Raw genomic sequence first — 144,179 nt, 5'->3', positions numbered from 1 at the left:
CGTATCTACTGAGGACTGGAAGATAAAGGTGAGTCTTAATAATTCCCACCTTCTTCACTCTCCGACAGATGTGGACATGTGCCACCTTGACTAGGTGTCTTTCTACTCTTCCAATGAGGAGACTGAGGTGTACAAGGCTCCCCAGTCCATTCTAGCAACTTTCTACAGGAGCACCATCGAGAGTATCCTGTCCAGCTGCATCATTGTGTGGTACGGAAGCCGCAAGGCGTCAGACCGCGAGACCCTACAGGGGACAGTAAAAACCGCCAGAAGGATCACCGGGGTCTCCCTCTCCCCATTTGCGACCCTTGCCAGGAGCGTTGCAGACGAACGGCCCAAAGCATTGTTGAGGATCCCCACCACCCATCCCACAATCTCTTTGATCCACTGCCATGAGGAAGGAGGTACAGGGGCTTCAGGACTAGCACTGCCAGACTGGGCAACGGGGTGGACGACTGCATTGGCGCTGCTTCCTGCACGCATGCAGAACTCGTTGACTTTATTAACTTTGCCTCCAACTTTCACCCTGCCCTCAAGTTTACCTGGTCCATTTCCGACACCTCCCTCCCCTTTCTAGATCTTTCTGTCTCTGTCTCTGGAGACAGCTTATCCACTGATGTCTACTATAAGCCTACTGACTCTCACAGCTATCTGGACTATTCCTCTTCTCACCCTGTCTCTTGCAAAAACGCCATCCCCTTCTCGCAATTCCTCCGTCTCCGCTGCATCTGCTCTCAGGATGAGGCTTTTCATTCTGGGACGAGGAAGATGTCTTCCTTTTTTAAAGAAAGGGGCTTCCCTTCCTCCACTATCAACTCTGCTCTTAAACGCATCTCCCCCGTTTCACGTACATCTATTCTCACTCCATCCTCCCGCCACCCCACTAGGAATAGGGTTCCCCTGGTCCTCACCTACCACCCCACCAGCCTCCGGGTCCAACATATTATTCTCCGTAACTTCCGCCACCTCCAACGGGATCCCACCACTAAGCACATCTTTCCCTCCCCCCACCTCTGCATTCCGCAGGGATCGCTCCCTACACAACTCCCTTGTCCATTCGTCCCCCCCATCCCTCCCCACTGATCTCCCTCCTGGCACTTATCCGTGTAAGCGGAACAAGTGCTACACATGCCCTTACACTTCCTCCCTTACCACCATTCAGGGCCCCAAACAGTCCTTCCAGGTGAGGCAACACTTCACCTGTGAGTCGACTGGGGTGATATACTGCGTCCGGTGCTCCCGATGTGGCCTTTTATATATTGGCGAGACCCGACGCAGACTGGGAGACTGCTTTGCTGAACACCTACGCTATGCCCGCCAGAGAAAGCAGGATCTCCCAGTGGCCACACATTTTAATTCCACATCCCATTCCCATTCTGACATGTCTATCCACGGCCTCCTCTACTGTAAAGATGAAGCCACACTCAGGTTGGAGGAACAACACCTTATATTCCGTCTGGGTAGCCTCCAACCTGATGGCATGAACATCGACTTCTCTAACTTCCGCTAGGCCCCACCTCCCCCTCGTACCCCATCTGTTACTTATTTTTATGCACACATTCTTTCTCTCACTCTCCTTTTTCTCCCTCTGTCCCTCTGTCCCTCTGATGTCCCTCTTGCCCATCCTCTGGGTTCCCCCCCCCACCCCCCCTGTCTTTCTTCCCGGACCTCCTGTCCCATGATCCTCTCGTATCCCCTTTTGCCAATCACCTGTCCAGCTCTTGGCTCCATCCCTCCCCCTCCTGTCTTCTCCAATCATTTTGGATCTCCCCCTCCCCCTCCAACTTTCAAATCCCTTACTCACTCTTCCTTCAGTTAGTCCTGACGAAGGGTCTCGGCCTGAAACGTCGACTGCACCTCTGCCTACAGATGCTGCCTGGCCTGCTGCGTTCACCAGCAACTTTGATGTATGTTGCGCTGTTGACTGTTTGCTGTTTACTCGTACTGCAAACTTACATGCATTTTGACTTATATCTTATTAACTTATTTATGATAATATTTTATTTTACGTGCTGTGTTTGATATATATTTTGTGGGTGCAGTCACTGTGGTCTACAGGAATATTGTTTCATTTGATTGTATAGATGTACAGTCAGACGACAATAAACTTCAACTTGGATACTTTTCAACTAGCCTATCCGGTATTTTCATTGCCTCCTCCTTCACTGGTATTGGCAAGAATGGACCAAAGTACTCAGTTCCTCAGTCTTGTTATTTTTCTTTATGAGAAGGTTCTGTTTCTAGATCACAATCAAACTTTATCTCCCCTTTACATTTATTTACTATTTATACTTTTAAGTTCCCTTTTATGTTGAGCAGTGTTCTATTTTCTTACGTTCTCTTTACTCCTCTTGTTTCCTTTTTCATAATACATTAGAGAACTAAGCCATTAAAACAACCAAGTTGTATGCGGCTTGGTTCTCCATTGGGTAATGAACCTTATATTTGTCGTATGCCTCCTCTTTTCAGAATTTTGGGACTGGTATTTGAAGGGCCGTGTCACTAAGAGAGGAAATGGTTAACTCTGTTACGATGAGTGCTATTCTTTTTTTATTTCCTTTCTAATGTCCAGAAAGGTAGGGTGAAGGAACCATGGGTGACAAGTGAGGTGGATAATCTAGTCAGGTGGAAGAAGGCAGCATACATGAGGTTTAGGAAGCGAGGATCAGATGGGTCTATTGAGGAATATAGGGAAGCAAGAAAGGAGCTTAAGAAGGGGCTGAGGAGAGCAAGAAGGGGGCATGAGAAGGCCTTGGCGAGTAGGGTAAAGGAAAACCCCAAGGCATTCTTCAATTATGTGAAGAGAAAAAGGATGACAGGAGTGAAGGTAGGACCGATTAGAGATAAAGGTGGGAAGATGTGCCTGGAGGCTGTGGAAATTAGCGAGGTCCTCAATGAACACGTCTCTTCGGTATTCACCAATGAGAGGGAACTTGATGATGGTGAAGGACAATATAAGTGAGGTTGATGTTCTGGAGCATGTTGATATTAAGGGAGAGCAGGTGTTGGAGTTGTTAAAATACATTAGGACGGATAAGTCCCCGGGGCCTGACGGAATGTTCCTCAGGCTGCTTCATGAGGTGAGGGAAGAGATTGATGAGCTTCTGGCTCGGATCTTTATGTCCTCATTGTCCACGGGAATGGTACTGGAGGATTGGAGTGAGGCGAATGTTGCCCCCTTGTTCAAAAAAGGTAGTAAGGATGGTCCGAGTAATTATAGACCAGTGAGCCTTACGTCTGTGGTGGGAAAGCTGTTGGAAAAGATTCTTAGAGATAGGATCTATGGGCATTTAGAGAATCATGGTCTGATCAAGGACAGTCAGCATGGCTTTGTGAAGGGCAGATCGTGTCTATCAAGCCTGATAGAGTTCTTTCAGGAGATGATCAGGCATATAGATGAGGGTAGTGCAGTGGATGTGATCTACATGGATTTTAGTAAGGCATTTGACAAGGTTCCACACGGTAGGCTTATTCAGAAAGTCAGAAGGCATGGAATCCAAGGAGGTTTGGCCAGGAGGATTCAGAATTGGCTTGCCAGCAGAAGGCAGAGGGTCATGGTGGAGGGATTACATTCAGATTAGAGGATTGTGATTAGTGGTGTCCCACAAAGATCGGTTCTGGGACCTCTACTTTTCGTGATTTTTATTAACAATCTGGATATGGGGGTAGAAGGGTGGGTTGGCAAGTTTGCAGATGACACAAAGGTTGGTAGTGTTGTGGATAGTGTAGAGGATTGTCGAAGATTGCAGAGAGACATTGATAGGATGCAGAAGTGGGCTGAGAAGTGGCAGGTGGAGTTCAACCCGGACAAGTGTGAGGTGGTACACTTTGGAAGGACAAACTCCAAGGCAGAGTACAAAGTAAATGGTAGGATACTTGGTAGTGTGGAGGAGCAGAGGGATCTGGGGGTACATGTCCACAGATCCCTGAAAGTTGCCTCACAGGTAGATTGGGTAGTTAAGAAAGCTTATGGAGTGTTAGCTTTCATAAGTCAAGGGATAGAGTTTAAGAGTTGCAGGGTAATGATACAGCTCTATAAAACTCTGGTTAGGCCACTCTTGGAGTACTGTGTCCAGTTCTGGTCGCCTCACTATAGGAAGGATGTAGAAGCATTGGAAAGGGTACAGAGGAGATTTACCAGGATGCTGCCTGGTTTAGAGAGTATGCATTATGATCAGAGATTAAGGGAGCTAGGGCTTTATTCTCTGGAGAGAAGGAGGATGAGAGGAGACATGATAGAGGTATATAAGATATTAAGAGGAATAGATAGAGTGGACAGCCAGTGCCTCTTCCCCAGGGCACCACTGCTCAATACAAGAGGACATGGCTTTAAGGTGAGGGGTGGGAAGTTCAAGGGGGATATTAGAGGAAAGTTTTTTACTTAGAGAGTGCTCGGTGCGTGGAAAGCACTGCCTGAGTCAGTGGTGGAGGCAGATACACTAGTGAAATTTAAGAGACTACTAGACAGGTATATGGAGGAATTTAAGGTGGGGGGTTATATGGGAGGCAGGGTTTGAGGGTCAGCACAACATTTTGGGCCGAAGGGCCTGTACTGTGCTGTACTATTCTATGTTCTATGTTCTAAATAGGAGGGGAAGGAGAAGATGGCGGTGTGACTCAGCGCGCGCGGCCGTTCTGAATGATATCGATATGTGTTAACTAGGGGGCCGTGCAAAATCCTGATTTGATGGAGACAGACGTGAAGAAGCACGGAGGAACACCTGGAGAAACTTCTGAAATGCCTGCTTCGCTGCTGCTGCTACTGTGCGATCGAGAATCTCTGGAGGGGAAGGCCCCAAATCCTCGGCTTTGCGTATCGCCTGTTGCTGGGGCCAGGGTCGAAGTGCTCGGCAGAGTTAGTGCTCGGTGCTCAGTGTCGGAGGGCTGGTCGGAGGCTCGAAGTTTTTGGACGGACTCAAGAGTCGGCTGTGGTCGGGTGCTTCCAGGATGCTGCATTGGCAAGTTTGCAGCGCTGGAGGTTCATGGCAGGGAGAGTTTTTCTTCCTTCTACCGTCTGCGTGAGATGATGGGACTTTCGAGAGACTTTGGGACTTTTTTTTACCGTGCCCATGGTCTGTTCTTCATCAAATTACGGTATTGCTTTGCACTGTTGTAACTATATGTTATAATTATGTGGTTTTAGTCAGTTTTTCAGTCAGTTTGTTTTGTGTTTCTGTGGTATCATTCTGGAGGAACATTGTATCATTTCTTAATGCAAGCATTACTAAATGACAATAAAGGAGGACTGAGTGTCCTCATAATCTAATCTAAACTAATCTAATCTAAAAGCTCCGCCATTGTTCTGTTCCTGTATTGTGACAAAGATGACGCAAACTCTTCGATATACCAAACACTTAAACACTTCCTGATTTTCTGTGACTGTATAATGACTTCACTTTCACTTCTCTAGAGCTCTCCTTTGCTACTGAAGTACTTCTTCTGATCTACTAATTGACTCAATTGTATAAACTCAAGAAAGACTGCAGATGCTGGAAATCCAAAGCAACGCAAGATCAGCAAGAACAAGTGTTACGTACCCCACAACTGGGTTGCCAAACCAGCAGAAATGGAACGCTCGTTGGAGTCTGTGATTACTAGGAACTAATAAAGTTTTATTAAAGAAATAAGTAATACAGTACACTAATCGCAAGGATATAAATGTAACAGGTTAGCAATGATAATACACACATATACACAGAAATAGGGTAATAGGAATCAACCAAGCTCTATCACAGTCTAGGGGTAAAATGATCAGTCTTAAGTGAAGCAGAGTTCAGTTCAGTTTAGTGCAATTCGAAGTAATCGCTGTTGTACCGTTGGAGAGAGAGAGAGAGAGAGATTGAGAGATGCAGTTAGTTTCGGGCAGACGTTTTGATGTCTTCTGATCCCACTGTGGTCACCAACTGTGACCCCTCCGTTCCGGATACGATCGTTCTTCCGTGGTGAACCCGGCACCCAGGCAAGGGCGGACACACACCCCAGGTTCCCACCGATCGTATCTTTACACCCTGTGAGCCTCTGACCGATTGCCGCGAACCGGTCCTCCAAACTCCCACCAACTTGTGGGGGCAGACTGCTCTTTCCAGGGTCTTGTGGCGTGTCATGCCTTAGCAACCCTGCTCTTTTTATCCCCCTGCTGGGGTATAACCTGTCCATCAAACTTCAAACAGTTCAGGTTCAAAGGAAACGGTCTGTCAATATCTGAATTTTGTTTCTTTCTCATTAATTTCTCTCTTCTCTCTTATTAGCATTTTGAATGTTTCTCCATTGTCTTCCGTTATCTCTCTCATTAGCATCATCCGTCCGGTAGCTCTCCTTGGCGTCACACATGACACAAGGAAATGATTACAGATTTCAGGAGAGGGGAACCAGAGGTCCCTGAGCCGGTCCTCATTGGAGAATCAGAGGGGAGAGGGTTAGCAACTTTGAATTCCCAGGTGTTTCTGTTTCAGAGGACGTGTCCTGGACCCAGCACATAACAGCAATTACAAAAAAAACATGGCAGTGCCTCCACTTCCTTAGGAGTTTGCAGAGATCCAGCATGACGTCTAAAACTCTGACAAACTTCTATCGAAGTGCAGTAACTGGCTGCAGTATGGAAACACCAATTTGAAGGGAAAATTCTACAAAAGGTAGTGGATTCGGCGCAGTACGTCACGGGTAAAGCCCTCCCAGCCATTGAGCACATCTACATGAAATGCTGTCTAAGGAAAGCGGCATCCATCATCAGAGATCCCCACCGCCACGGCCATGGTCTTTTCGCTCTGTTGCCATCAGGTAAAGGGTACAAGAGCCTCAGGACTCGCACCACCAGGTTGAAGAACTGTTACTGACCCTCAACCATCAGGCTCTTGAACAGAAGGGGACAACTACACCCACTTGCCCCATCATTGAAATGTTCCTACAACCAATGATCTCACCTTAAGGACTCTTTATCTCATGTTCTCATTGTTTATTGCTGTTAATTTATATTTCATTTGCACAGTTTGTTGTCTTCTGCAGTCTGGTTGATCTTTCATTGATCCTGTTACAACTCCTATTGTATAGATTTGCCGTAAATACTGAGAGCAGCTGAGTAAATGGGAAACAAAATTAACTTCAGCCATTAGAATACATACCAGGAGAAATCAGAAACACCACAAACAGATGGATTGGTACCGATGGTGAGGTTACTGAGTCACAATCAGTGAATCATCAGATCACAAGGTCAGAAACAGATGCTGAAGGAGTCTCGTTGGCTCCCCATGCCTTGTCTAGCTCCACTGTTCAAATGGATCATGGCTGTTCTCTTATCTCAATTCCATTTTCCTTCACTAACCCCTATATAAGACCATAAGACAAAGGAACAGAAGTCGGCCATTCGGCCCATCCAGTCTGCTCCGCCATTTTATCAAGAGCTGATCCATTCTCCCATTTAGTCCCACTCCAATTCCCACAAGGGAATATCCACCCAATTCCCTTAATAAAAATCAATCCGCAATAAAGTGAATTTCAGGTTTTATATGGTGACATGTATGTACTTTGGTAATAAACTTAATTTGAACTTTGAACACACACAAAGTCCTGGAGGCAGCATCTACGCAAATGAACAAACAGTCGATGTTTCAGGCCAAGACCCTTCTTCAAGACTCATTTGTATGTTTCGATGTACACCTAACAAACAAGCTTGAATCTTGAATCTTGTTGATCTATGCTCAGATCTCTAATCTCTAATGCATGTCAGATCTGTCTGATCTACAAAAGCGGTTGGAGATACTGTATCAGAATCAGGTTTAATATCACCGGCATGTCGTGACAGTTGTTGTCTTTGTGGCAGCAGTACAATGCAATACATAAGAATAGAAAAAACTGTGAATTACAGTAAGTATATATATAATTGTAAAATTAAATTAGTGTAAAAACGGAAATAAAAGAAGAACTGAGGTAGTATTGATGGACTCAATGTCCATTCAGAAATATACAAACCCTATGACAATGTTGTGGTCATCTTGAAAGATGTATTCTAATAGTTCAAGTTAATTTTGCTTCCTGTTTTCTCAGCCTGTCTCAGTATTTTATACACTTCCTTTCTTCCTGAGCCTATGTAATGTCCCTTCTGATTTTCCTATAATACTGCTATCCATTTATAATTTGTTCTAGCGTTGACAAAGTGCCCTCATCTGAAACATCACCCCTCATAAATGCTGCCTAAACTGAAGATTTTTGACATCTCCTGTTTTCGATTCAATAGTTTTTATGTATATATATATAGTCTTCTGTCCCTCAATTAATATTGTGGAAACTTTCAGTCAGCAATGGACTATTTTGCTAATTCTTCACAAATTGAACCACCAGTGAACAATGTCTCTGACTGTAAATGTTAGGGTAAACATGCATTAACATCATGATACAACTGAATATTGTGTGCATTTTTAATGGTTTACTTCTTAAATTCCACATGTTGATCGAAGGCAAAAGTAACGATCAGTTTGAGTTCTTACATGTCTTTTTGCTGTTACCTGTGATGCATATCCAGGTGAGATAGGGACATGTCTGTCCCAGCATGTGAAATCATCTCTGTCAGACTGGGCGAATGAGATCTTCAGTGAGATACAATGGCCAGGAAGGTGGTTCTGCAACAGTCCGCTGAGATCCAAGGGCATGACGAGGCACAGAAGACATCATGGTCATTCACTGCAAACAAGGAAGACCCCAGTTTGTGATGCTTGTTCAAACCACTGGATCCGGACTTCTGAGGTTGTGAGAGTGAAACTGCCCAGTGCAACGCTTTTCCACTTTAAAAACTCTCCCGCGCAGGTTTCACTGTCATCATCGGACAGGATGGACAACCACCACCACGTTTGAAGGAGCAAGGATTTCATTAGTAATCTCTTAGGGATCTGGAAAGGGTTATTCTTATGTTTCTTTTCATCAATTAAAGTAAAATAATTCTAGTCTGCGTCTCTCTCTGTAGTAAGGAAATATGGGATAAATTAGTAGGTTAATACAAAACCTGAACGTTTGCCACTGCTTGTACAGGACAAATGCGGTGTTCACTCACTGTGGTCAGTTAACTGTCTCTGTTTTAAAGATTCCCGAGCACACTGTTATTTGCTGAAGAATGACCCCAGTTTGTGTTGCTTCTTTGTATCACTGGACCTGGGCTTCTGAGGTCCAGAGAGTGGATAGGCCCCACAGCAATGGCTTTTCTGCTTTTAAAACCCTCCTGCACAGTTTTCCTGCTCAGCATCAGATATGGCAGGCAACCACAATACCATTACAGTAGAATTACTCCACAAAAACACAGTTTACTGTTACTCATCCAGGCAGATTGTTGTAGAAGGCAGCACACTGCCTCACAAGTTCCAGGACGCTGGGTTTTGTTCTGACCTCTGGTGCTGCGTACGTGAAGAATTGGGGGTGGAGGTGGTGTTGGTAGACACGTGAGAGAATAGTTTACAAATAAAATAACAGGACTAATGGGATTGCTCTGAGTGCTTTTATAGGTCTTGTTCCATATCATTATGAGATATGATGTCGTTCCTCCAAAGTCAACGTCTGTTTTAACAACTGGTGTGGCATGGAAAGTATTGCAGTCTGATCTAAATTCTGCTTGAATAAAGGATTCCATATCTGGCCATATGCAATGACAAATTCTCAATAGGCACAATTCTTCTGCCATTCATGTGTGTGTATGTCGCATCCAGAATTTTCTGCTAGAGGGCGATTTCCTTCCACGCCGCTCTGACGTATTGGGAATTCATGTACGAGGCAAGTTACAGCAGTGTTTTGCCATTGCCTTCTGCCAGGTGAGTTTTTTTTTAAGGGATCATCAGCTCTTAACCCAGCATGGATGGAGAGCGTGCAAGGATGTCGGCTGGAATCGAACTTGGGACCTCATGCCCCGAAGTCCAGCACTGATGCCAGTACGCCACCAGTCAGCTTCATTCATGTACACCAGGGGGAATTTTCAGTGGCCAATTAGCGTAACTCCAGGCATATGTTTGGCTCGAATATTTTCAGGATACTCTGCTGTACCTCCATCACTGAAAGTGGGACAGCGCAAAATCCATTATCTCACCTCTCCCAGCCTTGAGAGTAAAGGTAAAGAAAGGTTACGGGGTGTAAAGTGGGTGCCGGGGTGGAGATATGTCTCTACCAAAGGAGGAGTGCGGTGCTCCTTCCATCCGCTTGCCTGCAGGTCACCAGGTCACCCTTGTGCAAGGCGTAGTACCTGTTTAGCCTCCCCCCCTCCCCCAATGCCAATCAGGGGTCATAAGAGCAAGTGGTGGATGGTCGTATGAGCAGCTGGTGCAGATCACAACTCCTGGTTCTGTGACCACTGACACCAGGCAGACAATCTCTGAAGGGTATTGATAACAGCTGGGGTCACCCGTCTTGTAAAGACACTGCCCAGAAGAAGGCAATGGCCAATCACTTCTGTAGAAAAGTTTGCCAAGAACAATCAAACAATCTCAGTCATGGAAAGGCCATGATCATCCACGTTCTACGACACGGTACACAATAAACAATCCTTCCTTTACACCTTCATATGCTGCACGCGATGTCAACTTTCAGGCCTTTCCTTGGTGAGCGCGATCTTGGCGTGTTACAGCAAGCTGGATAGCTTTACTCTGGAAATACTGATGTGTTGTGACCAGTACAGCAAAGACGTTGTTTGATGATGGGAACAGAGGATAGTTGGCAACCACTCGATAACTGTGACCCGGCTCTCAGAACAAAATAAGCCCATCTTCAGCCAAAGTTCAGAGGGCAGCCATTAACAGCAAATTGCGCAATACCAGAAGCAAAGTTGCACACAGTCTTCAAGTCTGCTCGGTTGTCTTTGCTAATCAAGTTTTGAATCTACGCCAATCTCGAAGACAGAATCAATGCCAAAACAAGATCAGAGCCCATATTCTGACCTGCCAATCTTGCTGTCTCAGCATTGCTTTTTGTTTAATTTTTATGCTGTATATATTATTATATTTGGCATATGAATAGGCTTTCCTGGAAATCCAGCATTTATTGCTTAATCTTAATTATTTCTATTTCAGCATTTTTGCTACAGTGACTCTAACAGCACTTTCATCATTTATATGTCTTTCTAGAAGCATAAAGCATTGACCTTAGAACATTAGAGTGCAATACGGGCCATTTGATGTTGTATCAATCTCACCCTTTCCTGCTACATCATTCTCCAGAATCAGGTTAAATATCATCGGCACACGTCGTGAAGTTTTGTTAACTTTGCGGCGGCGGTACAAGGCAATACATGATAAATACAGAAAAAAACTGAATTACATTAAGTTTATATGTGTATACTAAATAGCTAAATTAAAATAAGCAGTGCAAAAACAGAAATAAATTAAAGTAGTGAGGTTGTGTTCACGGGTTCAATGTCCATTTAGGAATCAGGTGGCAGAGGGGAAGAAACTGTTCCTGAATCACTGAGTGTGTGCCTTCAGAATTCTGTACCTCCCTTCTAATGGTAGCAATGAGAAGAGGGCATGTCCTGCATGGCAGGAGTCCTTAATGATGGATGCCACACCTTGAAAATGTCTTGGATACTATGGAGGCTAGTATCCATGATGGAGCTGACTAATTTTACCACATTCTGCAGTTTACTTCAATCCTGTGCAGTAGACCCCCTCCATTTTTCTATTATCCATGTACCGATCTGAAAAGTTTCTTAAATGCCCCTAATTTATCTGTCTCTACCACCACACTTGGCAGGGCATTTCACGCACGCACCACTCTCAGTGTAAAAGATTTATCTCTGACATGGCCCTATTCCCCTATACTTTCCTCCTGTCACCTTAAAATTATACTCCTTAATATCAGCCACTTCTGCTGTGGAGAAAAGCTCTTGCTATCAACTCAATCTTTGCCTCTTATCATATTGTACACCTCCATCAAGTCACCTGTCATCCTCCTCCTCTCCAAAGAGAAAAGCCCTAGTTCACTCAACCTATCTTCGTAAGACAGGCAGCACCCTGGTAAATCTCCTGTGCATCCTCTCTAATCCAGGAAGCACCCTGGTAATTCTCCTGTGCACTCCTTCTAACCCAGGCAGCACCCTGGTAAATCTCCTGTGCACCCTCTCTAATCCAGGCAGCACCCTGGTAAATCTCCTGTGCACCCTCTCTAATCCAGACAGCACCCTGGTAAATCTCCTGTGCACCCTCTTTAATCCAGGCAGCACCCTGGTAAATCTCTTGTGCACCCTCTCTAATCCAGGCAGCACCTTGGTAAATCTCTTGTGCATCCTCTTGAAAAAACAATGAAAACAAAATAGAGACATCCTCCAATGAAGTAATTTTCAGATTGAGCCACCAAAACTAAGTATAAATAAAGTATATGCAATGATATAGTCTCAAATTCATTTAAAAGTAAGAAAAGTAATCATTTATATTTCTATTTATTGAGCGTGGAATTGGCCCTTCCGGCCCTTCGAGCCACACGTCCCAGCAACCTCTGATTTAACCCTAGCCTAATGACAGGACAACTTACAATGACCTACTAGCTGATACGTCTTTGGACTCTGGGAGGAAACTGGAGCACCCGGAGGAAACCCACGTGATTGTGGGGAGAACGTACAAACTCCTTACAGAAAACAGTGGGAATTGAACCCGGGTCACTGGTACTGTAAAGCGTTGTGCTAACCACTACCTACTATTGTCTGCATGTTTTGCAAGCATAGGTGGTCAGACACTAGTAAAACATTCAGCAGGATATCCTTTATTGAAGACTGCAATCCCCCACTCAGTAGTAATGCCTATTTCAAAAAAGTCATGCAGCATCTCATATGTAGTTCTTGAAGATGTTCTTATACTTGCATCCACTACGGAAAGGAGACATTTCTTTCTTCAGCTGGTTGGGAATTCTCTAGCCTGAGGTCGATGATTTCAACTCATCATAAGACCAGTGGATTTTTGGCCACATAAGGGGAGTGACAATTTGCCAAGGGCCTGGATCATGTTCATGATCAACTATGGTTGTGTTGAATGACACAACAAGCTCAAGTTCCTTTTTGGTCTCTTCCCATTTCTTATCTTCAATTACTTAGCACTAAAGTGCAGTCTGGTACCCCTCCCTTAAGCAGCACAGCTGTAGGTTAAATGAGACAATGCAAGTAACTCCCAAGCATCCAGGAATCCATTTCTGGGTTTAGTTTTGAAGTAAATTTATTATCAAAGTGCATAAATGTCACCCTGAGATTCATTTTCTTCGGGGCATACTCAGTAAACCCAACAACCATAATAGAATCAATGAAAGACCACACCAACAGGGTGGACAGATGACAACAAACACTGCAAATACAAAAAAAAGGAAATAATAATAATAATAAATAACTAGTAAGTATTGAGAATATGAGATGAAGAGTCCTTGAAAGTGAGTCCATAGGTTATTGTGGAAACTGTTCAGTGATGGGGCAAGTGAAGTTATTCACTCTGGTTCAAGAGCCTGATGGTTGCGGGGTAATAACTGTTCCTGAACCTTTTTAGATTATGAAGACACACAGTCCTCTTTTATTGTCATTTAGTAATGCATGCATTAAGAAATGATACAATATTTCCTCCGGTGTGATATCACAAAACACAGGACAGACCAAGACTGAAAAAACTGACAAAACCACGTAATTATAATATATAGTTACAACAGTGCAACAATACCATAATTTGATGAAGAAGTCCATGAGCACAGTAAAAGTTCAAAGTCTCTCAAAAGTCCCACATCTCACGCAGATGGGAGAAGGAAGAAAAACTCTCCCTACCATGCCCGACCACAATCCGTCTCTGAGTGATCCGAAAACTTCGAGCCTCTGAGCCACCAGTAACCCGGTGGTGAGAGTCCTGAGGCTCCTGTGCCTTCTTCCTGATGGCAACAGTGAGAAGAGAGCAAGTCTTGGGTGGTGGGCATCCTTGACAATGGAGTTCCCTCTTTCCCTCACATCACTCCATGCTGATGTGATCACATCCACGTGGAGGTCTTTACCTGTGGTGGACCGGGCTGTATCCACTGCTTTTTGTAGGATTTTCTGCTCAACGGCATTGGTGTTTCCACATCAGGCTGTGATGCAGACAGTCAATATATTCTTCACAACACATCTATAGAAGTTTGTCAAAGTTTTAGATGTCACAATGAACCTTTGCAAACTCCTAAGGAAGTCGAGACTCTGCCATGATTTCTTCATAGTTGCACTTACGTGCTGGACCCAGGTCAGGTCCTCTGAGATAGTAACAACCAGGGATTTGAATTTGCTGACCCTCCCCACCTTGGATCCCCCATTGAGGACTGGCTCATGGGCCTCTGGTTTCCTCTTCCTGAAGTCAACAATCAGCTCCTTGATCTTGCTGACACTGTGTGACACGTTCATTTTGTGACACCACTCAGCCAGATTTTCAATCTCCCTCCTATGTGCTGATTCATCACCACCTTAGACTCGGCCATCGACAGTGGTGTCACCAGCAAACTTAAATCTGGCACTGGGGCTGTATTTAGCCTCACGGTCACAAGTGTAAAGCGAGTAGAGCAGGGGCTAAGCACACAGCCTTGAGGTGCACCGGTGCCGATGGAGATTGTGGAGAAGATGAAAAAGGAATTCAAAAATGAACTTTCAACTCTTTTTGTAGCGAAGTGACTGAATTAGTAGTGCTGACTGGTGTCTGTTGCTATGTCAAGTGTAACTAATATGTTAATGTGCCAGTTTTTGCTGAACTTTGGGTCAGCCTCAGAAGCTGATAAACTCTGCCGAATACACTAGCTGGACGTAGCCGGCTGAGCAAATACCTAGGGATCAGGAACAGCCGCCACAAGCAAGGGTTTCACATCTTGCAACTGCGAACAACAGCAGCATTGTTCGCTCCAGGCTGCTTTTCTGGAAGAATGCAGCCTTCCAATCTGTAGCATCTGCTAACAGTTTGAGCTGGCCTTGGGGGCCAGAGTCAGTGGTACGAAGAGCAAGTCTATGCTCTTTGCCAACTAGTCTGACTAATCTTCCACTCCCGTCACTATGAAGTCTGGCTGGGGATCAAGTTCTCAGGAGCCAGTGCATAAGGAAAATTCGGCTGAAATGGATAATAGGAAACTGGGAACATGCAAGTGGCACTCACCCCCTCCCCCAATGGTGGACAAAATCTTGGTCTTCAGGAGCGAAATACACTCGTGGTTGCAATATATGGCACAGGTGTGGCCTGTAACCCAATCCTCACCCTAGCAGTCATCTGGTCTTAATCTCCTGATCTGTTTAAATCCTTCTGTAGCCTCTCTACTTCCTTAAAACTACTGCCCCTCCATCTATCTTCATATCATCTGCAAACTTTGCAACAAAGCCATCAGTTCCATCATCCAAATTACTGACATGTAATGTAAAAAGAACCGGTCCCAACTCGGACTCCCGTGGAAAACCACTATTCACCGGCAGCCAACCAGAAAAGGCTCCCTTTACTCCCACTCCTTGCCTCCTGTGAATCAGCTACTGCTTTATCTGTGCTAGATTCTTTCCTGTAATACCATGGGTTGTTACCTTGTTAAGCAGCCTCATGTGTGGCACCTTGTCAACAACCTTCTGAAAATCCAAGTACACAACATCGACTGATTCTCCTTTGTCTATCCTGCTTGTTATTTCTTCAAAGAATTCCAACAGATTTGTCAGGTGAGATTTTCCCTTGAGGAATCCATGACGACTATGGCCTATTTTATCATGTGCCTCCATGTACCCTGAGACCTCATCCTTAATAATTGACTCCAACATCTTCCCAACCATTGAGGTCCTCTCTCATGCCTCTGTAATTCCCTTTGGGGGAACGTCGACTCAGACCATGAGAAGCCTGCGTCGGGCATTTTCATGCCTTACAAGGCGCAGATTGGAAGTCTGTGTGGGGCGCCACTCCTCGCACAGACACTAGAGCAATGTGCGGTTCAGTGCCTTGCTCAAGGACACAAACAAACTGCCACAGCTGAGGCTTGAACTAGCAACCTTGAGGTCACTAGATGAACACCTTAACCACTTGGCCACGTGCCCAACACGAATTCCCTTTACTGCACTGTAATACTGATACTGTATATCTGACTTTAGCTTCTCCTTCTCAAATTTCAGGGTGAGTTTGATCATACTGTGATCACTTTCCCCTCAGAGTACTTTTACCTTAAGCTCTCTAATCAATTCTGGTTCACCGCACTGCATCCAATCCAGAATAGCTGATCCCCTAGTGGACTCAACCATGAGCTCCTCTAAAAAGCCATCTTGTGGATACTCCAGAACTTCCCCTTTCTAGAATCCAGCACCAACTTGAAATTCCCAATCTACCTTTCCTGGAAGAGAGTTCAATGATCCAAAAATCTTATGCCCTCCCTCCTACACCAAATCCTTAGCCACGTATTAAACTGTATATTCTTCCTCATTCTGGCCTCAGTAGCACGTGGCACAAGTAGCAACCCTGAGATCACAACCCTGGAGGTCCTGCCCTTTAACTTAGCACCTAACTCCCTATGCAGAACCTCATCACTCATCCTACCCATGTCATTGGTACCTACATAGGCCACGACTTCTGGCTGTTCACCCTCCCACTAGGAATGCTGAATATATCCCAGACCCAGGCACCCGGGAGGCATCGTACCATCCGGGAATCTTGTTCTCGTCCACAGAACCGCCTGTCCATTCCCCTAACTAACAAATCCCCTATCACCACAGTGTGCCTCTTCTCCCCCCTGCCCTTCTGGGTCACAGTGGCAGACTCGGTGCCAGAGACCAGACCTTTGGGGCTTTCCTCTGTTGGGTCACCACCCCTCCCCCACGACAGTATCCAAAGTGATATACCTGCTGTTGAGGGGGATGGCCACAGGGGTACTCTGCACTGGCTCCTTCACCCCTTTCCCTTTCCTGACTGTCACCCGGTTTCCTGGATGTAACTAGCTCTCTATATGTTCTATCTATCTCCCCTTCAGCCTCCTGAACAATCCAGAGTTCATCCAGTTCCAGCTCCAACTCCAATTCCTTAACTCAGTTTAGTAGAAGCTGCAGCTGGATGCACTTCTCACAGCTGTAGTCGTCAGGGACACTGGGGCCTCCCTGCCTTCCCACGACCCGCAAGAGGAGCATTCCACTATCCTGCCTGGCACCTCTACCATCCCAGCTGAGCAGACATAAAGAAGGGAAGGAAGAAAACTTAACCTTGAACCTTTCTTTTTGTTCTCTGACTGAAGCCTGTCTTCGCGGAAGTCTCCAAGAGCTAAAGCCTCAAGATCACCACTCTCACTCTGTCCACTCAGATGATGGCTGCCGCACTTTCCCCCGCCGTCCTCTAATTTGCTCTCACTAATCAATTGCAAAAGCCAGTTGGCTGCTGGTCAAAACTCTTTTCCACTGCAGCGGCCACTGGTGCTGTCTTTCGTACTCGAGCAGACGTCCTGATTGAGGTCCCCTCCTCTCAAAATTTCTGATGTCCAGTGTCCAGATTGGCCGTCGGTCAAGGCTCTTTTTTTGACATGGACCCTCTATTGTGGACTGAGAGTGGGGACAAGGGCAGGGAGAGGAGAATCATGGTTGGGAAAAGGGGAAGGAAGAGGGGAAGGAGCGAGAAGCACCGGAGAGACATTTTGTAAAGATCAATAAACCAATTGTTTGGAATCAAATCACCTTGCCTGATGTCTCAGGGGCTGGGTGTGTCTGCACCTGCACTAACCCCAGCCCCTGACACACCTCCTCTACCAGCACCCCACTCTTGCCATTCATAACATTTTAAATATGGCAGATGCAGGAAATCTGATGCAAGGTCAGAAATGACTGGAAACGTGAAGCCGGTCAGGCAGCATCTGTAAAAAGAGAAAAAGTTGTAGCCGTATAAAAGTTAATTCACTTTTTCACTCTTGAGTGCAGTTCTACAGAATTTCTGACTTCATTTTGAGAATATTCAATGTGTTGTTGAAGATGTGATGCTTACTGACAGAACAGGGCGGCATATTGGCACCACGCTTTACGGTACCAGCGACCCGGGTTCAATTCCCGTCACTGCCTGAAAGGAATTTATGTGTTCTGTGACAGTGTGAGTTTCCTCCCACAGTCCAAAGACATATTGAACTTTAGAAAGCGTTTGACAATGACCTACTAGCCGATTCGTCTTTGGACTCCTGGAGGAAACAGGAGCACCTGGAGGAAACCCACATGGTCGTGGGGAGAACGTACAAACTCCTTACAGAAAACAGCAGGAATTGAACCCGGGTCACTGGTACTGTAAAGCGTTGTGCTAACCACTACCTACTATTGTCTGCATGTTTTGCAAGCATAGGTGGTCAGACACTAGTAAAACATTCAGCAGGATATCCTTTATTGAAGACTGTAATCCTCCACTCAGTAGTAATGCCTATTTCAATAAAGTTGAAGAGACCGATTAATGGTCCAATGGTCGAGAAGGCAGGCCAGCAGACGTTGTGGAGCGCTAAGAGCATGACAAGGCACAGATGTCCTGGTCATCCACTGCAAGAGGTGGTGATCTCTTTAAACTCACCTGGCAGTAGGCAAAGGCAAACCACTGCCGTAAATTGCCAAGTACATGATTTCCCAATATGTCAGAGCGGCGTGGAGGGAAATCATCTGCCAACTGGAAATTCCAGATGCAACCTAACGACGAATGACGGAGCTAGAAAAGGGCCAGTAACATCATGAAGGATCCCACCCATTGTCATTTATTGGTGGTAGGTGAATGGGTTATTGTAAATTGTCCCCTTATTTGGCTAGGATTAAATCAAGGGATTGCTGGGTAGCATGGCTCAAAGGGCTGGAAGGGTCTATTCCACGCTGTACCTCAATAAATAAATAAACCACTCTAGCTTCTGTCATGCACCAGGCCCAGACACGCCTAGGAGACAGGGACGCTTATGTCAGAACGCTGTTTCTGCTTGGCATTCAACACTATTGGCCCACAGCCCTTGGTGAATAATCTCTTACTCCTCGGTCTAAATATACCACTGTGTGTTGGACTTCCTAACCAACAGGATGCAAAACTGCCCCTCCCTCCCCATCAGCCCCGATGCAGTTGCAGTTCTGTGTGCAGAGCCCACTGCTGTACACCCCGCTTACACAGCCAAACACCCAAGCCGCGACGTTGTCAAGCTCACCGATTTCTCGACGGTGGTGGGGCTCATCACCAACAACGGTGAGACGGTCTACGGAGAGGAGGTGGAAGAGCTCACGGCCTGCTGCCCCGCAAATAATCTCTTCCTCAACGTCAACAAGACAAAGGAGATGGCGATCAACTTCAGGGGAACTCACACCACGCACACCCCTCTTTACATCGTTGGCATGGCAGTGGAAACTGAGAACAGTTTCAAATTCTGGGAGTGCACATCTTGCACAATCTCCCATGGTCCCAGAACACATCCTACACAATCAGCAAAAGCTCACCAATGCCTCTACTTTCTGTGGAGGCTGAGGAAAGCTGCATGAGGCACATTCATACTCTCATCATTCTACAGACAAAGAGTAGAGAGCATCCTAACAGCTTCATCATTCCTTGGTACGGAAACTGCACTGTGATGGACAGGACGGCTCTACAACAGGTCGTCAAAACTGCCCAGCCCATCACTGGCACCAGCCTACCCACCATAAAGGATATATATGCAGGATGGAACTAGAAAAAGGGGTGTATGGAGTGTCTATGGAGGGGTAGTACCTCTGGCGGGGGGGGGCCTGTTGTGCCCTTTTTCAGGGCAGCTCGTCCACCTTTGGTCCCCACCTGGCGCTCAGCTCTCACCTGTGGCTCCAAGTAGCTGTAACACGCGCAGCGGCCACACCCTGGTAAACTGTCTCGACAAGGTGGACCAAACCAGGTGAGGGTCGCCGACGGGTCTTCGACCCCTGGTGAGTTAGGGGATCTGTCTGTCCCAGCGTGTGAAGTCTGGCACTGGCAGATTGAGCGGAGGAGACCGACTGATGGTCCAACGGTCAAGAAGGCAGGCCCAGCAGACGTTGTGGAGCGCTAAGAGCACGACAAGGCACTTAGACATCCTGGTCATCCACCGCAAGAGGTGGTGATCTCTTTAAACTCACCCGGCAGTAGGCAAAGGCAAACCACTGCTGTAAATTGCCACGTACATGATTTCCCAATATGTCAGAGCGGCGTGGAGGGAAATGGTCCGCCAACTGGAAACTCCAGATGCAACCTAACGACAAACGACGGAGCTAGAAAAGGGCCAGTAACATCATGAAGGATCCCACCCACCCTGCTCAAGGACTATTTATCCCTCTTCCATAAGGGAGGAGACTCTATAGCATACATGCCAGGACCACCAGACTCACAAACAGTTACATTCCCCTAGCAATAAGGCTGATCGACACCTCCACCTACTGACCCACCCCTCCACACACCCCCAACCACCACTACTTTGTTACTTCCTGTCAGTCATCTTATGTACTTAGACACTCCTGTGCCTAACATCATATTATGGACATAGACAATAGACAATAGTGCAGGAGTAGGCCATTCAGCCCGTCGAGCCAGCACCACCATTCACTGTGATCATGGCTGATCATACAACCAATCTATGTTTATAAGCTATCTTATGTACTTATATTAATTGTGTGTTTTTTAAACTGTGATTATTATTGTGTTCTTTATTTTACTATATTTTTTCTGCTGTATGAGATCTGGGATAACAATGATTTTGTTCTCCTTTACACTTGTGTATTGGAAATAAATCTTGAATCTTGAGATTTTAATAAAGGGAAACAAATTTACACAAGATAAGACATTTTCTTTCAAGTTAAGTGAGGCATCATCTGACAAAGTGTATATTGCAGCTCAGAGATGGTCTGTGTTTGTTATGAATGTTCTGAGGTGGTTCCATTCGTAATGTTATCACAATATCAGAATCATGTTTGCCCTATCATTAGTCAAAGCTCATTAGATCATTGCCTCCATCACCAGTTATTTCCTTAATTTGTCCATGTTAACATCTTAATTGGAGCTTTAACCAACTTTAAGTGGAAAATATTATCTTTTATTTGAAACAGAACAGAATAAACCAGACTTCCAAAAAGCTCAGACAGATCTTAAAAAATATTCTGCTTTAGAACTGTGTTTGCAAAATGAAGATTTCATTACCATGAAAATAAAATTTATCTTAAAAAAGAACAATTGCAAAAGCCTTTTGATTTTTTTTTTCTGAATGTAACTGAAATGATAATAGCAGAGCTTTAAAAGAGACACTTGCAAAGTTATTTGCAAATGTTTATACTGGTGGCGCATGGCCAAGTGGTTAAGGCATTCATCTAGTGATTTGAAGGTCACTAGTTCGAGCCTTGGCTGAGGCAGCGTGTTGTGTCCTTGAGCAAGGCACTTAACCACACATTGCTCTGCGACGACACTGGTGCCAAGCTGTATGGGTCCTAATGCCCTTCCCTTGGACAACATCAGTGGTGTGGAGAGGGGAGACTTGCAGCATGGGCAACTGCTGGTCTTCCATACAACCTTGTCCAGGCCTGCGCCCTGGGAACCTTCCAAGGCGCAAATCCATGGTCTCATGAGACTAACGGATGCCTATATATATATATATACTGGTGGAACTCTATGTAACAATATAAATTATTTGTAATGTCTCTGCCTTCTTTAGATAGAAGATTTCGATGGTGGAAAACAGTGGGGGAAGAAGATAGCTCACACCAGCTAGGCATTGATGTCAATACAGTGCTACCATTGATATAGCAAAAAATAATCGGCATTCAAGAAAGGACTTCAGGAAGCTGAAAGCAAGAACAATTCAATAGCTAACTTTAATTATCCAGGACCAAGCACCTAACTTGCAAATCTTTACCCATATTACATCAGAATGGATTTCCATTGTAACCCATCTTCAGATTTACACATCAAGTGCCCCTTGTATCATAATGGATACTTTTATGAATGATCTGGACAAACTTTTCAGCCACTGTCAACGAACTTCAAGTTCAACTTAAAGTTTATTGTCATTCATACATGTAAACTGCCAAACAAAACAACATTCCTCCGGACCGAGGTTCACCACACTGTACATATAACTCATACGTGACCCATAAAGTAATATTACCACAAATAAATTAACACACAATAAAAAATACAGTGGGCTCTGATTAACTAGCAAACATCAGGACCAGTACATTTTGGCCCAATTAGGCAAATTTTCATGGAAATGGTTAAAAAGGCGTAAAAAGGACAAACTGCCAATTAACGAAGTAACAATTTGTGTATTTAAATGAAATACAGAACAAATTAGAACTCGACCAATACTACTACAGCACCATAAAACTGTGTATTAGTTCCTAATAGCTATCAACAGAATTCATCTACCGTATCCTTTTGATTTACTGGCACAAACACCTCGTGCAGATAATAGACTGCCTTCACAAAATTGCCTCCTCCAAGTTCATTGAAAATTAAAGATGCTTGTCAATATCTTCAAATTCTTCGTAGTGCCTAACTTGTTGAAGTGGTGAAATCGTTTCATTTTTCACTCCTGCCATCTCCAAGCCTGAATGCTTGAAACCACGGCCAGTAAAAGTGAATTGTTTTACTGCTTATCTCTAGCCAACTATCAGTGATAAAATCACTGCTTTTTGAACACAAACGCACACAACTGGTGCTAATTAAAAACTCTTCACTCTAAACTGGGTGAAATGTCTAAATAGCCATGCAAGTGCATATGTCTGATGTTAGTTAGAATCTGTTCAGCAACAGTCTCCTACCCCAATTAAGTGACACAGTGTCCCAAATAAATAAAGGGGATCCAGCTATCTTCTCCATTTAGTTTTTTCCCAAAGCGGCTATCCCGATTAACAGGACTTCACTGTATATTCCAGTTCATCTGGGAGATTTACCCCCACCCTTCCTTGCAAGCAAGGAGCCTGGGATCACAGATCCACAATTCCTTTAGAGTGACATCACAGCTTGATAAAATCATAAACGAGCTTTTGCATGTTGGCCTTCATAAATCAGGGCACTGAGTACAGGAGTTGGGATATTATGTTGAAGTTGTATAAGACTTTGGTGGGGTTGAATTTCAAGATTCAAGGTTATTTAATGCCATTTCCTGTACGCAGGTGCAAAGAAAATGAAATAATTGTTACCCTGGAACTGATGCAGCACAAAATAAAAACACAAAAGATGAAGAACACAACAATAGTCATTATAAACACAATAAACGTAAAGACATAAGATCACTAAAATACATAGATTGTTAACTGTCCACAAAGTGATGCTCAGCTGTACATAAGGTGACTGACAGGAAATCATACAGTCATGATGGAGTTTGATTAATGTTATTTCCTGTACACAAGTGTAAAGAGAATGAAATAATTGTTAACCCAGATATGATGCAGCAGAAAGAAAAAACCATAATAAGATAAAGAACACAATAATAACTTTAAGAACACAGTAAATATAAATACATAAGATTGGTTATATATATTGATTGATTGTCTGTAACACGATGCTAAGCACAGAAGTGTCTGCACGTAAGGTGACTGATTGGAAATGATAAAATAGTGGTGGGATGGGTTAGTGGGTGGAGGTGTTGATCAGCCTGAATACTTGGTGTTTGAGTCTGGCTGTCCTGGCCTGGGTGCTATGTAGTCTCCTCCCTTATGGGAGAGGGACAAACAGGCCTTGAGCAGCGTGGGTGGTATCACTCATGATGTTACTGGCCTTTTTCCACCTCCTTTCTGTGTGTACGTCCTTGATGGAGTATTGTATGGAGTTCTTGTCACCTACCTACTGGAAAGATTTTAATAACCTTGAAAGAATGCAGGGAAAATTTACAAGAATGTTGCCAGGACTTGAGGAGCACAGATATAGGGACTTTCTTTCCGGGAGTGCAGGTGAATGAGGGGAGAACTTATAGAAGTATACAAAATTATGAGGGGTATAAATAGGGGGAATGCATGCAGGCTTTTTCCACTGAGGTTGGGCAAGGCTAGAACTAGAGGTTGTGGGTTAAGGGTGAAAGGTGAAATATAATTAAGGGGAATCTGAGGGGGATCTTCTTCACTCAGGGAGCGGTACGAGTGTGAAATGAGATACCAGTGGAAGTGGCAGATATGACTTCAAATGTAACATTTAGGAGAAGCTTGGATAGGTACATGGGTTAGAAAGGAGGGCTAACGTTTGGGTGCGGGTAGGTGAGTCTAGGCAGAAAACCAGGATGGCATGGACTAGATGGGCCAAAGGGCCTGTTTCTGTTCTGTAGTGTTCTGTGACCCTGTACTAGGATCATTTACAATGCTTCATGCATCATTCCATTTTACATCAATGAGAAGTTTTTCTAAGAGTTCATCAATTTGAAATGTTAACACGAGGAATTCTGCAGATGCTGGAAATTCAAGCAACACACATCAAAGTTGCTGGTGAACGCAGCAGGCCAGGCAGCATCTCTAGGAAGAGGTACAGTCGACGTTTCAGACCTGATGAAGGGTCTCGGCCTGAAACGTCGACTGTACCTCTTCCTAGAGATGCTGCCTGGCCTGCTGCGTTCACCAGCAACTTTGATGTGTGTAATTTGAAATGTTAACCATTTTTAACCACAAATGCTGCCTAACCTGCTGAGTCTTTCCAGAACTTTTTGTTCTTATTTGAATGAGTTGAATGCGGATCAGTTAAATAGTTACAGCTTTTACCAATCTTGCAAAATCAAGGGAACTGCTTCTCAATTGTCTATGCACTTGTTACAATTATAATATCTGTATAATCAATTTCTAACTAATTTGGCACAGCAGTTAGTGTAGTGCCTTACAGTGCCAATGACCTGGGTCCAATTCCCACCACTGTCTGTAAGGAGATAGTACGTTCTCTATGTGACCGTGTGGGTTTCCTCCGGGTGCCGTGGTTTCCTCCCACATTCCAAAGACGTATGTTAGTAAATTAACTGGTCAGAAGGGTGTAATTGGGAGGTGAGGGCTTATGTGCCTGCAGTGCCTGTTACTGTGCTGTATCTCTGAATAAATTAATTAATTAATTGCTTCTGGTTGAGATGTGTTAAATAAACTACATCTGCCTCTCAGGTTTATTGGAAAAGATCCCAAGGAGCTACTTACCGACAGAAAAGTTGCCACTAGCACAGTTTGTTTTTATGCAAGGAGGTTGATGTTCTTGTTGCTGTTTGCATGGTTTGATTTTTTGCTTGTGGGGGGGGGGGTGATGTTTTTAATTCTTTGAACGGGTTCCACGGTTTTCTTTGTTTCCTGGCTAAATGTGGGGAAAATGAATCTCAGGGTGGTAAACTGCATATATACTTTGATAATAAACATAGTTTGAATCTCTGAACATAGAACACAGAATCATAGAAATCTACACCATATTACAGGCCCTTCGGACCAGAATATTGTGCCGGCCATGTAACCTACTCTAGAAACTGCCTAGAATTTCCCTACCGCATAGCCCTCCATTTTTCTAAGCTCCATGTGTTTATCTAAGAGTCTCTTAAAAGACCTCTGACTATCCACATGATCAATGCCTCTCATCATCTTATACACCTAAATTTATGGAAAACTTTGAAGTGTGTTGTGGCCTATACTCTGGCCAATAATTATCCCACAATCAGTCCCACTAAAATAGGCCATTGGATCATTACTATATTACCGATTGTGGGAGTTTGCTGTCCATAACTTGACTGCCACTCTTCAAACAATACAACAGCGTTTCTACTTTTAAAGAAGTTCCTCATTGGCTGTAATGAGCTACAGTGAGGGTGTGAAAAGGAAAAAGAGTGTGTATCTGTCAGTGGAGGTTTATTTACGATTGTTATCCTGCCTTGTAGTTTGTTCACATAACTCCCCCATCAACTTTATCAGAGTCGTACAGCACAGAAGGCCCTTCAGCCCATTGTGACCATGCCAAACTGAGCCTATCTTTAATAATCCCACCTACCTCCATTACCTCAGAACCCTCTATGCCTTGTTCAATTAAATATTTGTCTAAGCGACTCATAAATGTTATTACTGATCCTGTCTCCATCACCTGTCCTGCCATCTCATTTCAGATACGAACTACTCTTTCAGTAAAAACTTTACTCCTCCTCAGATTTCCTTTAAACCCACTGCCTCAAGCCTGAAAGCACACTTATCGATTCAGGAATAGTTCCTTCCCCTCTGCCATCAGGTTTCTGAATGGGCATTGAACCCATGAACACTACCTCACTAATTTGTTTTATTGCACTACTTACTTAATTTAACTTTTTAAATATATAGTACTATGCAAAAGTCTTAGACACACACTGTACATGCAGCTAGGATGCCTAAAACTTTTGCACGGTACTGTAGTAATTTTATGCATTGCACTGTACTGCTGCCACAAAAAAAAAACAAATTTCATGACATGTGTGAGTGATGATAAACCTGATTCTGATATGGGTCTCTACTGGGGACTGAGAGTGGGAAGGGGGCAGGGGCAGGGGAAGCATGGTTGGGAAAAGGGGAAGGGAGAGGGGAGGCACCAGAGAGACATTCTGTAATGATCAATAAACCAAGTGTTTTGGAATCAAATGACCTTGACTGGTCAGTCCTGGGTGAGTCTGCACCTGTACCACCCTCCCCCCTTGGTACTCCTTCTTTGCCAACTGTCCCACACCCTCTCCCACAGCTCTCCACCCTCACCATTCGCAACATCATTTGCTCCCACCAGATTTACAAACTCGCTCTCCGCTCCACGTTGACAAATAGAGTTCTGGGCAGAAGTCTTAGGCACACTAACTATATGCTGACTATGTGCCTAAGAGTTTTACACAGTACTGTATATATATATATATAAGTACAGACTGAAGCAAGACTTTCCAGGCGCAGATCCATGGTCTCGCAAGACTAATGGATGCCACCACTACACACACACACACACACACACACACACATTTCTTACTCTAATTGATATTTTTTATTATTACTTATTGTAGTGCACTGCTGCACAACAACAACAAACTTCACAACATGTCAGTGATATTAAACCTGATTGTGATTCTGATTCTCATCTTAAACCCATGTTCCCCAGTCCTAACCACTCTAACCCCCTTGGCACGACTTCAGGATTGAAGGACGTCCATTTAGAACAGAGATGCGGAGAAATTACTTTAGTCAGAGGCTGGTAAATCTGTGGAATTTGTTGCCACGAGCGGCTGTGGAGGCCAAGTCATTGGTTGTACTTAAGGCAGAGATAGATAGGTTCTTGATCAGCCAGGGCATCAAAGGGTATGGGGAGAAGGCAGGGGAGTGGGGATGACTGGAAGAATTCAGCCTGTGATTGAATGGTGGAGCAGACTTGATGGGCTGAATGGCCTATTTCTGCTCCTATATCTTATGGTCTTACCATGTGGAACAGACACTGGCTATCACCACTCAGTTCCCTTTGTTCCGGGGAAAACTGACCTTTTGTAACTCAAGCTCTCCAATCCAGGCAACATTATTGTGTGTCGTTTCTGCACCCTCTCTTTCCAAGGGTTGACCAGAACTGGAAGAATACTTCTCACAACGCTCTGAACACATCATCAGTGATGTAACCTGGGGTCATCGGGTGCTTTAGGTCTTTCAACATCAGACACTCTCACCAGGCGACCCAGCCAGGGTTGATCAAGCCATGTCTTGTCTTCAGGTAGCACGTGCTGTAGATCCCCATGGACTTGCTCACTTCGTCCAGGGCCATCTTGGGGCTTTCTCTGCTGCCTCGGTCATGTCGCCAATGGCTCTCAGCTTCCTTGTACCAGCGATGCCCAGTGCACTGAGGGCTCTGTGAGGAAACTGTCCGGTAAAGACCCAGCAGCCCATTTCAATGGGCATGCACTTGGCCATTCCAGCCTCCGATAACCGCTGACCAGTTCCTCGTACCTGGCAAGCTTCCTCTCATGGATCTCTTCCAGCTAATCCTGGCAGGTCACTGTCAGCTCCAGCGATGACTTGTTGTGCTGCCTCTGAGACCAGGAGCACGTCTGATCTCAGCCAAACATTTTGTCCCAACAGTGACATGAAGTCCCAGCACTTGTAGTCAGAGCCTTGGTCAATATAAGCAAGTATGGCATATCCCTCCTTCAGCACCTGTGTCGCCATTTTTAAGAAACTATTTATTGGTGCTCTGGGTTCTCTCTGTTCCAAACATACCCCAATACCCTTCCATTCTCGTGTTGGTCCACTCTGTTTGAACTTTCCAAAATGCGTCACCCTGCACTTGTCTGACTTGAATTCCACCTGTTTTTGCCTTGTCCACTTTTCCAGTTGGCCTACATCCTGCTGCAGCCTTAGACAACCATCTTCGCTCTCCGCCACATCTACAATCTGCAAATTTATATACCAAGCCACCGACCTTCTTGTCCAAATCGTTATCGGTTAGAGCAAGCGCTTTACAGCACCGGCGAAATCCGATTGAGATTCATTTCCCGCCGCTGTCTGGAAGGCATCCGCCCACCCCCCCTCCCGCGACCTCGTGGGTTGCCTCTGGTGTTGCGGTTTCCTCCCACACTCCAAAGACGTACAGTTAGTGTCATTGAGTTGTGGGCATGCTGGGAGTGTGGCGACAGTTGCGGGCTGCCCCCAGCACATCCTCAGACCGCCGACATCAATTGACGCTGTGTGTTTCGATGCGTCCGTGATAAATATAGGCAAGCTCTCTTTTTTAATATAGATTGCAGGCACAGAGGACCCTGCAGCACGCCACTGCCACAGGTCTCCGATCCAAAAAAAAATCGCCGCCGCCACCCTCTGCCTCCTATCACCAAGCCAATTTTGCATCCAATTGGCCATTTTATCCCACGTATTCTAACCTTATGGACCAGCCGACCAATGTCAAAAGCCTTCCGGACGTCCCAGGGGTTCTTTACCCGGGGTCCATGGACCCCTGGCTTAATGATATCGGTCCGTCTACCGCCCTGTCAACATCAATCCTCTTCGCGGAGAAAAAAAAAAGAAATCAAATTCAAGATTTGCCTAACATTGTGGAGTTTGGTTCCAACTGCCCCGATGTCCCTTCGTGGCCGAAATCACCGAGGATTCTCCGCAGCCCCTTTAGATGACACAGTGAGCTCTTCTATTGTTTTTTTGAATTTCCGCCCCATCAAAACAGATAAAGGAGTTTGGTAATCCACGGACGTAATGTCAGGGGCAGGCGGCGTCACGTACTTTACATAAATGTCACCTCCCCTGAACTCTGCAGAAGGTTGAGAAAGTTTACGCGAGGAGGGCAGAAAGAAGAGAAGGCGCGGTCGGAGCGCTCACAGCAAGTCTCCATTCGGGCTATTGTATTTTTTTTCCCTGTGTGCGTGGAGGTGATCAATAACATGGACGCTTTAAAGTCGGCAGGTCGAGCGATCATAAGGAGTCCCAGCATCGCGAAGCAAAGCTGGGGAAGCGGTAAACACAAAAGTACGTTTATTTACGATGCCGTGCTGGTGGGGTGGCGGGGCGTGTGCGTGTGTGAACAGCCGCCAGATTGCTCTGTGTTGCCGGGTTGCGGACCTGTTGCGTGAGATCTTTGTTGGAGAGGGCTGCTTGTTCCCTCCCTCCCCTGGCACTCAGCCGGGCCGCAGCTCGCCCGAACCTCCCTGTGGCACGGTGAAACTTTCTGGTAGTTCGGAGACCGGAACGCGAGTAGTGACTGAAAAGAGGCAAGAGAGCGGCTGGATGTGGAGACACCGACGCCAGTTTTTCTCCCGCGGTCACAGCTAACGTGTCAACGCGTGTAACAAACCAGGAAACTGTCAGTTCAGCTTTCTGCTACTTTCTCAGTTACAAGTGTTCTGCAGTCCTGTGGCTGTGAAGCCGATTCGCACTGTATGGTCATTTCATCCTGTTCATTTTCTCCTATAAATATATATATTTTAGATAAAGCAGTTCTTAAGGCGGCTCCCTGAGGCATCTAGACTCCTCCCCTCTTCGGGCTGGCTGACGTGCTCACCCCACCAGGCAGCACATGCAGCCGGCACGCACCCTGACTTTATCGCAGAACCGGAAAGAAATCTGAATTATGCCTTTGGCTTGCAACTGAGCGCCGACAAAACACCCCCCACCCTCCCCCAAACGCGCCAGCTATTTATTTCAATTTTATCACCCGCTCCCGCAACCTTGCAAAGTTGCTATCCACCGTTGATCCTGTAATGTGACGATGGCACAATTATCTGAAACGGCGTTGGTAACCAAGGGCTGGACCGCTGTGGTTTTACAGTATAATGCTATGTCACACATTGAAGTGTGGTCCGATCCTTTCAGGATTAGACCGCCTTTAGGATTATAGATAAACTGTCGCTGTTTAGCATATTGCATGTGGCCGTATACCATTGGTATATATTGTAGATGAAGTGCTTTAATTTGTTTTGCGTTATGTTGTCAGCGTTTGCCGCAGGTCTGGGAGAACCATTGGGCCCCCGTTTCCAGTGTGGTTTCCAGTGTGATTTCTGTGATTAAAACAGAAATTGAAAACTGCTATAATAAAAACAGGAAAAGCTACAGGACTTTTATTGTGGAAGGGTAAACTCATAAAATTTCCAGGGCTTGGGGAGATTGTTTATTAGTTACATCAGCATTTTATTTGTGGAAACGGAGTTTACCTCATTTCATTTTGAAGAAGTTCCAATGGGAGTAATCTGTACAGGAGTTCCCAACCGAGGGGTCCCTCCGTTAATGGTAGGGGTCCATGGCATAAAAAGGTTGGGAACCCCCTGCCGGAGAAGAAGGTAATTTTTGTATCAGTTAAATCTACTAAAACACTCTCCAGAAGAGCACCTGGTTGCTGACATAAAACTTAATTTGCCTGTGCAAATGGCAGAACTTGCTGTCAGTTTGGCAGAGTTATGATGGTAAGCATTTGAGATTATAACACTGTCAATTCAGGGCCAACATTTTTTTTCAAAAGTGATGGCCTGTCAGCAGTACTGCTCCAACTGATTAGTCAGATTGTCACAGCTGCTTATGGCACACTGTAAGCCGTAGAGCCATTCCTAAAATATCTAATGACGCTTACGGCTTCTGCTAATGAGATTTTTAAATGAAAATGAGAGTGGATCAGTGAACCTGCGGCTTTGGAGACCTGTTAAATGTGCTGTGTTTGGAAATGTTTTCGTCATCATTGGAGAATGGAAAAGGATAGTTTCCAGCTTGTTGTCTGAATGAATTCAATTACCATATTTGTTTTTACCCCAGGTATATTCTTGTTAGCATTTGTTACAAGAGAAAAAAAATGCGAGTAGCATTTGATACCTGAATCTTAAATATGAGACTTATTTTCTAAAACTTTATGTATGTTTAAAGAAAAAATGTCAAAGTTCAAAGTAAATTTATTATCAAAGTACATATATGTTACCATTTTCAGCCATGCAATAATAATAAATAAACAATAAATATTGAGAACATGAGATGAAGAGTCTTTGAAAGGGGTTACATAGGTTGTGAGAATAATTCAGTGTTGGGGTTGGTGAAGTTATCCCCTCTGGTTCAAGAGCCTGATGGTTGAGGGATAATAACTGTTCCGGCACCTGCTGGTGTGGGAGCCTGAGGCTCCTGTATCTCCTGATGGCAGCAGACAGAACAGAGCGTTACCTGGGTGGTGGTGAGGGGGGCGGGGCTCTCTGCTGATGGATGCTGCTTTCCTGTAGATGTGCTGAATGCTGCTCATTGTACTCAGTCATTTCCCTGTGATGGACTGGGTTGTATTCACTACTTTTTTGTAGGCTTTTCCATTCAAGGGTGTTGGTGTTTCCATACCAGGACTTGATGCAACCAGTCAAAATCCCCTTCATCGCACACCTATAGAGGCTTGTCAAAGTTTTAGTTGACACACTGAAACTTTGCAGACCTCTGAGAAAGTAGAGGCGCTGCCGTGCTTGCTATGTAATGGCACGTGTGTACTGGACACAGGGCAGGTCCTCTGAAATGATAACACTGAGGAATTTAAAGTTGCTGACCCTCCCATAATGTTTTGTGCCTTTAGGGCACCCTTATTGCATATAATCCCAATAAATATGCGTGGAATGTCCATTGTAAGTTCCTGCGGGTGGTGATTAATCTATTAGTAAAGTTCCTTCGCGTTGAGTGACAGAATTAAACTTGCTCAGTCCTTGTAAAGTACCAGCTATGAATGTCTAAACAAGCACCTCTCACAGTGTGCAGATTCTTGTCATTACTGCACTGAGTTATGTACTCAAGGCCTTGAGCAGGCATTGAAATCATACCTTACAATTTGAAAGGGCTCAGAATAGTTATATTGACTGTACTATGGTGCCAGTAGGCTTGAGAGTAATTTATTTAGAGGGAAAATGACTTGAGCCTGAAGAACCTTGGTCATGTTGCTCCCTTGTCCATTTGTCCCATGGCTCTAATCTCCCTCCAGGCACTTGTCCCTGCAAGTGGCCCAAGTCTATACACCTCCTCCCTCACCTCCATTCAGGGCCCCAAACAGTCCATCCAGGTGAGGCAACACCCCACCTGTGAACCTGCTGCGGTCGGCTGTTGTGTCCTGGGCTCCCAGTGCATTGGTGAGACCCGTCGTAAGTTGGGGGACTGCACCGTCGACCACCTCCACACCGTCCACCCCAAGCGGGATTTTCTGATGGCTGAACATTTTAATAATGATTCCCATTCCCATTCTCATTCTGACATGTCAATCCATGACTGCCAAGATGAGGCCATCCTCCAGGTGGAGGAGCAACAACTTATATTCTGCCACAGTACCCTCCAACCTGATGGTATGAATATCAATTTCCCCTTCTGGTGAACAAACTTACCCCCCTCCTTCCTGTATTTCCCTCCATCTGACCTTTCACCTCTTCTCACCTGCCTATTACTTCCCCCAGGGCCCCTCCTCCTTTCTGCCATTGTTCACTCTCCTCTCCAATCAGATCCTTTCTTCTCCAGCCCTCGACCTTTCCCACCCACCTGTCTTGTCCTATCAGCTTCAAGTCAGCCTCTTTCCCCTCCCCCTCCCTCAATCTTTTAATTCAGGCGCCTTCCCCCTTCCTTCTCAGTACTGAAGAAGGGTCTCGGCCTGAAACATGGACTGTTTATTCTTTTCCACCGATGCTGCCTGACCTGCTGAGGCAGCACTTTGTCTGTGTGTGTAACTTTGAGAAATCATAAACACAAGAAAGTCTGCAGATGCTGTAAATCTAAAGACACACACACACACACACACACACACACAATGCTGGAGGAACTCAGCAAGTCAGGCAGCATCTGCGGAAATGATTAAACTGTCAGAATTTTGGGCCCAGACCCTTCTTTTGGACTGGAAAGGGAAGGGGCAAGACACCAGAATAAAAAGGTGTGGAGGAGGGGAAGGAGGATGGCTAGAAAGTGATAGGTGAAGTGAAGTGGGTAGGAAAGGTAAAGGGCTGGAGAGGACTGAATCTGGTAGGAGAGGAGAGTGGACCATAGAGGAAAGAGAAGGAGGAGGGGACCCAGGGGGAGGTGATAGGCAGGTGAGAAGAGGTAAGAGCCCAGAGTGGGGAATAGAGGGAGAGGGAGGGAATTTTTTTTACCGGAAGGAGACATGGATATTCATGCCATCAGGTTGGAGGCTTGACTTTGAACTGACTTGGGTCCTTGGCTTCTAAGTAGAGCACAGACCATTGATGACCTTCCGTCTCCATCATCCTCTGAAGATGATGGTACGGTTGGAGTTTATCATCACTTCTGCAATCCATTGCATCCACTGTACTGGGGAATTGGCCTGTTCAGCCTCACCAGAGCCCAGCTGGCCGGCCTGGCCCAGTTTCCACTCGCACAGCGAGGACGTAGGGTTGGACTTCGAGAGGCTGGTTGACAGATACCCAGGAGGAATATATGTTGGAAGTCTAGGAATGAAGGTTCACAGTGTTTTCATTAAGCTAGTATCCTGCTTCAAAGCATGACATTTGATCAAAGTTCTGTTTAAACTTGTTCCATAAGTAACCTGTTAGGTAAAATACCAATATATATGTTTCCACTTGCTTCATGCCCAGTGTGACAGCTTCTTCTCTTCACCCATTCTTTCCTTGCACCAGAGTACACAGCCCTAAGCACTATCTCACTGTAGTAACATTATAACCACTTGGAACTAAAGTGTGCTTTGTTTTGTTCTAATTATATAATCTTATAAAAATTATAATCTTGTTTAATATGTTTCTCTTGTGGTAATAAACCTGACTTTGACTTTGATGACATGGGAATGCTACCAGTTTCTCCAGCAGAATCCCAGTTCACTTTTTGTTTAAGGTCATTGATAACTTGATTAAGACCAGACCAGAAATAATAAAATTTCTGCCATGTTCCTTTCTTTTCCCTGTCATATCTTATTTTACCCATTCTGAGGCCTCCGTTGGCTGGAGTCACCCATGGATGATGTGTTCTAGCTGTCTAGGTACACAAGGCCGGGGCAGTACGATATGGAGAGCAAGCTGTTGCCAATGTAGCAAGCTCCCCCTCTCCACAAAACTAATTAACCCAAAGGAACGGCAGAGACCGATAGTTTGGCACTAGCAGTGTCACAGGAATTGCCAGTCAGCATTGAGCTCAAAGTAAGACTCCCGCTCCGGATTTTTTCCACAGGATTTACTCCTGAAGCCTTCCCCATGCGTGGGTATAGCTGCAAGGCAGCAGAGGTTTGGGATCAGTTTTCCTTCTCCCAAAAGAGCTGCCAATCACAGCTGACGAGCCCCAACTGCCCGAAGTGACTGGTTCTAAGGTGCCAGGAACCTGTCTTTGCCCATTCTTCTGTCAGTAGAAAGGGTTCTTCCGGGCTTAGTAGCTAAGCCACACGTGAAGGCCAGGAGCTGGACTTGGTTGTCAGAGGCTACTTGAGGTGCACACCATTGGGAGCATTTAATAGGTAGTGGGAGTTTACCCTGATTACCACCCCTGGCTATAACAGCCTTAAGGAACATTTTCACCTATTATTGTGGATAAAAAAATCTATTCTAGCTTTTGGTTCCATGTGTACCAGGATTGGATCCTCACGTTGTCCTTCAACAAGCAGATTATTTCAGTCATGCTGAAAGATTTATCGGATCATGTGATCAGTGATTAGGTATTAAAAGCTTTTGTTCAGTAGTTTGAAACAATGCATTTGTTCTTATTTGGCAATTTTACTTTTAGATTTGAACTTTAGCTTCATGCAACTGGGGTTTCATTGTAAACTGCGTGGTCTTGTCTTGGAATTCTGGAGGAGGCTAATAGTACGTTATGTCACCCAGCTCCACATTAGCGCTTGATACCAATTATTGAAATGAATTAGTGCAAAACCTTTGGAAATCCCTTGACAAATTCCTTGCATGTTGTCATCCTTGAGATAGCATATTTTCAAATAATTCAAACAAATTTTATGCCATACAAGTCAGTAATAATAAATATGATTCTGGTTGTTCCAATAGACACACTGTATTTATGGATAATTATATAAATGTGGCTGACGCAATTGGCAACAGCATCATCATGACGTGCCATATCATATGATGTAGGCATTCATTGACTCATGACCATGATTGTTCTTGACAAATTTTTCTACAGAAATGGTTTGCCTTTGCCTTCTTCTGGGCAGTGTCTTTACAAGACAGATGACCCCAGCCATTATCAATACCCTTCAGAGATTGTCTGCCTGGCATCAGTGATTGCATAGCCAAGACTTGTGATGTGCACCAGCAGGTCACATGGCCATCCTCCACCTGCTCCCATGGGTTCAGGTGCTACACCTTGCCCAGGAGTGACCCACAGGCTAGCAGAGGGAAGGAGCACCTTACTTCTCCTTTGGTAGAGATGTATCTCCAGCCTGCCACCCAGTACAAGATGATAGCTCCATTCTTAAATGTGAGGGTGAAGAGTTGGAGGTTATGGTCCATACCAGTTCCAATGACATGGGTAGGAGGGGTGATGAGTTCAGGAAGTTAGATGCTAAATTGAAGTTCAGAACCTCCAGGGTTGTGATCTTAGGACTGCACCCCATGCCATGTGCTAGTGAGGCCAGAAGAAATAAGATCATATAGTTCAACACGTGGCTAAGGAGATGGTTCAGGAGGGAGAGCTTCAGATTTCTGGATCATTGGGCTCTCTGGGACTTGTACAGAAAGATTGGTTTGTACTGAAATGAATGGAGAACTGATATCCTAGTTGGGAAGGTTTGCTAATGCTGAACAGATACTGGAGTGGTTGTGAAGAAAAACGTTGTTAAGCCTATGTACAAAGTCAAGAATCAAAAGGTTGAGCATGGAGCGACTAATGTCCTGAGCTGCGTATATTTCAATGCAAAGTGTATTGTAGGAAAGGCGAATGAGTTTAGTGCATAAATCAGCATGAGGAATAATGACATTGTAGCTATTAGTGAGGCTGGGTTGTAGGAGGGGCAGGAGTGGCAGCTCATTGTTCTAGGATTCCATTGTTTTAGGCATAATAGAGCGAGAGGGATTAAAGAGGGAGTGGTGGCATTTCTAGTCAGGGAGGATGTCAGGACGAATTTGGAAAGCTCGTCTAGTGAGGTATTTTGAGTAGAATTGAGGAATAAGAAAGATCTAACCATGTTAATGGGATTATATTATAGACCACACAGTAGTCAGCAGGATTTAGAGAAGCAAATTTGTACATAGGTCGTAGAGTGACTTGATAGGTACATTGTAGACAAGAACCATGAGGTTGCAATCATTGATAATTTTAACTTTCCAAGTATTGACCGGGACTCCCATACTGTATAAGGGTTGGATGGGAAAGAGTTCGTCAAATGTATAAACTGTTCTTGGGCTTCCAGCTGGGGCACAGGTGTCGATTATAACTGACGTTTGGATGGCAAGAAGATGGCAGAGTTGGTCATAGAAACATTAGTTATAATTGATACCTGTACCTGGTTGGAAGCTGGAGAACAGTCTGTTCATCATATATGCCGGGAAGGCACTAGATCCTTTGTCAGATGTGTTCAGCAAAGTTTCCAAAGTCTTCCATAGAAGACCCAGCTACAGGGAGTGTGATAGTAGATCTCCTATTAGGGAATGAGATGGGGCAGGTGACAGAAGTGTGTGTGGGGGAACACGTTGCTTCTAGTGATTAATATGCCATTAGTTTCAAGCAATTATGGAAAAGGATAGGTCTGGTCCTCAGGTTGAGATTCTAAATTGGAGAAAGGCAGTTTTTTTGATGATGTCAGCAAGCATGGATTGGGACAGGTTGCTACTGCTACATCGACTCAGGCCTAGGGGGCCGGCGTCGGGCACGATGACGGACTCTCCACTTCTCCCTCTCCCTCATCAGTGTGTTCAGTTCATCTACATTAGCTGCGCCGCTCTCTTCTAGGAGCGCGTTGACCATAGTCTTGGGAGGGCGCCCAGGGTTCATCCTCCCATATGATGACTAGGCTGGCTGGCTGGCTCGGGCTGGCATAGACAGTGCCCGCTAGTTGCAGTCTTCCCGCCTCGATTTTAGTGGTGAGCATCGGTAGGTCATCATAGAGCTCGACGTCATAGGTTGCTATCTGGCAAAGATGTACAAGGTGAATGGGAGGCCTTCAAAAGTAAAATTTTGAGAGTGTAGAGTTTGTATGTTCTTGTCAGAATAAAAAAACAAGGATAACAGGTTTAAGGAACCTTGGCTTTCAAAAGATACTGAGTCCCTGGTTAAGTAAAAAGAAAGAAGTGCGTAACAAGTTTTAGGCAGGCAGGAACAAGTGAGGTACTTGAGGAATAGAAGAAGACACTTCAGAAGGTAATCGGGAGGGCTGAAATGAAGCATAAGGGAGGCTTCTGTGGCAGACAAGATGATGGAGCATTCTAAGGGCTTCTACAGATATGTTAAAAGAGCAAAAGGATAGCAAGGGAGAAAATTGATCTTCTGAATGATCAGAATGGTAATCTATGCGTGGAGTCAAAAGAGATGATGGAGATCTTCGATGGTTTTTTTGCATTTGTATTTACTCGGGAAATGGATACAGAGTCTATAGATATGAGGCAAAGCAGCAGCGAAGTTATGGACCCTACATTTAACAGAGGAGGAAGCGTTTGCTGACTTGAAGCAAATTAGGGTGGGTAAATCCCCAGGGTGTGGCAGGGTGTTCCCGTGGACCCTCTGGGAAGCAAGTTCAGAAACTGCAGAGGCCCTAACAAAGATACTTAAATCATCCTTAGCGACGGGTGCAGTACTGCAAGACTGCAGGATAGCTAAGGTTGTTCCGTTGTTTAAGAAAGGCTCTAAGAATAAGTCAGGAAATTATAGGCCACTGATCCTGGCATCAGCTGTGGGAAAGTTATTAGAAGGTATTCTAAGGGACTGGATATATGAGTATTTGGATAGACATGGACTGATTAGTGATAGTCAGCATGGCTTCATGCATGATAACTCATGCCTAACCAATCTTATAGAGATTTTGAGTAAGTTACTAGGAAAGTTGATGAAGACGAGGCAGTGGATATTGTCTACATGGAGCTTTAGCAATGCCTTTAACAGGGTCTCACATAGGATGTTGGTCAAGAAGGTTCATGTCTTGACATTCAAGATGAGGTAGTAAATTTGATTAGACACTGGCGTACAGGAGAGCCAGAGATTGGTAATAGATGGTTGCCTCTCTGATGGGGGGCCTGTGACTAGTGGTGAGCCTCAGGGATCGGTGCTGAGTCCTTTGTTCTTTGACATCTAAATCAATGATTTGGATGATAATGCGGTAAACTGGATAAGCAAATTTGCACAGGACCCTGGGATTCGGGGGGGGGGTGGGCCGTGTGGATGACTCTTAAAGCTTGTACTGGGATCTGGACCAGCTGCAAAGATGGTAGATGGAATTTAATTCAGACAGGTGAGAGGTGTTCCACCTTGGAAGGCTCAACCAGGGCAGGTCTTGCAGAGAGAATGGTAGGGCAGTGAGGAGAGTGATAGAACAAAGGGAACTGGGAATACAGATTCTTTATTCCATGAAAGTGGTGTCAAAGGTGGATAGGGTTGTAAAGAAAGCTTTTGGCACATTGGCCTTCACAAGTCAAGGTAGTGAGTACAGGAGATGGAATGTTATGTTGAAGTTGTATAAGACATTGGTGAGGCCTGATCTGGAGCATTGTATTCAGTTTTGGCCAACTACCTGGAGGGAAGATGTAAATGAGATCGAAAGAGTGCAGAAAAAAATTACAAGGATGTTGCTGGGACTTGAGGACCTGAAATATAGGGGAAAATTGAATAGATTAGGACATTATTTCCTAAAACGTAGAAGACTGAGAGGAGATTTCATAGAGGTATACAAAATTATGACGGGTATAGATTGGGTAAATGAAAGCAGGGCGAGACTACAACTAGAGGTCATGGGTTAAGGGAACATGAGATGAGGCTTCTTCACTCAGAAGGTGATGAGAGTGTGGAATGACTTTCCCGTGCAAGAGGTGGATGTGGGTTTGATTTCAACAATTGAGAGTAATTTGGATAGGTACGTGGATGGGAGGGGCATGGGGGGTTACAGTCCGGGTGCAAGTCTATGGAACTAGGCAGATTAATGGTTTAGCATGGACTAGGTGGGCCAAAGGTCCTTTTTCTGTGCTGTAACGTTCTATGACTCTGTGTTTATTCCTCTCCATAGATGCTGCTGGACCTGCTAAGTCCTTTAAGAATATTGTATTAGTTCTGCATGTTTGCGTGCTGATTGAGTCTGGTAAACCAGAACATGTTTTAATGTTGGGGATGTTGATTTGGATCCAAGTAGGATCCTATAAAAGTTGATGCAGTTCTGACCAGGACCAGGCCATCCTAACTGTGGTGTTCCTCATCGATTCGATACTGATTGCTGGGGCTCACCTCTCTTTGTTTTGTCCCTTTAATGGGCTTTTAGATGAATGGTTCGTTCTTCTGAAGTCTTACCAGTGCCTCAGGCAATTTCAAAATGCCAAGTTCAGTCCTGACTCTTTGGCATTAACTGTGGGGTCTGCACATTCTTTGCATTTCCTTCCCACATCTTGCCGCAAATAAATAGCCTGTAGTCTGTAGATGGGTTGTAGATTTCAGGGGGAGGTGGAGATTATGGGAATGTGGGGGAGAAAAAAATAGAACTAATGTAAATTGATGCTTTGTGATTGGCAGGGTCAAAGGGCTGTTTTCCATTCTGTATGACTCTGACTCTTGAATCTAGCTTTCACTTTGCACCTAATCAGATTTTCAGTATGTGACCAAAACATTCTCTGGATCTACTGGGGTCGCCTGTTGTTCTGGTGCTCCTGAAGTGACCTCCTCTACAGTGGTGAGGCCCTGTTGTGAATTGGGGGACTGCTTTATCGAGCACCTCCACGCCGTCCGCCACAAGCTGGACTTCCCGGTGGCCAAACATTTTAATTCCCATCCGCATTCCCGTTCCGACATGTCGGCCCATGGCTTCCTCTTTTGGCAAAATGAGGCCATTCTCCAGGTGGAGGAACAACACCTGTGTACCTGATGGTATGAATATCAATTTCTCCTTCTGGTGAACAAAATTCTCCCCCCCCCCCCATTTCCCACTCTGTCATTTCTTCTCCGCTGCCTATCACTTCCTTTGGGTCCCCTCCTCCCTCCCTTTCTCCTATTGTCCACCCTCCTCTCCAATCAGATTCTTTCCTCTCCTGCCCTTGACCTCTCCCTCCAGCTGGCTTGACCTATCACCTTCTAGCTTGACTTCTTCCCCTCCCCCCACCATTTAATTCAGGCATCTCTCCCTCTCCCTCTTAGTCCTGAAGAATGGCCTTGGCCCAAAACGTCGACTGTTTATTCTTTTCCGCAGATGCTGCCTGACCTGCAGAGTTCTTCCAGCGTTTTCTGTGTGACGCCTTGGATTTCCAGCAACTGCAGATTTTCTCATCTCCGTGATTCCCTGGGACCTGTTCGGGGTCACTTAATGTTTGTTTTCGAGCAACACACACACAAAGTGCTGAAGGAACTCAGCTGGTTAGGCAGCATCTATGGAGAGGAATAAACAGTCCATGTCTCAGGCAGAGATGTCAGAACACTAAACGTTGACTGTTTATTCGATGACCCCAATTTAGCCCTACCCTAATCGGGGGACAATTTACAATGACCAATTAACCTACCAGTATGTCATTGGATTGTGGGAGGAAACCAGAGCACCCAGAGGAAACCCACTGGCCACGGGGAGGACGTACAAACTCATTACAGGCAGCAGCGGTTTGTCCCACTGTGTCCGTGCTGGGCACCAGTAGATTTCAGAATAATCCCATTGTCCAGATTATGCTCTATGGGTTATGACTCAACACGCCTTCATCCAGAGAGTTTCTAAATATTGTGGTCAGTTCGACATCCACCAGCCATGAGTTTCAGGTCCCCTTGCTGATAATCAAAATGATGACTAGGTTTGATTTTCAGATTTTTTTTTAAAATTTAATTCCTCCACATTTGATTGTATGACCACAATTTTTGCATGTCTGTAAATAGAATTTTTCAGAGAAGCGCGTGCAAGGTGCTGGGACCCAGACCCTTCATCAGGATTTCCAGATCTGCAGAGACTTGCGTGTTTAGAATTTTTCGGTCTGATGTTGCCGTGAACATGGCGGACATACAACACGTTTGCCCAGAGTTGGCTCTGCTTTTGATTTACCTGGCAAACGTGATAGCAAAAATAGTGAACTTTATGGCCACACGGGAGCCATGCATCTGTTTTCTTCTGCATTGTATTCTGTGTTACATGTTTATCATGAGAGCCAGTCACGTGGGTGGTGGGGGTAGAAGAGTTTTAATGACATGTTCATGCTTTTTCAGGTCAGTCTGGTTAGTGTAGAACTAGGGAATATGTCCCGGTGATACCTTATTGACCATTTAATTCATTTAATCGTTTGTATTTAACTTCACTTAATTTTGTTAGCTTTAGTTTCATTTTTTTTATCGCTTTTGTTTTGCTATTTCCTTAATAAAGGGTCAAATACATTTCTTCAACTTTGAACATTATTATTATTGGATTCTATGGAAGATGCGTCAACTAGGATTAATGCCCACCCCCGTGCCTAGTTTCTTTGAGTAGGCGCTGCAGGCCAGTTGTAAGACTGAATGAGAGATGATGTAGTGCAATGTTAAAAATTCTGCAGTCTGAGCTAAACTTTCTGGTTTAGTTAAAGTACATAAATGTCACCATATACAACCTGAGATTTATTCCCCTGTGGACATACTCAGCAAATCCCTAGAATAGTAGCTACAACAGCATCAATGAAAGATCAACCAGAGTGCAGAAGACAACAAACAGTGTAAATGTAAATATAAATAAATAGCAATAAATACCAAGAATATGAGAATTTGAAAGGGTGCAGAGAAGGTTTATAAGGATGTTGCCGGGACTTGAGAAACTTGGTTACAGAAAAAGGTTGAATGGGTGAGGACTTTATCTCCTGGAGCGTAGAAGAATGAGGGGAGATTTGATAGAGGTATATAAAATTATGATGGGTATAGAACATAGGACATAGAATAGTACAGCACAGTACAGGCCCTTCGGCCCACAATGTTGTGCCGACCCTCAAACCCTGCCTCCCATATAAGCCCCCACCTTAGATTCCTCCATATACCTGTCTAGTAGTCTCTTAAACTTCACTAGTGTATCTGCCTCCACCACTGACTCAGGCAGTGCGTTCCACGCACAAACCACTCTCTGAGTAAAAAAACCTTCCTGTAATATCCCCCTTGAACTTCCCACCCCTTACCTTAAAGCCATGTCCTCTTGTATTGAGCAGTGGTGCCCTGGGGAAGAGGCGCTGGCTATCCACTCTATCTATTCCTCTTATTATCTTGTACAACTCTATCATGTCTCCTCTCATCCTCCTTCTCTCCAAAGAGTAAAGCCCTAGCTCCTAGAGTGAATGCAAGCAGGCTTTTTCCACTGAGGCAAGGGGAGAAAAAAACCAGAGGACATGGGTTAAGGGTGAGGGGGGGAAAAGTTTATAGGGAACATTAGGGGGGGCTTCTTCACACAGAGAGTGGTGGGAGTGTGGAATGAGCTGCCAGACGAGGTGTAAATGCGGGTTCTTTTTTAACATTTAAGAATAAATTGGACAGATACATGGATGGGAGGTGTATGGAGGGATATGGTCCGTGTGCAGGTCAGTGGGACTAGGCAGAAAATAGTTTGGCATAGCCAAAAAGGGCCAAAAGGCCTGTTTCCGTGTTGTAGTTTTTCTATAGTTTCCGTAACAAGATAAAGAGTCCTTAAAGTGAGATCACTGATTGTGGGAACATCTCAATGGATGGGCAAATGAGTGCAGTTATCCCCTTTTGTTCAAGAGCCTGATGGTTGAGGGGTAGTAACTGTTCTTTGACCTGGTGGTTTGAGTCCTGAGGCTCTTGTACCTTCAACATGATGGTAGCAGTGAAAAAAGAGCATGGCTTGGGTGGTGAGGATCTCTGGTGATGGATGCTGCTTTCCTACGACAGTGTTTCATGTAGATGTGCTCAGTGGTTGGGAGGGCTTTACCTGTGATGTACTGTGCCGAATCCACTATATTTTGTAGGATTTTCTGTTCAAAGGTATTGGTGTTTTCATACTAGGCCGTGATGCTGTCAGTTAATACACTCTCCACTACCCATCTATAGAAGTTTGTCAAAGTTTATGATGTCATGCTAAATCTCCACAGACTCCTAAGGAAGTAGAGGTGCTGCCGTGCGTTTTTTGAAATTGCTTTTACAGGCTGGGTCCAGGATAATCCCTCTGAAATTGCTGTAGCCCAGTGTCTACTTACTGGTGGCAAAGAAAACAAAGAGCCTTTTGGGTTTCTTTGTTTTGTACCTGCCTGCACGGAGTTGAATCTATAATGTGTGCATACTTTGATAATAAATATACTTCAGAATCGGAATCAGGTTTATTATCAGCGGCATGTGACATGAAATTTGTTAACTTAGCAGCAGCAGTTCAATGTAATACATTATCTAGCAGAGAGAGAGAAAAAAATAATAATAAATAAAATAAAATATAATAAATAAACAAGTAAATCAATTACATATATTGAATAGATTATTTTTTAAATGTGCAAAAACAGAAATACTCTGTATATAAAAGTGAGGTAGTGTCCAAAGCTTCAAAGTCTATTTAGGAATTGGTTGGCAGAGGGGAAGAAGCTGTTCCTGAATCGCTGAGTGTGTGCCTTCAGGCTTCTGTACCTCCTCCCTGATGGTAACAGTCAGAAAAGTGCTTGCTCTCGGTGCTGGAGGTCTTTAATAATAGACGCTGCCTTTCTGAGACACTGCTCCCTGAAGATATCCTGGGTACTTTGTAAGCCAGTACCCAAGATGGAGCTGACGAGATTTACAACCTTCTGCAGCTTCTTTCAGTCCTGTGCAGTAGCCCCTCCATACCTGACAGTGATGCAGCCTGTCAGAATGCTTTCCATGGTACAACTATAGAAGTTTTTGAGTGTATTTGTTGACATATCAAATCTCTTCAAACTCTTAATGAAGTATAGCCGCTGTCTTGTCTTCTTTATAACTACATTGATATGTTGGGATCAGGTTAGATCCTCAGAGATCTTGACACCCAGGAACTTGAAGCTGCTCACTCTCTCCACTTCTGATCCCTCTATGAGGATTGGTATGTGTTCCTTCATCTTACCCTTCCTGAAGTCCACAATCAGCTCTTTCGTCTTACTGACATTGAATGCCAGAACTTTAATCCAGACATTCCTGCTGCTAAGTTAGTGAGCAGTTAGCCTGGCGTTGGAATTTGCTCTTTGACCGTGGCTATGATATTTCTCAAGATAAACCACCATCAGTTTTTGTGCAGTAACTCCTTCTGTTCATGTCCCTGTGTGTGACAAATAATGATACAAGAGCAAAAAACGGCTGATACTAAATATCTGAAAATAAAAAAGCTGGGCATTCAGAAGTCTGGTACTATCAATGGAAAAGAGAGTCAATTATATCCAGACAAATGATATTCCTATAATACTCTCTAGGAAGGTAGTTATACCATGAGAACTATGTTCAGAATTGGTCCCAAGGGGTGCATATTGATTTTACTTTTAATGCAATTGAATACAAAAGGCAGCATCTGATGTTTAAAGTCTTCTGTGCATGGCATGGTCAGAATCTTGGTGTGTTCGAAAATCGTACATTTTTCACCCTTTAATTACATTGTGTCAGTGTTCTGACCGGACACTGGTGTAGCAATCGAAGTTCATCCTTTCGTAGTGCTCTGAGTGGAGGGTCTCTGTCAGACTAGCACCCTACTGCGAACTTATAAAGAAAAGTCAGGAACGTGTTTAAAAACAAGAAGTATCAGATGGCGCTTATCCAGTCTGTGTGCAGGGACTGTACCTGGATACCTGGTAATAGCAGAGCACGCCACCATCCTGACAGGGCTTAACAGATTCTGCAGAAACTCCAGAGCAACACACATGAGGAACTGATGAAGGTTCTCAGCCTGAAACGGGGGTTCTCAACCTTTATGCCATGGATGCCACCATATACCGAAGTGTCCGTGGACCCCAGGTTGGAAACACCTGGCTTAAAGCGTCGACTGATTATTCCTCTCCATAGATGCTGCTTGGCCTGCTGAGTTCCCCCAGCATTTTGTGTGTGCTGCCCTGAAATTACAGTGCTCTCCACAAGGAAGCAGGTCAGAAAAAGAAATAGCAGCTCCCTCCCTCCCCTATCCCCTCCAAAATTCACATGTCCAATTGCTTCCTGTGTCCTATCCCCCTCCACCACCCTGCTCACCACTTCCCCTTCTCTACCTTGGAGTCTAGCTACCCTCTCCTCCCTTCTCCATCCTCTTTCCCCCTTGACCCTCCCCATACTTCTTCCCCAAACTGATGTTCGCTTCCCGTATTCCCTGAGGACACCCCTTCCTGCCTTCCTGCTCTTCCTGTCGACCGGGGGGGGGGGGGGGGGGGGGAGGTGGAGAGGATGGTCACAATCGATCAGGGAAGCTTCCCCACCCCAACCTGCCTTAGCCAGGGTGACTCAGCTCGTTCAGCATTCACATTTCTTCTGTGCGGAGACGCCCCCAGCAGCCTTCAACCATCCGCCATTCCACCCCGTTACCATCGCTAAGCAGCTGCTCCGACCGTGGCTTTGTTCTGCCACAAAGAGGAAAAGAAGTTCCATCTGGGGATTAAGAAACAAAAAAATTCCAATAAAAATAGTAAACGTTAAAAAAAAAAGCAGGAGACAGCCTTTCGATCTCAGATTGAGATTCATTTATGGAAACATACAGGGAAAAATGGCTGGGTTGAGTTGTTCTCTGACCTTGGCAATTTACTTGGCAACGGTTCGCCACCACGCGAGGAAACATCATCAGCGCACTGTTGATTGTGGTGCGTCCCCTGAATGCTTGGCCCTTCTTTACTTTTCAATCAGCGTTTGGTCATCATTTCGGAAACTCGGTGTGGGGAGGAAATCTTGTTGCTGATCGGCTGTGCGGTGAACTCTGTGTGTGTCGTGGGCAGGAATTTCTCCTGCATCGGCTCCTAAACAGGACTAAGGTCTATGTGTTTGTTTGCAGAACTGCTCGCGGAAAACCACGCTTCTAGGAATTTCCAACATACGGTGAAAAGCGCCTTTTTACATTAGCGACCAACACAACCCAAGCAGGCAATGTCGTCAAACATTTCGGCTCCAAAGCAGCATGCCCAGAGTGTTCAGCAGAATAATAGAAGCAACAACAACAGAATAACAGGACAAAAAAGGAACAAAACAAACCCCTTCCCTCCCTCCAGTCCACCCACTCATACACACACAGAGTCTGACCACTGAATTAGACCAGGGGTTCTCATCCTGGGATCCACAGACCTTTTGCTTAATAGTATTGGTCCATGGTATAAAAAAATATTGGGAACCCCTCAATTAGACAGTGATGGATCTTCATGATCAGTGTCACGTTCTTGCTCTATTTCCATGTCCCTTAACTAGCATCCACAGTGACATCTCCTTCCTGGTCCCAGCACCTGCTTCCATTTCCCTTCCTTTCATTAGCCTCTATAAACCGTCCAGTTTTTATTTAATACCTCCCCGTGGCTTGCGGTGCGTCGGGTGGCAACCTTGCCATTCCTTTGGCATTTGTCCGTTTTTTATGGGGCCGAGTTGCTAGCTTGGCGCTCAACCCAGCATGAAGGGAAAGTGTGCAAGGAGCTGGTTGGGGTTTGAACTGGGACCACTGGCCTCGAGGTCGAGGTCTGCCTCCTCACCACCGGCCAGCTGTAAGTCTGACCAGAACATACTTGGTGACTGAGCCTCATCCTCTGAATGGTGGTACTCATTACATTTGTGACTCTTTGATAGGAAGCTGGCAGCGGCAGAGCAGATGTTCTGGCTCCTTGTTGTGACTCCCCCCACCGCACACGGAAGGGACAGGACACCCATCCTGCTGTTTGCTGACCCTGTGTTTTCTTCAGCAGGGCCACTGATTGAAACACATTGCAATAGTTAGAATTCCCAGGGAGAAACAGCTGTAATACATGACCTACGGTGACCCTGCTCTAAGAGACATGGTCAAACTCTGGTGAATCCTCTGCACCCACAGAGGATTCCACAGAGTGTGGGAAGTCCTGAGACTAACTTTTGCGTGTACTGTACTGCTTACGGGGCTGGAAATTTGTCTCTACCAAAGAAGGTGTAGGGCACTCCTTCCCTCTTGGGCAAGGTGTAGCCCCTGCTTAGCCCTCCAATCAGGGTCATGTGATGGTTGTATGAGCAGCCGGTGCACATCGCAAATCCTGGTTATGTGACCACTGCCACCAGGGTATAGATAATGGCTGACGTCACCTGTCTTGTAAAGCCACTGCCCTGAAGATGAAATGCAAACCACTTCTGTAGAAAAAATTGCAAGAACAATCATGGTCAAAAGGCCATGATCGCCCACGTCATAAGCCATGGCGTATGACGGACAAACGCTAAAAGGGGAGTCAATGGGCCACCAGCTAAACTGTTTTGTCAACATCCCAGGCAGGAACTGACACCTGAATTCCTTTTATTGTTTAAAAAAAAAAGAAATTGGAATAAAAATGGAGCATGGCATAAACAGGATGAGCGATGTTAATTGTTGGAAATGTTGGAAACAGAACCGCCTCAAATTTCATCTCAAAATGGATTCAGGAAGTGTTATCCAATACACTGCCTCCTTGTACAACCTGTCAAATACAGGTTACTGTGTGAATAGAGCTGCAGAATTAAAATCCCAAGCAATGCAGACAAAATGCTGGAGGAACTCAGCAGGTCAGGCAGCATCTATGTAGAGAAATGAGTAGGCAACGTATTCTGCCCTTACACAATCGTTTTCCCCATTTCTTAAGCTAGACAGATAGTTAACTCCAGTTCCAGTGTAGCTGTAGTTGAAGATGGTTTTATTATTCGCCAACCCATTACAGCACATAAGGAACCAGTGTAAAAAGTCAATACTTCTTGACATTCTAATGAAAGGCAGATTCAAACACTGATCAAAACTCCCTCAACTTCTAACAAGTTGCTTCTAATTGATTGAAGTATACTTGGCCACCTTGACGATGAAAGGTAATTGCCTAACAATATGATAATGAGCTGAGAACTTACTATTAGTGAGATGCAGTAATGCAGATGGCTACGTCCACACTAGACCGGATAAATCCTTAACCAAAGCCTTTTCTCTTCATTTTGACCCTCCGTCCACACTGAAATGGCGTTTTCCTCCCGTGAAAATAGAGCTTTTCTAAAATGCTGTCTTAAGTGTATAAATCTGAAAACGCCGGTTGGGTGTTGTAGTGTGTACGGGGTAACCGGAGCTTTTTAAAAACGCTGCCATGACGTGCTGGAACAGATGGTGCATGACTCCCAATGGAACTAGCACAATGCGGCCGCAGAAACAGAAATACTATACCATTTCCCCTTCACTTGTTTTTTGTAGATGTGTCCTGTGCATGCCCAGTAGGAGGAGATTCGCCCAAATACCCATTTTAATGTGGACGGAGGTACTTTCAAAAATGCCTGGTGTGGACGCCTGTCGTTTTTACGGGAAACCAACATTTTCAAAATTATCCGGTCTAGTGTGGACATAGCCTATGTTTTGGGCCAAGCGCTTCATCAGGACTCCCAACAACATTTCAGATGCATGAAAGATTCTCCCCATGCTGGAAATCAATTAATTACTTGATTGATTAATTTATTTATTGGTTGATTGATTGAGATACAGTGCCAAGCCACCCAGCAATTCCCCGATTTAATTTGAGCCAAATCACAGGACAGTTTACAGTGACCTGTTAACCCACCAACTGGTCTTTGGACTGTGGGAGGAAACCAGTGCACCCGGAGGAAACCCACGCGATCACGGGGAGAATGTACAAATTCCTTACAGGAGTTACCGTATGAGGAATACCTGGCAGCCCTTAGGCTGTATTCCCTGGAGTTCAGGAGAATGAGGGGGGATCTCATAGAAACATTCTGAATGTTAAAGGGCCTGAACAGATTAGATATGGCAAAGTTATTTCCCATGGTAGGGGAGCCTAGGACAAGAGGACACGACTTCAGGATTGAAGAACATCCATTTATAACTGAGGTGCGAAGAAATTACTTTAGTCAGAGGGTGGTAAATCTGTGGAGAATTTGTTGCCACGAGCGGCTGTGGAGGCCAAGTCATTGGGTGTATTTAAGGCAGAGATAGATAGGTTCTTGATTAGCCAGGGCATCAAAGGGTATGGGGTGAAGGCAGGGGAGTGGGGATGACTGGAAGAAATGGATCAGCCCATGATTGAATGGCCTACTTCTGGTCCTATATCTTATGGTCTTCTGGTCTTATGGAGTGGTGAGAATTGAACCTAGTTTGCCTGTGCTGTAAAGCATTGTGCTAACGGTCATGCTACGGTGCCACATAACGAAATCTTGGGCACGCAGGATGCTGGAGGAACCCAGCAGGTCAGGCAGTATCCATGGAGGGGAATAAACAGTTGACATGTTGTGCTGAGATCCTTCATCAGGACTGGGAAGTAAGGAGGCAGAAGTTGGAATAAGAAAGTGGAGGAGAGGGTAGGTAGTAGAAGCTGGCATGTGAAGGGGAAGTTAAGTGGGGATCATGGAAGGGGGAATGATGTGAGAAGCTGGGAGGTGATAGGTGAGACCAGGTGATGGGAGAGGTAAGTGGGGATGGGTGGAGATAATGGGGGATGATGGACATTTATTGCACACAAAGATCCACTAACTGGGCTCTGACATGAGGTAGAAAACAAACACATCCTTTCAGCCAGTGACACTTGATATTTTCAGCGTTGGCCCCAATCAGAAGGGCAGAGTGATTTGCCATGGCTCGGTTTTGTGCATAAGGTGTCTAGTTAGTAAGTCTTTGTAACACCATTTTTTTGAAAAAGCAGGCAGCCCACGTATTGTCTGGTATGGGGGTGGGGGGGGTGGCTTTTACACAAGATGGAAGGTAAGTTGCAGAGACTTGTAAAATTACTCAGCTCCATCATGGGTATTAGCCTCCGTAGTATCCAGGACACCTTCAAGGAGCGGGGCCTGGGGAAGGTGGCGTCCATGATTAAGGTCCCCCACCACCCAGGACATGCCCTCTTCTCGTTGTTACCATCAGGTAGGAGATACAGAAGCCTGAAGACACACGCTCAGCGATTCAGGAACAGTTTCTTCCCCTCCGCTGTCCAATTTCTAAATGGACATTGAACCCGTGAACACCACCTCACTAGTTTTTTTATTCATTTTTTTTGCGCTATTTAGTTTAATGTAACTATTTAACAGGTATATATATATATATATATAGTTTTTTTCTCCATTTATTTATCATGTACTTCACTGTACTTCTGCCATAAAGTTAACGTATTTCATGACATATGCTGGTGCTGTTAAATCTGATTCTGATTCCGATGTTACTGGTTTCAAGAAGTTCTTTCACTGATACTTGAAGTAGTGACAGATTTCTGCAATTTTGGCCCCTCTGTCCAATGCTCCCTTTTCCACCCAAGGCAGAGACAGAGCCAGGTTTCCCCCATGTGGTGTCTCTCTCCTGCGGCCTCTGACCCGCCACTCTTTGCGTGACCTCCTCCACAGCACTCGCTGATCATTTCCCAAACTGTCCGCATCACCTCTCAGCCCCAATTCTCTCTACAATCCCCTCCCCACCCTTTCATCCCCAAAGTAATTAAGGTGAGCGGCAACTGGTGTGACTCTGGTGCTTTGTGAAGTCGGTGTAACATTCTACCCTCAATGGCCATTTTATTAGGTACACCTGTTCACCTGCCTTGTTAATGCCATTATCTAGTTAGCCAGTCATGTGGCAGCAACTCAGTGCATAAAAGCATGCAGACAAAGTCAAGAGATTCAGTTGTTATTCAGACCAATCATCAGAATGGGGGAAGAAATGTGATCTCAGTAACTTCGACCATGGAATGATTGTTGGTGCCAGATGGGGTGGTTTGAGGATCTCAGAGACTGCTGATCTCCTGGGATTTTCATGCACAACAGTCTCTAGCGTTTACAGAGAAATAAAAAAGAACATCCAGCGAGTGGCAGGTGCGTGGATGAAAATGCCTTCCTAATGAGAGAGGTCAGAGGAAGATTGCCAGAATGGTTCAAGGTGAGAGGAGGGCAGTGGTAACAGTAGTGTGCAGACGAGCATCTTGAAGTGTTAAGGGCTACAGTGGCAGAAGACCACATACATAGACTCAGTGGCCACTTTATTAGATACAGGAGGTACGTAATAAAGTGCAAGTGAGTGTATATTTGTCCTGCACTTGTCATATTGGGTCACGTGAGTGGATTCATTTACCATCCCATCCAAATGAAACCGACAGAAGTTCGACTGTATGACCTGGTGCTGTGGGATCTTGACTGACTAGTGTTCCGTAGACTGCAGTAAGGATCCTGGTACTTACTGTAGCTGCATCAAGCTGTCCAGAGCAACAATATGTACTGTAATCCTGTCCTCCCATCATCTGCCTTCGGAAGGCTTCTGTCATTACCTCCAATTCAAACTCTGATTTATTGTCATGGGTAAGCACATCGGTGCACAGGTTCAGTGGAAAACTTCCTTGCAGCAGCAAAAAAGGCACATAACACAGAAGACAGAACATAATTAGAAGTTAAGTCCATTTTAGTGCAAAGCCATCAAAGTGGTAATAGTGTTGGTAAAGTTAGCGATCGTGGCTTTCTTGGTTGGTTCAGGAATCAAATGTCTGACGGGAAATAGCTGTTCCTGAACATGGTGTTGCGCAAGTCGGGCTTCTGATCTTTCTGCCCAACGGTAGCTGCAAAAAGATGGCATGGCACAGATGGAGGGGGGTACTTGATAATAGGTGTTGCTATCTTGAGGCAGTTTCATCTGTAGACACTGCCGATGGTTGGAAGAGATGTGCCTATGACGTATGGGCCAGAGTCCACTACTTCGCAGCTTCTTTTGGTCCAGGGAATAGTTTGGAGTTACATGAATATATCAGATATTAATTCAAACAAGAACCAGAATTCAATTCTTAACGTAAATTGTAAGTAGAAACTGGTTTGAGGTTAACAGGACACCTTTTTAAATGCTCTCTGTGGTGCACAGGCCGGCTCACAGCAGGCAGTTGGCTGTGAAGAGATGTGGTTTGCAAAGTGAAGTGACCGTAAGATGTTCTCGTGTATGACAATGGGGTAATGTTAATTGGCTGGCATCAAACCAGGCAACATGAGCCAAGTTACTTGCACCATTGCGACTTAAGTTCAAGTTGGCAGATGTTATTATAAATGACAGATGTTACCATTTATCAAATCAAACACGGTCACAGGTATAGGCAATCAATAGTCAGGATATTTGTGTACTCAGTGGCAGTCTGAACAACATTAATTTTGGGTGCCTGGGATCTCATCTCCTGAAGCTTTCGGACCATCTGTGTGAATTACCTTGTCCTAGCAAAGGTGCTTGAACACTCAGAGGCATCTTCCATTGTAGATATGAAATTCAAAGGAAGCATTGTCAGCCCAAAATTATGAAGTAAACAATGTCATTGTAACTGTTGAAATTGTGTTGAATTGCCGGCTGTTACCTTTGGTCTTAAGGGTATAAAAATGTGATGTTCTTTGAGTTTGTGAGACCGTCACAAGAGGGTCTCCAGGAGAATGGCCGCTTGTCATAATGAAGGAAGACTTCTGAAGTACACCACCAGCTTCAGTGTGTCTCAAGTGACTTGGGTCACAGTCACAGCACTGCACTGCACATTACAATTGCCAAAGTAAACCATGATGCAACATTCAGGAAGCTTTCAAGAGTACATCTGTAGAAATTGTTTTCACTTGAAAATTTAACAAAAGAAATCCGCTATTCACTTTGATGTGATTGAGTTGTGGAAGTTGAAGAAAATAGTAGGAAGCACTTATTTTTAAAACTATATTACAGTTGGTTAATGTATGAAGAGGGTTTGATGGGTTTGGGCCTATACTCGCTGGAGTTTAGAAGAATGAGGAGGGATCTCATTGAAACCTATCGAATGTTGAAAGGCCAGGACAGAGTATTTGTTTTCATTAATGGGAGAGTCCAGCACCAGAGAGCACAGCCTCAGAGTAGAAGGATGTCCTATTTGAACAGAGATGAGGAGGAACTTCTTTAGCCGGAGGGTGGTGAATATGCGGAATTCATTGGCATAGACATCTGTGGAGGCCAAGTCATTGGGTGTATTTCAAGCAGAGGTTGATAGGTTTTTGGTTAATAAGGATGTCAAAGGTTATAGGAAAAGGGCAGGTGAATGAGATTGATAAGGAAAATAAATCAGCCACGTTCAAATGGCAGAGCAAACGTGATGGGCCAAATGGCCTAATTCTGCTCCTATGTCTAATAGCTTTCTGGTCTTATGGTGATGTTACCACATCAGGCTCTCTTTATAGTATCCTCTCACCCAACTCTTTGAGTCGCAGACCAAGCCAGAGATTTGGTTTCTTCTAAGTTTCTCACTAGAATCAAAACAGTTGTGGAACTCTCAGTAGGTTTGGATCACTGTCAGTAGAGGTTGCTGAATGGTGATTGGACATTTATTAGAATCCAGCGGAGATCAGCTAAAGCAAACAATCTGGGTTCAAATCTTCTGATTGTCTGGGCTCCATGCTAAAATGTGTTTTCCAATTGAGCCATCAGCCCCTTACAGTCTTGCTCACTTGGGTGGAGATTTTTGAGGGACGAATTCCAATTGTGCACTGCTTGAGAGAGATTAAAAACAGTTTAAAGGATTGGAGTTTGCTCACTTCTAGTCCCGGTTGGAAAGGCAGCTGAGGGGTGGGGGCACCGTCCCGGCCCTTTCCACCAGGAGCTGTGTGTTTGGTGAGTTGCATGTTCGAGTCCAGCTGACGTACCAATATTTGATCAATGGCAGCGAGAAGGAGGAATGTGGAAATATTGAGTGAGGCAGGGGCAGAGGGTGCAACATTGATACCCCAGTGCAGTCTTATCGTTGGCACCTCCTTCAAGTGAACCAGAGAGAATTGATGGAGAGGAGGAGTAACTATTTTTCCTGGAGAGTTATGAATCTGCGGAATTCTAGTGAAGCTGTAGAAGGTTCCTCATTAAATGTGCTGAAGGCACATTCTTGCATCATCATCGTCATCATTACGTGCTGTGTGGTATGACATGGGCGACCATGGTTTTACCCATGAGAATGATTGTTCTTGGCAAGTCTCTCTGCAGAAGTGGTTTGCCTTCTGGGCAGCGTCTTTACAAGACGGGTGACCCCAGCCATTATCAATACTCTTCAGAGATTGTCTGCCTGGCGTCAGTGGTCGCATAACCAGGCCTCGTGATATGCACCAGCTGCTCATACGACCATCCACCACTTGCTTCCATGGCTTCAAGTGACCCTGATCGGGGTGGGGGGGGGGGTGGCGAGGACACTAAGCAGGTGCTACACCTTGCCCAAGGGTGACCTGCAGGCTGGCAGAGGGAAGGAGCACCTTACACCTCATTTGGTAGAAACGTATCTCCACCCCACCACCCTATTAATACACTATTGATTTAATAAAATGCCTTGAACTTGATATTTTATATAAACAGACAAAATTAGGTGATTTTTTTTTGTTGTACAACTAAGTGTAAAATGTAAAAATTAAATATAATCTTTGTTTCTCACATGATGCTAGTGGAGGGAGGTAAGGCCTTTCACCTCTTTCGGTAGAGACGTATCTCCACCCCAACACCCATTTCTTGAATAGTAATGGATTAAGGATTATGGAGAAAAGTTAGGCAGGTAGGTGAAGCTGAGTCCATGGTCAGGTTGCCATGATCTTATTGAATAGTGGAGCAGGCTTGATAGGCCCTTTGGCCTACTTCAGCTCCTATTTCTTGTGTTCTTAATCCTACCAGGAGGAACAGGGACTGACTTCCTGACGACCAGGAGTAAGTATGTGAATTTTCACTGCAGTAGCCTGGTGTTTACAAAACAACTTGTGCATAAGCTGATGTTTACAGACAAGTCTGATCTCTAGACAACTATTTCTAATCTCCGCCTTACCGGGCATGTCTGGAGTTAGCCCTGAACAACTCAGTGCTTTTAACACACAATTAGCAAGCACAGGTTAGATCCAAACTCCAGAAACCAAAGGATCTGAACCCACATAGTTTAAACGTTGTAATTTCTTCTTCCCCTCCCCACCTTATTACGCTGATTTCTCCCCTTCATTTCCAGTTTTGGGTCTCGACCCAAAACATCGACTGTTTGTTCATTTTCATAGATGCTGCCTGGCCTGCTGAATTCCTCCAGCATTTTGTGTGATTGTGTTCCTTTAGTTTTAGCCAAACTCAGCTGGAATATAAAGAATATTACATTCAGCATTCTCATGTGTGTATGGAGAGGGAGAGAGGGAGAGAGAGAGAGAGAGAGAGAGAGAAATAGGTGCCAAGAATTAGAGGACCCTTTCATTTGGAGCATAGGCGTCTGCTGGGAGAAGTACGACTGCCTCAGTTTGATGGGGGGGGGGGGGGGAGGATTTATGAAATGGTTTAAACCGGAGCTTAAATGAGAAAACACCAACAGGGGCAGTTTGTATCATGAATCTGTAGTAAAGGTTTCCCTGTGCCTTCTCCTACAGCAATTACAGTGGATTCTGGTTAATTGGGACCAGTACATTTTGGCCCAATTAGCTGAAATTTCATGGAAATAGTTAAAGAGGTATGAAGAAAGACAAACTGAGTCTTCCACCTATTGTCTATTGTCTCAATAGACAATATTGTCTATTGTCTCAATAGACAATATTGTCTATTGTCTCAATAGATAATATTGTCTATTGTCTATTGATTAACAAGTTATGTATTTAAGTGAAATACAGAACAAATTAGAATACTAGCAACAGTACTGTAGTACATCTAGTGCAGACTCAGCAAGTCTAGAAACCTCTTCAGATCAATGAGCAATATATAGGGATTAACCAAGCATAGCGTCCACACCAAGCTGAAGCTGTAGCAAAGATGTATTCTGTCCACACTCTTGTATGGGTCAGAATGCTGGCGCAGGACAGAAAATGACCTCGCCAAACGGACGTCACTCCTCACCATGTGCCTCTAGAAGATCTTCAGGAGGCCATCATCTTCTTCATCTTTGGGCCAGGGAAGGTCTCCAGCCATGCCCTGCTCCTTCAGTGTCACCAAGAGGACATGGTCACAACCGTGAGCAAACATTGGAGATGGATTGTGCACGATACAAGAAGAGAGGCCAATGCCATCATCATTGAACCCCTGAAAGGCAGAGGAAATGGAGGAGACCAAAAGCAATGGTATCGTACCATGGAGGTAGAAATGAGGGCCCTGAACCACAGCGGGGGCTCAACAGAGAAGATGACAGAGATGGAGACCTTCAATGCTGGCCCAAACACCAGTGGCACAACAGGCAGTAACTAACTATAAAACTGTGTATTAGTTCCTAATACTTAATGACAGAGGATAAGTTCCTCGAGCATTTTGTGTGTATTGCATTGCAGTAAGCAGCTAGTTAATGTAGAAAGTTAAGAGCTTTGGTGTTACAGCAGATGTAAAATTTTATGGGGACTAGATAAGCCTGCCTGCTTCTGGTTTCATTAATTTTGACTTTTTATTTCTTGGCGTGTGTGCCTTCTGACAAGCCTGATACTTGTGGCCATTCTTGCTGCTCTTGAGAAGGTCGGGGATGAGCTGGTGTAATCCAGGGATGGATGTAAAGTACGTTATTGTGGTGGTTTAATTTGTCAGCTTGACCTGTCATAGAGCTGTTGCTGCAACCATACTGTGGGCTTGGTGACACACCTACACCAGAGCAGTTAAAGACAAGAGGTTTCCTTCTGCAAAGGACATTTTTGAAACAGATTGGCTCGTGCAGCAATTCATTAGCTTTGTCATGATAAGCAGCTTGTACTTCTCAATATTTAATTACAGAAATTGTTTCCAAAGATTGCAGTGATATTAAAACTCCATTACCTAGTCAGTAGCCTAGAGCTTTAGATAAACAGTTTGACCACCGTGCCCGAGTACTAGGTGCATTCCATATAGTTGTAGGCTTCAACACTGCTGAGGTAGTTTGCTCATGTGCCATCCGGAAATGCGCCTTTCCTGCGGCTGCCTTGAGGAAAAGTATGTATCACCTTTTCACCTTAGGCCCAGAAGTGCTCATTGCTGCCTTTTCTGCATTTGTGTAGATTATACTCTGACCCAGTGGTGGGTGCAGCATCAAACCACCAACTTTCCTGTTTGGTGCATGCAATAACCACTGACATTCACTAGTTTAGAGGTTAAACTTTCGTCTACACCCAGTGGCCACTTTATTAGGTACACCTGCTCGATAATGCAAATACCTGATCAGGCAGTCATGAGGCAGCAACTCAAAGAATAAAAGCTTGCAGACGTGGTCAAGAGGTTCAGTCATTTTTCAGACCAAACATCAGAATGGGGAAGAAATGTGATCTAAGTGACTTTGAATGATTATTGGTGCCAGATGGGGTGGTTTGAGTATCCCAGAAGCTGCCGATTTCCTGGGATTTTACGCACAACAGTCTCTAGAGCAGAGCTTCCCAACCTAGGTTTCAAGAACCTTTCGGTTAATGGTCAGGGTTCCATGGCATAAAGAAAGGATGGGAGCTCCTGCTTCTGAGTTTACACAGAATTAAAAAAAACATCAAGTGAGCGGTATTCTGTGGGCGAAAATACCTGGTCAATGAGAGAGGTCAGAGGAGAATAACCAGACTGGCTCAAGTTGAATGGAAGGTGATGGTAACGCAGGTTACCATGTGTTTCTTTTTATTTTAATTTCATTTTTATTTGGATACGGTATTCACAAGTAATACACAAACTTTTTTTAACTTATATAACCTTTTCCATTTTTTATGTGAGTAAATCTATATTAATTTGTACATTCACAAGTGCACACTGAGATAATATAGAAAATAATTTGGCACTCAAATAGATGTTTATGTGCAATTGTAATTCCACTCTATTAAACTAAATAATGTTAGTAGTTATTATAAAAAAAATATTAATAATAGTGTTTGAATACTAATGTCCATGTATCTCTTCCAGTCCTTTTCTTTCTGGTCCAAAATTTCCCCAGATCTTTTCTTTACTTGTGTTAATTCCACATTTTCCAAAAGGAACGGTAAACATTGGAGCCATTACCACGTGTTTCAACAGTGGTGTGGAGAAGCACGACACGTCAAACCTTGAAGTGGATGGGCTACGGCAGCAGATGACCACGAACAATGCAATTAGTGATGACTTTGTACCTAATAATAATAATACAGGGTAGCACAGTGGTGTAGTGGTTAGCACAATGCTTTACAGTACCAGCGTTCTGGGTTCAATTCTCACCCCTGCCTGTAAGGAGTTTGTACGTTCTCCCCGTGACCGCGTAGGTTTCCTCCAGGTGCTCCGGTTTCCTCCAGGTGCTCCGGTTTCCTCCCACAGCCCAAAGATGCATCGGCTGGTAGGTTACTTGGTGATTGTAAATTGTCTCATTAGAGGCTCGGGTTAAATCGCTGGTTGCTGGGTGGCGTGGCTTGAAGGGCTGGGAGGGCCTATTCTGCGCTCTATCTCAATTAAAGTGGCAACTGAGTGTAAAAAGGATTGCAATTGCAATTATAAAGTGGGTGCTCCCCTGCTGAGAGAGAAGTTAATTGAATTTGTGGATCTATTTTGCAACTGATTGAAGTGGCTATGAACTGTGTTTTAGAGTCTGCTTGGCTCGGTGTGTAACACACAGGAAGTAGAAACTAAATGGCCCCAGCCTGCTTGCGCTGCTCTTAGGACCTGCACCAGTCAGCTTAAACACTTATGAATGAATGGCCTGGCACAGCAGCAGGATGCTTTTACAGAGCGATCGGGTGTAGTTCAGACCGGTGGAGGTAAGGAGGTGTACGTTCTTGCTGTGACCATTTGCACTTCTCCTGGGTGCTCTGTTTTCCTCCCGTATTCCCACGGAGCACAGATTAGCGTTAGTAAGTTGTGCTCATACTACATCGGCACCGGAAGCAAAGCCACAGTCGCGAGCCGCCCAGCAGCACATAGTCATAATCATACTTTACTGATCCCGAGGGAAATTGGTTTTCGTTACAGTTGCACCATAAATAATAAATAGTAATAAAACTATAAATAATTAAATAGTAATATGTAAATTATGCCAAGAAATAAGTCCAGGACCAGCCTATTGGCTCAGGGTGTCTGACCTGCCAAGGGAGGAGTTGTAAAGTTTGATGGCCACAGGCAGGAATGACTTCCTATGATGCTCTGTGTTGCATCTCCGTGGAATGAGTCTCTGGCTGAATGTACCCCTGTGCCCACCCAGTACACTATGTAGTGGATGGGAGACATTGACCATGATGGCATGCAACTTGGACAGCATCCTCTTTTCAGACACCACCGTGAGAGAGTCCAGTTCCATCCCCACAACATCACTGGCCTTAAGAATGAGTTCATTGATTCTGTTGGTGTCTGCTACCCTCAGCCTGCTGCCCCAGCACACAACAGCAAACATGATCGCACTGGCCACCACAGACTCGTAGAGCATCCTCAGCATCGTCCGGCAGATGCTAAAGGACCTCAGTCTCCTCTGGAAATAGAGATGGCTCTGACCCTTCTTGTAGACAGCCTCAGTGTTCTTTGACCAGTCCAGTTTATTGTCAATTCGTATCCCCAGGTATTTGTAATCCTCCACCATGTCCACACTGACCCCCTGGATGGAAACAGGGGTCAACGGTACCTTAGCTCTCCTCAGGTCTACCTCCAGCTCCTTAGTCTTTTTCACATTTAAGCTGCAGATAATTCTGCTCACACCATGTGACAAAGTTTCCTACCGTAGCCCTGTACTCAGCCTCATCTCCCTTGCTCATGCATCCAACTATGGCAGAGTCATCAGAAAACTTCTGAAGATGGCAAGACTCTGTGCAGTAGTTGAAGTTCGAGGTGTAAATGGTGAAGAGAAAGGGAGACAAGACAGTCCCCTGTGGAGCCCCAGTGCTGCTGGTCACTCTGTCGGACACACACTATTGTAAACACATCTTTGCATTCTGTTATTCATTAATGCAAGTGATCCATTTCACTGTCTGTTGGGATGTACGTGTGACAAATACGGCCGGCCTCTAAAACATAATCAGATGGTCAGAGATAAGGAGTCTTCCCTTTTATTGTCAGAACGAATCAGTTCTAATGCCAGATCTCTCACTTCTGACAGTTGACTTGCTTTTTTCTCTCCACAGATGCTCTTTGATGTGTCTCGTATTATTTCCAGCATCCTCCTCTAGTTCAGATTTCTGCCGTGGACGGTCTGTTTTCTTGTTCTCACCCACCCCTCCTCCATTCTCATGCCACCAATCAGATCGCTCACTTGGAACGCATCAGAACTAAATGTGGCCTGAACAACCTCAATTGCCTCCCCCACCCCTGTACAGATATTCTCCCTGCTCCGTCCACTGCTTGGCCTGCCTGCAGCATTAAATCTACGTTTTCTTATATTTCTAGTTCCCATGAAGGACCATTGGCCTAAAATTTTAATTCCACCTCTCTCTTCACAGCTGTCACCTGACTGGGTAAATAGTTCCAGCATCTTCTCTCTTTATTTGAGAGTTGCAGCATCTGTGGTTTTATTTTTGCTATTCAGAATGTTTACTGATGGTTACAGCCACAGAATGAAATCTGATCAGCCCTCTGTAAAGTACGTTGACTGCACTGAACCTGTCTAAATGACTAGCTGAATGATGATCAAACCTAACATCTTTCCAACAGCAGATTTAAGCTGACTGGCCAAAAGTGTCCTATTTTTGACCCCCCTCCTGACTTAAACAAGAGCCTTGGCTTCAGGCTTTTCCAATTTAATGGCATGTTGCTGGAACTTGGTGAGTTTTGAAAATCCTCAGTCATGTTTCTGCTCCCTCTGGAGCTGCTTCCCTTAAAAACATTTGAATACACAGGAAGGAGGTACAGGAGCCTGAAGGCACACACTCAATGATTCAGGAACAGCTTCTTCCCCTCTGCCATTCCGATTTCTGAACGGACATTGAACCCGTGAACACTACCTCACTACTTTTTTTTCTCTTTTTGCAGTGCTTATTTAACTTTCTAAAGATAGATATGGTTATTGCAATTTACAATTTTTGTTATTATGTATTGCAATAGACTGCTGCCACATAATAACACATTTCACGACCTATGTCAGTGATATTAAACCAGATTCTGATTGTGATGTAAGCACTGGGTCCCAGCAACAGGTCTGCTTTTATTCCCATCAGCTTTTCCACTACTTTTTCTCCCTCAGGTTCAAGTTCAAATTCAAGTTTATCGTCATTTCAACTGCATATTACCCAACGAAGCAGCATTACTCCAGACCGTGAATAACGCAGTACACATAACTCTCTCGCGCCCACCACATAGAGTAATATTACCACAAATAAATTAACAAATCATTAACTGCATTTATGACACAATTTAAAAAGTAAAACAGTGTAGCACTACATACATGATGAGACCCCTTTGGTGCTGGTTCTGAAAAAAAAATCTCAGATCTGTGGTCCATCAGTAATGTCTGCAGTTTGGCTTGTTCTGGCTTTTGATTCAATATTTTCCTTGACCTCTGTTAACCACAGATGGTCATCTACCTCTTTAAAATCTCCTTTCTGATTGGTTTATACAGCATTTCTGCTGGGTCGTGTCAGATAGCTGCTTAAACATTTGCCATTGCTCATCTACTGATGTGTCTTTCAGACCGTTTTCCCAGTACACTCTGAGCAACTCTTCCTTCTCTCTCTGTCCCTCTCACTATACCCCTTGCCCATCCTCTGGGCTCCCCCCCCCCTCAGCCTCTCGTCCCATGGTCCTCTCGTATCCCCTTTTGCCTATCACCTGTCCAGCTCTTGGCTCCATCCCTCCCCCTCCTGTCTTCTCCTATCATTTTGGATCCCCCCCTCCCCCTCCCACTTTCAAATCTCTTACTAGCTCTTCTTTCAGTTAGTCCTGACGAAGGGTCTCAGCCCGAAACGTCGACTGCACCTCTTCCTAGAGATGCTGCCTGGCCTGCTGCGTTCACCAGCAACTTTCATGTGTGTTGCTTGAAATTCCAGTATCTGCGGATTTCCTCGTGTTAACTTATATAAACTGCTGGAGGACCTTGGCAGATCAGGCAGCATCTATAAACAGGAATAAATGGTCGACCACGGTCCTCTCTTCTCCCCTAACAGATTCTTCTTCTTCAGCCCTTTACCTTTTCCAGCTATATGAAACCCCCTTTTAGCGGGGGGTGTCTCTATAGATGTGGCCCATTAGCCCCTCGCTAACAGCCACCAGACAGCGGCGAGAAAACCACCTTTCTCAGTCTCCTGCTGAAAACCACCTTTCAGCAGGACTGGAGAAGAGCACTCCTGCTGCAGGGTCTCAGCCCAAAGTGTTGACTACTTTTTCCCGTAGATGCTGCCTGGCCTGCTGAGTTCCTCCAGCATTTTGTGTGTGTTACATGCTGTCTTAGATGAGATTAATCTGACCTCCTTACATTGGAGCAAATCTGAAAGTAGTCTGTTCCTGTTTAAGTTCCCTAACATGTTAATTCTAAGAGTCCCCACTTCACTCCTCCACATATAGAGCCTTGCCAATCTGATTAGCACAATTAACATAATATTACCCTCAAAAATTGCAGTTCCCTTAAATGTGTTTTTTTAAAATATTTCTCCATTCTTTGTGGATGTGTGTGAAGAGTAAGAATTTCAGGTTGAACCCTGTATACATTCTCTGATATTAGATTGAAGCATTGAACCATTGAGTTCAACGGTGAGGCGAAGCTCTCACTTGTGCTTTTCTCCCCCCACCCCCAAATCTTTATTTCCACCAAACTGACTGTACTTCACTACCCAGTACACCTGCATCTCTGCTCACTGCAGTGATGGCTTTCTCGATTAACAGTGCTCCTACACATCCCTTCCCCCTTTCCTCACTCAAAATAGTCTATGAAAGCACAGCTTATGACCTTGCTACCAGTATTAAGGGTGGTGGGGTGGAGATACATCTCTACCAAAGGGAGGTGTAAGGCGCTCCTTCCCTCCGCTTGCCTTGGGCAAGGTGTAACACCTTAGCCCCCCCAATGCCCCCGATCAGAATCACATGAAGCCATGGGACCAGGTGGTGGATGGTCGTATGAGCAGCTGGCATGTATCACAAGTCCTGGTTATGGAACCACTGACGCCAGGCAGACAACCTCTGAAGAGTATTGATAATGGCTGGAGTCACCCCCTCTTGTAAAGACACTGCCCAGAAGAAAGCAATGGCAAACCATTGCCTTTGTCCCCTCTGCCATCTGTTTTCTGATTGGACACTGAACCCAGGAACACTACCTCACTGCTTTTGCTTATTTGCATTTTTGCAGTACTTGTGTAATTTAACTAGTTAATTTTATTTTTATATATACTAATTCACAGTTTGTTCCCTATTATTATGTATTGCATTGAACTGCTGCCGCAAAGTTGGCAAATTTCACGACATGTGCCAGTGATATTAAACCTGATTCTGTAGAAAAATTTGCTAAGAACAATCAGACCATGATTGCCTACGTCATATGACACGGCACATAATGAATGAATGAACCAGTATTACAAAAGGTTGTGGTACGATTCAGTTGAAGCTTGTAGCAAGCCAAAAACTTAACTGCCCCTGCCTGGCTAAATGCAGCAGGATTGCCAAAGGCTCCTCATCTGCTTCGAAGCTCAAAACTAACCGTAGTTACGCGCATCTGAGCATTTTTCTTTAAACTGCCTGCTGGTTAGCTATGTACTGAACGCAACTTAATTCAAGGGAGATTATTTATTTGTAAAGTTGAATTACATGTATCATGAAACCAATTGGACCAGATGGTATTAATTTAGATTAGCATAACATTAGAAATTGGTATTTTTTCAAATATTCATTCAAAGGATGTGGGCTTTGCTGGCTGAGGCTAATTGCCCGTGAGAAAATGCTGGTGATATCTCTTCTTGAGCCTCTGCAACACACACACAATGCTAGAGGAATTCAGCAGTCAAGCAGCATCTATGGAGGGGGATAAACAGTCGACATTTCGGGCTGAAAAGGGTCTTGGCCCAAAACGTCGACTGAATATTCCCCTCCAGAGGTCTGCTGAGATCCTCCAGCACTTTGTGAGTGCTGCACTGCACTTTCAGCAAACCTTCAGAATCCTTAGTGTTTTTAAACATCTGCAGTTCTGTTTGGGATAGTGTTCCTGCATTTAGACCCAGCAGCGATGAAGCAAGGGCAATGTATTTGCAACTGAAGATGTTGTGTGTTTTGGAGGGCAAGTTCCAGTTGGTAGGTGGTGTTCACATGATTTTGTTCCCTTCTCCCTCCGTCTGGTACATGTGATGGGTTTGAAAGGTGCTGTCTAATGAGTCTTGGTGAGTTCCTGCAATGGTGTTACAAACTATTGCTACAGTGCTTCAGTAGTGGAGGGAGTGAACTAGTAGATGTGTGGTGGGGAATATATATAGACTGGCTGCATCACAGCCTGGTATGGAAACACCAATGCCCTTGAATAGAAAATCCTACAAAGAGTAGTGAATACGGCCCAGTCCAACACAGGTAAAGCTCTCCCCATCATTGAGCACATCAATATGTAACGCTGTCTCAGGAAAGCAGCATCCATCATCAGGGAACATCACCACCCAGGACATGCTTTCTTCTCACTGCTGCCATCTGGAAGAGGGTACAGGAGCCTCAGGACCCACACCAAAAGGTTCATGAACAGTTACTACCCCTCAATCATCAGTATCTTGAACCAAAAGGGATAATTACACTCAACTTCACTTGCGCCATCATTGGAATGTTCCCAGAGCCAATGGACTCACTTTCAAGGACTCTTCATCTCATGTTCTTGATAGCTTATTGTTAATTTATTTATTATTATTATTAACCCTTTCTTTCTGTATTTGCACAGTTGGTTGTCTTCTGCACTCTGATTAAACTCCCCAAGTTGGGTGGTCTTTCAATGATTCTGTTATGGTTATTATTCTATGGATTTGTTGAGTATGCCCGCAAGAAGATAAATCTCAGGGTTGTATATGGTGACATGTATGTACTTTGATAATAAAATTTACTCTGAACTTTGAAATAAATCAATATAAAATTTCAAATAATGGTAGCATTTTCAATGTATAGTTAAGATTTTTACTTGTCAATTTGAGGTGGATTTAAGATTTTGACTTTGCTTTAATGATTATATTTCTTGACATTTTTTTAAAATTGTAATAAAATCACTACACACTTTTTGGGTAAAGCTTTAACAGTTAATTTCAGTTTTCCACCTCTTATATTGTGATAAATTTTTAACCCGTGACATCAGTTTGTCTCTGTACTGATGCACTTTACTCTTTTCCAACTGTACAGACACCTTGCTCTGTTAAAATCAATGTGATTACCATTTCAGAGAGTATGGTGAATAAAGAGATGTTTTCTAAACATACAGTGGATTTAAAGTTCGCTGTTGGCCGTTTGCTTGTGCTTTTAAGATAATGACTATACTGGGATTTGGAGATCATTTTCAAATCTCGGCTACAGTAAATTATCTGTTGCAGACATTTAGTCTGCTTGAAAAATCCACAGAATTAAAATAATTACAGTTTTTAGAGTTCAAATGGGGAAAAAAACAAGTCTATTCTTGATTAAGTTCTCAGAGTTCCCGGAATCTGTATTCCTGGTTGTATTGCCATCATGAAGAAACTCATGATGTAGACTAGTGCCTGATTGGACTGAAGTTTTAGATGATAAATGTAGACCGAAGGAATATACTAACTGATTGCTGATCTGTTGCTATTATTTAAAGTAACTAGTGATAAGGGAAGTATTTTGTGTTGTTACAATAGATGCATCTCACATATGTGCCACCTATTGACTCTGGACATGATAATGACTCTGTCTTGGTGAAGGGTCTCAGCCCGAAATGTCTGTTTACCCTTTTCCATAGATGCTGCCTGGTTTGCTGAGTTCCTCCAGCATTTTGTGTGTGTTGCTTGGATTTCCGGCATCTGCAGATTTTCTCTTGTTTGTGCCCGGACATGGACCACTTTCAGTCTCTGAAGAACATTTTCCTCAGAATTTTGTTTTACTAAAGAGTGAAAGTTGCGATTTTGCCATCAAATCTGTCTCGTTGGTTTTTTCCGAACCAGCCTGCTGGTTTAATCCTACATTCCTGCTCACTGATGCCAGCATTTTTTTGAGAAGCTCTCTAATTCCTTTGGGATAACCTTATGGACTTCAGCAATCATTTGTAACAAGTTCTTCCACGTTATATGTATTCCCTGTAAAACAAAATATTATACCGTTACCTTCTTTTGAGTCTTCTTGTGACTACCTTAAAAGGTGGTTTTCTTGTGAAAGGAATTTATCCAATCAACCCAAATAATTTAGCCAGTTCTGATAAGAAATGTTGCAGGTGAAGTATACTACAAGCTTTGTATTTAGCGTAGAGGAAAGTATGTTTCAGCTATTTTTCTATTTATTTATTTATTAAGATACAGTGTGGAACAGGGCCTTTCATCCCTACAAGCCATGCGACCCAGCAATCCCCCGATTTAACCGCCACCTAATCACGGGACAATTTACAATGACCAATTAACCTACTAACTGGGACGTCGTTTTTCCGTGGGAGGAAACCAGAGCACCTGGAGAAAATCCACGCTGTCATGGGGAGAATATACAAACTCCTTACAGGTAGTGGCGGGGAATCAAAACTGGGTTGCCTGCACTGTAAAACCTTGTGCTAACCACTGTTGTGCTCTTCCACTTTTTATATGTATTCTCTGTGGGCACGTAGCCAAGTGGTTAAGGCATTCGACTAGCGATCTGGAGGTTGTGAGTTCGAGCCCCAGCCAAGGCGGTGTGTTGCGTCCTTGAGCAAGGCACTTAACCACACAGTGCTCTGCGACGACACCGGTGCCAAGCTGTATGGGTCCTTGCCCTTCCCTTGGACAACATCGGTGTCGTGGAGAGGGGAGACTTGCAGCATGGACATCTGCCGGTCTGCCATACAACCTTGCCCAGGCCTGCGCCCTGGAGAGTGAAGACTTTCCAGGTGCACATCCATGGTCTCGCAAGACTAACAGGTGCCTTTATTTATGTATTCTCTGTAAAACAAAACAGCATGCTGTTATCATCTTTTGATTCTTCTTGTGACTACCTTAAAAGGCTGTTTCCTTATGAAGATAATCTATCCAATAAACCTAAATAATTCAGCCGGTTCTGATAAGAAATATTGCAGGTGAAGTATATTACAAGTTTGGCCTTTAGCATAAATGAAAATGTGTTTAAGCTATTTTTCGATGATTAACTTGGTTTAGAGTCAGTTCTTAGAAATACAGAACTTTGAGCTCTCTGCATGGCTCCAGTTTATACTTAACTATATTGATGTTGCATGTATATGCCACAGATGTGTCCTACCCTGAAATGTCACATGCTGGCTGATGCCACTGATCTGTCTGTGTCTGTGTTGGGTTGCACCTCGGTTCCCATGGAATGGAATCTATCTTGTGAATTAGAGCTTCGCAGTGACTGGGTTCCACAATGGCGACAGTGAACCATCGCAATGTGTGGCAGGCTGCTTATGCCCGCAAGGAAACGAATCTCATGGTTGTATATAGTGACATATACGTACTTTGATGGTAAACTTACTTTGAACTATTTTCTTCAATTCAGCTTTTTGTCTTCCAACAACGTAGAGTTAGAGCTGCAAGTAATTCTCATGATGTAAGATAGACCTGTGAATTGAATAGAAAGGGCTCTGAACTTGAAACTTAATTCCTGGTTACCTCAGATTCTAGATATAGTAAAACTCTGCCCACCTACCCACCTACACACCAACCTGTCGTAGAATTGATATATGAGATATTTGCAACTCTGATACTGGATGAGCAGATTTTCAGAATTATTGGATGTTATTCATACTAAAACAATGTTTTAATTCAGTTTTTTAGATTATATAAATTTCCCAGCAAACACAGTAAGTCATTGTCATAGTAATACTTTATTGATCCCGAGGGAAATTGGTTTTCGTTACAGTTGCTGTAATTAAAGAGTAATAAAACCATAAATAATTAAATAGTAATATGTAAATTATGCCAGGAAATAAGTCCAGGACCAGCCTATTGGCTCAGGGTGTCTGACCCTCCAAGGGAGGAGTTGTAAAGTTTGATGGCCACAGGCAGGAATGGCTTCCTAGGATGCTCAGTGTTGCATCTAAGGATAAAGAGAGCCCAGGGAATGACACTGTTCTGTTATGATTGTCACTTTGAAACATTAAATTAATTCTAAGGAAGACATGGGAATCCAAATTGCAGGTCTAACTTTGAGTTTACCTTAAGCGAGGCGTGCACATATCACGTGGTAGTGTGATGAGATATGCAGTTCATGTATTTATACTTGTAACCCGTGATGAATTATTTAAGTGATCAAGAATGCTTAATCAACCTATATGTATACTTGATTATTCAAATGTTACTGAAATATTAAATACACAACAGTTGGAAGGGACCATGGAATCCAGGGCACCAGCACCTCGGAAAGGAAAATAGCAAACATTTAGTGGGCCAAGTTCTGAACCTTGAGCTTTACCAAATGTTATTATGTGCCATGCTGTTTGACATCATCATTATGTGCCATGCCATATGACATCATCATTATGTGCTGTGCTGGTTGATGTGGACAATCATGGTCGATGACCATGATTGTTCTTGGCAAACTTTTCTTCTGAAGTGGTTTGCCATTGCCTTCTTCCTGGGCAGTGTCTTTACAGGACTCGTGACCCCGGCCGTCATCAATACTCTTCAGAGATTGTCTGCCTGGGGACAGTGGTCACATAACCAGGACTTGTGATATGCACCAGCTGCTCGTACGACCATCCACCACCTGCTCCCATGGCTTCAGGTGACCCTGATCAGGGAGCTAAGCAGGTGCTACACCTTCGCCAAGGGTGACCTGCAGGCTAGCGGGGGGAAGGAGTGCCTTACACCACATTTGGTAGAAATGTACGTATCTCCACACTGCCACCGAAACCATATGGTTGAACACTGGATTATCACAGAGTTTCACTGCACAAGAGTGCCAAGCCACTTCTGGGATGGGAACTGTGGTTGGTGGCTGAAAGGGGAAGAGCATTCTTTTTCTTTTTGCTACAACTTGCAACTTCATACATTAATGTTTCAGTTCTCCTTGTGGCAAAATATGTTCAAAATTGAGGTTGAATGGTTTTCATAGAGAACTTTGAATTGAGTCTCCAATCTGCTGATGAAGTTTCCAATCTGGTTTTGGTTTAAACCGGTCATCAAAACCTTAATTTAAGGTCTTCCAATATCTCCATAGAACAGAACACTGGACAAATATCAGAACCTCTCTTGAGAAGATTTATAAATAATCTACTGAAGGTCTTTCATTAATATCACTCTTCTTTTTCTTTCGAATAACTTTATTTAAATGCCAAATTTTGTTTTTATGTTAGATCAGTGGATTCCAACCTTTTTTATGACATGGACCCCTACCATTGACCGAGGAGTCCATGGACCCCAGGTTAGGAACCCCTGTTTTAGATAGACTCTAATCCATTACCAAGACAACATTGACTGTTTCCCATCAACCCCAGGACAGTTCATTCCTCCAAGAGGACCACAACCTTGTCATGATTTGGAGGTTCACGTGCCTCAGTGACCCAGAGAGCTATGTTGGTTGGAGTCAGAGCCTTGTGCTTTGACTCTTGGTAGGGTCAACAATCCTGAACTGCTCAAAGGGTAGAGGCCAGACTAAGAGTAGTCCATTGATCCTCCAGGTTCAGGGGTTCATCTCAGGGCTGACAACCTCTACTGGTCAAAAAAATTGTTATGGAAACAGCAATGAAGAATTCTTCTATGTGGCCAAGGACAGATAGGGATGGAGGACCTTCACTGCTGCCCTAAACACCAGCAGTATAGACAGTAGACAATAGGTACAGGAGTAGGCCGTTCAGCCCTTTGAGCCAGCACTGCCATTCACTGTGATCATGGCTGATCATCCACAATCAGTATCCAGTTCCTGCCTTATCCCCATAACCTTTGATTCCGCTATCTTTAAGAGCTCTATCCATCTCTTTCTTGAAAGCATCCAGAGACTTGGCCTCCACAGCCTTCTGGGGCAGAGCATTCCACATATCCACCATTCTCTGGGTGAAAAAGTTTTTCCTCAACTCCGTTCTAAATGGCCTACCCCTTATTCTTAAACTGTGGCCTCTGGTTCTGGACTCACCCATCAGCAGGAACATGCTACCTGCCTCCAGCGTGTCCAATCCCTTAATAATCTTATATGTTTCAATCAGATCCCCTCTCATCCTTCATGAGAAATTAATAATAAAAGGCAGTTAATTAGGTGATACACACAAAATGCTGGAGGAACTCAGCAGGCCAGGCAGCATCTATGGAAAAGGGTACAGTTGACATTTCAGGCCAAGACCCTTCAGCAGGATGTTGCTTGGATTTCCAGCATCTACAGATTTTCTTTTGTTTGTGATTAGGTGATGACTGCCCTTATGATGCATGTGAATAAGTCAATTGACCTGAAGTATCACTTAAGCCCATCACCCCTACTGGGACACGGCCCACTGACAGCAGCTTGCCAGAGTCCATTAGCCTAGGCCAGTCTTTCAAGTTGCCCTCGGGTGTAGTTCATCTTCCTGCACCAGATGAAGGTCCTTCCTCTTCCAGGGATGAGGTCTTTGGAGCTTCTGTTGGCATTTCTGTAACACTGGGTTTTTATGGGATGGGTTTGCTCGCCCCGTGCTCAGCTCTCCTCCTTTAGCAGCTAGGCTTGGGACCTTTCAAGGGGAGTTAACCTGAATAAGCCAGGGTTATTTCCTGTCCCCAAGATACAGGTGGACTGCAAACAAGTTTACAATATCACTGATGCTGGAAATCTTCATCCACTTGGGCAGCATCCATGGAGGGAGAAACAGTTGATGTTTCTTATCAGAAGCTTTTCAGATGTCAATACATGGTTGGTTATTGAGAGGAAAGTCCAGTGTGTGTGTATTATGTTCCACACTGTTGTTCAGTGGTTGATATGCTGTTGGGTCTGTCTTTCTGGTATCAGCTCAGATGTGGAAAGTAACAACTTTGGGGTGGGGGGGGAATAAATATCTATTCATGTCAGTGTGAGTAGCCAGATGGAATCATTCAGAGCCGTTCCAGTTTGCACATTGCTATGGCAAAAAGCCGGCCGTTGGCAGGGTGGCATCCGCACCGGACTTCAAGGCGAGTGGTCCTGGGTTCAAATCCGGCCGGCTCCTTGCACGCTTTCCGTCCGTATTGATCTATCAACTCACCCTCGTTTAAAAAAAAAATTAGACAAAATGTTAAAGAAACAGTAAGGTTGCTACCCAATGCGCCATAAAGCGCAGAAAGAAAAAAAAAATAGCGAAAAAGAATTAATGTTTATTTGCATTTGGCTTAGGAGACAAACTCATGTAATACCTATTGTATAATTACTCTTATGCATCAATTGGATTTCAACAATTACAAATCTTTCTTTATGTTAAGAATATTTATTGAGATACAGCGTAGAATAGGACCTTCTGGCCCTTCGAACCATGCTGCATAGCAATCCTAACCCATTCAATTTATAATGACCAACCACCCACCCAACCGTGGTCCATGGGGAGGACGTGCAAACTCCTTGCAGGAAGGAGCAGGAATTGAACCTGGGTTGTCTGTGCTGTAAACCGTTGTGCTAACCCCAATGTTCAATCTGTCTCTCATGCTCCTGACCTCTATTGATTCTTTCTGTCTGTGCAGAGCTCCCAGTTATGGCTTCTTATCTCTCTTCTAACTATCACCCCCCCCCCCCACCCCCAGCTACATCTGTTAGGCTAATGAATTCTTTAAAATGAGATTTGCTAATATTAATGTGTGTAAAATATTCTCTGGCTACTCAGTTTTGTTTTGAATCTCATCCAATTTTATTTTTAACTCAAGTTGCCTTTGGGGCAAGCATGGGAAAGATAATACCAGCAATAAACAACATTTATATCTAAACAATCTGATATACGTGTGTGTGTGTGTGTGTGTGTGTGTGTGTGTGTGTGGTCTATATCAAAATTATAGGGTTAAGTCACAAAGTAATGCTTCAAGGTGTGCCAACTATCTTTGTAATTGATTGGGTGCCTATTTGCTTATTTCTTCTTGAATCATGCACTCTGGTCCAAAGTACCCTTGATCCATTTTTAAATTAGATCAGTTTGGCATCTTCAGTGTTTTCACTTTAGGCTTAAGCCTTTCAATCATTAAAATTGCTGAAAGTATATCAGTTTGCTTTCAACCTCCATAAGGGTTAGCAATCTCCTTTCCTTTACAGTCTTAAGTAATGGAATAGATGGAAGTTCAAATATTCACAATGTTTGCTATGGAATGTGCAACTGAATGCAACATAAGCTCTAGTGTTGTATCTTTAACAATGGAGAGGTAATAAATGATGGTGGTGGGGTAGGCATTGATTTACAGAGCACAGCAACAGTTTAACTTAGGAGTCTGCGGAGATTCAGCATGACATGTAAAACTTTGACAAACTTCTGTAGATGTGTAGTGGAGAGTGTATTGACTGGCTGCATCATAGCCTGGTACAGAAGCATCTTACAAAAAGTAGTGGGTATGGCCCAGTCCATCACGGATAAAGCCCTCCCCACCATTGAGAACATCTACATGAAATGCTATCGCAGGTAGCAGCACCCGTCATCATGGATCCCCACCACCCAGGTCATGCTCTCTTCTCGCTGCTGCCATCAGGGAGTAGGTACAGGAGCCTCAGGTCTCACACCACCAGGTTCAAGAACAGTTATTACCCCTGAACTACTTGGCTCTTGAACCAAAGGGGATAACTTCACCCAACTTTACTTGCCCTATCATTAAAATGTTCCCACAACCAATGGACTCACCATCTCATGTTCTCGATATCTTTTGTTTATTTATTTATTGTTATTGTATCTTTCTTTTTGTATTTGCACAGTTTGTTGTCTCTTGCACACTTTTGGTACGATCTTACATTGATTTTAGACCATAAGACAAAGGAGCAGAAGTCGGCCATTTGGCCCATCGAGTCTGCTCTGCCATTTTATCATGAGCTGATCCATTCTCCCATTTAGTCCCACTCCCCCGCCTTCTCACCATAACCTTTGATGCCCTGGCTAGTCAGATACCTATCAATCTCTGCCTTAAATACACCCAATGACTTGGCCTCCACTGCTGCCCGTGGCAACAAATTCCATAGATTCACCACCCTCTGACTGAAAAAATTTCATCGCATTTCTGTTCTGAATGGGCGCCCTTCAATCTTTAAGTCTTGCCCTCTCATACTAGACATTATTGTGGTTATTTTTCTTTGGATTTGTTGAGTTTGCCCACAAGAAAATGAATCTCAGGACTGTACATGGTGACATAAATGTACTTTGATAATAAATTTACTTTGAACTTTGAACAAAATGCTCTGCAAGTGAGGCAGCATCTGTGGAAATGAACAAACAGTTGACATTTCAGGCTGAGACCCTTCTTCAGAACTGCGAAGGAAGGGGGAAGACACCAGAATAAAAAGGTGGGGGGGAGGGGAAAGAGGATAGCTAGGTGAGGCCACATGGGTGGGAAAGGTAAAAGGCTAGAGAGGAAGGAATCTGAGAGGAGAGTGGATCACTGGAGAAAAGGAAGGAGGAGAGACTCCGGGGAGGTGATAGGTGGGTGAGAAGAGATGAGAGGAGAGAATGGGGAATAGAAAAAGAGGGGAGGGGGAGGAAAATATTTTTTTACTGGGAGGAGAAATCAATGTTCATGCCATCAGGTTGGAGGCTACCCAGGTGGAATATAAGCTGTTGCTCCTCCAACCTGAGTGTGGCCTCATCTTTGCACAAGAGGAGGCCGTGGACCGACATGTTAGGACAGGAACGGGAACCAGAATTAAGATGTTGAGCCACCGGGAAGTTCTGCTTTGGCAGATGGGGTGACGAAACAGTCGCCCAGTCTGCAGTGGGTCGCACAAGGAGGCCGCATCAGAGACACCAGATGCAATAGGCGACCCTGGCATATCTGCAGGTGAAGTGTTGCCTCACCTGGAAGGACAGTTTGGGGCCCTGAATGGAGGTGAGGGAGTGCTTTGGCCGTTTGCAGGGATAAGTACTGGGGCGGGGGCTGGGGGGAGATTAATGGGGAGTGATAAGGGTGGGGGTGGGGGAGATTAATGGGGAGGGATGAATTGACAAGGAAATCATGGAGGGAGCAATCCGTGTGTAAAGCGGAGAGTGGAGGAGAGGTAAAGATCTCTTTGCTGACAGGATCCCTTTGGAGGTGGCGGAAGTTGCGCAGAATGATGGGTTGGATGGAAGGTTAAAAATTTCCAAAGTTTTAACCTTGCATCTGAATGCAAGATGAGGGCTTCTCTAAGTGGAAGTGGAGGTGGTGTACAGGAATCTCACCAATTTAGTAGTTTCCATTAGTCACTTAAAGTGCAAAAGATCCTTGCCCTGTGTGTGTGGTCCAACCAGAGAAGGCTGTTCAACAGATAATATAACAAATAGTCCTGGACCTGAAATGTTTGCTTCTTTTTTTTCCAGCATTGTTTTGTTTTTATTTTGGGCGAGCCTCGGACCGGAAGCAATAGCCTCAGAATAGAAGGGTGTCAGAGATGAGGAGGAATTTCTTTAGTGGTGAATCTGTGTTATTCATTGCCACAGACATCTGTGGAGGCCAAGTCATTGGGTATATTTAAAGCAGAGGTTGATAAGTTCTTCATTAGTAAGGGGGGCACAGGTTATGGGGTGAAGGCAGGAGAATAGGGTAACAGGAGAGCAATAATAAATCAGCCATGATTGAATGATGGAGTAGACTCAATGGGCCGAATGGCCTAATTCTGTTCTACAATCTTTTTTTCAACTTCGGAATTGCTTTTAATTTTCATCAACAGAAACATTCCCCAGTATAAGTGGTATTTACAATGCAGAGAGGTGTTTTGATCTTGAATGAGCTTTTGTGTCTGTTATTTGAATTCCTCGATCTGACTACAGGTGTGATAAAGTGTGCCAATAATCATGTGGTCTTAATTGGAAAGCGGAAAGTAAAGGGATAAAGAATGCATATTTAAGTTTTAACTAATAGTATGTCTGTTTTAACAATGTCAATTTTATTAGACCATCTCTTCCTGATAATATTATTTGTACATAAATGATTTGATCATTAGGAGCAAGCTAGAGAAAGTGCTTTGAAGTATCTCTCATGTTAATTATCTTAAGAAATGTGTTGTGCAGTGGAAATGGCTGAACGTTAGCTTCAGGAAATTGCATGCTTTGAGGTTTTAATGTACATGCCTGGACGTGTACCTTGACTGCTTCTGGAAAGTCGAGTGTAAACTTCACTCGTTTTGAGGTGTATTTTCTGCAACTTCTTTCAAACTTCTTTTCAAAAGTTCAAAGAGATCAAAGTAAGTTTATCGTCAAAGTACATATATGTCACCATATATGACCCTGAGACTCATTTTCGTCTGGTCATACTCAATAAAGCCATAATAGGATCAGTGAAAGACCGCGGCAACTTGGGCAACAGACAACAAACTGTGCAAATGCAAAAAGATTATCATTGATTAACAAAATGTTACTTGTTCCATAGTGCATTTCCACAGATTCTCTATTCTCTGGCTAAAGAAAGTTATCTGGTCTTAGACTCCCCCACTATAGGAAACATGCTGTCCACATCCGCTCTATTGAGGCCTTTCAACATTCGATAAGATTCAATGAGGTCACCCCTCACTCTTCTGAATTGATACCTTTGCACCTAGAAAATAGAGCTTTTGGTTTAAAAGCATCTACAATGCTTTGCAAATGACTTAGTTCATAAAACTGCTGAATGATAATTAACTTCATGTAGTTATTAAGATACAGCGCAGAATAGGCCCTTCGAGCTGTACTGCCCAGTAACCCCGGATTTAACCATTAACCTAATGCAATGACCAATTAACCAACCAACCAGTATGTCTTCGGACTGTGGTGGGGAGAAACCGGAGCACCCAGGGGAAACCCGCGTGGTGAGGGGGGAAATGTACTGACTCCTTACAGGCAGCGGTGGGAAGTGAACCCATGTCACTGGTACTGTAAAGTGTAGTGCCACCCAAATTTGATTTGGTGATGGAACTCATTTCTAATTTAGTGTTTTTTCCGAATGAGTGCAAAAGGTAGAATTGTGGAATCTTTTCCTGTCGGATCACAGAATTCAGGTAACTGGAGAAATCCTCCAGCAAGAACAAGTGGAAAATCTACTCCAATGTTCTGTTAAATCTTGTAGCTACTGATTTAAATAAAAAGGTGCAACAGAATCTGAACTTGCTTGCTAACGGCAGCTTTGAACTTGCATGTCTTAATCTACTTTCCTTTTTTTTTTCTTCAAGAGCTGCCAGAAAACTGGACAGATACAAGGGAAACACTCCAGGAAGGAATGATATTTAATCTGAAGTATCTGGGCATGACCCTAGTTGAAGAACCAAAGGGGGAGGATATGTCTTCTGCCGCTGTCCGAAGGATAGTTGCTATGGTAATGCCTGATTTGGCCTAAGTGTTGTCTACATTGTACATTTTGAATGCTTGATTATGGGGACATGAAAGCATTGAGTTTTCCTGGGTTTAGATGTCCAAACTTGTACCAGCATGGAATAAATGATGCATCATTGTGGGCTATGTCACTTTTGCAGAGTCCACTTCTGCATTTGTGCTTGATTGAAAACTTTTATGAATATCAAAATTACCTTCTGTCACTACCAGGAACTGGCATATTAAACCTCCTAACTAAGCACGGGATCAAACACCAAAATTAATACAACCAACACACGTCAAAGTTGCTGGTGAACGCAGCAGGCCAGGCAGCATCTGTAGGATCTCTTGAATTTCCAGCATCTGCAGAATTCCTGTTGTTTGCACCAAAATTAATAATTGGTTTATTATTGTCATATGTACCAAGTTACAGTGGAAAACTTTCATGGGTATGTCATCCTGATATACCATCCCGCACAGAGGTACTGTAGGTAGTACAAAAGAAAAGCAGAACTAAATCAATGGTTTAGTTTAATATCAGAGAATGTATACAGTACACAACCTGAAATTCTTACTCTTCACAGACATCCACGAATATCAGAGAATGTATACAGTACACAACCTGAAATTCTTACTCTTCACAGACATCCATGAATATCAGAGAATGTAGACAGTATACAACCTGAAATTCTTATTCTTCACAGGCATCCACAAATATCAGAGAATGTATACGGTATACAACCTGAAATCCTTACTCTTCACAGGCATCCATGAAACAGAGAGGAAAAAAAACCCAAAGAATGAATGACAGAAAAACATTAGAACTGCAGTGCCCCAGTCTCCCTTCCCATGCACAAGCAGCAGCAAAGGATGAACCCTCCCCTACTTGTTCCAGCAGAAAGCATCTGATTCCCACTGCCTACAAAGCAATAGCAAGCTGCCAAAGACCATGATCAATAGTCCTGTCAAAAACTACTGTTCATCCCACCTCAACATCTCAACAGGCCCTCCCTGTCACTAGTGAGGGAGACAGAGTTATCATTCCTGCCACAGTGAGACAGGAGGCCAACAGCTCGCTGTTCCAATGTTACAATCTGCAGTGTCGCTTATTTCAAGTTCCCCTGACTTGAGTATCAGCAGAAAGCTCTCTCTCACCATCGAGAGGGAGAGAGAGAGCAATTACTCGCGCGCAGAGGCCCCCCACAGCCGCACCTGCTCTGTCGATGATTTGATCTCGCGTAACACAGGGCTGCACGAAGCAGCATCTTAAAGGATGTCTTCCAAACCCCTCCTGGAGATCCCGAAGCGCGGGCCAAAGAACAGGAACCACAGTCTGTGAAGAATGTAGTCTGATTGAAGCTGGAGATTATGGACTCCAACAACATAGAGCAGGAAGACAAATAAAGATAGCATTTACCCATTATTAAACAAGCTCATGAAGATGTTCATGTTAGTAATAATGTATTGATGCACACTGATTAAATACACAATAGAACATAGAATAGTACAGCACAGTACAGGCCCTGCGGCCCACAATGTTGTGCCAACCCTTAAACTCTACCTCCCATATAACCCCTCCACCTTAAATTCCTCCATATACCTGTCTATCAGTCTCTTAAATTTCACTGAATGAAAGGAGGAGATTTGATAGAGCTCATCATTTTGTTTTGGGGTATAAAGGATAAACGCAAGCAGGCTTTTTTTCCACTGAGGTTAGGTGGGACAACAACTGGAGGTCAGGGGTGAAAAGTGAAAAGTTTAAGGGGAACATGAGGGGAAACTTCTTCACTCTGAGGAGTGTGGAACAAGCTGCCGGTGCAAGTGGTGCATGCGAGCTCGACCTCAACGTTGAAGAGAAGTTTGGATAGGTACACGGATGGTAGGAATATGGAGGGCTACGGTCCCAGCGCAGGTAGTTGAAATGGTTTGGCACAGTCTAGATGGGCCAAAGGGCCTGTTTCTGTGCTGTACTTTGCTGCGACTCCTCGACTTTCATGAAGGGCTGGAGGTGCGGGAGTCTTGGGTCCCACACCGCCAGGTTTGGGGGCAGTTGTTCCCCTGCAGCTGTCGGGCTCCTGGACCGGCTTCACACACTCCAGCGCTGAACTGACTCTGTGGCCTGTGGGGTCACTTCTGCGAACTCTGCAGCTCATGTTCTCAATTTCCTTTGTTTCATTTTGTTTTTAACTATTTGCACAATACGTCCCCTTTTGCACGTGGGATGTCTGTCGATCTTTGTCATGTCGGGATTTTCGTGGGTTCTATTGTGTTTCTTTGCTTTTGTGGCTGCCTGCAGAAAGATGAAGCTCAGGGTTGTATATGGTATACGTACTTCAATCCTGTCCTCTGGCAGTGTAGCAGTTAGCGCAACAATATTACAGCTGAGGATGTCGGAGTTCCGAGTTCAATTCCAGCATCCTCTGTGGGGAATCTCTGTATGCCTTCCCCATGGAATGTGTGTGTTTCCTCTGGGTCCTCCGGTTTGCGCCCACAGTCCAAAGACATATTGGATAGGTTAATTGGTCATTGTAAATTGCCCCATGATTTGGTTAGGGTTAATTGGGATTGTGGGGCTGTGTGACTCAAAGGGCCGGAAGGGCCTATTCCACACTGTATCTCTAAATAAGTAAACACAGTAATATTGAACTTTGAACTTAGAAATGTCATTGATCAGGGTGACTTTTGAAAAAGTGTTGATGTTTTCCATTTCCATTATAAATATGGAATTAATTCTTTCAATGAATAAATGTAAGGATGAAAAGAATGGTTTAAAACTATTAGGACAGAGTTATATTCAGGAGTTCTGCATAAAGTATTGCAAGTTTATGTGTCTATTCTGACCAGAAGTATTAGCCCTGTTTTGTTTCCCACAGATGCAGGCTGACCCATTGAGTATTTCCAGCATTTTCTTACGTTTTGTTTTAAATAGCACTTTACGGTTTTATATATTTATTTATCAAGCACAATTTATTTGGTGATACAGTGCAGAGTAGGCTCTTTGAGCCACACAGTCTCAGCAGCCCCACAACTAGGGTTGCCAGCTGTCCCCTATTAGCTGGGACATCCCGTATATTAGGCTAAATTGGTTTGTCCCATACGGGACTGCCCTTGTCCCGTATTTCCCCCGCTAAGGTAGAGCGTTCCTATGAAACCTTTTGTGCTGAAATGGTGTAAAGCGAAGAAGCAATTACCATTAATTTATATGGGAAAATTTTTTGAGTGTTCCCAGACCCAAAAAATAATCTACCGAATCATACCAAGTAACACATAAAACCTGAAATAACACTAACAGGAATGATATGATAAACACACAGCCTATATAAAGTAGAAATAATATATGTACAGTGTAGTTTCACTGAACAGAATCGCCAAAACCGATTTGTAGGAAAAAAATCGGCACGTACACGCATGCGCACACAGGTGCCCACGCAAGGCTTCATAGTCATGGTAGTCTTTCTCAGGGTAAACACAAGTGTCCTGTATTTGACTGCTACTTTTGTCCCTTACTTGGGAATGAGAAAGTTGGCAACCCTACCCACAACCCCGATTGACACTCATTACAGAACAGTGCTGGAAATGGGCTCTGAATTCCGGAACGCCCCGAGCTGTAATAGCATCACGCTAACCACTACTCTACCGTGGTTTTTGTTCCATTACCTGTAGCTGAATATCTGTCTTATTTCGATCTTCTTTGAATCCATTCTTTTGAAATGAACCAATTTGTTTAATGTTTTTCCAGGTCTAAATATTTGACACTAACAGCAATTTTTACCTGATGCTTGTAGTTCAGAGTGCATTGATTATCAAAATATGTATAAATTATACAAGCTTGAGCCACAAAGCAAGAAACCCGAAAGAATCCAATTTTAAAAAATGAAAGACCAACACCCAATGCGTAGAGAAAGAGCAAAAACACAAACCATGCGACCAACAGAAGCAAGCAATCGCATTCTGAACGAAATTGAGTCCATAGCCCTGAATCGCCGGGGCAACTGGAGTAGGCCCAAAAGCCTGGATCTCAGTTCAACATATAGCAGGCCAAACTGCTGCGAAGCAATGTCTATAGTGATGGGTACTCCACTGCTAAAATCAATGAGTTAACTTAAAATGCAGACTTTTTGTTTAAATTTGTGGATCCTAATTCTGATCCTGGACAATTCATGAGTTCTCTTTTTTTAATCTCTTGTGACCCAGCTGACAGATGTGGTGTGTGGTTGTGGATTATGTGCTCTTCTTGTGACAAACTATCTCTGCTTCCTTGTGCTTAACTAATCGAAAACTTGAATTTATGAATATCAAAATTAACCTGCTATTACTTGGAATCAGCACACTAAACCTTCTAAATAATATTCCATAGTTTCAGAGGAACATATCCTGCTGTCAACTCAATCTGGAATGACTGGCCCTCCGTTGGTCAGGGTTGACCCTGGATATTGCTTCCTACCTGTCTACATGACACCTAAGCCAGTACGCTAGCCAGAGCAGTACGTTATGGAGAGCAAGCTGATGACCACTCAGCAGGCTCCCTCTCTCCACGTAGCTGATGAACCCAAAGGCATGGCAGGGACCGATACAGTTTCTCTCTCACTCACTCATAAACTTGTAAAACTTATCTTTAATATGTTTCTGTTGTGATAATAAACTTGACTTAGACTTTGATGACATGGGAATGTTAACAGTTTCTCCAACAGAATTCTAGTTCACCTTTTGCTTACGGTCATTGACAACTTGATTAAGGCTAGAAATAATGGAATTTCTCCCTTGTTCCTTTTTCCTCCCCGTTATATCCTACTTTGCCCGTCCTGAGGCCCACATTGGTCCGGACTGACCATAGAAGATGCACTCCCGGTGTCTAGCTACACAAAGCCAGAGCAGTACAATATGGAGAGCAAGCTGTTGCCCATGCAGTAAGCTCCCCTTCTCCACGCATCTGATGAAACCAAAGGAATGGCAGATACTGAAGTAGCTCGGCACCAGCAGCAGGAGTTACCAGTCAGCATTGAACTCAATGTAGGACTGTTTTAGGGACTCCAGCTCCAGATATTTCCCTCAGGGTTTACTCCCGAAGCCTTCTCCATGAGTGGGTTTACCCGCAAGGCAGGAGAGGTTTGAGATCAGAGTTTTCCTTCTTCTAGATGAGCTGCCAACCACGGCTGATGAGGCCCACCTGCCCGAAGCGGCTGGTTTTAAGGCGCGGGTAACCCAACTTTGCCCCTTCTCCTGTCAGTAGATATCGTTCTGTCGGGATTAGTAGCCAAGTCACACGTGAAGGCCAAGAGCTGGACTCAGTTGTCAACTTTGAGGCGCACACCATTGGGAGTATTTGATAGGTAGTGAGGGCTGATCTCCACTGCCATCCCTGGCTGTGTGAACGTTTAAGGGGCCAACATCTGGAATTCTGCCAGAAATAGCCATGCTGAAACTATTGAAACATGTTCAAAGGGCTGTTCTCTGATCGCATCACCAGGAATTGTATTTAAAATGAAGCTTTTTGTTTCACATAGGCTAAAGCAAGTGGGAAGAAATTTCAGAAAGTGGTGTTGACTGTGTCACCGCGAGGAATAATTCTACACGATGGGACCAGTAATGAACTAATAGAAAACGTCTCCATTTACAGGTACAGGGCATTTCCGTTCCAGCACTTAGACACAAATATTGACCACACACTAGTTAGTGAATTGGTTGACGAACTCTTGTGGTCATGTGAGATTTCTTTTTAAAGAGTATTAGGTATTGTCTTTGAAAAAGGAAGGGATTACTTAATTTATGTGTTTATCATCTCCTGCAATCAGTCTGCACAAAAGTGACAGTTAGAAGCAGATGTTTAAAGAGCTGGGCTTTAATTGTGTCAACTTTTGTGAAGTAATCTTCTCAATCTTGGTGGTGGGGTGGGACAAGGAAAAGATTGTTTCTTTTCACAAGCACATTTGACTTTTTTATGAGCACTGTTGTAACACGTGGTTATTTGAGTTACAGTCAGGTTGAACCAGTCTGGCCATTCTCCTTTGACCCAGTCTAGCCATTCTCCTTTGATCGCTCTCATTAACAAGGCCTTTTCACCTACAGAACTGCCGCTCACTGGAAGTCTTGTTTTGTTTTTCTCACCATTCTCTGTAAACTCTAGAGACTGCTGTGTGTGAAAATCCCGCGGGGAGAACGTACAAACTCCTTTCAGACAGCGGTGGGAATTTGACCCGGGTTACCGTTACTGTAAAGCGTCATGCTAACCACTACGCTACCTGTATTTTCCTTACAACTTAACCTACTTGCATTCCCATGGTTTCTCTCCCAGATTTTACCCCTGATAGCACACTGTGGCCCATACGCAGCAGCCAGTAACCTAGCAACACAAAACGTAGAAATCGACAGCAAATTACAGGCCCTTCGGTCCACGATGTTGTGCGGACCATGTAACCTACTCTAGAAACTGCCTAGAATTTCCCTACCACATAGCCCAATTTTCTAAGCTCCATGTACCTATCTAAAGAATCTCTTAAAAGACCCTATTGTATCCGCCTCTACCACCGTTGATGGCATTGCATTCCACGCACCCACCATTCTCTGTATGAAAAATTTACCTCTGACATCCCCCTTGTACCTGCTTCCAAGCATCGTAAAGCTATGCCCCGTCATGTTAGCCGTTTCAGCCGTGGGAAAAAAACCTCTGTCTATCCACGTGATCAATGCCTTTCATCATCTTATACACCTCAATCAGTTCATCTCTCATCCTCTGTCGCTCCAAGGAGAAAAGGCTGAGTTCACTCAACCTATTCTCATAAGGCATTCTTTCCAATCCAGCCAACATCCTTGTAAATCTCCTCTGCGCTCTCTCTATAGTATCCCCGTCCTTCCTGTAATGAGGTGACCAGAACTGAACATAGTACTCCAAGTGGGGTCTAACTAAGGTCTATATAGCTGTAACATTACCTCACGGCTCTTGAACTCAAACCTGTCGTTGATGAATGCCAATGCACCACACGCCTTCTTAACAACACTGTCAACCTGCACAGCAGCTTTGAGGGTCCTATGGACGCAGACGCCAAGACCTCACTGATCCTCCACACTGCCAAGTGTCTTAGCATTAATGTTATATTCTGTCTTCAAATTCAAATTTGACCTACTGAAATGAACCACATCAGACTCCACAACCCACAGGTTTTTACACATGGGGGGAAGTAGAAGCACCCAGCCACGTTGGGAGCAGTGTAGATTCCATATAAGTGGCACCAGAGGACAGGATGAAATTGAGTCATGGAAGTCGTGGCACCTCTTCCAGCTCTGTTACTGGTGATGCAAACTCTCTGTTTTATCCTGGCTCCAACTTAATGGAAAAATTATGGATAACATTTTAAAAGTTGTGGGTCCTTTTATGTTAGCACATCTATCACTCCTCCAGAAAAAGTGAACGAGCAACATGTCTATGAGGGTTCTCAGTCATACAGGTCATTGTATATCAAGCAGTAGCAAATCAAGGCAACTGGAATTTCTGTGTTGTGTAGAAGAAATTTGGCTACTCATCCAAGAGGCTTCTTCAGCTCTGGTCCATGGTTGTGGCCACCCTGACTGGGCCTTCAACAAAAACCAGCAGGGACATCAGTCCGGCAGACAGAGGTGAGGAGCAAGGCAGGCGGAAGAACATAGTCATCCCATATGTAGCTGGAATTTCACAGAAACTCAGAAGAATTTTCAACAAACACCAAATCCCCGTGTTTTCAAACCTACAAAAACACTCGGACAGAAACTCATCCGCCCCAAGGATCCTACACCCAAACATGAACAGGGCAATATTGTACATGCTGTCCAATGCAATGAGAACTGCACAGATCTGTATAGCAGCGAGACAAAACTACTTCACAAGTGGATGGCCCAACTCGGGGGCTAACACCTCAGGTCAAGACTCGGCTGTATATTGTGAGGGGATCCAGGAGTGCCCCTATTAACTGTTTGAAGAGAGACAGAGAGAGACATTCATCTTTGATGGTTTGTTTGGAAAGGAGAGAGAGAGACGAAGATTGACAGTTGGACTGACATGGGAGTTAACTTTGGAGTTTTACTTTGGAGATAAAAACTGAGCAGCTCAAAGCTTGCTATGGTGACTAACAGGACATTATTGATGTTACTTCCAAGCACTTGTTGCCTGCTCGCATTCCTTTACAGACAAAGGAAGGAGGGACTCTGAATGACAGGTGATGTTCAACCTGGTGGGATAAATAGGAGGTCAGATGATAGACCTCAGACACGTTTGGACACTGAGTGAGCATTGTTGTGCCCGCAGAGAAAGTGGGTTTTGGGGGATCAATTAGGCGGATCGATTCCAAATTGCTGTTCCAGTCAAGGAGAAGGGGTTGACTGGTGGGGAGTTGTCTATCTGTCCACCCTTGCCGAGGTGATAGCTCCACCACAGGAAAACCGGTCCCCCGGTAAAAGTCACAGTCGGTGACTTGTAAAGGATTTCGGAGGACGACGAGAAGATCGATGGCATCAGCTCACCTGAAGACTCAACTCCCCCTCCCCCCTCCCCCTCCCTCCCCCCTCCCTCCCCCCTCCCTCCCCCCTCCCTCCCCCCTCCCTCCCCCCTCTCTCCCCCCCTCCCTCCCCCCCTCCCTCCCCCCTCTCTCTCCCCCCTCCCTCCCCCTCTCTCTCCCCTCTCCCCCCTCCCCCCACTGCTATTCAACTACATACCATGAACTGAACTGAACTTTACTCAACATCCTAAGACTGTATCTTTTTACCCTTAGACTTAAAGAAGCTTGGTTTTCATACATATATTTCCACACTTACTGATTTGCGTACATATATATATATATTCATTGCTAACCTGTGTGAATTATTTACTTTAATATTACTGTATTGCATAGTTACTAATAAATATTATTAGTTGTTAGCAATACGAGACTCCAAAGTGGTTTCTATTTCTGCTGGTTCTTTATCCCCGTCATGGGGTACGTGACAATATCTACACCTAAAGGACAAGGGACACTCCTTTGATGATAACAATGTGCACATTTTGGACAGGGAGGACAAGTGTTTTGAAAGAAGGGTTAAAGAAGCCATCTATGTCAAACTGGAAAACCCATCCCTGGAACAGAGGGGATGGGGTACGACACCACCATTCGGCTACTTACAATGCAGTCCTAACATCTCTGCCCCGGGGTCTCCACAACAATTTACACCTCAACTCATGCAAAGATAAGACTAATAACGCTCTCATTACCGCTTTAACCCTCATGTGATCGCTATACCTCACAACTCACAGAGTTTATAAACCGGAAAACTACCCACCGTGGATCAGAACTGAAGAAGCCGCTCAGATGAGCGGCGAGACGTCTTCTAGACAACACAGCAAGTCCAGTTGCCTTCATTTACTACCACTTGATATATTCGGGGAATTGTTGACACATTCATTGTATGGTAAATGGTACTGCTACCACGGTAATTTAGCGGTTAGCACAATGCTATCACAGCTCGGGGCACTGAAGTTCAGAGTTCAATTCTAACGTGATGTGTAAGGTGTCTGTATGTCCTCCCCATGGAATGCATGGGTTTCCTCTGGGTGCTCCAGTTTCCTCCCACAGTCCAAAGTTGGTAGGTGAATTGGTCATTGTAAATGATCCCATGATTAGACTGGGGTTCATTCGGGGGTTGCTGAGTGGCATGGCTCGAAGGGCCGGAAGGGAAAAGTAAGTAAATAAGCCAAGTCAGTCAGTCTCTTCAATGGCTCCAAAAATAACTGGAGATTGTGCTCTGCAGCCAAGCAGCCGGATTATTCTGGTGTTCCATCACTTAAGAAAATGCATGAAGATTAAGATGAGAATATATTGGTGAAAATTCTTCTTAGAGTTGTTGTTAGACACAAAACACAGCGCTGAACAGTGCAGAAACAGAACCTTCAGCCCATACTTTGGCCTGACAATTTGACTAATCCCATCTGCCCTTGCATGGTCTATGCGTCATTATTTTACTTAGAGATTCAGTGCAGAACGTGCCTTTCTGTTCCAACGAGCTGCCCTTCCCAGCAACTCAGCCATTTAACTCTAGCCTAAGCTATATTGACCAATTAACCTATTATCCGGTACATCTTTGGGCTGTGGGGAAAGGACCAGAGCACCTGGAAGAAACTTTTGTGGTCACAATTGTTACTTCCCTTGCCTCCTTATATATCTGCCTAAATATTCCTATTGTACCTACCATCTACCTCCTCCCCTGCTAGAGTGATTCAGGAACCTAACACTCACCACCAAAAAAAAAAATTCGTCTAACTTGCCTTTAACTTTATCCCTCCTCACCTTTAAGCAGGGTTCCCCAACCTTTTTTTGTGCCAACGATCCCTACCGTTAACCAGCGGGTCTCAAAGATATGCCTGCTAGTATTTGAGAATTCTAACCCAGGGGATAAAAAGACTCTGCCTACCTACCTTATCTAGGGGTCCCATAATTTTATATATACCTATCACATTGCCCCCTCGGCCACTAATGCTTTGAGAAAACAGTCCACGTTTGTTGAGCCTGTCCTTCCAGCTAATACACCCTAGTGCAATGTTGCACCCTCTCCAAAACTTCCACATCCTTCTCACAATGTGGTGACCAGAATTGCAAACAATATTCAAATCTAACCAAACTTTTGAACGGCTGCAGTATTACTTCCTGAGTGTTAATACTCAGTTCACTGACTGATGACTATCTGCCTGGAAACATGCAAGAGCTCTCTGCGCATCAAAGGTCCTGCCATTTACTCACACTTCCTTCATATATATGACCTTCCAAAGTGCAACACCTCGCACTTGTCCAAATTGAATTCCAAATGCCATTATTGCTCCCTGCATACTTTCAACCTATTTGTAATCTTCCACACTATCCAGGACTCCGCTAGTTTTTGTGTCACTTGCACATTTACTAACCAACCTATCTACTTTTTCATCCAAATGATATAGTAGCCACTGAGTATATGTTTGTGGCCTGCTCCTGCCGTAGCCTGTTTACTTCAAAGTGCAACATCTGTGTCTTCTGCACAGCACTGTTGTAACATGAGATTATTTGAATTACTGTTGCCTTCCAGTCAGGCCAATGTCCTCTGACCTCTCTCATTAACAAGGTGTTTTTGCCCACAGAACTGCTGCTCACTGGATGTTTTTTATTTGTTTTTTGCACCATTCTCCATAAACTCTAGAGCAGGGGTTCCCTATGGACCCCTTGCTTAGTGATACTGGTCCATAGCATAAAAAAGATTGGGAACCCCTGGTTTAGAGACTGTTGTGTGTGAAAATCCCAGGAGATCCCACCAGCGCCTTTACTTCCTGAGAAAACTAAAGAAATTTGGCCTGTCCCCTAAACCCCTCACTAATTTTTATAGATGCACTGTAGAAAGCATTCTTCTGGGGTACATCACAACCTGGTATGGAAGTTGACCGGAAGAAGCTGCAGAAGATCGTGAACACGGCGCAGCACATCACACAAACCAATCTTCCGTCCTTGGACTCACTTTACACCGCACACTGTCAGAGCAGTGCTGTCAGGATAATCAAGGAAACGATCCACCCAGCCAACACCCTTTTCGTCCCTCTTCCCTCCGGGAGAAGGTTCAGGAGCTTGAAGACTCATACAGCCAGATTTGGGAACAGCTTCTTTCCAACTGTGATAAGACTGCTGAACGGATCCTGACCCGGATCTGGGCCGTACCCTCCAAATACCCGGACCTGCCTCTCGGTTTTTTTGCACTACCTTACTTTCCCTTTTCTATTTTCTATTTATGATTTATAATTTAAATTTTTACTATTTACTATCGATTTGTACTCCAGGGAGCGCGAAGCGCAGAATCAAATATCGCTGTGATGATTGTACACTCTAGTATCAATTGTTTGGCGACAATAAAGTAAAGGTTAGCAGTTTATGGGATACTTAAACCATCTGTCAGGCACCAACAATCATTCCACCATCAAAGATTTAGATTAGATTTCTTCCCAAATCTGATGTGTGGTCTGAACACAACTAAATCTCTTGATTACACAACACTGCTCATCGGCAACATGTGCTAGAATAACACCCTTCCATCACTGTCTTCTATGGCCATGGCAGTCTTAAAATCCAATCCATGAAGACATTATGCATCACTCATGTGCCTTAATCTTTTGGATCAACTGACCACAAGTGACCCTGTCAAAAGCTTTACCCAATCTTTGTATATACAATATCCTCTGTTCTACTCCCGTAATCTTTGTCACCTCCTCAAAAATTCTCAATCATGTTTTAAGGAAAATGACCTCCCTTGCACAAAATCATGCTGACTATCCTGAATAAAGTAAAGATTTTTCTTCCCCCTGTGAATAGATCCTGTTCCAAAGAGCCTTAAGTAATCTCCCTACCACTGATGTAAGTCTCACCGGCCTATTGCCCTCAGAGGGGCCATCTGATCCATGTGGTCTGAGAGGAGGTGCTGTTGTTAGGCTTCCTGTACACCTGACAGCTCACTGATCTCCCACATCTCAAAAGAGGAACATACCATTCCACTGCCTGCCATTGCTGGTTCTTTTAGAACTACTGGACTAAAAACAAGAAATAATCTACCTTGTCTTTAACGTTCCCTCTAATTTTTTTATGAACCAACCATTGCTCTGAGCAGGAAATTTTTATATGACCTGAAAACTGTGCGGCACTTTAATTATCATCATCATTATGTGCCATGTTATATGATTTGGGCGATCATGATCATTATGACCATAATTATTCTTGGCGATTTTTTTTCTAATGGTTTGCCATTACCTTCTGCTGGGCAGTGTCTTTACAAGATGGGTGACCCCAGCCATTATCAATACTCTTCAGAGATTGTTTGCCTGGTGTCAGTGGTTGCATAACCAGGACTTGCAATATGCATCAGCTGCTCATACGACCATCCACCACCTGCTCCCATGGCTTCATAGGACCCTGATCTGGAGCTAAGCAGGTGCTACTCCTTGCACAAGAGTGACCTGCAGGCTAGAGGAGGGAAGGAGTGCCTTACACCTCCTTTGGTAGAAACCCCACTACCCTGACACTTGAAACATTACATACAGGAAAATTCCTGCTACATAGCAATGAAGGCTATGTGTGGGGGAACGTTTTAGTTACTGCACAGCCACACAGCTGCACAGCTTAGAAGGAACAGTTGAAGCCTGGCATTCACAGAGGCGTGAACTTTGACCACTTTGACGTCAGGCCAGCTCTTTTCCAAAGGGCAGGAAGACCACGTGCCTCTCAATAACGCTGTACCCAATTATAGTGCATACACACTAGATGCCATGTATAGATGCTGTATGACCATATATTGTTTCAGGATGTGGGTTTGTCTTAGCAGTCCGCTCCCTAAACCACATGTTGATTGCAAAAATCTTGCCTCTGATGTTGTGAAGCACATTGACGACAACGATATTTTGATTCAGATTCAGGGAGGCTGGCATCCTGACTTTACTCTTTGAATATTCACTGAACACGAAGGAGGTGGATGCGGTAATTAAACTATCATAATTTGAACACCCCTAAGAAAATTTCCACCCTGCACCTGTTTCCAATCTCGCCACCATCAATTGCAGCATTCACTGGAGTCTTAAACACTTACTTTGTCATTTTATCCAGCATTCGGCACGGACTAGAAGGGCCAAGATGGCCTGTTTCTGTGCTGTAATTGTTATATGGTTATATGATTCATGTTATTCTCTTTTGATAATTATTTGGGGAAAATAATAGGAGGGATTAGTATTTGTGTGTTTTTGATTGGCTTTTTAGCCTATTCCTGTGCTGTACCCTTCTCTGTTCTGTGTTTAAAAACGATATGCTATCTGGTCTGAACCCCATGACCTTTTATTCTGTTAAGCGATTTACTCTTACGTAATGGGCTCCACGGCAGTGTCACTGTTAGCGCGACATTTTTACAGTTCGGGGTGTCAAAGTTCAGAGTTCAATTCTGGTGCCATTGTGTAAGGAGTCTCTGTACGTCCTCCCCAAGGAATGTGTGGGCTTCCCTCCGGGTGCTCCGGTTTCCTCCCACAGTCCGAAGACATCCCGGGTAGGTTAATTGGGCATAGTAATTTGTCCTGTGATTAGGCTAGGGTTAAATCGGGGTTGTCAGGGGTTACTGGGTTGGGCGGTTCAAAGGGGCGGAAGGGTCTACTCAAAGCTGTTTTGCTGAATATAAAAAATAAATAAATTTCCACTTTCTCCTTCACCTTCAGCTTCCTTAATAGTTTCTACAAGGTCAGTGAGATGTCCTTCCAGATGAAAATGCATTTGTTCCATTTGCTTAGCTCTTCTGCATGTGGTCGTTTACTCCATCTCTGCTGGAGTTCTCCACCCGATCTTAAACACAAGAAATTCTGCAGACGCTGGAAACCTGGAGCAAGGCACAGCCGATGTTTCGGGTCGAGACCCTTCGTAGCCCTGACGAAGGGTCTCGGCCCGAAACGTCGACTGTACCTCTTCCTATAGATGCTGCCTGGTCTGCTGCGTTCACCAGTACTTTGTGTGTTGCTTGAATTTCCAGCATCAGCATATTTCCTCGTGTTTGCTTTTTATGAGGCCGAGTTGCTAGCTCGGCGCTCAACCCAACACGGACGGAAAGCGCACAAGGAGCCAGATTCGAATCCGGGACCTCTTGTTCCGTAGTCCACTCACCCATAGGCACATTGATTGTGGGCAAGGGCTCAAAATTATTTTATGTTGATATCTAATGGCCTGGGCATTGCAAGCCAAGGTTTGTTCACCTTTATCATCTTCTTCAATGGATAAATTAAATTCAATGCATAGAGATTCAGATTGATGCTATTTACCTTGTTACTTTCTGGCTTGTCTTAAATCTATTTTCTTATCCATTTTATTCAACTTTTTTCTAAACCAGGATATCCTACTGCACAGCAGACAAAGTGCATGACAAAGTTTTTGCTTACATTGCTCAGAGCCAGCTGAATGAGACATTAGAATGCCACGCCTTCCTTTGTACCAAGAAAAAACTGGTAAGTTCTCGTGTATTTATTGATGACTCGTCCCCTATCCCTCATGTCCTATTCTGCTTCTAAGCCTTTACATTTCTCTCCTAATTGGTGGCATGAGCAATGCGAATGGTTACTGAAAGCAATCTGCAGACATTATCTGCCCTTCTCTCACCCGGTACTGGTTTGTTTTGGAGATTACCAGGTTGCTACATAAACAGTGTCACTGTTAGCAGTGGCTGCAAAGAGTTGAGATTACACCTATTGAGAAAAATGCTAAAAATTCTTCTCTGATTGTCTCTAATTAATCCCAGACAGGGTTTGTCCTCTTTCTGTTTAAAAATAAAGCCTGAATTATGTGCTATGTCAAAATACATCACATCGTTATCTCCAAAAGGATCCCCATGAGACCAGATCAGGTTCTGTATCTGCCAGTAATGAAGCTTCCATTTCCACCCCTCTGTGTGTCACTAAGGAGGACTGCAGATGTTGTCGTTAGAAGCAAAAAGTTCAGGAAACACAGCTGAGGAGATGCTTGTACATTTGAAATGCATGCCTTTCAAAGTCCAAGGATCATTCTTCTTCAGTTTCTGTTTCTTTCCCTTTCTGGAATGTATACCTGGTACAATTACGAAAGTGAAATCCTTCCATCTTTCACAATAGTGTTTTTTTTTGTATCATCAGTCATCAATTTAGTTTAGAGGTTGGGTTGAGTTGTTCTCCGATCTTGGCAATTTACTTGCAAAAGTTTCATCACCACGCGAGGAGACATCAACAGTGTACTGTTAATTGCGCTCTGACGATGTCTCCTCACATGCTAACAGAACATTTGCAAGTAAATTGACAAGATTGGAGACCAACCCAACCCAACCATCGTCCACCCGAGTTACTCATTTTCCAAATTACTTCCATTAAAAATAGTTTCTTGTCAGCTCACAATCTTACATTTCCTCTCCAATCCATGCTAGAGGTTGTTGTGAAGATGGTGGAAAGTTACAATGGTAAAGTGGTCGCACAATTAGATTATGAGGACACTCAGTCCTCGTTTATTGTCATTTAGAAATGCATGCATTAAAAAATGATGCAATGTTCCTCCAGAATGATATCACAAGAAACACAGGACAAACCAAGACTAAAACTGACAAAACCACATAATTATAACATATAACAACAGTGCAAAGCAATATTGTAATTTGATAAAGAGCAGACCATGGGCAGGGTAAGAAAAACTCCTGATAGCCTTTTCATCTCACCCAGACGGTAGAAGGGAGAAACTCTCCCTGCCATGAACCTCCAAGCGCCGCAATCTTGCCGATGCAGCACCATTGGAAGCACCCAACCGCAGCGGACTCTGAGTCCGTTCGAAAACTTCGAGCCTCCGTCACAGCCTCTCCGAGCACCATCCTCTGCTGAGCACTTTGACCCCACCCCGGCCGCCGAGCAACAAGCAAAGCCGAGGATTCGGGGCCTTCCCCTCCAGAGATTTCGGACCACACAGTACAGTAGCAGCAGCAGCGAAGCAGGCATTTCAGAAGTTTCACCAGATGTTCCTCCGTGCTCTCACGTCCGTCTCCATCAAATCAGGATTGTGCACCGCACCCTACTTGACAAATAACAGATATCACCACCGGAGTGGCTGCTGCGAGCTGCGTTGTGCTGCCATCTCCTCCTCTCCTCCTAATTCTGGTTAATCCTACAGAAAAGCTTGTGATATTATGAAAACATGAAGTGATTTCCTTTTCTCCATTATGCCTGTGAATGCCATCTAATCCTAATTAATCTGTTGTGTCTTCCTAGGCTCAGGCAGTGACATTAACCGTGGCCCAAGCTTTCAAAATAGCTTTCGAATTCTGGCAAGCTGCCAAGGAAGGTGGGTTTTCATTATCAGGGTTAGATAATGAAAATTAACATTTAAAAAATATTTTGTTATTGACCTTTCCATAGTTGCAACAAAATTGTTTTGAAATTAAAACAAGCCGCCTCTGAGTTCAGTGCCATTAATGTTGTGATACTTTTGTTGCTGTTGTTGCCGTTTTGATAATCGCACGGTAGCGTAGTGGTCAGTACAACGCTTTACAGTACCAACGACTCAGGTTCAATCCCCACTGCTGCCTGTATGTTCTCCCCGTGACCACGTGGTTTTCCTCCCGGTGTTCTGGTTTTCTCCCACATACCAGTTGGTAGGTTAACTGGTCATTGTAAATTGTCCTGTGATTAAATTGGGGGAATTGCTGGTTAGCGCAGCTCGAAGGGCCAGAAGGCCAACTCCACGCTGTATGTCAATAAATAAATAAATAAATATTTCTCACACCCACTTGGGTTTACCTATCACCTTAGCTAGCCTTCTTCCCCTCCCCGCACCTTTTAATTCTGGCGTCTTCCCTCTTCCTTTACCATCCGCAAGAAGGGTCTTGGCCTGAAACATCTTCTGTTTATTTATTCCCATAGATGCTGCCTGACCTGCTGAGTTCCTCCAGCAGTTTGCGTGTGTTACATTTAGAATAAGTTTTTCTCATATCTGTACATATTTCTTTTATCATTGCTGATAGAGAGGAGTCCCTAGTGCATTGAGGATTATACTTCTCTGCTCAATATCATAAGGAAGGATCTTGCTGAAGGTGGCTCTTTGGGATCCCACACATGAAGGATGCTAACTTCTTCAACTCTGTCCCTACTTTTAGAAGTTGGTTTGAATAATTAAAAGCAACACACACAAAATGATGGAGGAACTCAGCAGGTCAGGCAGCATCGATGGAAATGAATATGCAGTCGACGTTTTGGGCCGTGACCCTCCTTCAGAACTGAGAAGGAAGGGGGAAGATGCCAGAATAAAAAGGTGGAGGGAGGGGAAGGAGGCTGGCTGAAAGATGATAGGTAAAGCCAGGTGGGTGGGAAAGGCCAAAGACTGGAGAAGAAGGAATCTGCTAGGAGAGGAGAGTGAACCACAGGAGAAGGGGAGAGAAGAGGGAACCCAGGGGGAAGTAATAGGCAGGTGAGACAAAGCAAAAGGTCAGAGTGGGGAATAAAGGAAGGGCGGAGGAGTCTGGGCCCGAAACGTAGACTATCTATTCATTTCCATATATGCTGCTGAAATTCTCCAGCATTTTGTGTGTGTTGCTTTGGATTTCCAGTATCTGCAGACGTTCTTGTGCTTTTGAATAATTGAAGTTTGACCTGAAATAGTCTCTGCCTCGGCTGGACTTGGTTAGCAGCATGTGGCAACAGAAGCCATAAAGGTCTCTGATTTTACCTGGGATGTTTAGATCCAAGGCTGGAGAAGAATGGCAGAGGCCGGAGGAAGATTCACATTCGGCTCTTGTCTGTGATCAACAGTGATGAGTAACCTCAGCTGATCCAGTTTACCCTTTAGTCTCAGGGGCAATGAATCATCTCTTGTCCTCTCAGCAAGAAATTACGATGTTTATTTGTCTCCCCAACACCACAGCCAAAATAACTTCCTCATCAGGGAGATTGTTCCCATTATTTCAATTTTGAAGTTGACTTACGGTAACATCCTCAAAAGACCAAGCAATCCTGTTTAAGTAGGTGATGGGAAGGGCTTGTTTTTCACATCTTGCTGATGTTTTTAATCGTCCTGCTCCGTTTTAATTATATTGGAGTTCACCGATGGATTATGCATTGGCTTGAAATGGAGATGACAGTTCAAGCCTTTTCCTTTGTTAAGTGAACTCTAGGTAGCAGACTGGTGTTTTGCTTTAATCCTAAGCAATACACTGTATAATTATTACAGCGTGCCTTTTTTTTAATAAAGGCTCAAAGGTTTATCTTAATATCAGAGAATATATGCAGTATACAACCTGAAATTCTCACTCTTCACAGACATCCACGAAACAAGAAATCACTTAGAATGAATGATAGGAGCATCAATGCCCCAAAGCCGTCCCCTTGCAGCAGGAAAAGCATCAAGACCCCCTCTCCCTCCCACTCGAGCCAGCAGAGCACTGATGCCCCCACACCTCACCATACAAGCAACAGCAAAAGCCCCCCCGTAAAGACCTTGATCCGGGCTGCATCAAAACTACATTTGTAACCCAGCACTTCAGTATCCCAGACAGGCTCTCTTTCTCCAGCAAGAGAGAAGTCGATCCTGCAACAACCAGAGTGGGAGGCCAGCAACCCGCTGTCCCGATGTTGCAATCTTCTTCTCCATTTATTTAAAATTTTCAAGAAACGTCTTCTTTAGTATACTTACCGCGGTACTTAATTGAATTGAAAAAGATGCACAGTTTATTTATCAGGGGAGTTTGATTTACTTTTTAATTTGAGGCAATTACAAGCTCAACTGTTTCTTTGTTCTTCAGAATGAGACAGGTCTTCATGAGTTACGATGTATGGCCAAATCCTCCAGCACCTCAGATGTCCTGGCTAGAGAGCTCCATTCCTATATTTTTGGTTTAATTCTTTTTTCCTTTCCCATTGCACATTCACAGTTCTGTTTTGAATGCCTCATGACAATTTCAAAGCTGAACGCTCTTAAGAATATAGTGCGTCTGCTCTGAGGGCAAAGCCCTTCCCAGCACTGAGCACATTTACAAGGAGTGCTGCCACAAGAAAGCGCTATCCATCAGTAAGGACCCCCTCTGTCCAGGCCTGGCTCTCATCTCAGTACCACCATCAGGCAGAAGGTACAGAAGCCTTGGGTCCCACACCAAGAGATTCAGGAACAATTATTACTCGACAACCATCAGGCTCTTGAACCGGTGTAGATAACTTTATTCACCACAACACTGAACTGATTCTATAACCTACAGCCTCTACAATTCATGTTCCCGGTATCAGTCATTTTTTAAAAATTTGCACAATTTGTCCTCTTTTGCATAATGGTTGTTTCTCAGTCTTTGATTATATATTGTTTTCTCATAAGTTTTACTGTATTTCTTTATTTTCCTGTAAATGGCTGCAAGAAAATGAATCTCAAAGTAGTATATGATAATATAGTACATAAAAGAGAACAGCTCAGGAACAGTCCATTCGGCCCACAATGTTGTGCTGAACCAGCTACAAAGCAAATCAAATACACCCAAACACTAAGTCCCCTGACCTACACCATGCATCCTCCTTGCATCCATGTGCCTCTCCAAACGTCTCTTAAAAGCCTCTAATGTGGTTGCCTCTACCACCATACCAGGCAGTGCACTCCTGGCATCCACGACTCTCTGAGTAAAAAACCTGCCCTTCACATCCCCCTTGAACCTACCCCCCTCTCACCTTCAATGCCCTCTGGTATGAGACATTTCCACCCTGGGAAACAGATACTCCCTGTCCACTCTATCTGTGCCTCTCATAATCTTGTGAACCTCGATCAGGTCTCCCCTCGGCCTCTGGCACTCCGGAGAAAACAACCCAAGTTTATCTGGCCTCTCGTGACAGGAAATGCCTTCTAAACCAGGCAGCGTCCTGGTAAACCTCTTCTGCACCCTCTTCAAAGCCTCAACATTCTTCCTATGGTGAGGCAACCAGAAATGTACACAATACCACAGATGTGGCCTAACCAGAGTTTTATAAAGTTGCAACATGACCTCCTGACTTTTGAACTCAATGTCTCAACTAATAAAAGCAAGCATTCCATAAGGCTTCTTAACATATATGTACTTTGATAATAAGTTTGACTTTGACTTTGAAATTTGTAATGGCTTTATTTCCGTTGTGTGAAGACTGTGTTACTCTGTTCCCTTGTAGAGAAAGAAAAAAGAGTAGCAATTGGATCTTCTGTCAGTGGGGCAGCTGATAAACCTCCACTGGAAAAGTCAATCAATAACCACTTCAAAACAGGTAAGGGTTTTTTTTTTACTTGTTGAAGTATTGTCATCCATCAGGCTCCTGAACCAGTGTGGATAACTTCACTCACCTCACCACTGACCTGATTCCACAACCTATGGACTCACCTTCAAGGACTCTGCAGCTCCTGTTCTCAGTATTATTTATTTACTATTTATTTATTATTAATAATATATTTTTGTATGTGCACAGTTTGTCTTCTTATGCACAATGATTTTTTGGCAGTCGTTGTGTGTAGTTTTTCATTGATTCTATTGTATTTCTTTGTCCTTCTGTGAATGCCTGTAAGAAAATGAATCTTACGGTGAATCTTATGTGGTGATATTTACAGAACTGTGAAAAGTCTTAGGCACATGTAAAAATAGTTCTGTAAAGTGAAGATGCTTTAAAAATAATGAAATAACAAGTTTCTAAATATCAAAACCTTTACTATAAAGAGCAGTAAATAGTAAAAAAAAACTAAATTAAATTAATGGTGTGACCACCCTTTGCCTTTTAAAACTGCATCAATTCTCTTTGGTACACTAGAAAATCAGTTGGTAGGTTGTTCCAAGCATCTTGGAGAACTTGCCACAGTTCTTCTAAAGACTTCTGGCTGTCTCGCTTGCTTCTGTCTCTCCAGGTAATCCCAGACAGCCTTGATGATGTTGAGATCAGCTCTGTAGAGGCCATAACATCTGAAACCATATATTAAAAAAAACTAGGGTGCCTAAGATTTTTGTACAGTGCTGTACGTACTTCAGTCCTAAATTTACTTTGAACTTTGATCCCAACCATGAAGAGCAAAGATCCAAAGAGCCTAAGGTAGGAGTTCCCAACCTTTTTTTATGCCATGGACCAATACCATTAAGGAGTCCATGGGACCAGACTGGGAACCCCCGGTCCAAGAAGAGGGGAACTGTTGCTTGCAGGAGGTGCTAATGCATGTGGCTCCTATTTTGCTCTGTACTCGGTTTTCCTCTCATGAAGCTTCAGTCTGCTGACAGAGCAGTGCAGCCTGTGGATTTTGCTTTCAAATCTCTGCCTTAAAAGAAGAGCATGTGCAATAATTGCAGCATATGAAAGATACTTCGGAACCTAAAGGCTGTAATAGTTTGAATCTTTAAGCTTACCATCCACAGCATAGGATCCTTAATTCGTAGTAAAGGCAATCTTGTTCATAACTATTCAACTCATTTTTTTTAAATTGGGGTAATTGCAGGAGGTGAGCGTCCTTTTGCACATGATTAATTTGAGCTTATTTTCTGAGAACATTTTCTTACCTCCGTATGAGCTTGTGGTGATATTCATGGTTGCATTCTCCGACTGTCAAGCCTGTGTAAGATTTGTTCTTTGTGTCTGGATGTACAGTGGGAGCGGGCGGCTATCTACGTTGAGACTTTATACGCATTACGTCTCCTTTTTGACTCCTGTTGTGGCTGGGCTATTCATTTACAAATAATACATTAAGTTGTTTTCAACTTCCCTGCAGAAGTAGCCACGGCAGATTTGTTGGATTTAACAGAAGGAGCCAAGCCAGCAAACCGCAGGAGTGAGCTCTCCAGTGCAGATAAACAATACTCGATCAATGACAACCTTGTGTGGGTAAGACTAGCAGTACCGTGGAAGACAGCGTTGTTAGTCATCAGCTGAAGGAATCCAGCTTCGCTAAACTTGGAATAAAGTCTTAGAAAAGAATTGTAGAAGAAACTAATAGGTGTACTTCAGATACAACCCTGAACATACTTCCTTTAATTCTTATGGTCCTCCTCAGTAATAGTAATAATAGGCATCCGTTAGTATCGTGAGACCATGGATTTGCGCCTTGGAAGGTTTCCAGGGCGCAGGCCTGGGCAGGGTTGTATGGAAGACCGGCAGTTGCCCATGCTGCAAGTCTCCCCTCTCTATGCCACTGATGTTGTCCAAGGGAAGGGCACTAGGGCCGATAGAGCTTGGCACCAGTGTCGTCGCAGAGCAATGTGTGGTTAAGTGCCTTGCCCAAGGACACAACACGCTGCCTCAGCTGAGGCTCGAACTAGCGACCTTCAGATCACTAGACTGATGCCTTAACCACTTGGCCACGTGCAGTCTCTCAGTGTTGTACACTAAATACTCTTCCTAATATGAAAAAACCTGCAGATGCTGGAAATCCAAAGCTACACACACACACACACACACACACACACACACACACACACACACACAAAGTGCTGGAGGAACTCAGCAGGCCAGGAAAAGAGTAAATAGTTGACCTTTCAGGAGTCCTGGTGAAGGGTCTTGGCCCGTAACGCCGGCTGTTTACTCTTTTCCAAAGATGCTGCCTGGCCTGCTGAGCTCCCCCAGCATTTTGTGTGGGTTACCTCGGAAGTAAATACACGTTTTGTGGGGCACTTGGCTACAGCTCCCAAGTGATCCTCAAGCAGAAGCACAAGAGGCAATAATTTGGAAAATGTGTAGCTCGGGTGGTTGATGGATTGAGTTGTTCACTGATCTTGGCAGTTCACTTGCAAACATTTCATCACCGTACGGGGAGACATCTTCAGTGTGCTGTTGATTGTGGTGAGTCCTCCGAATGCCTGGCCTTAATATGGTTATCAATCAGCTGATTGGTCGGCATTTTGGAAACTCAGTTATGATGTGGGAGGAAATCTCGTTGATGACTGGTTGCGTGGTGAACTTAGCGCATTGTGGTCTGGAATTTTGCCTGCATTGGCTCATAAATAGGATGAAGACCTACATGTCTGTTTACAGAATTGTTCTTGGAACTAGGAGGAAACTATCCACAAGGATCTGTGAACACCAACTGGTTGTAAAGCGCCATGACCAACTCTCCCTAGTCTCTCCTCATGAAGATCAAGAGGGGCACAAAATCGACTGGGCATTAGTGAAAGTCATGGCGCAAGCAAACACGTGGCATAAAAGGGAATTCCTAAAAGTGTAGTTTTCGTGAACAATCCTTAAACACGTAGACCTCGAACCCTCTTTATGACCTAACGTGGCCAAGATTCCCGACCGCAACACAGGAAGTTCGCCACACAGCCAATCAGCAACAAGATTTCCTCCCTACGTCACAGCTGAGTTTCTGAAATGACGACCAATCAACTGATCGATAAGCATATAAAGGCCAAGCATTCGGAGGACACACCACAATTATCAGCGCGTTGATGATGCCTCCTCATATGGCGAGGAAATGTTTGCAAGTAAATTGCCAAGATCGGAGAAAAACTCAACCCAGCAGGGGGCAATTTTAACCCAACTGAGGACATGGAATTGGGAGTATAGGGTGGAGTTCTAAGCAAGCTGATACGAAGTGTCAGCTTCTGAATCTTATTGAGGCAACTGAAATGAGTGAAGGAGCTCTCAGGGGCAGATTAGCACTGATAATGCATTGTATTCTGAAGGGGATGGTCACAAAATGCCTGGATTGCGAGTTTCACTCTGGGCAGACAGGTAACCCCAGACCTTGGGATTCCCGATGGACCTTCGGTGCCATGATATCGTAGCAGTTTATGCAGCACTATTACAGCTCGGGGAGTTTTCCGGAGTTCAGAGTTCAATTCCAGCACCGTTCCGTAAGGAGACGCTGCATGTCCTTCCCATGGAATGCCTGGGTTATCTCTTTCTGGTCTCCTCCCACAAAGACGTACTGGGCAGGTTAATTGGTCATTGTAAATTGTCCCGTGATTAGGTTAGGGTTAATTGGAGTTGTGGGTTTGCTGGGATAGCATGGCACGAAGGGCCAGAGGTGCCTACTCAGCGCTGTGTCGCTAAGTAAACAAACAAACAAATAAAGGTTCAGTGAGAAAAGGCAATCGTTGTGGAGAAGAATTCCTGGTGGGCCAGGAGGCAGGGGAGTGCTTTGTTCTGTTCTGAATCCCAGACCTCTCCTCCACTCCTGCAGACTGCTCTATCATACTCCCCACCTGTCTTAATACCAATCCTAACAATTAGTTTTGTGCGCAAACACGAGGAAATCTGCAGATGCTGAAAATTCAGGCAACACACATCAAAGTTGCTGGTGAACGCAGCAGGCCAGGCAGCATCTCTAGGAAGAGGTACAGTCGACGTTTCGGGCCGAGACCCTTCGTCAGGACTAACTGAAAGAAGAGCTAGTAAGAGATTTGAAAGTGGGGGGGGAGGGGGAGATCCAAAATGATAGGAGAAGACAGGAGGGGGAGGGATGTGTCTTGTTCAACTCTCCACCCACCCCTGCCGATGTCACACAACTCGCACATATCCAGACCAATAATTCTGGTCTGTGGCCGCCAGAATGACTTTAAGATCATTCTAAATCTGAGCTACTTTCCACGCTGATCGCCCCCCTTCGGGCAGATTCTTTTTATTGTTCTTTCTCCAGCACACACCATCATCTCTCCCAAAAATAGATTCCTTTATGCTATGCTATTAACCCTCCGGCATGCAGATGTGCTATTTGAATCAATTGATCTCGTCTATCCACCTTTACTCACTGAACTCTAGAAGAATGAGAGGGGGGAAATCTCGCTGAAAGTTACTGAATATTGAAAGGCCTAGATAGAGTGGATGTGGAGAGGATGTTTCAAAGAGCAGTGAAGTCTAGGACCAGGGGGCACACCTTTCAGAAGGATGTCCCTTTAGAACAGGTGTGGCCCCTCGGTTAATGGTAGGGATGCATGGCATAGAAAAAGTTGGAACAGAGATGAGGGGAAGTTTCTTTAGCCAGTGGGTGGTGAATCTGTGGAATTTGTTGCCTCAGATGGTTGTGGAGACCATGTCATTGTGTATATTTAAGGTGGAGTTTGATTGGAGGAGGATAAAAGGTTATGGGGAGTAGGCAGGAGAACGGGGTTGAGAGGAAAAGTAAATCAAATAGTGGAGCGGACTTGATGGGCTGCATGTTGTTATAAAAACACTACTTTTGTTTGTTTTTAGGAAATGAATGATGATCTGGATGAAGCTTTTGCCAGGTAAAACCAAACTCCCTCTCTTTTGCTTTGAGTGTCTAACCAATGTGTAAACTGGCCCACCGAGCACTTGTCGCGCTGACCAGTTCATCTTACTGTGTGCCCGTCTCACCTCTGTCTGCTCTGACTTTTCCAAGCTGCAGTCTGGACAGCTTTGACCCAGCCGAAGGTAAATAAAACCCTTCTATGTTTTAAACCATTCAGCCAACCAGCTCGGCGCATCTTCATCTCTCCACTGAGTCTGTGCTGCGGTGTCCCAGCTCGCTTGACGCGGGCTTCATCCCTGCTGAGATTCATTGCCTGTTGCCAATGTGACTAAGTTATCCTGTTGTGCAGAAGGAATGTGGCTCAGCTATGTGACTAACTGATTTGCATGTGAAATCCTCTTTGCTACCATATCACTCATTTTAGATTTGGAAATCCATTCACCAAGTGTTTTATTCATAAGCCTGAAATTAGTTCGATAGTTAAATCTGGAGAAAATAGCATGAAAGTGGACTGTCAATGCTGAGTAGAAGTACCAAATGCAATTTCCTGATAAATGGACTTCCTTTTTTATGATGTCATAAATGCTGTTGATTTGACGCTTTGCACAAAACGTTGCTTCTTATGGTAGACTTGCTGAGTATTCTTGGTCACTGCGAACACAAGAAAATCTGCAGATGCTGGAAATTCGAAGCAGCAGACACAAAATTCTGGAGGAGCTCAGCAGGTCAGGCAGCATCTATGGAAAAGAGTAAACAGTCGACGTTTTGGGCCACGAAGGGTCTCGGCCCGAAACGCCAACTGATCTTTCGGTGTCTGTACTGCCACTGTTTAGCTGCCTGGTGGTGCTGTGGCATCTGCACAGGACTTCAAGGCGAGTGGTGGTCTCCCGGCTCGAATCCGGCCGGCTGCTTACACGCTTTCCATCTGTGCTGGGTTGCGCACCGAGCTAGCAACTCCATCTCATTAAAAAGAAAGACAAGTGCTAAAGAAACGACAAGGCGCCACAAGCCGCAGAGAGAATCAATAATTGCTACTATTAGTGAAGGAGGTACAGGAGCCTGAAGATACACACTGACCATTTTAGGAACAGTTTCTCTCCCTCAGCCACCAGATTTCTAAGTGGACAATGAACCCATGAACACTACCCCACCACTTTTGATCTCTATTTGCACTACGTATTTATTTTTAAATAGATATTTCTCACTGAAATTTATAATTTTTCATGTATCGCACTGCACTGCTGCTGCAAAACAGCAAATTTCACAACATACAGTACTGTGCAACAGGCTTAGGCACACACTTGTATAGCTAGGGTGCCTGGGACTATAGCAGAGTGCTGTAGTAATTTTTGTATTTCACTGCGCTGCAAAAGAAAACAATTCCCTGACATATGTGAGCGATGATAAACCTGATTCTGATATGCGTCTCTATTGTGGACTGAGAGCGGGAAGGGGGTATGGAGAGGGGAACCACAGTTGGGAAAAGGGGAAGGGAGAGGGGAGGGAGCAGGAAGCACCAGAGAGACATTTTGTAATGATCAACAAGCCAGTTAGTTGGAGTAAAATGACCTTGCCTGGTGTCTCGGAGCTGGGTGTGTCATTACCTGTGGCAAACCCCTCCCCGGCACTCCTTCCCTGCCACACTCACAACACGCTGGAGGAACTCAGCAGGTCGGGCAGCATTCATGGAAACGATGAGTCGACGTTTCGGGCCGGAACCCTTCGTCAGGACTGAAGAGGGAGGGCAGAAGGTGGGGGGAGGGTGGGAAGGAGAAGGTTGGTAGGTTCCCCTTACTGGTTTTTCACCTGAACCTACCAGCCTTCTCCTTCCCACCCTCCCCCCACCTTCTTTATAGGGCCTCTGCTCCTTCCCTCTTCAGTCCTGACGAAGGGTTCCGTCCCGAAACGTCGACTCATCATTTCCACGGATGCTGCCTGACCTGCTGAGTTCCTCCAGCGTGTTGGGAGTGTTGCTTTGACCCCAGCATCTGCAGATTATTCTGTATTTACTCCTTCCCTGCCACTTGTCCCACACCCCGATTATCTGTTGTCAATTATTAAGTTAAATTTCTGCTGCTTTCAATACAATTCCTGTGACTGTTGCTGCTTGAAGAATGTCCTGTATCTGTCTGCAAGTTGGCAGATGTAAGTAAGTGAAAACTCCTGTAGGTGGCAGCCTTATCATGCGCGATGCTGAGAATGCTTTTGAGCTCCTGGTATCCAGCTCTCCTTGAGGGAGATCTGAACTGTTTCAGAATCACCAGCATATGTCATGAAATCCGTGGTCTTTGCAGCAGCAGTACAATGTAATGCATAATAATAGAGAAAAAAGTTTGAATTTCAGTAAGTATATATATATAGTCCATTCAGAAATCACATGGCAGAGGGGAAGAAGCTGTTCCTGAATCACTGAGTGTGTGTCTTCAGGCTTCTGTACCTCCTCCCTGATGGTAACAATGAGAACAGGGCATGTTCTGGGTGATTTGATGTTTGAGCAACCACTGTTTGCAGTAGTAGTTCTCTTAGTAATAAATTTACATTTCTGTGTCATTTTTTTTTTGCGTGGCTCAGCAGTTAACGTAAAATTCTGATCGCTTCCAGGCTGGCTCAGTCTCGAACAAACCCTCAGCTTCTGGACATCGGCGTGAGCCCCCAGGACGTGCAGACAGACGAATGCTTATCTCCATCAGACTGGGAGAAAGGTGACAATGGAGTCACAGAAAAAGATGACCTGTTTGGGCTCTGATACCACGAGGGCTGTGGGGAATAAACAGCTCGGCCCAAAGGAGGAACTCACCCACCCTGAAACTGAACGCCATGCCTTCTCACGGTCAGATGGAATACTAGAAGGCTGGTTTGTGAAAGGAACTTTGATCTGTGTTGCTGCAGGACTGAAACGGAGAAATAATGATGTTAACACTTGTGGTGCTGCCTTTAAGGAGGTCCAGACCAAAGCAATCAAAAGGCCTTGAAAAGAAACCATTTAAGCTTCTAGACCCAGCCAGTGGTACACATTTCAGCTTAGGTTGGCTGTTAGCTAGCTGCCTGTCCATTCCAAAAGTTATTGGTCAAAATGAATCTTTTAAAAGATTACAGATTTGTATCTATGTAGATAGTGGATTTCCAGTGAATGCTAACTGATTATATATTTTTTCCAATAATTATTCATATTAAATGAACAAGCATCTTATTTTACCTTTGACACTTGCATTGTTCACCCAAATCACTAAAGTAGGACTGATCAAAACCGTGTAACTTTCTTTGTTACATTTCAGATGTAAACGTTGTTACTTTGAATGTTAGGAAAAGCAAGAAAAAATGCAGATGCTGGAAATCTGAAATATAAAAAATATTGGAAATGCTCAGCAGGTCGGGCAGCGTCCGTGGAAAAGGAAACAGTTGCTGTTTTAGGTGAAGTCTGCTTCCCCAGGTTCCTACAGCTACCTTGACTATTTCTTCCCACTCTGTCTCCTCAGGCCCATTGTATTAGCTCGGATGAGACTCCCCACGTAGGTGTTCCTTCTTCCTAGCTTCCACTCTTCCATGGATGACAAGACACCATCGCCGTACTTAATCTATTTCTTTTGCCCTCATCCCTCCTCTCTCCTTGCACAAGGATGGGGTTTCTCGAGCTCTCGGTTTCAACCCCATGAGCCTCTGGATTCAACTGATCAGCCTTTTCAAATTCCACCACCTTCTGTCAAACGACATATATTCCCCTCCCCTTTCAACATTCTGAAATGACCATTCCTTTAGTGGAATGCCTGTGATTTCCGCCTGCACTCACCGTAGGAGATACAGCACCCAGCGCTGTCTGTGAGGACTTTGCTTGTTCGCTCCGTGACTGTGTGGGTCTTCTCTTGGTGCCCCAGTTAGTAAGATTAGGGTTAGAAAGTTGTTGGCGTGTTGGAAGCGTGGCTGATCCCAGTTCAGTCTCAGACTGTGTTGCTCCTTGCCGCAAACAGAATATTTCGCTGTATGGGTTGATGTACATGTGACAAATAAAGCTAATCTTAATCTGTCTGTTTTAGCTCTTCCTTCTCCATCAGCTAAGGATGCAAAAGCAGTCCGTCCAAGGGGAGCACCAGTTCCGCTGCAATTTCAAGCTAGTGTAATTGCATTCATTGCCCGTATGTTGGGGAGAGCAAACCGAGATTGCGATGCGCCAGTGTTCAGTTTGCAGGGATGATATTGTGCTTCCTGTGCCCGCCTCTTTAAACTCTCCTTCCTGCACCCACTCCGAATCCTTTATCTTTGGATTCCTGCACTCTTTTAATTCAGAAATCAAGGGTGTAAAGGGACTTGGGAGTCCTTGTGCAGGATTCCCTAAGGGTTAACTTGCAGGTTGAGTCAGTGGTGAGGAGTGCAATGTGATGTTAGCATTCATTTGGAGAGGACTAGAATATAAAAGCAAAGATGCAATGCTGAGGCTTCCTAAGGCTGTTGTGAGACCTAATTTTGGAGTATTGTGAGCATTTTTGGGCCCCTTATCTAAGAAAAGATGTGCTGGCTTTGAAGGTTGTCCAGAGGAGGTTCACGAGAATTATCCCAGGAACGAAAGGGTTAATGTATGAGGTGCAATTAATGGCTCTGGCCTGTACTCGCTGCAGTTCAGAAGAATGAGGCGGGGATCTCATTGAAACTTGTCAAATACTCAAAAGCCCAGATAGAGTGGATGTGAAAAGTATGTTTCCTATAGCGGGGGGCATCTAGAACTGGGAGCACAGCCTCCTAATAGGACATTCCTTTCGAAAACAGATGTGGAGGAATTTCTTTACCAGCGGGTACTGAATCTGTGGGATTCATTGCCGTGGGCGGCTGTGGAGGCCAAGTCATTGGGTATATTTAAAGCAAAGGTTAATAGGTTCTTGATTAGTAAGGGCGTCAAAGGGTATGGGGAGAATGGGGTTGAGGGGGATAATAAATCAGCCGTGACGGAATTGTGGAACAGACTCGATGGGCTGAATGTTCTCATTCTGCCCCTATGACTTATGATCTTGACAGGACCCAAAATAAGTTTGAGGAACAACATCTCACCTTTCATCTGGGCACATTGCAGTTTTCTGGAGTCAACACTACAACTCCAAGTAATTTGCTTTCTTTCTTTGTATCACAACGGATTCATTCTGCTGTAGGTAATCAATCCAATTTCTTTTTCTCTTTGTACTAGGACTGCTGGGCATTTTACACAACATTACATTTTTGTGGCTTTTAGGATCATTTCTTTGTGTTCTCACTAAACACCCTCATTAACCTATCAACCTAATGGATTTATCTACCACATGCTTCCATGGTAATTCTGGTCTCAGATTCCTTCTGAATTTCTTTCCTTACCCCCTAGGCATCTTGAAACTGGTCCTCACTCTTCCTCCATTCTGGTAAAAAGTCTTCAACCTATAAAGTTAATTCTTTCTCCTTTCCACATGCTGCCTGACCTGCTGGGTGTTTCCAGAATATTCCATTGTTATAACCATATTTAGTTTCTTCCTTTTGTGTTTTATATAGCTTATGAATTATAATGTACAATATTATTAAAACTTTTTGTTCCTATTATGTTCCCAACGTCTTCTTGTCTTGCATTAGTTTAGATAATGATTTTCCCCTAAAATGTTTTGGAGAGTGAAAACAGAATTAATTCTGCAATATTTTAATCTGTTTTAATAGAATCTGCTTATGACTTGTGTAAAAGTGAAGATGCAGGAACTTTAGGCATCTGTGGATGTATTTTTCTGTAGATGTGTAAAATGAGTAGCAAGACCACGAAGTTGACGCCATCTATGGAGTGAAGTACTAATATTGCAAACAATTCTAAATAGAGAGAAAATTCAAAAGTATGCGGTGCAAAAGGACTTGGGAGTCCTTGTGCAGGATTCCCTAAAGGCTGATTTGCAGGTTTAGTCAGTGGCGAGGAAGGCAAATGCAATGTCTCATTCATTTGAAGAGGACTAGAATAGAAAAGCAAGGATGTAATATTGATGCTTTATAAAGCACTGGTGAGGCCTCACGGAGTATTGTGAGCAGGTTTGGGCCTCTGGGACCCTTTCTAAGAAAGGATGTGCTTACATTGGAGAGGGCTCAATGGAGGTTCACAAAAAATGATTCCTGGATTGAATGGCTTGTTCAGTTGAGGAGCATTTGATAGCTCTGGGCCTCTATTCACTGTAATTCAGAAGAATGAGGGGTGACCTCATTGAAATCTATCGAATGTTGGAAGGCTTCAATAGAGCGGATGTGGGGGAGACCAAGACCAGAGGACACAGCCTTGGAACAGAGGGACATCCTTTTAGAACGGAGATGAGGAGGAATTTCTTTAGAGTGGTGAATCTGTGGAATTCGCTGCCACAGGCAGCTGTGGAGGCCAAGTCATTCGGTATACTTAAGGCAGAAGTTGACAAATTCTTGATTAGTCAGGGCATGAAGGAATACAGGGAGAAGGCAGGAGATTGGGACTGAGAGGGAAAATGGATCAGCCATGATGAAATGGCAGAGCAGACTCGATGGGCCGAATGGCCTAATTCTGTTCCTATATCTTTTGGTCTTAATATTCTCCACAGGATAAGTAATAATTGACGGAGTTGTATTTCAAATGTAGTTTTATTTGCAAACAGTTTTGTAATAGTGCTGTGGTTCTGCGTTAATTGGCCCACAAATTAATTGGAGGACAAATAGAATCAGTAGCCAACTTGCAACCTTAAAGGTTTAAAAACATCCAAGTAATCTTGAATTTCTTTTATGTACTGATTATAAAAATTAAGTAAAAAATGACAAACTTGCCCACTTTGATTTTGAACGGCATATCACAGTAGATAACATTTTGTAATGTAGTTTTAGATTTTTAGATTTTGTGCTCATCAAACTCTGATGATACCAGTGTGGAATAACAAAAGTGTCTAAAAGTATAACTAAACCAAACCACCTTTCTTCATTGAATGATTTAGTTATTAGGTTATTAACAGTTATTAGACTTAATTTATTACAAGTAGTATTTCCATTTCACAATGTGGTTCACAACTGTAACAATCTAATTATAGCTTTAGTATCTGATAAGATGGGTTCAGAATGGCTTCATGCAATGGATTTTTTTTGCTGAAATATTCCACTGAGTTATTTGCAATAGCTGATAGCGGATATCTGACTTTTAAATGGTGGTAATGTTGTTGCCTTATCTCACAAGGCACAATAAATGCACTACTGCCAAAGGTTTTCCCTTATAATATTTTAGCAAACATTTTTGTGTACACTCCTGTCAACTTCAGCCCCTTCTCACAGGTGAGGGCTGCTTCTCTGAGCAAGATCTTGGTGCTTGTTGGTGAGTTCTGACAATGAGAAATTCTGTTGGATGATTTTGAGTGTCTACTCAGGAAACATCCCATCGCTTTTGATTTCCATGGGGACGACAAGCGGGTTTGTGCTGACCATTGACTAATGGATTCCAGTCAAAGGTGTTTCTTGGAAGGAAATTCTCTACCAAGGACGGGTAGGGCAGCTGAAGGGTGCTCTGCACAGAAACAAGACCAGGGCCATCCTTCACAACTCCATGGGACAGGAAGAACCTCAGCACATGTTGCTTGCATACCTTGGTCCAATATATGGCTTGATACGGCCACTTGCAAAGGTGGCCATCAGGGTAGGAGCAAGGTCCGGTGCAATTTTTCTCCCATTCTCGGGGAACTTGTGCATCATGACCCATCAGACATTATCTTGGATCTTAGGAAGAAAATTGAAAAATGTCTCTGGTGACTGCCACAGGAAAGAACCGCGGTTTGGGCCATACCTGTGCCATGTATAGAAATACCAAACACTCCTCACACCTGCTGATCAGGTTTTTGTCCACTGTCACTCCACACTTGCCCCTTTTTTTGTTGGATTACCTTTATCTGTTTCAAGCCATCTCCTGCCATGTGCCTTGGCTCTCCTGAATCATGTTCCCAGCATCTTCAGGCAGTCAGACTCTACAGCAGCAACTCCCAACCCTTTTAATGCCATGACCCCCTAACTATTAACCGAGTGATCCGTGGACCCCAGTTTGGGAACCCCTGCTCTACAGTGAATGGGAGAGGAGGCTGGTCGGAGATTCTTATCAATCCACAGAGCAAGGAATGAGCAGGAGATGGTTACATTGTCCAAGTACAGGGAGGCTTTGATCTGAATGTAACAGTTACCTGCCAATGACAAACTCCCCCCTCCTCATGCCTGAGTTCTTCCTGACAGATTGGCCAAGAGCTTGCAGCACAGTGATGGAAATGGAGTGAGCCCACCCTTGCTTAACACCGGACTTGTAGACACACTACTTGCTCCTAACTCAGTCATAGTCATACTTTATTGATCCCGAGGGAAATTAGTTTTCGTTACAGTTGCACCATAAATAATTAGATAGTAATAAAACCATAAATAATTAAATAGTAATATGTAAATTATGCCAGGAAATAAGTCCAGGACCAGCCTATTGGCTCAGGGTGTCTGACCCCCCCCCTAGGGAGGAGTTGTAAAGTTTGATGGCCACAGGCAGGAATGACTTCCTATGACGCTCTGTGTTGCATCTATGACATTACTGCTGTCTGTAAAGCACTTGGATTCAAGGAGTTCCTGGGGGACAAGAAAATGGCAGATGACCTGAATAAGAATTTTGCATCAGTCTTCACTGTGGAAGACACTAGCAGTACACCGGATGTCTGAGATGTAAGGCAGCAGCAATGAGCGCAGTTGCTGAAATGTCTGAAGGTGGATAAGTCACCTGGACCAGATGGTGTACACTTCAGGATTCTGAAAGTGGTGGCTGAAGAGATTGTGGAGGCATTAGTAATGACCTTTCAAGAATCATCAGATTCTAACATGGTTCCGGAGGACTGGAAAATTGCAAATGTCACTCCACTCTTAAGGAAGGGAGAGAAGTAGAAGAAAGGAAACTATAGGCCAGTTAGTCTGACCTCAGTGGTTGAGAAGATGCTAAAGTCGATTGTTTATGGATAAGGTTTCGGGGTATTTGGAGGCACATGATAAAATAGGCTAAAGTCAGCATTGTTTCCGTCAGAGAAAATCTTGCCTGAAAAATCTTTTGGAATTTTTTGAGGAAACAAGCAGGATAGACAAAAGAGAATTGGTGAATGTTGCATACTTGGATTTTCATAAAGCCTTTGACAAATTGCTGCACGTGAGGCTGCTTGACAAGGGCAGAGTCAGTGGATTTACAGGAAAGATACTAGCATGGATAGAGGACAATAGACAATAGAGTAGGCTATTCAGCCCTTCAAGCCAGCACCACCATTCACTGTGATCATGGCTGATCATCCACTATCAGTATCCAGTTCCTGCCTTATCCCCATAACCTTTGATTCCACTATCTTTCAAGAGCTCTATCCATCTCTTTTCTGAAAGCATCCAGAGACTTGTCATCCACAGCCTTCTGGGGCAGAGCATTCCATATATCCACCACTCTTTGGGTGAAAAAGTTTTTCCTCAACTCCATTCTAAATGGCCTACCCCTAATTCTTAAACTGTGGCCTCTGGTTCTGGACTCACCCATCAGCGGGAACATGCTTCCTGCCTGCAGCGTGTCCAATCCCTTAATAATCTTAAATGTTTCAATAAGATCCCCTCTCAGCCTTCTAAATTCCAGAGTATACAAGCCCAGTCGCTCCAATATTTCAACATATGACAGTCCCACCATCCCGGGAATTAACCTTGTGAACCTACGCTGCACTCCCTCAATAGCAAGAATGTCCTTCCTCAAATTTGGAGACCAAAACTGCAAACAGTACTCCAGGTGTGGTCTCACCAGGGCCCTGTACAGCTGCAGAAGGATCTCTTTGCTCTTATACTCAATTCCCCTTGTTATGAAGGCCAGCATGCCATTAGCTTTCTTCACTGCCTGCTGTACTTGCATGCTTGCTTTCAGTGACTGATGTACAAGAACACCTAGATCTCATTGTGCTTCCCCTTTTCCTAACTTGACTCCATTTAGATAATAATCTGCCTTCCCGTTTTACCACCAAAGTGGGTAACCTCACATTTATCCACATTAAACTGCATCTGCCATGCATCTGCCCACTTACCCAGCCTGTCCAAGTCACCCTACATTCTCATAACATCCTCCTCACATTTCACACTGCCACCCAGCTTTGTGTCATCTGCAAATTTTCTAATGTTACTTTTAATTCCCTCATCTAAATCATTAATATATATTGTAAACAGCTGCAGTCCGAGCACTGAACCCTGCGGTACCCCACTGGTCACCGCCTGCCATTCCGAAAGGGACCTGTTAATCACTACTCTTTGTTTTCTGTCAGCCAGCCAATTTTCAATCCATGTCAGTACTCTGCCCCCAATACCATGTGCCCTAATTTTGCCCACTAATCTCCTATGTGGGACTTTATCAAAGGCTTTCTGAAAGTCCAGGTACACTATATCCACTGGCTCTCCCTTGTCCATTTTCATAGTTACATCCTCAAAAAATTCCAGAAGATTAGTCAAGCATGATTTCCCCTTCGTAAATCCATGCTGACTCGGACCAATCCTGTTACCACTATCCAGATATGTTGTAATTTCATCTTTTATGATTGACTCCAGCATCTTTCCCACCACCGAAGTCAGGCTAACCGGTCTATAATTCCCTGTTTTCTCTCTTCCTCCCTTCTTGGAGAGGGACAACATCAGCCACCCTCCAATCCACAGGAACTGATTCTGAATCTATAGAACATTGGAAAATGATTACCAATGCGTCCATGATTTCTAAAGCCACCTCCTTAAGTACCCTGGGATGCAGACCATCAGGTACTGGGGACTTATAAGCCTTCAGACCCAACAGCCTATCCAACACCATTTCCTGCCTAATATAAATTACCTTCATTCATCCATTACCCTAGGTCTTTTGGCCACTATTACATCTGGGAGATTGTTTGTGTCTTCCCTACTGAAGACAGATCCAAAGTACCTGTTCAACTCGTCTGCCTTTCCTTGTTCCCCATAATAAATTCACCTGCTTCTGTCTTCGGGGGCCCAATTTTGGTCTTAACTATTTTTTTCCTTTTCACATACCTAAAGAAGCTTTTACTATCCTCCTTTATATTCTTGGCTAGTTTACCTTCACACCTCATTTTTTCTCCGCGAATTGCCTTTTTAGTTACCTTCTGTTGCTCTTTAAAAGTTTCCCAATCCTCCGGCTTCCCACTCGTCTTTCCTATGTTATACTTCTCTTATTTTTATGCTGTCCATTACTTCCCTTGTCAGCCATGGCCTCCCCTTACTCCCCTTGGGATCTTTCTTCCTCTTTGGAACAAACTGATCCTGTGCCTTCCGCATTATTCCCAGAAACACTTGCCATTGCTGTTCCACTGTCATCCCTGCTGGAGTATTGTTCCATTGAACTTTGGCCAGCTCCTCCCTCATAGCACCATAGTTCCATTTTGTTCAACTGTAATACTGACACTTCCGAGTTTCCCTTCTCCCTCTCAAATTGTAGATTAAAACTTATCATATTATGGTCACTACCTCCTAATGGCTCCTTTACCTCGAGGTCCCTGATCAAATCCGGTTCATTGCACAACACTAAATCTAGAATTGCGTTCTCTCTGGTAGGCTCCAGTACAAGCTGTTCTAAGAATCCATCTCGGAGGGACTCCGCAAACTCCCTTTCTTGGGGTCCAGTCTACCTGCATGTTGAAATCCCTCATAACAACTGTAGCATTACTGTTGCGACATGCCAATTTTAACTCTTGATTCAACTTACACGCTACATTCGGGCTACTGTTTGGGGGCCTGTAGATAACTCCCATTAGGGTCTTTCTACCCTTAGAATTTCTCAGTTCTATCCATACTGACTCTACGTCTCCTGATTCTATGTCCCCCCTCGCAAGGGACTGAATATCGTTCCTCACCAACAGAGCCACCCCACCCCCTCTGCCCATCAGTCTGTCCTTTCAATAGGGCGTGTACCTTGAATATTCATTTCCCAGGCCCTGTCCACTTGAAGCCATGTCTCTGTTATTCCCACAACATCATACTTACCAATTTCCAACTTTGCCTCAAGCTCGTCCACTTTATTTCTTATACTCCATGCATTCATATACAATACTTTTAATTCATTACTCTCCTGACCTCCCATATCAGTTCCTATATCACTTGGCCATACTGTACGATCCCTTCTTGAGCTTTCTGCTCTGTTGATTCTGCTGTCATTCTTAACTTTTCTTATTCTCACTTTATCTCCCATCCTTATATTTCCAGTTCGTCCCCACCCCCCCCCCCACAACTTAGTTTAAACACACCCGTGTTGCAGAGGCAAACCTGCCTGCCAGAATGCTGGTGCCCCGCTTATTAAGGTGCAACCCGTCCCTTTTGTACAATTCATCCTTACCCCTAAACATATCCCAGTGGTCCAAAAATGTAAATCCTTGCTTCCTGCACCAGTTCCTCAGCCACACATTCAGATCCATTACCTCGCTGTTCTTGACCAATCCAGCCCGAGGAACTGGAAGCAAACCGGAGATAACCACCCTGGAAGTCCTGCTTTTCAGCCTTCTTCCGAGTTTTCTGAAGTCACGCTGTAGAATGTCTTTCCTCTTCTTCCCCACGTCATTTATGCCGACATGCACCACCACCTCCGGATGTTCTCCTTCACTCTTGAGGATTCCCTGCACCCAGTCCATGATGTCCTGGATCCCAGCACCAGGGAGGCAACACACCATCCTTAAATCTCACCTGTTGCCACAGAAACCCCTTTCTGTACCTCTCACTATGGAGTCCCCTACTACCACGGCTCTGCCTGACGTCTGTCTCCTCGGCTTTGCCTCAGCGCCAATTGTTGACTGGCAGACCTGACCGCCTCTCAGACTGGCACTGTCTTCTGTCCCGACAGCTTCCAAGAGGGAGAACCTGTTTACGAGAGGCACATCTCCCGGGGTCTCCTGTACTTCAAGCATCCTTTCCTTGCTCATCGTCGTCCTCCTACTCTCTTCCTATATCCTGGGTGTAATGACCTCACTGTCAGTCCTGTCCAGAAAACTCTCGTTCTCCCAGATTAACCTAAGGTCATCCAGTTTCCTCTCCAGTGCTGCAACACGTTCCTTCGGAAGCTGAATCTGGACACATTTTCCGCCGGTGTAGGAGCCAGAGGCCCTATCAGTGTCCCTGACCTTCCACATCATGCACGCAGCACACTGAATCAGCCTAGCGGTCATCTCTTCACCACTTCTCACCCTCTCCAACTGTGGCGTAGTCTCCACTCTCAGCCTCCTCGCTGAAGACTCCTGAGCCAAAGACTCGCACTTTTCTCACAAGGCACTTTCCTCGACAAGGCCGCTCCCCGAGAGCGAGCCTTGCTGATATTAGCCGATAATTTCAGTAATTAGCTTCACCCGCCTCGCCTCCTCCGACCTCAAAGGTCTGGTTAGCTCGCAAAGGATTGGCTGATTGGAAGGAGGCAAAAAGTGGGAATAAAGGGGAGCCTGTTCTAGTTGTCTGCAGTGACTAGTGGTGTCCGTACTGATTCTTTTTATATCATATGTCAGTGATTTGGATGACAGAATTGATGGCTTTGTGGCCAAGTTTGTGGACATAGGTGGAGGGCAGGTAGTTTTGAGGAAGCAGGGAGGATGGAGAGGGACCGGACAGATTAAGAGAATGTGCAAAGAAGTGGCAGAATGGTATACAGTGTCAGGAGTTGTATGGCCATGCACTTTGGTAGAAGGAGCAAAATTATTAATGTTTGTAAATAGGCAGAAAATTCAAAAATCCGAGGTTTCAAAGGGCCTTGGGAGTCCTCGTGCAGGGTTCCCTAAAGATTAACTTGCACATTGAGTTTGTGGTGAGGAAGGCAAATGCAATGCTAGCATTCATTTCAAGAGGACTGGAATATAAAAGCAAGGATGTAATGCTGAGGCTTTATTAGTGAGGCCTCGCTTCGGTTATTGTGAGCAGTTGCTGACACTGGAGAGGGTTCAGAGGGGGTTCATGGGAATCATTCAGAGAATGAAAGAGTTGTGGTATAAGGAGGATTTGATGGCTCTGGGCCTGTACTCACTGGAATTTAGAAGAATGGTAGGGGGGAATCTCATTGAAGCCTATCAAATGTTGAAAGGGCTAGATAGAGTGGATGTGGAAGGGTGTTTCCTATAGTGGGGAAGTCTAGGACCAGAGAGCACAACTTCAGAATAGGGGATGAAGAGGAATTTCTTTAGTCAGGGGGTGGTGAATTTGTGGAATTTGTTGCCACAGGCAGCTGTGGAGGCCAGATCACTGGGTGTACTTAAGGCGAAGGTTGATAGGTTCCGGATTAATCTGAGTGTGAAAGGTTACGGGAAGAAGGCAGGAGAAGACAGGGAAATTGGATCCGGTATGATGAAATAGTAGAGCAGGCCCGATGGGCTGAATAGCCTCATTCTGCTCCTATCTCTTATGGATTGAATTCCTGATTCCCTCTCCACAGCCCAGATTGGAGCATGTTCATCACGTAGATGTGCAATGTCCTGTCAAAGACCTTTAGGTCTGAGCTGACCAGAGAAGTGTCCACTGCCAAACACCCCCACCCACCCCGTCCTACACATAGGCCATGGCGTCCCTCTGCAGTGCTGGGTTGGCGGATTCAGGCCCTGCCAGGTACAGGTCACCTATCCCCTGCCAGCACTTGCTCCACCCCTTCCTTCCTCTTTTCTCTGGCTACCTTCTCTCCTTCAGTCCAGCTGAAGGGACTCAACCCAGAATGATGGCTGTCACTTTCCCTGTGGTGACCAGCTGAGAGCTCCTCCTGCAATCTGTTCATTGCTCCAGATTCCAGCATCTACAGCCGCCAGGTACAGAACAGATTTGGTCTAGGTATGTCATTAGTCCCAGAGCAGACCTGATTAGGCTGGCAATGACCTTGGACAAGACCTTTTGTTTATTTTGCAGCTAAATACTTGCCGACGAACCTGCACCATCCTTCCGGCATAGTGAGCCTGCACTGCCCAATGACACCCATGGGTCATTAACCCATACGTCTTTGGAAAGTGAGAGGAAACCGGAGCACCCAAAGGAGACCCACCCGGTCTCAGAGAGAACAAAATCACCCAGAGGAGACCCACCTGATCTCAGAGAGAACAAAACCCTTACAGATGGCTGCAGAATTGAACCTGTGGTACGGGCGTGTAATAGTGTTACACTAACCGCTACATTACTGTTCCGTCCCTAATCTTGTCATCCACGTTCAATGAGAGGGTGGATTACTAATCCCCGGTGGCCACTCCCTCTTCTTTCTGCTTGTGGATGAAGCTGATGAAGCCATCCCAATGGTTTCTGCCATGCTACCAGCAAGAAGCAGGGCATTGTACACTTCTGCAGGTCTGAGTTCATTAAGTCCCACAGACCGGAGTACAACGAGTCTGTAAGCTATCACTTTTGAGGAGTTTTATTCACCTCAAGGGAAACAATGGAATTTTTCAGCTCTTCCACTCAATGGCTATCTTGCTTCTCAGAACTCTGCAATAGAGTTCAAAGTTCAAAGCAAATTTTTTATCAAAATAGATATATCCACCAATTTCCCACTGAGGTTGGGTGGGACTACACCCAAAGGTCATGGGTTAAGGGGAACATGAGGAGAAACTTCCTCAATCAGAGTAGTGAGAGTGTGGAATAAACTGTCAGCACAAGTGGTGCATGCAAGCACGATTCCAAAGTTTAAGTGAAGTTTGGCTAGGTACATGGATGATAAGGGTATGGAGGGCTATGGTCCTGGTGAAGGTCAGTGGCAGTAGGCAGTTTAACTGGTTTTGGCATGGACTAGATGGGCTGAAAGGCCTGTTTCTGTGCTGTACTTCTCTATGACTCTATACAACCCTGAGATTCATTTTCTTGTGGGCATTCGCAGCCAGTACAAGAAACGCAACAGGATCAGTGAACGACTGCCTCCAACGGGACGGACAAAAACCAGTGTGCAAAAGACAACAAAATGTGCAAGCACAAAATGAGGGGAAAAAAACAAAGTAATAATAATAATAATAATAAATAATTAAGCAATAAATTTTGAGAACATGAGTTGTAGACTCCTTGAAAGTGAGCCCATAGGTTGTGGAAACAGTCCAGTGATGGGGCAAGTGAAGTTATCTCCTCTGGTTTTAGGGTAGTAACTTCCTGAACCTGGTGGTGAATGAAGTAGAATAGAACTTTGTCATTGCTCAGAACAATGAGATTGCATTGCTACTCCAGTCCTTGCAAAACTGATATTTACAATGCATGCAATATGGCTTAATTTTTTAAAAATCCGATATTTACATGCAACAACTGACATTAATAGTCCATAACACGCAAAGGCCACTGGCAAGCCGGGGTGTAGCATTATTCAGCGACACAACAGCCCTCAGGAAGAAGCTGTCTTCATTCTTACTGTCTTTGCTGAGGTGTTTCTGTATCTCCTACCAGATGGCAGGAGATTGAACAGATACTGTTCAGGATGAGATGGCTCTTTAATAACGCTACGAGCGTCGAGAGCTGTAGATTGACTCTAGGTCCAGTAGTTGAGTCCCAATGATGTGCTGGGCCATCCTAATCACCCTGGGAGTGCTTTGTGATCTGTCTCGCTGCAGATGGAGTCCCACACTGTCATTCCATATGTCAGCATGCTCTCTATCGCACATCAATAAAAGTTGGCCAGCAATTTTTGGGGCAAATTAGCTCTCCTTGAGCACATTATAGTTGCTGTTGTGCCTTCTCTACTATCGAGGTTGTGTTACCGACCTTCGTCCTATAGAGCTCCTGTACCGTCTTCCTGATGGCAGCAACAAGAAGAGAGCGTGATCTGGATGGTGGGGGTCCTTGATGTTGCGACAGTGCTCCGTGTAGATGTGCTCAATGGTGGGGTGGGCTTTATTCATAATGAGGGCAGGAAGTTGCTAGAGGCTGTGCTGTCCGTAGCCTTTCTGCCAAACACAATGCCACAAAAAGATTTAATGCGACTGGCAGTACTGAACCATCCTCTTTGAAGGCTGTGAGTCACAGAACTTCCGCGTGAGTCTTTTAGAAGAATAAGCATATGGAACAGACTCTGCATTAGAAGATAAACTTGGCTGATTCCAGGGCAAATTCTAAGCCTTTCCAACTCATCACCTTAGAGTACCTTTCTCAATATCCTCCCTCTTGACTGCAGAAGGAAAAGATACTTCCACCCCACCTTCCCACTGCCTCAACAGTGATAAGAGTTCCTTTTCTCCTTGTCTTCCACCCCATGAGCCTCTGCATCCTACACATCACTCTCTGCAGCATCCACCACCTTCAAAGGGATCCTATCTGCAGAATTTCTTGTGTTAAATATGCTGCAAGTCGGAGGTCTTGCAATCCCCTATGACAGTGGTCCCCAACCACCAGGCCGCGGACCGGTACCAGGCTGCAAAGCATGTGCTACTGGGCCGCGAGGAAACTATATGATTTGGCGGTATGATGAGTGAAAAACAAGCGTCGCTTGAGAGTTTCTTTAGAAGAGGTGGTAGGGGACGTAAAAGGCCTAACGATGATGATTATGCAAAGACAGCTGAGGCCGAGACTACAAAAAAAAAAGAAAGCTTCCTTCAACAGAAAATATGACGAGTTGTACATAAAATATGGCTTTATTGCGACTAGCGACTCGCAGGCTCCAAGCCTCCTGTGTGTGATATGTGGAGACAAGCTGTCTAATGAGGCAATGAAGCCCTCACAACTGCTTCTGCACCTTGAGTCCAAGCACCCTGCACTGAAAGACAAACCCGTTGAGTTTTTTGAGCGGAAAAAACTTGAGCAAGTGGGACAGAAGCAAGTGCTGAGAGCCACCACCTCCACAAATGCTGCTGCTCTGAGAGCATCGTACTTAGTGGCTAGCCTTATTACTAAGGCCAAGAAACGTCTGTTTGAGCAGCTTTGCGAGGAAATGGATGCAGAGCACAAACGCCTTCTCTTACACACTGAAGTCAGGTGGCTATCAAGGAGGAGAGCCCTGGCCAGGGTTTTTGAGTTAAGAGAGCAGCTACAGAGATTTCTTTCAGGAAAAAAGTCACCACTGGCAGCACACTTCAGTGACGAGGAGTGGATAGCAAAACTCGTTTATCTGTGTGACATCTTCAACCTGCTCAATGAACTCAGTTTGTCACTTCAGGGGAGAATGACAACTGTCTTCAAGTTGGCAGATCAAGTGTCTGTTTTCAAAGCCAAACTGGAACTATGGGGACGGCAAGTGAATAGGGGCATATTTGACATGTTCCCAACATTAGCTTGGATATCAGGAGAGACTGTCTTTCTCACAGCTGGTACGTGAATACCTATCGTCGCTGTCGACAGAATTCGAGAGTTACTTCCCAAACGCAAATGACCCAAGACGTGCAAAGGAATGGGTCCGTGACCCATTTGTGAATGTCCCTGGTGAATCATCCATGTCAGCGCGGGAAGAAGATCAACTCCTCGAGCTTGCAAATGATGGTGGGCTGAAAAGTATGTTTGACATAATATCTCTGCCGGCATTCTGGATCAAAGTCAAGGCTCAATATCCTGAGATAGTCATGAAAGCACTGATAACATTGCTTCCATTCCAACATCATATCTCTGCGAAGCGGAGTTTTCTACAATGAATACAACAAAGACTAAATTGCGGAATAGACTGGACATAAGGAACCCCCTTTGAGTATCGCTGTCTCCCTTCACCCCTCCATGGTACCGTCTCGTTGCAGGGAAACAAGCCCAGGCCTCCCACTGATTCAGCGATATTGGTGTGTTGCAATGATTTTATATGTTGGATAAACCCTTTTAGAAATGAAATTGAGTGTATTAGCAACTTATAGTTGACTTATCACCTATATTCCAGTCGTGATTAACACCCAGCACCACCCCCGCCCCTCCGGTTGGCCGGTCCGCAAGAATATTGTCAATATTAAACCGATCCGCGGAGCAAAAAAAGGTTGGGGACACCTGCCCTATGACTATCTCACTTTCTGAACATCCTTGAAAAATCTCTGAATAGAATTTTCTTTGACTGCTTCTCACCAATGCAGCAAGGAGTCAAAGGTGGGCTTCAAGGTTCAAGTTTATTGTCATCTAACTGTACGTATATGCAATCCTGGTACATCTGAACGGCGAAGGTGCGTACGTCAAAATACTTTTTTATCGACTACAGCTCAGCATTCAATACCATCGTCCCCTCAGAACTAATCAATAAACTTCAAGACTTTGGCCTCAATTCATCCTTGTGCAATTGGATCCTCCATTCCTCACCTGCAGACCCCAGTCAGTTTGGATTGGCAACAACATCTCCTCCACCATCTCCAGCAGTACAGGTGCACCACGAGGCTGTGTGCTTAGCCCCCTGCTCTACTCACTCTACAATTGTGACTGTGTGGCTAAGCACAGCTCCAAGGACATATTCAAGTCTGCTGTCGACCTCACTGTCATAGGCCAAATTAACGGCTGTGATGAATCAGTATATAGGAGGGAGATTGAAAATCTGGCTGAGTGGTGCCACACCAACAACTTCTCACTCAATACCAGAAAGACCTAGGAGGTGATTATTGACTTTAAGAGGAGGGAACCAGAGATCCATGAGCCAATACTCATCAGAAGTAGGCTTGCAACTTTAAATTCCTCGGTGTTATCATTTCAGAGGACCTCTCCTGGGCCCAGCACATAAGAGCAATTACAAAGAAAGCACAGCAGCACTTCTACTTCCTTAGAACCTGGCATGACGTGACATCTAAAACTTTTACAAACTTCTATAGATGTGTGATGGAGAATATATTGACTTGTATGGAAACGCCAAAGTCCTTGAATGGAAAATCCTACAAAAAATGGAGGATATGGCCCAGTGCATCATGGGTAAAGCCCTCCCCACCATTGAGCACATCTACAGTTGTGCTGTCACGGAGGAGAAGCATCCATCATCAACGAGAGGCCATAGACAGTGCAGCCTCCCGTAACTTCCTGTCCTCACCATGGGTAAAGCCTTCCCCACCATTGAGCACATCTACAGAGAGTGCTGTCACGGGAAAGCAGCATCCATCAAAACAAGCCCCATCACTCGGGTCATGTTCTTTAATTGCTGCTGCCACCAGGAAGAAAGTACAGGAGCCTTAGGACTCATACCACCAGGATCAAGAACAGTTACTCTAACATCAGGCTCTTGAACCAAACTCAACTTCACTCGCCCCATCACTGGTTCCATCAACTCAAGGACGCACTTTTAAGGACTTTTCACCTCATGTTCTCAATATTCATTGCTTATTTATTATTTATTAATTTGTATTTGCACAGCTTGTTGTCTTTGCACACCGTTTGAATGCACAGTTGGTGCGGTCTTTCATTGATTCTATTGTGGTTATTGTTCTATGACGAATTTATTGAGTTTACCCACAAGAAAATTAATCTCAGGTTTGCATGTGGTGACGTACAGTATATGTACTTCGATAATAAATTTAGTTGGAACTTTGAACCAAACGGAACAACATTCCTTTGGACCACTGTGCACTCACAATACACATGTCACATACCGCACATAAACCAAAAGATTGCCATAAATAAGTGAATAAAATATCTTTCAAAATGCATTTGAAGTGTGCAGCACAGGTAAACAGTGAACAGCTCACTGTCCTCGTGGATGTGACCTCGGTGGTGGCAGGGTGTTCACGAGTCTCACAGCCCGAGGGGAGAAGCGGCTACCCAGTCTGGCAGTGCTAGTCCGGATGCTCCTGTACCTCCTTCCTCATGGTAGGGGGACAAAGGGATTGTGGGATGGGTGGTAGGGATCCTCAACAATGCTTCAGATCCTTTGTCTACAAGGCTCCTGGTGAAGGTCACGAATAGGTGGGAGGGAGACCCCGGCAATCCTCTTGGCAGCTTATTCTATCCCCTGTAGGGTCTTGCGGTCTGATGCCTTGCAGCTTCTGTACCACACAATGATGCAAAAAGAGAGGACACTGTCGATGCTGTGCTCCAGTAGAAAATTGCTAGAGTGGGGCCAGGGATCTTTGCATGCGTCAGTCTCCTCAGAAAGTGTAGATGCCCCTGTCTCCAATCTGAATAGGCTCTCTTTAACTGCTCAGTGTTTTCTGGGCTAGGCAAGGTTCAAGATTCAAGATTGTTCCATGTAGTGTCCGGAACATAAGTGTAAAGGAGAATGAAATAATTTTTACTCCAGATCTGATGCAGCACAAAAAAAAACACAATAAGATAACGCAAACACGAGGAAATCTGCAGATGCTGGAAATTCAAGCAACACACACCAAAGTTGCTGGTGAACACAGCAGGCCAGGCAGCATCTCTAGGAAGAGGTACAGTCGACGTTTCGGCCTGAGACCCTTCGTCAGGACTAACTGAAGGAAGAGCTAGTAAGAGATTTGAAAGTGGGAGGGGGAGGGGGAGATCCAAAATGATAGGAGAAGACAGGAGGGGGAGGGATGGAGCCAAGAGCTGGACAGGTGATTGGCAAAAGGGATATGAAAGGATCATGGGACAGGAGGCCCAGGGAGAAAGAAAAGGGGGAGGGGGGGGAAAACCCAGAGGATGGGCAAGGGGTATAGTGAGAGGACAATAATAAAAATAACACAAAGGATAGCTTATACAGATGGATTGATTGTATATCCACATGGTGTCTATACATAAGGTGACTGACAGGAAACCATAAGGTTGTGGAGGGGTGGGTTAGTGGGTGGAGGTGTTGGTCACCCTTACTGCTCGGGGAAAAGTAACTGTTTTTGAGTCCGCTTGTCCTGCTGTGGATGCTATGTAGCCTCCGCCCTGGTGGGAGTGGGACAGACAGTCTGTGAGCAGGGTGGGTGAGATCCTTCATGATGTTACTGGCCCTGTTCCAGCACCTTCCTGTCCTTGGTGGGTAGGCTGGTGCAGGTGAGGCACTGGTCAGTTCTAACTACCTGTTGTAGAGCCTTCCTCTGTCCTGTGGTGCAGTCTTCCTACCATGTGGCAGGTTAGAATGCTCTCAAATACACACCTGTAAAAGGACGTGAGCATGGATATGCAGCTCTCTTCAGCCTCCTCCGAAAGTAGAGGCATTGAATGTGTAGGATATCTTCTGGGACCGTGAGAGATTGTGTGTGACGTGCGCTCAGTGGGGTTTAAAACAGCTTGCAGTTTTCACTGCTGTGCCGCAGATGAAAAGAGGGCTGTGAGTGATGCGAGTTCTCCTGACGTTGAAGTTGATAAGTTGTCTCGCTGACGTTGAGGAAGTGGTTATTTGTCTGGCACCAGGCCCCCGGCTCCTCCACATCCTCTCTGTAGGCCGTCTCACCGCCGTTAGCGACGAGCCCTCCCCCCCCACCACCACTGTCGTCTCATCAGTGAACTTGACAAGGTGATACTCGGGTGTTCGGCCGTGCAGTCGTGTGCGAGCAGAGTGTGCAGCACTGGGATCAGCACAGGACCCTGAGGGGGGAGCCTGTGTTGAGGATGATGAACTCGCTGAGGTCTGCTGGTTAGCAAGTCCAGCACACAGTTGCACAGTGGTATAGTTTGACCAAGGAGTAGGAGTTTGTTCACCAAGGGCTGTGGGACAATAGTGTTGAATGCTGAACTGAAATCCAGAAACAGTGATCTGACACAAGTGTCCTTGTCTTCTAGGTGTGTCAGGGCCAGGTACATGACAGATGCTATGGATTCTTTCGTAGAGCAGTTCTGTTGGTAAGCATATTGGAGAGGGTCCAGTGTGGCAGGAATGGAGTTTTTGATATGTACCAGCCATTTAACGCACTTCAGGATGATTAGCATCAGTTTCACTGGATGATAGTCATTCAGCTATGAAGGTGTAGAGTTGCTTGTTACGGGGGTTGATGGTGGCTGATTTGAAGCATGTGGGAAAAGCCACCTGGATGAGTGAAGTGCTGAAGATATCCACGATGAGGTCGATGAGCTGGTGTATGCACTCCCTGAGTACTCAGTCTGTACTCCGCTCCGTCCGCCACAACAGACAGGATCTCCCAGTAGCCACCCACTTCAACTCTGCTTCCCATTCCCATTCAGATATGTCCATACATGGCCTCCTCTACTGCCATGATGAGGCTAAACTCAGGTTGGAGGAGCAACACCTCATATACCGTCTAGGTAGTCTCCAGCCCTTTGGTATGAACATAGAATTCTCCAACTTCCGGTAATTCCCTCCCCCTCCCTTCCTCTATCCCTATTTCGCATCACCTCCCTCATAGTTCCGCCTCCTTCTACTATTGTTCTCCTGCCAATCACCTCCCTGCTTCCCCTCCCCCACCCCTTTGTCTTTAAAATTACTGTTTTTTTTCAACTACCAGCATTCTTCAAACCCTCCCCAAAGTTCTTCCTTCAGTCCTGACGAAGGGTTTCGGCCCGAAACGTCGACTAATCTTTTCAACTGACGCTGACTGACCTGCTGAGTTCCTCCAGTGCATTGTGAGTGTTCCTTTGACAACAGCATCTGCAGATTATTTTGTGTTCAGTCTGTAAGGTCATCTGGCCAGCTGCCTTACAGGGGTTGACTCTATGTAGCGTCCTTCATCTGTGGCGGTTACAGACAGCAGCTGCTCCCCTGGGAAAGGGTTGGCTTTGTGTTGCATGCCCCGAAGTGTGAATAATAGTCGTTTAGAGCATCAGGAAGGGAGGTACCACTGATACAGTCAATGCTGTTTTCCCTTGTAGGGTCAGTAATGCCCCTGGTCCTGAATTATTTTTTGCGTAGACAATCTTTGCCCTCCTGATGCCTAAGAATAGGTTTCTTCTGGCTGCTCTGAGAATTGTCGTGTCTCTAGACTTGAAGGCAGCTTATCAGGCTTTTAGTTGGGAGCACACCTGTGCATTCAGCCAGGGCCTCCTGATTCAAAGAGGCTGTGGAATGGGTGGTAGGGATCCTCAACAATGTCTCAGTTAGGCTGCGAGATAGCCAAGAGCAGCATGACTTTCAACTTCCCTTCTGCCCTCCCAGACCTCTGGTCTTCCTGTAGGCGGCAGTCTCGTCAGTAGAGGCAGCGGTCAGGGACAAACATCAGTGGATCTACTGAGGGTGACTTGGACGTGAAGAGGAAGTCCACCCTCATCTGGAATGAGTTGCCTTTTTGAGGTTGCTGCTGGTGACACCAGTGAGAAAACAGCATGGCCTGTGTGGTGGGGATCTCTGACGATGGACGCAGTTTCCTCTGACAACACTTCACGTAGATGTGCTCAGTGGTCGGGAGGACTTTACCCATGATGCACTGGGCCGAATCCACTACCTTTTGTAGGATTTTCCATGCAAAGGCATTGGTGCTCCCATGCCAGGTTCTGATGCAGCCTGTCAATACACACTACACATCGATAAAAGTTTGTCAAAGTTTTAGATGTCATGCCCAATCTGTGCAGACTTCTAAGGAGGTAGAGGCGTTTCCGTGCTCTCTTCACAATTACACTTATGTGCAGGATCCATACTAATAATTAAAGACTTCGACCCATATAATTTAGATTTAAAGAAGTATTAATCATCAAGCATTGTTCCTTTGTTTTAAAAGGTACTGTCATTTCTGAATCTCCTGAAATGATTCAGATATTTGTGACCATCCTCCCACACACCAATCTTCCTTTGAGTCTGCACTTACATCACTTTAAGATGCTGCTGACAACAGACGGCAATGTTTTGTGGGCAGCTACTAAATATACATCTCCTGATCTGCTATCTCTGCAGTCTGTAGCCTGTAAGTTCCCTTTTGACAATGCTGTGGCATTTCTTTGTTCTTCCGTGAACACCTGCAAGAAAATAAATCTCAATGGCGTATTTAGTGAAATATACATACTTTGAACTTTAACAGCAAAAACTTTTATTTACACACTGCAATTAATATCACGAAATGCTTTGCAGTTCTTCACAGTAATGTGACCAGGCATTCTAAAAATGTCATCAATCCAGTTGGGTTTCTCACGCAGCCTTGTGAGCAGCCGGAGGGTGATTCAGTCAGCTTCACCTGTCACTCGAGCCTTGGTGGACAGGGTCTGGACTTGATAGTCCATTGATTTCACTGATAGTTCTGGTCTGTGGATTGGGAGGTAAAGGGAAAGTTTATTTTTGGTTTGGTTGGGGTTGACCATGGTAAAGGCAACTAACTGTAGTCATATACTATGTCATAAAACAGAGATGACACGTGGCCAAGTGGTTAAGGCACTCGACAAGCGACCTGCAGGTTGTGACTTCGAGCCCCAGCCAAGGCAACGTGTTGTGTCCTTGAGCAAGGCACTTAACCACACAGTGCTCTGCGACAACACTGGTGCCAAGCTGTATCGGCCCTAGTGCCCTTCCCTTGGACAACATCGGTGTCGTGGAGAGGGGAGACTTGCAGCATGGGCAACTGCCAGTCTTCCATACAACCTTGCCCAGACCTGCGCCCTGGAGAGTGAAGACTTTCCAGGTGCAGATCCATGGTCTCGCAAGACTAACGGATGCCTTGCAAACAGAGATGTGGGCATTCAAAGTTCAAAGTAAACTTATTATCAAAGTACATATGCTGCTCTAAGATTCATTTTTTGCAGGCATTCTCAGTAAATCCGGGAAACGTAATAGAATCAATGCAAGACTGTTGTGACTGTCAACAGAAGCCACCAGAGAGGCAAACAGCTGGCAGTATAAAAGTCTTTAATCGGCACACACAAGCTGGCAGTATTTGGAGTCACTCTGCAGAGAGGCTCCCTGGTCCAACATTACATCACATTTTTCTATGCTAAAGATCAAAGGTCACAACAGGACAACCTCCATAGTTACAATGTACCTACAATGCTTCCTTTGAGTTACATATAATTTTCAAACACCTAGATCTTCACACCAACACTCCAGGCACCCAAAATGAATGTTAGTCACCGCTGTCTCTCAGCTGCATTCATGCGAATGCAGACATCTCAGGTCAACGGGGTGTTTCCTGGTTTGCAATTGACTCCAGTCTGCAGCTCCGAGAAGGCCATTGTTCTGAGCTGCATTTTAAATTCAATCTACAATCCATATTCAAAGCACATTTATTATCAAAGTATGTATAAATTATACACCTTGAAATTTGCCTGCTTACAGGCAGCCACAAAACAAGAAACCCGAATAACCCAATTTAAGAAAAGACTGAAAACCACTGTGCAGAGAAAGAGGGAGAAAACAAAATGCGCATCACGCAAGCAATCGAAGCAAGCCAACAGCATCCCGAACGAGACTGAGTTCCGGATCTGCTCCCGGGGCATCCGGAGTAGGGCCAGGCCTTGGTCCCCAATTTTCACACCAGCAGCCGGATCAGTTCACAGCCTCTTCGCCACGGAGAAAGGAATGAACATTCCCCAGAGAGCGAGTGAAATCGGCAAATTCTGATCTATAGACTGGTTGCTGTTGAAAATGATATTCACTATATTCCACAACTCTATAATATGGCCTTACAAAGACCACATGCAGCAGGATGGACAAACAACCAACGTGCAAAAGACAATGAATTGTGCAAATGCAAAAATAAATAATAATAATAAATTAGTAAGCAATACATATTGAGAACATGAGATGAAGAGTTCTTGAAATTGAGTCCATAGGTTGTGGGAACAGTTCAGTAATGAGGCGAGTGAAGTTATCCCCTCTGGTCCAGGAGCCTGATGGTTGAGGAGTAATAACTGTTCCTGAACCTGACCTTGACTGCATCCCTGTGATCACTTTGGTTACGAACTGCTCAGCAAAGCCCCTCTTGTAAGGATGGAGTCAGAATGACTGCGATAAGGAAATCCTGGGTATGAAGCTTCTTTGTGAGAGTCCAGGGTTGGTTGGTAAGATGTCTGGTAAACATCATGAGAGAGCCCACAACTGACCATGAGCTGATCAATCACATGATGCCTGATCCTGAACTTGATTGATCTGTAATCACCTAGGATGGCTGAAGTAAGTAGGCATGGGGTGCACCATATCCTTTGTAGATGGATTTGCCTGGGGTGCCCAGTAGCCTTTGTCCCCACTGGTATCAAAAGACAACACTTAGCTTTACTTGTCACACATTCATCAGAACATACAGTGAAATGCATCGTTTGTGTCAAATCAAATCAGTGACGATTGTACTGGGCAGCCCACAGGTGCCACCACACTTCTGATGCCAACATAACATGCCCACAACTCACTAACCCTTACTGTATGTCTTCAGAAGGTGAAAAACAACAAACCTTGAACATACCTCGGTGTTGATCATTCAATTTTGCCTTTCACTATTCATCATCATCATCATGTGCCATGTCTTATGATATGGGTGATCACGGTCTTTCCATCACCATGATGATTCTACAGAAGTGGTTTGCCATCGCCTTCTTCTGGGCAGTGTCTTTACAAAACGGGTGACCCCAGCCATTATCAATACTCTTCAGAGATTGTCTGCCTGGCGTCAGTGGTCACATAACCAGGACTTGTGATGTGCTCCGGCTGCTCGTACGGCCATTCACCACCTGCTCCTATGGCTTCAGGTGACCCTGATCGGGGGCTAAGCAGGTGCTACACCTTGCCTTGCAGGTTAGCAGAGGGAAGGAGTGCCTTACACCTCCTTTGATGGAGACTTATCTCCACCCCGCCACCCAATTAATACACTATTGAAGTAATAAAATGCCTTGAACTTGACAATTAATATAAACAGACAAAATGAAGTGATTCTTTTTGCTGTACAACAAGGTGTAAAATGTTAAGATTAAAGATAAAGACTATCTTTATTTCTCACATGTACACTGAGACATACAGTGGAATTCTTCAATTGCATCTGATTTGCTGGGGATAGCCCCCACATATCTTCACACTTCTATCGCCAACATAGTATCCCCACAATTTACTAATCCTAACCCGTACAGGACTGTGCAAAGTCTTAGGCACATATATAGCTAGGATGCCTGAGACTTTTGCACAGTACTGTAGTAATTTTATGTAGAGCACTGTACCGCTACCACAAAAAAAAATTCATGACGTGTGAGTGACGATAAACCTGATTCTGATATGGGTCTCTATCGTGGACTGAGAGTGGGAACGGGGCAGGGAGAAGGGAATCATGGTTGGGGTAAATGGGAAGGGAGAGGGGAGGGAGTGGGAAGCACCAAAGAGACATACCGTAATGATCAATAAACCAATTGTTTGGAATCAAATGTCCTTGCCTGGTGTCTCAGGGCTGGGTGTGTCTACACCCACGCCATCCCCCTCCACCCCTGGCGCTCCTTCTCTGCTACCTGCCCCACATCCCTCCTGCGGCACTCCACCCTCGCCATTCTCAACATCCTTTGCTCCACCAGTTTTACAAACTCGCTCTCCACTCCATGTTGACAAATACAAAGTCTTAGGCACCCTAGCTATATATAGGACAGGTGTCCCACGCTTCCAGTACCAACACAGCACACCCACAACTTAATAATACTAACCCATATGTCTCTGGAATGTGATCAGAAACTGGAGTAGCCAGAGGAAACAGGAGGATGGACAAACTCCTTTCAGACAGTGGCAGGATTTAATCATAATCTCCCTTGTCCATTCGTCCCTACCCTCCTGGCACTTAGCCATGCAAGCAGTACAAGTACTTCACCTGCCCCTACACCTCCTCTCTCAGCACCATTCAGGGCCCCAAACAGTCCTTCCAGGTGAGGCGACACTTCAACCTGCGAGTCTGTAGAGGTCATAAACTATGTTCGGTGCTCCCGGTGTGGCCTCTTGTATATTGGTGAGACCCGACGTAGAATGGGAGACCGCTTGGCCGAGCACGTCCACCAGGGCGAGCGGGATCTCCCGGTGGCCATCCATTTTAATTCCACTTCCCATTCCCATTCCGATGTGTCCATCCATGGTCTCCCCCATTGTTGGTATAAGGCCACACTTAGGTTGGAGGAACAACACCTTATATTCCGTTTGGGTAGCCTCCAACCTGATGGCATGAACATCGATTTCTCAAACTTCCGGTAATGCCCCACCACCACGCCTTCACCATCTCCCATCCCCTTATCCCTCTCTCATGTTATCTCCTTGTTCACCCATCATCTCCTTTTGGTGCTCCGCCCCCCCCAACTTTCTTCCATGGCCTTCTGTCTCTTTCACCAATCAACTTCCTAGCCCTTTGCTTCATCCCTCCTCCTCCAAGTTTCTCTATCCCCTTCCCCCCACCTTTCAAATCTACTCCTCAGCTTTTTTGCTCCAGTCCTGCCGAAGGGTTTCAGGCCGAAACATCGACTGTACTTTTTTCCATCGATGCTGCCTGGCCTGCTGAGTTCCTCCAGCATTGTGTGTGTGCTGCTTGGATTTCCAGCATCTGCAGATTTACTCTTGTTTGTGATTTGAACCGTGTTCTTCCAGCTGACACTGTAACGCAGTATGCTCACCGTTACATTACTGTGTCACCCATTCCCAAGCTTGTGTTAATATGATGCAAGCCTTTGTGTAGTTTCAGAAACTACTCAGTCTTTTGCAGACAATCGTTAGATTGTGGGAGAAACAGCAAAAGTATTGAACATCTTCCATCCAAAAGCAAATTGAACTGAAATCTGGGAAGCTGAAAATCACGCTGGGACATGAGACGTGGGCAGACAGCCGCGCTGGGAACCAAGGTCAGTTTAGTTCTTATCAAGGGAAGACTGGATTATGTCTGCTAAGAGAGGGGTTGCTGATCTCCCAGGAGTCATTAACCATGAAGAATGTTGTATTTTTCAGAAAGAAGACTTGTTTATGTGTGTATTGGGAACTGAGGCAAACTGGGGGAGCAGCTGATTAAAGAACGTTTCTGCAATGGAATTTGTTGAAATGAAGGTGACTTTGACAACAGGGAACCTCTCTACCATTCTGAGAGTGTCACGGAACGAGAATCGGAATCAGAATCACTTTATTTCCAGTATGTGAAACATAGCAGAATTGATTGTGGTCCAGTGCCAAACATAAAACACAGGACAACATCATAATGGACAAGACAATAACAACCAACTATTTACAAGACAATACAACCAGTCACGAGCAATCAACAATTAGCAGAATGGTCACATGTGCAAATGTCTCTAATCAAACTGAAATAACCGTGAACATTTGAACAGACTTAATAATTATTGATAGAACAACGAGAACAGGAAGGACCATTTAATGGATATTTTGCAGGGACCGTTAGGGTATTTCACCTGAGTGAGTTTTGTTGAGAGGCTGGATGGCTACAGGAAAGAAGCTACAGAGATGACACAGTCCTGGTAGTGATGGACTTGTAGCGTCTCCCTGATGGCAATTTGGTGAATTGCTGACTGCTAGGCTGGGTGGAGTCAGCAGTAATTTTTCCAGCTCTTTCCTTTGCTCTGGCGATGAACAGGTCTCTTAATGTTGGTAGCTGACAGCCAATGATCTTCTCCACAGAGCGGACCGCTCACTGCAACCTGGACTTGCAGGGGGAGGAGGCAAACGGTGACAGAGGTGACACACACAAAATGCTGGAGGAACTCTGCAGGCCAGGCAGCATCTATGGAAAAGAGTGAAAGAGGTGGCCAACACAAGGAAATCTGCAGATGTTGGATTTCAAGCAACATACATAAAAGTTGCTGGTGGAACGCAGCAGGCCAGGCAGCATCTCTAGGAAGAGGTACAGTCGACGTTTCAGGCTGAGACCCTTCATCAGGAAAGAGGTGACCACAACACTTTCAATGATGGCTGAGTAAAAATTCATCAGGATACACCCTGAGACGTTAGGCTCCCTAAACTGGCATAGGAACAGCAGCTTCTCCTGGGCGTTCTTTCACAACCCTAAGACAATAGACATAACAGGATGCTAACATCTTCCCTGGATGAAATTTCAACTGCAACCTGATTCAAATATGAGAACATTACCATTGTGGAAAAAATGTGACTGTCTATTTCTATTCTAATTTACAATTAAATGATTTGGGTTTTAACATGATTTTGATGTCTTGTAGAGTCATAGGCACAGAGTTGTACAGCAGGAGTCATGTATCTGTTTTCTGTCTGTACTGTATTTTGTGTTGTTTTTATTATGGGTAATTTGTCACAAGGGTTAGGGCATGGTCGAAGTAAATGAGTATAGTTATGTAATCTTCCCTTGTCTTAGTTAGTCAGTTTAGTCTAGTCGAAAGAGGGTGAACCAGGGGGTGACGTTTTTGGTTGACCCCTTAATTATGCTTACTGGAATGCTTATTTCATTAATTATGTTTATATGCTAGTTATTCTTATTTCATTATATTCCATCTGTCATTTTTCAGCCCATTTTTCCAGCTGATGCAGATCTTTCTGCAAGCTATCACAGCCTTTCTCACTTTCCACTACACCCCCAGTCCTGGTGTCATCCACAAATTTGCTGACCAGTTAATCACATTATCATCCAGATCGTTGATATAGATGACAAACATCTATTGCGGTCACTGGATGTAAAGTGTTCCTCTACACAAACTTCTGACACCTGCCATGTCACATTCCCTCACAGCAGATCCAGTCTCGCACGCTCCCTCACTGGGACGTCTACGTACTGATGAAGGATGCTTTCCTGAATGCACTTGACAAACCCTATCCCATCTCGTTCTTTTACAGTCACATTAATATTTTGAACCCAATCCTGATGAAGGATCTCAGCCTGAAATGTCAACTCTTCATTCCTCTCCATAGATGCTGCCTGACCTGCTGAGTTCCCCTAGTATTTTACGTTTCTGAAACCAAGATTACCTACAGTATATCAGGCAGCTCTAGGCTCTGGATAAGTGAACCAATGTCAGCATCTTCTCCCAGACCAACATCGTAGCACTAGGACTCAGTTACAGTCAGTCAGATACAATGGGCAGGGCATACCTTTTACTTTCCTGACACCAGGTTCCTGAAAGAGGTTCACTATCCTGAGCTCCATAATAGAAAGTGTCTACCGGGTAGATCGAGCAGAATGTGCTCAAACCCTCCTTGAACAAATGCCGCCTTCTCACTGATCCTTGGGGACCGTTGCACTATGACTGTGCAAGGAGGAGCAAAAACATTCAGAAAGGTGTTGCGAACCACCTGCTCAGGTTACAGCCCTGAGGGGTGGCACTTCGCGCGGTGGTTAGGGCAACACTTTACAGTTCTAGGTTTATGATCAGGGATCAATTCCTGCCTCTGCCTGTAAGGAGTTTGTACGTTCTCCCCGTGACCGCACGGGTTTCCTCTGGATGCTCCGGTTTCCTCCCACAGTCCAAAGACATACGGTTAGGGTTAGTGAGATATGGGCATACTCTGCGGTGAGAAACATATCCTTACTAATATGACTTGACACTGACGATGCATTTCACTGTATGCTTCAATGTTTATGTGACAAATTAAGCTAAGCTTTGATGTTGGAAGGTCAAATGAGGTCAGGACAGACATAATGAATGGTTAGACATAGGGAGTACATGGAAAATAGAACAGTACAGGAACTGGTCCCTCAGCCCATGATGTTGTGCCGAGCCAGCTAAAAAGTAATTTTTTTAAAAAAAACCCAAAATTAATCCCTCCTACCTACACAATGTCCATATCCCTCTATCTTCCTCATATTCATGAGCCTATGAGGATGAGAGGATGAGAGGAGACATGATAGAGATATACAGGATATTAAGAGGAATAGATAGAGTGGATAGGCAGCGCCTCTTCCCCAGGGCACCACTGCTCAATACAAGAGGACATGGCTTTAAGGTAAGGGGTGGGAAGTTCAAGGGGGATATTAGAGGAAGGTTTTTTACTCAGAGAGTGGTTGGTGCGTGGAATGCACTGCCTGAGTCAGTGGTGGAGGCAGATACACTAGTGAAGTTTAAGAGACTACTAGACAGGTATATGGAGGAATTTAAGGTGAGGGTTTATATGGGAGGCAGGGTTTGAGGGTCGGCACAACATTGTGGGCCGAAGGGCCTGTAATGTGCTGTACTTCTATGAACTATCTAAAGCTCTCTTAAAAGCCTCTAATGTATTTGCCTCTACCACCATACCAGGCATCCACCACTCTCTGAGTAAAAAACTTGCCCCTCACGTTCTCTTTGAACCTACCCCCTCTCATCCTCAATGCGTGCCCTCTGGAATTAGACATTTCTACTCTGGGAAACAGATACTCCCTGTCTTCTCTATCTAGGCCTCTCATAATCTTATCAACCTCTATTAGATCGTCCCTCAGCCTCCCCCACTCCCAGAGAAAACAATTCAAGTTTATCCAGTCTCTCATGATAGCACATGCCCTCTAAACCAGGCAGCATCCTAGTAAACCTCTTCTGCCCCCTCTCGAAAACCTCAGCGTCCTTCCTACAGTGGGGTGACCAGAACTGTATGCAATGCTCCAGATCTGGCATTGAAGAACAGAGTGACTTTGGTGTCCAAGTGCATGTACCCCTGAAAGGGGCAGCACAGGTAAATGTAGTGATGAACACATATGGGATGCTAGCCCTCATTAGCCGGAGCATAGAGTACAGGAGCAGGGAAGTAATGATACACATTGGTGAGGCCACATATGGAATACTGAGTGGAGTTTGATGGCCAGAGTACAGAAAGGATTTATTGTTCCAGAGAGGTTGCATGGAATATAAACCAGGATGTTTTCTGGGATGGAGTATCATGGGAACACTCACAACACGCTGGAGGAACTCAGCAGGTCGGGCAGCATCCGTGGAAAAGATTGGTCAACGTTTCGGGCTGGAACCCTTCATCAGGACTGAAGAGGGAAGGGGCAGAGGCCCTATAAAGAAGGTGGGGGGAGGGTGGGAAGGAGAAGGCTGGTAGGCTCCAGGTGAAAAGCCAGTAAGGGGAAAGATAAAGGGGTGGGGGAGGGGAAACAGGGAGGTGATAGGCAGGAAAAGTGAAGAAGGAATAGGGGAAAACACGATGGGTAGTGGAAGGAGGCAGAACCATGAGGGAGGTGGTAGGCAGCTGGGGGAGGGGGCAGGGTGACATAGGGATAGGGGAAGGGAGGGGGTGGGAATTACCCGAAGTTGGAGAATTCTATGTTCATATCAAGGGGCTGGAGACTACTTAGATGGTATATGAGGTGTTGCTCCTCCAACCTGAGTTTAGCCTCATCATGGCAGTAGAGGAGGCCATGTATGGACACATCATGGGCATTGATAGGATAAACTGGAGCAGGGAAGATCTGGTAGAGGTTTGCAAAATTACGAGGGGCTTCGATAGTGTAGACAGTCGCAAATTTTTCCACATAACCAATTGTTTAAATTAAGGTGCAAGAGTTTCAGAGGGATTATTAAAAAACGTTGTCTTTCACCCGCAGTACCACACACAAAATGCTGGAGGAACTCAGCAGGTCAGGCAGCGTTTGTGGAAAGGGATAAAGAGCCGATATTTCAGGCCAAAACCCTTTGTCAGGACTTGGGCCCCTCATTAAGGATGTGCTGACATTGGAGAAGATTAAAGGCTGTCATATGAAGAGCGTTTGATGGTTCTAGGCACATACACACTGGAATTCGGAAGAATGAGGGGGTGACCTCATTGAAACCTATCAAATGTTGAAAGGCCTCGATAGAGTACTTGTGGAGGAGATGTTTCCAGTGGTGGAGGAGTCTAAGACCAGAGGACACAGCTTCGGAATGAAGGGGCATCCTTTAGAACAGAGGAATCTCTTTAGCTAGAGGGTGGTGAATTGGTGGAATTCATTGCCACAGGTGGCTGTAGGGGCCAAGTCTTTGGGTACATTTAAGGCAGAGGTTGATTGATTCTTGATTAGTCAGGGCATGTAGGGATATGGGAAGAAGGGAGGAGATTGGGTCTGAGAGGGAAAATGGATCAGCCATGATGAAATGGCAGAGCAACTCGATGGGACAAATTGCCTAATCCTGCTCCTATATCTTATGGTCTTATGGAGCCTTATATCCAGAAGGTGCTTGCAGTATGGAATGCACTGCAAAATAAATGGAGGCAGAGACACAATGTTTAAAAGTATCTAGACAAGCATTTAATAGCCAAGACACTAATGGCTACTGACCAAGTGCTGGTAAATGAGATCTGGACAGGTGGATTCTTGTTAGTTGGCATTGATTCATTCATTTGTTATGTGCCGTGTCATATGACGTGGGCAATTGGGATCTTTCCACAACCACGACTGCTCTTGGCAAATTTTTCTACAGAAGTGGTTTGCCATTGCCTTCTTCTGGGCAGTGTCTTTTTGCAAGACAGGTGACCCCAGCCACTATCAATACTCTTCAGAGATTGTCTGCCTGGCGACAGTGGTCACATAACCAGGACTTGTGATATGCACCGGCTGCTCGTACGACCATCCACCACCTGTTCCCATGGCTTCATGTGACCCTGATCACGGGTGGGGGGGTTACTATCTAAGTAGGTGCTACACTTTGCCCAAGGGTGACCTGCTAGTGGAGGGAAGGAGTGCGTTACACCTCCTTGGGTAGAGATCTATCTCCTCCCCACCACCCATTGGCATTGGCATTGATAGGGTGGGATAAAGGCCCTGTTTCTCTGCAGCATCACTCTATGCCTGGCAGCATGGACAGGACCTGTACGAACCCTGGAAGGAATACACCATGTCACAGACCTCCCCTCCACCCCTCCCCGGTCACTACAGAACCAGCGCCTGCTGAACTGTGCAAGGGTCTTATCGGTAATCTCAGAACTCACAATACTGGGGCAGAAGCAAGTCATCTTCAACTTTTCTCTAAGAAGCGGTGGGAATTTATGACGAGAATCTCCCTGAGAGCCAGAATAAGTGGCATCTTGAAACAATCTGAAGAGTTAAATGTTTAACACTTAAACGGTGTGAAACAAAAACAATGATTGAAAAGCATTCAACACAGTCCTACCCTCAGTTCTAATCAACAAGCTCCAAAGCTCAGGCCTCTGCAACTGGATCCTTGACTTCCTCATCAAGAAACCACAGTCTGTACAGATCGGAAATAACATCTCCGCCTCGCTGACAATGAACACCGTCGCACTTCAGGGATATGTGGTTAGCCCTCTGCTCTGCTCTGTCTACGCCCATGATTGTGCGGCCAATAGTTTAACTTAAATAATAAAATATTTAATAATTAATTATTAATACATTTAAATAATAAATACTTTAATTTCCTTCTTTATATACTTCTTATTGTAACTTATAAATCTTATCATTCATTGCAATGTACTGTTGCTGCAAGACAACAAATTTCACATCATATACCAGTGATATTAAACCTGGTTCTGATCAGAGATATAGATATCACCAACAGCGGCTTTACAGATAGGTAGTTATTTAGAGCAACTTCTTTACTTCGGTGTAAGTCTGAGACTCTTGATGCTTCGAGTTCAAGTTCATTGTCACCTGACTGCACATGGATACAACGAAATGAAGCAGAAAGAGCCTTTGATAGCAACACACATCAAAGTCGCTGGTGAACGCAGCAGGCCAGGCAGCATCTCTAGGAAGAGGTACAGTTGACGTTTCGGGCCGAGACCCTTCGTCAGGACTAACGGAAAGAAGAGCTATTAAGAGATTTGAAAGTGGGAGGGGGAGGGGGAGACCCGAAATGATAGGAGAAGACAGGAGGGGGAGGGATGGAGCCAAGAGCTGGACAGGTGATTGGCAAAAGGGATATGAGAGGATCATGGGACGGGAGGCCCAGGGAGAAAGGAAAGGGGAAGGGGGGAAGCCCAGAGGATGGGCAAGGGGTATAGTGAGAGGGACAGAGGAGAAAGAGGAGAGAGAGAGAAAGAATGTGTGTATATGAATAAATAAATAACAGATGGGGTACGAGGGGGAGGAGGGGAATTAACAGAAGTTAGAGAAGTCAGTGTTCATGCCATCAGGTTGGAGGCTACCCAGACAGAATATAAGGTGTTGTTCCTCCAACCTGAGTGTGGCTTCATCTTTACAGCAGGCGGAGCAGACTTGATGGGCCAAACGGCCTAATTCTGCTCCTATATCATATGGTCTAAAATTCCTCCAGACGATGGTGCACCCACAGGAGATACATACTGTATATCATACACAGCACATAAACCAAAATATTACCATAAATTAGTTAATAAAATATAACTCACAATGCATGTAACGTGCAGCTCAGGTGAACAGTAAATGGTATGCTTTTACTTTAGTGGTACCAAATGCCTTTGTTTTCACACATACTGTAATGACACTGCCAGCCATCTATCTATTGACAGTACATAGAACATAGAACAGTACAACTCAGGAACAGGCCCTTCGTCCCACAGTGTTGTGCCGAACCAGCTAAAAAGTCAGTTGAAAACCCCCAAAAGCTAATCCCTCCACATCCCTCCATTTTCCTCATATTCATGTGTCTATTCAAACAGCTCTCAGAAAAAACCTCTGATGTATTTGCCTGTACCACCATACTAGGCAGCACATTCCAGGCATCCAGCACCCTCTGAGTAAAACAAAACTTACCCCTCACATCTCCTTTGAGCCTATCCCCCTCACCGTCAATGCATGCCCTCTGGCATTCTATATTTCTACCCTGTCTACTCTTTCTGTGCCTCTCGTAATCTTATAAACCTCTGTCAGATCTCCCATCAGCCTCCACCGCTCCAGAGAAAACAACCCAAGTTTGTCCAGTTTCTCATGATAGCACATACCCTCTAAACCAGGCAGCATCCTGGTAAACCCCTTCATGTCAATACAATACTCAAACTACCTGTCCTCTGCTTTCACCTATTGTCTTTCATCTCTTCACCACCTCATCAGCGTAACCTGAAGCAAGCTTGACTAGTTTAGGATAATCCAACACTGACTGGAAATTGCTCATATCTCCGCAAGCCAAGAGGAACCAAGGGACCTTTAGATGAACTTTCAGAAAAGGCAGTGTACAATAGGTTGAAACCCTGTGTTGGGGCTGCTGAATAAATCCTACATAGAAATAGCAAATGTTGCAAGAGAATCAATCACACGATCTATTCTCAGTGCAGATATACGTTTGTAGATGGATTTATTTGTGTAATCTTTCGTCATCAAGAGATGGAGAGAAACATAGTCCTTCTACCAGGCGGTCTACATATATGCTTTTCGATTGTACATAGCTGTTTAAGTACAGTACTGAGCAAAAGTTGTGGGCACATATATTATAGCTGTAGTAATTTTATGTATTGCACTGTACTGCTACCTCAAAGAAAAAACAAATTTCATGACACGTGAATGATGGCAAACGTGACTCTGATATGGGTCTCTATCGTAGACCGAGAATGGGAATCATGGTTGGGAAAAGGGGAAGGGAAAGGGGAGGGAGCAGAGAGACATTCTGTAATGATCAATAAACCAAGTGTTTGGAATCAGGTTACCTTGGCTGGTTTCTTAGTCCTGGGTGAGTCTGCACCTGTACCACCCTCTCCCCTTGGCACTCCTTCTCTGCCACCTGTCCCACACCCCTCCTGTGGCACTCCACCCTCACCATTCCCAGCCCGCCAGATTTAGAAACTCGCTCTCCGCTCCACGTTGACAAATACAGTACTGTGCCAAAGTCCTTGGCACCCCAGCTATATATGTATCTGCGCTTAAAATGTTGCACAGTATTGTGCGACTATTTATACATTTATTCACGCATACACTTCCCAACCAATCTAAAGTGAAGAGACTCATATCCAGTCACATCTGATGTTACCTTTCCTGATTGACTTTACTTGATTTGCAGTCTATTACATTTGAATGGGGTCTCATTATCTCATGCCTAAGGCATCTCCTTGTTCAGCCAAGGCTGGGGTTACCATGGTGACAGTAGCAGGGGTGGCTCCATTATCTCCAATTACCTCATTCCCCTTGGAGGCCTTTTGGTATCTCTTAGTTTGTGTTTCGTTTCCCACACCAGGCCTGACCTGTGTGGACTGAAATACACTTTTGACTTGTGCCATGTTTTTACAACATGCAGGGAAACACCAATTTTTGCTAATTTCGAAATCTTGATGGTTTAGCTCTTGTTCCCTGGCATTCACTCACTCACTGGGGCTCCTCTGGATCCTTTGCTCCCTCTCTCACACCGGGGCTGTAAATCCTGTGCTCTCTCGCATACCGGGGCTCTGGATAGATGGATAAATAGATAGATACTTTACTGATCCCAAAGGAAATTACAGTGTCACAGTATCATTACAAGTGCACAGATATACAAACATTGGAAGGGAAGTAAGAGTGAATTTAAAAAAATTACCTCAAAGTCTAACAGGAGGGGGACATCACTCCCCAGCTTTAGGTTGACTCATTATAGAGCCTAATGACCGAGGGTAAGAATGGCTTCGTATAGCGCTCTTTGGAGCAGCACAGTTGCCTAAGGCTACGTCCACACTAGACCGGATAAATCCGTAACCGAAGCTTTTTCTCTTCATTTTGACCCTCCATCCACTCTGAAATGGTGTTTTCTTAGTCTACTACTAAAAGCATTCCTCTTTTCTGCCAAGGTGGCATGCAGACAGTCAGAAACATAGTCCAGAATTGCCAGGATTTTCCGTAGGGTCCTTTATTCTACCACAGCCTCCAATGTGTCCAGTTTGACTCCTATAACAGAGCCAGCCTTTCTAATCAGGTTATTGAGCCTGTTGGCATCGCCTGTGTTGATGGCATTGCCCCATAAAAGATTGTACTAGCGACAAAAGACTGGTAAAACATGTGAAGGAGAGGCCTTCCTACTCCAAAGGACCTCCCTCTCACTCACTGGGGATCTGGATCCTGTGCTCCCTCTCACTCACTGGGGATCTGGATCCTGTGCTCCCTCCCTCTCACACACTGGGGATCTGGATCCTGTGCTCCCTCTCTCACACACTGGGGATCTGGATCCTGTGCTCCCTCCCTCTCACACACTGGGGTCTGGATCCTGTGCTCCCTCTCTCACACACTGGGGATCTGGATCCTGTGCTCTCTCTCACACTCTGGGGATCTGGATCCTGTGCTCCCTCTCTCACACTGGGGATCTGGATCCTGTGCTCCCTCTCACACTCTGGGGATCTGGATCCTGTGCTCCCTCTCTCACTCAATGGGAATCTGGATCCTGTGCTCTCTCTCACACACTGGGGATCTGGATCCTGTACTCTCTCTCTCTCACTGGGGATCTGGATCCTGTGCTCTCTCTCACACACTGGGGATCTGGATCCTGTACTCTCTCTCTCTCACTGGGGATCTGGATCCTGTGCACTCCCTCTCTCTCACTGGGGATCTGGATCCTGTGCTCTCTCACACACTGGGAATCTGGATCCTGTGCTCTCTCTCACACACTGGGGATCTTGATCCTGTGCTCTCTCTCTCACACACTGGGGATCTGGATCCTGTGCTCTCTCTCTCTCTCTCTCTCTCACACACCGGGGATCTGGATCCTGTGCTCTCTCCCTCTCACTGGGGATCTGGTTCCTGTGCTCTCTCTCACACACTGGGGATCTGGATCCTGTGCTCTCTCTCTCACACACTGGGGATCTGAACCTTACAGTTCCTCTCACCCAGTGGGGCCTCAGCTCCCCGTGTTCGTCTTCACACGCTGATGCCCTGATATCTGCGTTCCCTCTCTTGCACTGGGGCTGCGGTCGACTTGTGTCCTTGGAACTCACCTGGTTCTTTTCCCCATGCTCCCCTGAAACTGTAGGTGTAAGTCTAACGGCTAAACTTTTTTGAGAATGATGAGAATATATGTCAACGTTACACCCATTTGGTTGGCAAGGAGCACAGTCGTTAGCTCAGCACTTTACAGCACCATCGGAAAAGTCGATCGGGATTTAATTTTCACTGCAGTCTGCAAGCAGTTTGCACATTTTCCCCATGACTACATCGGTTTCCTTCAGCTCGTCTGGTTTCATCCCACATACCTGAGACATATGGCCTCGGGTTAGTAAATTGTGGGCATGCTATATTGGTGGCGTTTTACAATATGAGTGTCCCGTGTTCAACTCCCATTGCTGCCTGAATAAATGACCTCATGGTCATGAGATCCAGGGGGAGCGGGTTGAGATCTTCAAGTTCCTAATCACCAATAGTCTATCCTGGTCCAACCACATCGATCCCCTGGTCAAGAAAGCTCGCCAAAGCCTCCACTTCCTCAGGAGGCTAAAGAGATTTGGCACGCCCTTTAGACCCTCAACATTTTTTATTCTGGCACCATGGAAAGCATTTGTTCTGGAAGCATCGCAGCTTGGTATGACGATGCCCGTGACCACGTTGCAGAGAGTTAGGGACGCAGAACAAAAACCAGCCTCCCCTCTATGGATTCTGTCTGTTATTTTCTCTGCCTCGGTAAAGCAGGCAACATAATCAAAGACTTCACCCACCTTGAATATTCTCTCTTCTCCTCTTTGAGAGGAGCCAAATAGAGTTTCATTATACCTATGCATAATGACAATAAAGATCATTCAATTCAATTGAATTTCTCATTGGGCTGAAGATATAAAGCCTGAAAGCTCAAGGACTGCTTCTATCAGGCCTTAATAAGACCATTCAGTGGTTTCCTAGTTCGATAAGATGGTCTGTTGACCTCACAATCTGCTTGGCTTATTACCTTGCACCCTATTTTCTTTGTAAATGTTCTGAGGATGTTCTACGAGTCGGTGGTGGCCAGTGCGATCATGTTTGCTGTTGTGTGCTGGGGCAGCAGGCTGAGGGTAGCAGACACCAACAGAATCAACAAACTCATTCGTAAAGCCAGTGATGTTGTGGGGATGGAACTGGACTCTCTCACGGTGGTGTCTGAAAAGAGGATGCTGTCCAAGTTCCATGCCATCTTGGACAATGTCTCCCATCCACCACATAATGTACTGGTTGGGCACAGGAGTACATTCAGCCAGAGACTCATTCCACCGAGATGCACCACAGAGCATCATAGGAAGTCATTCCTGCCTGTGGCCATCAA

At 44.7% G+C, this 144,179-nt stretch overlaps 1 protein-coding gene across 1 annotated transcript; it reads left to right on the top strand.

Moving 5' to 3' along the window:
• The first annotated feature begins 29,108 nt into the window (after nucleotides 1–29,108).
• On the top strand, nucleotides 29,109–108,050 carry ldlrap1b (low density lipoprotein receptor adaptor protein 1b). The gene is made up of 9 exons (XM_072247085.1): nucleotides 29,109–29,344; nucleotides 76,698–76,840; nucleotides 82,341–82,453; nucleotides 91,699–91,813; nucleotides 93,587–93,659; nucleotides 97,490–97,582; nucleotides 99,060–99,172; nucleotides 102,479–102,513; nucleotides 105,099–108,050. Exons 1-9 carry the CDS (start codon nucleotides 29,260–29,262, stop codon nucleotides 105,241–105,243), a joined length of 915 nt encoding a protein of 304 aa, XP_072103186.1. The 5' UTR covers nucleotides 29,109–29,259; the 3' UTR covers nucleotides 105,244–108,050.
• The last annotated feature ends 36,129 nt before the right edge of the window (nucleotides 108,051–144,179 follow it).

This window comes from Mobula birostris, chromosome 30 (genome assembly GCF_030028105.1).
Source record: "Mobula birostris isolate sMobBir1 chromosome 30, sMobBir1.hap1, whole genome shotgun sequence".
Lineage (NCBI taxonomy): Eukaryota > Metazoa > Chordata > Chondrichthyes > Myliobatiformes > Myliobatidae > Mobula > Mobula birostris.
The sequence above is the reverse complement of the archived record's forward strand: the minus strand, read 5'-3'. Positions and strand labels throughout refer to the sequence as shown.

What these genes read in the sequence shown, in the direction of transcription:
- ldlrap1b (XM_072247085.1), top strand. Translation starts at nt 29,260, where the DNA reads ATGGACGCTTTAAAGTCGGCAGGTCGAGCGATCATAAGGAGTCCCAGC. An exon ending in TCCGAAGGATAGTTGCTATG is followed by an intron (nt 76,841 to 82,340) that starts GTAATGCCTGAT and finishes TGTTTCACATAG; the next exon opens with GCTAAAGCAAGTGGGAAGAA. An exon ending in TCAATGACAACCTTGTGTGG is followed by an intron (nt 99,173 to 102,478) that starts GTAAGACTAGCA and finishes GTTTGTTTTTAG; the next exon opens with GAAATGAATGATGATCTGGA.